Genomic DNA, 105,337 nt, shown 5'->3' on the forward strand with positions numbered 1-105,337 from the left:
CCAACTACTTAAGAGGCTGAGGGAGAGGATCACTTGAGTTGGGAGGCAGAGGTTGCAGTGAGCTGAGATTGTGCCACTGCACTCTAGCTTGGATGACAGAGCAAGACTCTACCTAAAAAAAAAAAAAAAAAGCCAAGGAAGTTAGAGTCCGAAGATGGTCCCTATGGAAACTAATGATGCATCTTAACATATGTCCCTGAGTTGTTTTTTAGAAACCCAGACCCTCACCAAATGTATCCACTGGCATGTAGACCTCAGATAAGGAGGAACTGAGGATTGAACTCTGACCACTGTTCTTTGTTCTAAATGTCTTCCAGAGGGGCCTAAAAGTCATGCCTGCAAATCAGAACTAACATTCTCTTTTTTCTTTCGTTTATTTTTTCTTTTTGGAGATAGTGTCTCATTCTGTTGCCCAGGCTGGAGTGCAGTTCCACAATCATGGCTCACTGCAACCTCCACCTTCCAGGCCCAAGCAATCCTCCCACCTCAGTCTCCCAAGTAGCTGGAACCACAGGTCTGTGCCACCATGGTCAGCTAATTTTAAAATTATTTTTGTAGAGATGGGGTCTCCCTATACTGCCTGGGCTGAGAACTAATGTTCTTTTCTGCTGACCCCAAATTTTTAGACAAAGTTTTATTTAAAGTTCCTTAAAGAAAATCTCTGATTCACCTATGACCTGTGGGTCCCCCCTGCCACCTTTGAGATGTCCTGCCTTTTTAGGTCAAACCAATGTGTAGCTCCATGTATTGATTTATGACTTTACCTGTAACCTCTGCCGCACACACCTTTATTTTACTTTTTATTTTTGAGACAGGGTCTCACTCTTTTGTTCAGGCTGGAGTGCAGTGGTACAATTACAGTTCACTGCAACCTCGACATCCTAGGCTCAAGTAATCCCCTCATCTCAGCCTATCCCGACTAGCTGGGACACACAGCTAATTTTAACTTTCTGTAGAGACAGGGTATGTGTTATCCAGACTGGTCTTGAACTCCTGAACTCAAGCAATCTTCCTGCCCCCGCCTCCCAAAGTGTTGAGATTACAGGTGTGAGCCAGTGCACCTGTCCCCCAACTGCCTTTAAAAACCCTTACTTGCCAGCCATCAAGGAGGAGCTACCTGATTCTCCTTGCTTGGTGCCCTACAGATAAACACCCTTCTTTCTCCCTCTGCAAACCTTGGTGTGGGTATTTGGCCTTACTGTACCAGATGAAGGGATCCTAGTTCAGTTAGACAATATAAATATTTGCAGTGTATGTATACTACCCAAGTACATGACTTTATTATTCAATTTGACAAATGCATTCTGTTACACAAATACAGAAAGGATTAATAAAGCTTGACTAGCCCATCTTTCCCATTATCTCTGCATGTATCTTTGCATTATTGCAAATAATTGAGAACAAACCATTGGTGACGGGATAGAAAGACTGCTCTGGCTCACCAGCTCCTTTTAAGTATTTTCTTAAACAAATATCATAAGTAACACAAATAACTATTTCATTCAGTGTAGAGAACAAAGCAAAAATAACAATTCTCTGAGCATCAAACTAATAGGCTTAGTATTATTATTATTTTTTTTTGAAATGGAGTTTCGCTCTTATCGCCCAGGCTGGAGTGCAGTGGCAAGATCTCGGCTCACTGCAACCTCCACCTCACAGGTTCAAGCGATTCTCCTGTCTCAGCTTCCCGAGTAGCTAGGATTACAGGCATCCGCCACCATGCCTGGCTAATTTTTTGTATTTTCAGTAGAGACGGGGTTTCGCCAAGTTGGGCAGACTGGTCTCGAACTCCTGACCTCAGGTGATCTGCCTACCTCGGCCTCCTAAAGTGCTGGGGTTATAGGCGTGAGCCATGGCGCCCAGCCTAGGCTTAGTTTTTTTGTAGGTTCTAGAGTATTTGTTTATTTAGCCAAAATCCACTGATATTTTAGTCTTCTGGTTCTCAATCTTGGCTTCATTTTGCAATTACCTCTTGAACTTTAAAAAATTCTACTCCAGCCCAGGCAACAGAGGGAGACTGTCTCAAAAAATACATAAGTCAATAAATAAATAAACATGCTGATGCCTGGATCCCACCCTGGGACATTCTGATGTAACTGGCCTGCAATGGTGCCTGGGCATGGGGATTTTTAAAAGCCCCAGTGACTCTAATATGCAGCAGACTTTGAGAACCACTGGTTTAAAGGACTTTGTCTTACTCTGACAGTGTCTAGCACAGTGCCTGGCAGAGACTGATGCTCAGAATGAACAAACTAAGGTTCTATTTGTCAAGGAGGAGGGGAGCATTGTGTTAATCACAAATGCAAACAAATCACAAGCAAGGGATAAGTCAGGCCCTGGGCAAAGAAAATGGTAAGGCAATTCCTGCCAGGTAAGTGTGTGAGGGTGACACCCACTGAATGCAAGCCGTTGTTACCTTTTTTCCTTTATTTTTATGTGTTTGTTTTTTGTTGAGACAGGGTCTCACTGTCCTTCAGTCTGGAGTGCAGTGGCCCTATCCTGGCTCACTGAAGCCTCGACCTCCTGGGCACATTTAATTCTCCCACCTCAGCCTCCTTAGTAGCTAGGACTACAGGTGCATGCCACCATGCTTGGCTAATTTTTTAAATTTTTGTACAGACGGGTGGGGCTCCTAATTATGTTGCCCAGGCTGGTCTCGAACTCCTGGGCTCAAGTGATCCTCCTGACTCAGCCTCCAAAAGTGCTGGGATTACAGGCCTAAGCCACCGCACCAGGTCATGTTTCTATCTTGACTCTAACTAGAAAAGGTGTCATCCTTGAAATACAGGTACTGTCCAGGCAAATTCCAAAGCCCTCTGAAGATCCAAGTTCACTAAGAAGCTCAGAGGTGCCAGGCTGTGTCTTGTTTGTGCAAATGAGGCAGAGGATGACAAGGCAGGGTGGGCACTTCGAGCTCTGTCCCAAGTCTGGTCGGCTTGAGAGTCAACCTAGGAGCCTCTCTCGGCTCCAAATGGGAATGTGGCAGCCCTTCCCGCGTAGGGAAAAAGGAGCGTGTAGGTGGCACCACGGCGAGATGGTCGGGTCTGCTCCACCCATGAGGATGGAGTGCAGCCTCCACCGGGAACCAGGGGCGGGAGTCTCTGCTCAGTGGCCCAGGCCTGCACGTGGCGCGGCGGGAGCTGCTGTCTAGGGCCGCGCAGCGACAGCGGATGAGGACTACATGTCCCGACGTGCCTCGGAAAGGGTGGGGCGGTGCCGGAGCCGGGCTGGGAGGCAGGCCAGGGCCAGGCGTGCGCAGTGGTTCTTGGGAGTGGCGAAGCGGGTCCTGCCCGGCTGTCAGCTGTGGCCCCCGGAGCCGGGCGGGGGTGGCCGCGACCATTGGCGGAGAGGCGAACGGGGCGGGGCCGCCGCCAGCCGCTGCGGGCAAGGCTGAGCAGGCGGAGGTGGGCAGCCGGCCAGGGAAGCACGGTCCGGGCGGCTACACTCGGCCTGGCCATGGCAGCGGCGCCCCTGAAAGTGTGCATCGTGGGCTCGGGGAACTGGTGAGCTGCGGCGGGTTGGAGGCCGGGGCTCCGCTTCCAGGAAGCGCCTCTCCCGGGCGGTGAGGGCTGCGCGCCCCATGCTGCGGCGTGGGCATCGGGCACTGCGCGCAGGGAGGCGCGGTGGGCGACCTCGTTGCTGGGCTGGGCACGGTGCGCCCGAGGAGGCCGCACCGGGGCACTCGCTCGGGAGGCGCTGGGCCCGCGTGCGTGCGGGGGAACAGCGCGGAGAGAGGGCACCCCGCGCACGCGGGCACCTGTCTGCGCCCTCGTTACTGAGCGCACAGAAGCCACCTGCTTGCCACGCCTGGGTGTTTTGCACAACATCCTAAGGGCTTACTCTGTTCTCCACGGCGGATCTCCTGGGTCAAGGACTTGGAGGAGGCTCGAGCATTCTTACTGCAGTTTCGTTGTTGAGGAAACCGAGGCGGAGAGGGCTAAAGGTCTCTTGCTGCCCAGGTCACGGGCGGGGCAGGCTCTACCCTTTAAGGTGCCCGTCTCGCCCCCGCTTCTGATAGGTCCACTATCTTAGGCGCGTCGTATCAGGAAGAAAATCCAAGTTTCAACAGGCCGCTCCCCTGAGGCGCTGAGAATTCTCCTTTGCCGAGATGTTTGCCAAGCTTTGAGTCTCTTTGGGGCCTTATTTGACTTCAACATTTTATGCACTTTAGAAATATCAGTTCTTCTAGTACACTTAATCAAACGTACACTGTAGGATTCTCTGGTGTGTCTGGGTGAATGTAGAGGTGGGGGTGTGAAGGGGGAAGGAAGCAAAGTGTAGCATCTGGTGTTTCTAAGCCTTTTTTCATTGCTGTACACTCCTTTCGCCACATTGGAGGGACTGGTGTACAATAGTTAAGAGTGATGATGTCCTTTCAGTGCTCCTGTTTACCGGTTTTTCTGTGGCGTGACAGGCATCAGAAGTGCTGCAGCAGTTGGTCCTAGGTAGTTGGTCTTAGTTTTACTCTTTCAAGACTTGGCCCAGAAAGTACTTATTGATGGAAACCTTACCTGGTTCTTCACTTTTCCATCCCAGCAAGGCCAGTGGCCTCTCTCTGTGTCCCTATTACTGGCCTGTATCATTGTTTTATAAGGAGTTATTTGATTATCTGTCTCCAACTTTTGAGAAGGGCATCTACCCTAGTGCCTGGCATATGCTAAGTCAATACTAAGACTCTGTTGCCCAGGCTGGACTGCAGTGGTACGATCTTGGCTCACTGCAACCTCCACCTCCCGGATTCAAGCGATTCTTGTGCCTCATCCACTTGAGTAGCTGGGATTACAGGTGTGAGCGACCGCTCCCTGCCTCAAAACTAATTTTTAAAACCATAATGATATTTGATTGAATAATACATTCACATTGTTTAACAACCAGGGCCAGGCGCCGTGGCTTATGCCTGTAATCCCAGCACTTTGGGAGGCTGAGGTGGGCCCAGGAGTTTCAGACTAGCCTGGACAACATGCTGAAACCCCGCCTCTACAAAAAATAAAATATTAGTTGGGCATGGTGGCACATGCCTGTGGTCCCAGGTACTTGGGATGCTAAGGCAGGAGAATCGCCTGAGCCTGGGAGGCAGAGGTTGCAGTGAGCCGAAATTAGATCGCACCATCGTACTCTAGTCTCAAAAAAGGGAGTGAAACCCTGTCTCAAAAGAACAGAACAAAACAAAAAATAAAAAACAAAAACCAAAGCGTACCAAAAACGGTGAAACATCACCCATCCACATTTATCCCCCCTGAATACCTCCTGAGGGAAAACCAGTGTTAGGAATTACTTCTGTCCTTTCTGGAGGAATTCCATGCAAGTGAATGCTTACATATATTCCTTTCCCCTTCCACCCTACAAATACTAGGGTATTGTGTACTTTTCTGTGAGCTGCATTTTTCAACCAACAACAGAATGTTCTACACAACATTTAATAGAGTTGGTACCTTTCTGCTGCAGAGCTTAATTTGGACTTTCAGCTTGGCTTTGCCAGTTTTAATCTCAAGGTCACTTGAGTGCAGTGTCAGCTCCCCTGTTGGCCCATGCCGTTTGAAAGGCACCCATTTAGCACATGTTTTTTTAACATTAGTTTTCTATTCTGTAAAATTCCACAGATGACAGCCCCTTTTCCTAATTTGCAAGGTGCAGGACAAGTAACACAGCTCTGCCATGCTGGAACTGGGCCTGGAGCAAGAGTAGTGAAGTGAGCCTCCTGCCCCGTCTGCTGGGATTTGGCTGCCTGCCCATGGCTTCTTCATTCTGGTGTACTTGACTGTTTCCTTGGCCCACTCCAGCCCAGGGAAATGGAGTCGAACTTGGCCAGTGATACTGAAGCAGAGCAATTGAGAAATGTGCTGATAGTTTGGGCTGGCTGCCTGGCTTCATTAATTATGGGATTAGACGGGAACAATTCTTGGCTTCTGTGCCACTGCCTTTGGGTACAGAGATACTCAAGTCCTAGAGAGAGGATCACGACCTCCCCAGAAGGATTCAGGAACTCAGGAACTGAAAACAACATGGAGAAGCCCCAGAGGGGTGTTCAGCTCTGGTCAGCAGACGTTTGAGTGTTGCCCAGTGTAGATACTGTAGTCTGACCAGGGATGCAGACACAGCTGAACACAGTCCCTGTCCTTAAACAACTTACCTTCAGGTCTGAGATCAGTGAGGGCATGGAAGATAAGACCGAAGGAAATGCCAAGTGGAATGGAATAACTGCTTACATTTTAAATCGTGTTTCTTAAAGTGTGGTCCCAAAACCACTTGTGTCAGAATTACCACTGAAACTAGACTTGCTTAATCATATCCCCTGAGAATGAGATTTTTTTTTCTTAAGGAACTTTAGCCTTTTGCCAAATTTAATACAGATCAAGAAGAGATAGACGTAGCCTTCCGGATCTGGTTCTTACCTCAGGAATGTCAGGTTGCTTGAGCAATATTTATACTTGGAACTTTAAGGCAGCTTAGCCTGCTTGTGTAAATAAAAGTGTTTGTCACATATGAGAACTCTCACATGGAGTGCCTCTCCCAAGTCAATTGTCATCAGTTGCAATACAGTTACCAGAATATTGAATTTAGCTGGCTTGCCAGGGAGCTTCAGCCAGGAAGGTCCTGGGCAGGAAAGTAAACGTGTTGTATAACATGCCCTTGTCCCGTTCTTTGGTGAAGCTCATTTTCTCTACACAGATTAGAGAGAGGAGGCCAGAGGAGGGGCCCTCATGCATCCAGCGGAGCCCTGCCGTGCTGCCCACTGCCGCAGGTGCAGGGAGGAACTTCCTAACCTGCATGACTTTTCCTGGCTCTGGGACTTTGATTTGGAAAAGCAACAAAAGCTTCTCAGGTTCTTTCAAAGATGAAACAGTTTCTTTTTTCTTTTTTTGTTTTTGTTGTTGTTCAGACAGAGTCAGCTGTGTTACCCAGGCTGGAGTGCAATGGCACAATCTTGGCTCACTGCAACCTCCATCTGCTGGGTTCGAGTGATTCTCATGCCTCAGCCTCCTGAGTAGCTGGAATTACAGGCAGGCACCACCACACCCAGCTAAGTTTTGTATTTTTAGTAGAGACAGGGTTTTGCCGTGTTGGCCAGGCTGGTCTTGAACTCCTGGCCTCAAGTAATCTGCCCGCCTTGGCCTCGCAAAGTGCTGGGATTACAGGCATGAGCCACAGTGCCTGGCCCAAAATTTCTTTTTTTAAACCAGCACCTTGGGATACAGTGCAAAATAAAGTTCTAGAGTTAAAACCTCAGGGCCGTATTTACAGCCAAACCCTTGTGATAGGAAGCATATGTCCAGAAACACATCCTCAGTCTCCTTTGGAGGCAGGGTAGTGCAGTGGTATAAGAAAGAGCTTGGGAGTCTGACTGCCTGGGTCCCCCACTTGGCAGGTCTGAGGCCTTGGGAAAAGTGCTTCTCTCTAAGAATCATATGTTGGTACCTGCTCTCTGGGATTATGGTTAGGATTAAATGAAATGATCTGGGGAGAGTGCATGGTGATTAGCACTCATAAATGACAGTTGCTATTGGTAGTATTAGTTTCATCATCCTTGATCAGAGTTGTCATTAAGTCACAAAATGGACTGGTTTGGGGTTTGGCCAAGGGGTAGAGAGGCAGAGGATGGGAGAGAAGACAGGAGACGAGGAGAGTGGCTGATAGACAGCTGGAGGAGTGTCCTTGGGAGTTGCCTGTCTCTTGTCCTTGTTTTCACATCACCCCACAGCCTGACATTTTCTCTGATACTGAAGGTCAAGGAGCGCTTTGGCTCACTTTGCACTGATGACTGAAACTGGACCTGTGACTTTTTTTGGTCTGCTGGGATCGGCTGGGTGCAGCATCCTGGCTGTTCGTCCGCCCTGGACACTCTTTTGTCTGCGCTACTCAGTTTCTGTTGTGATTCTCACCACACAGAGAGCTCAGAAACAATTTGAGTGACTATAAGTTAGCTCCTTTACAGGCAGAAATAATCCTTCCCTGAGGACAGGCGCACGGACACACTTCTACCTTGGAAGTTGGAGTGAGAGTTGATAGGATGGACTGGAGATGAACTGGGAAGAGATTTAGAGTTCCCTCGTGGGCTAAGGTGAGAAAGTTTGTACAGCTTTTTAAAAAGTAATATTTAATCACCTGTTTCCTTCATCTTCCACACCTGTTCAGTGTACAAATCATGAGTGTGGCTGGGTGCAGTGGCTCATGTCTATAACCTCAACACTTTGGGAGGCTGAGGTGGAAGAATCATTTGAGCCCCACAATTTGAGTCCAGCCTGAGAAACATAGCAAGACCCTGTCTCTAAATTTAAAAAATAAATAAATAAAATATAAATAAAAATCATGGTGCAGTGGCTCATACCTGTAACCCCAACACTTTGGAAGGCTGAGGCAGGTGAATTGGTTGAGCCTAGGAGTTCAAGACCAGCCTAGACAACTTAGTGAGACCCTGTCTCTACAAAAAAAATAGAAAAATTAGCTGGGCATGATGGCATGTGCCTGTAGTCCCACCCACTCCACTTGGGAGGCTAAGGCAGGAGAATCACTTGAGCCCAGGAGGTGAAGATTGCAGTGAGTCAAGATGGTGCCATTGCACTCCAGCCTGGGTGACAGGAGGGAAACCCTATCAAAAAATATATATATAATATAATAATGACTACTATTCTAGGAATGAGTCGAGAGCTCTCCGTTTCTTACCTTAACCTTTCATTTCTTAACCTTCACCTCTTGCTTCATTCTTCCATTCCATCTCCTTCTGTTTCTTAAGAGGCATAAATATAATAATTGATCATTTTCTGTGTGTCATGTACGTGGGTGTTATTTCATTTAAACATTATAACAGGCCTGTGGGGTACTGTTATTATCCCTATGTTAGATGACATAACTAAGATGTAGAGAAAACTTGCTTAGGTCAACACTTAATCATGTGAACTTGAAACCCAGATCCTTTTAACCCCAAAGACCATGTTTCTGTAAATTCTTACCATTTTCAGTGTGAAGCATACTTTTCCATGAGGACAAATATCATTTTCATAAAAATGCTGAGTATCCTCCCAACAAAAATCCAATTTTATATTCCCCTTCTAAGAAATAAAATGGAAGCAAGGCCTTAAAAATCATCTCATTCAGTTTCCCACCAATGTAGTCATGCCTTCTCCTGTAGCTATGACAGATGATTATAGTTTACTATTTTCAAGGCAATTAATCTTAAAATTAATTAGAAGATTAATTGTTAGAAAACTCTTAATTTTTTTTTGTTCTTTGTATTTGAAGAAAAATCTTAGAAAAATCTAAGCTAAAAATCTATCGCCTCTAACTTTTACCTGTTAATCCCAGAGCAACACCTGGGTGAGCCTCCTCTTCTCTAAGTCATGTCCCTTTGGACAGAAAAGTCACCTATCCCCTAAATCTTGTCTCTGGCAGGCCAAGTAGCATCCCCAAGTCTCTCAGTAGTTGCAGGTGGATGGTGGTTTCTGGGGTCCTCACCATCTGTGTCACCATTCTGCTTTCCCTTTCCTCCTCCCCACCTTAGTGATGTCAGGAACTAAGCTCATTGTGCCAAAGGTGTCCTGGGCTCCCATAAGTTTATACTGGTGACACTTTGTGGTTATTCTGCTTTGAGGCTCAGTCTCTTCCGCAATTGGAAGAGGAGAGCTGAATCAGTCATCTCTCACTGCCTAACAGTCTACCCCAAACTTAGTGGCTTCAGACAGCAATCATTTATTAGCTCAAGATTCTGGGGTTTAACAATTTGGGCTAACCTGGGCCAGATTTTCTGCTGATTTAGCCCAGGCTCACTCATATGGCTGTGGTTGGCTGGTGAGTTGGTTGGACACTCTCACCCACCTTTTTTTTGTTGTTGTTTTTTGAGAGTCCCACTCTGTCACCTAGGCTGGAGTACAGTGGCATGATCACAATGCATTGCAGCCTCAACCTCCAAGGTCCAAGCAATCCTCCCACCTTAACCTCCCGAGTAGCTGGGACTAGAGGCACACACCACCATGCCTGGCTAATTTTCAGATTTCATCATAGAGGTGGGGTCTCCCTATGTTGCCCAGGCTGATTTCGAACACCTGGGCTTTCAAGTAATCCTCCCGCCTTGGCCTCCCAAAGTACTGGAATTACAGGCATGGGCCACCACACCCAGCATGGCTGGGACTCTTGGTCTTAGATGACATCCTTCACATCTAGCAGTGGGCAGGCTTCAGCCAGCGTGACCGGAGTGACCAGCCCACATGTCTCTCATCCTTCAGCAGGCTAGCTCAGGCTTCTCCATGTGATGGTTGGGTTCTAACAAGAGTAAGAGAAGGCAAACCTTCATGAGCTTAATAGGCACTTTTCAAGCTGTAGCGCGAATTAGGCCAGATGCTTTTCTAGTCCATGTGTTCAGGAGATTCATAGTTTCCTAAATATGTGGCTTTAAATTTTTTGACTTGCAACTAACTGACATACAATTTTACATTATGATAGAGGACACTTCCTATCCAACCAGAAACAGATGTTTCACAGTAGCAAATGTTGCTGTGGGTGATTAACTGTGATCTTTTCTCCTCCTATTTATTTTGGACCTGTATAACCTTCAGTTTGAGAAACACTGTCCTAGGTAGTGAAACAGTTTCTCATTCTTACTGTGTCTGGAATTGGTTCCTTCTGGTGGGTTTTTGGTCTCGCTGACTTCAGGAATGAAGCCGCAGACCCTCGCAGTGAGTGTTACAGTTCTTAAAGATGGTGTGTCCGGAGTTTGTTCCTTCACATGTTCAGATGTGTCCGGAGTTTATTCCTTCCGGTGGGTTCGTGGTATCACTGACTTCAGGAGTGAAGCCGCAGACCTTTGCAGTGAGTGCTACAGCTCTTAAAGGTGGCGCATCTGGAGTTGTTTGTTCCTCCTGATGGGTTTGTGGTCTCGCTGACTTAAGGAGTGAAGCCACAGACCTCTGCAGTGAGTGTTACAGCTCATAAAGATAGTGCAGACCCAAAGAGTGAGCAGCAGCAAGATTTATTTTGAAGAGCAAAACAACAAAGCTTCCACAGCGTGGAAGGGGACCCCAGTGGGTTGCCACTGTTGGCTGGGGTGGCCAGCTTTTATTCCCTTATTTGGCCCCACCCACATCCTGCTGGTTGGTCCATTTTACAGAGCACTGATTGGTCCATTTTACAGATTGCTGACTGGTTCATTTTATAGAGTGCTGATTGCTGTGTTTACAATCCTTTAGCTAGATACAGAGTGCTGATTGGTGCATTTACAATCCGTTAGCTAGACACAGAGTGCTGATTGGTGCATTTACAATCCGTTAGCTAGACACAGAGTGCTGATTGGTGCGTTTTTACAGAGTGCTGATTGGTGCATTTACAATCCTTTAGCTAGGCAGAAAAGTTCTCCAAGTACCACGCGACCCAGGAAGTCCAGCTGGCTTCACCTCTTGTTATCATTACAGCCAGAGTGGCTCTGCGGATGCACATGTATGTTCTAAGAAAACTATAGCCTTATCATTTGGATTTTCTCTACCTGGTTTTTCCAGTGCTGAAGAGAGGAAGTGGTTTGCGTGTGTTATAGGCAAAAAAGAACCAAAGGATTTGTGTTTTTCTAGTCCTGAAGGAGGAGGAAAACTCTAACCTAATAGCCCTAACACTGGCTATCTGGTCAGAAATATCCCCAAGATGAAATTAGTAATTCAGGTAGCTACCTCAGCTCGATGGAAATGTCTTCAAGCATCTAAACCCCTTTTTTGTAGATTGAACTTTTTTTTTTTTGAGACGGAGTCTCACTGTGTCACCCAGGCTGGAGTGCAGTGGCGTGATCTTGGCTCACTGCAACCTCCACCTTCCGGGTTCAAGCAATTTTCCTGCCTCAGCCTCACCGGTAGCTGGGACTACAGGCATGTGCCACTATGCCCGGCTAATTTTTTTGTATTTTCAGTAGAGACGGGGTTTCACCGTGTTAGCCAGAATAGTCTCAATCTCCTGACCTCGTGATGCGCCTGCCTCGGCCTCCCAAAGCGCTGGGATTATAGGCGTGAGCCACCGCGCCCGGCCAGGTTGAACTTTTATAAGTTGGGTTTCTTGAGTAGATCCACCCAGTGACAGGAAGTGCCTTTTGTAGACTGTACTCCAAGGTTCTCCACTGTGTGGGTTGTCTGTTGAAATTCTGCGTGTGTAAACACTTTGACAACTGTAACATGTTATATAAATGTTAGAAATGATTATGGATAAATTTGCATTATCACATATCATTAAGTGACCATGCATTCACATTTGTCTTGGACAATGGTTTATACTTGTCCCAGCCTAATTTCAGAGCATTCTCAGAAGGATCTTGTTTTAAACAATAAATCTTACGGTAACGTGCTTAAAATGAACTCTTGTGAGTTTGAGTAACATGATTCTGAGCCTCACAACCAGGACCAGCAATGATGGCAGATAGATTTCATCTCAAGCACTGACTATAGCTGATTGATGGTGACTGCAGAGTTTTGTGTTGAGAAGGATTCTGGAGAAGAGAGTATCTTTGCCAGAAAAGGGTGCTGTGACTTACAGTAGCAAGCTGGGGTAGGGATTGGGGTGGTGACTGACAGCATCTAGCTTGGACTGATTCACACTACTAATTTTACTACTATTCATATTTAAATTTACTACTACTTGGAATAGTTACTTCTACCCAAGTAGAACCCATCTGTGAGGCCTTGCCTGACACAGTCAGCTCGTGCTCAGCTTTGGCCCACAGCTGCACAAAAGTTAGATTCAGTAGTAAGGACTATCCCGGGTAACCCCTTGAGCACTTAATGTGTTATCTCAGTTAATCCTCACAGTATGAGGTACTGTCTTGTCATCATCCTTATTTTATAATAAATCTGAGCTTACAGAAGTTATGTAATGTGTTCTAAGTTACACAGATACTAGGCAGTAGAGTGGTTGAAGTTCTCTGCCTTCCTGCCCACTTGAAATGTGGCTATTGGGACTAAATTTAAATGTTAACTAATTAAAATGTAAATACTATGCATAGCTACATATGCAGTGGAGCTCTACATACTTATTTTCTCCTTGCTTTTTCATGTAACTGTGTCTTGAAGCCTTTTCCATATCTATACATAAAGAACATTTCATTCTTTTTATACTTGTGTAATATTCCTGGGCATAGATACACTTTTGTTTAATCAGTTTGCTCTTGATGGATAGTCTAAGAGTTCTGCAGTGAATAGCCTTATACTGAACCATCTGCCTATATGTGGGTAGAAGCCAGAACTGTTAGCAACGCATGAGAAATCATTTAGTCATGATTTCTTATTTCATTTTTCACTTCATAATAAGCAGGTATGAGGAAGGTGGAGAGTGACATTCCAACTGTAGAGGACCTAGAAACATGAGCAGAAAAGAGGTTTGTTTGTTCTGGATTACCTAGCATGTCTGGTGTAGAGTTCAGGTTTGAAAGCTGAGCTTTTGCATCATTGAGACTCTGGTGGATGTTTGCAAATGGTTTTCAGTGATTCTCATTATCCAGGAATGAGGGCAGGGGTGGATAGTCTTTCAGTTACTATGTCAACAGAGACCAGGTGCCAGGTGGCTGTTAGAATTTGCACTATATGGTTCTTTCCATTATCAATAGATGGGCCTGCAGAATGTATTTATCTAAAAAGTCTGTGCTAGGATATAGACTATGCTTGTTTGAAGCGTCATGGACAGTTTGGTTCTCTGCCATCCTTGCTTAAGACGGGTGGTCCTTAAAGGCAATTTGAGACTGTGACTTAGACATTCTCCAGCATCCTGTGTGTTCTTCTTCTGAGTGGGCAGGTAGATTCTCCTGCTACCTATGTCTTTGATTCTGATCTGAATTAATCGCTGACCATTCCTCCATTCACTCAGATGAACATTATTCCCATGGTATGTGGGGTTGATAGCGTGGCTGACCAGGTCATGGATAGCCATTTTTGAACAGGCTGATAGGTGTGTGGTCCATCCCAAGCTGCTCCCACTTGGCTGCTCTGAAAAAATATGGAAATAAGTATCGACTAAAATGAGACTTAGGGAGCATCTGTGGATTTCAGTTACCTCCATAGTTTCTGTTTTCTGGTTGGCTAATAGGCCTTGGGACTTGCTGAAACTTGTCTGCTTTGGATTTGGGGTCTGTTAAAATATCTAAATGGGAATGATTTAAAATCAGAATAAAAAATAAACGAATACATGTCTGTTTGGGAAAATTTGGAAAAGATAGGCAAGTATGAAGAACACAATAACATTTGCTTGTAACCTTACCAACAAGAAAGGATGTATTTGTGCAACAAATGTTTGTTGTGCATCTACTATATCAACACTTCAGTGTGCGTGTGAATCTCTTGGGGATTGTGTTACAGAGCAGATTCTGACTCAGCAGGTCTGGGGTGGGGCCTGAGGTTCAGCATTTCTAACATGCTGTCAGGGATATTTTCACTGCTGGTCCATGGACTACACTTTTTTTTTTTTTTTTTTTTTTTTGAAATGGAGTCTTACTCTGTCGCCCAGGCTGGAGTGCAGTGGCCGGATCTCGGCTCACTGCAAGCTCCACCTCCCGGGTTTGCGCCATTCTCCTGCCTCAGCCTCCCGAGTAGCTGGGACTACAGGCGCCCGCCACCTCGCCCGGCTAGTGTTTTGTATTTTTTAGTAGAGACGGGGTTTCACCGTGTTAGCCAGGATGGTCTCGATCTCCTGACCTCGTGATCCGCCCGTCTCGGCCTCCCAAAGTGCTGGGATTACAGGCTTGAGCCACCGCACCCGGCCTGGACTACACTTTTAATAGGATCTGACCATAGGCTGGATCTTATGCTAGTGCTTGTGTGTTTTCTTGCAATCCTTTTTAAATGTGTGTGTTTTTTTAATTGTGACAAAATGCACATAACATAAAAGTTACCGTCTTAACCATTGTTAAGCATACGGTTTAGTAGGGTTAAGAATATTCACATGGTTAGTATTGAAAACAACGAAAATATTGAAAACAATTAGATCTCCAGAATTCTTTTCATCTTGCAGATCTGAAACTCTGTATTCATTAAGTAACAGTTCCTCAATCCACTCTTTCCCCAGTCCCTGGAAACCACACTTCTACTTTCTGTCTCTATGAATTTGACTACTCTAAGTATCTCATATAAGTAGAATTATACATTATTTATCCTTCTGTATCTGGCTTATTTCAATTAGCATAATGTCTTCAAGGTTCATCCATGTTGTAACATGTGTCAGAACTTCCTTTTTAAGACTGGATAATATCCCATTGCGTGTATAGACCACATTTTGCTTATCCATACATCAGTTGATGGACACTTGGGTTGCTCCCACCTTTTGGCAATTGTGCGTAGTGTTGCTATGAACACGGATGTATGTATAGACCACATTTTGCTTATCTATACATCAGTTGATGGACACTTGGGTTGCTTCTACCTTTTGGCAATTGTGCATAGTGTTGCTATGAACATGGGTGTACAAATATCTCTTTGAGACCCTGCTTTCAATTTTTTGGGGGTATATACCCAGAAACAGAATTGCTTGATCCTTTGTTAGTTCTATTTTTAATTCTTCGAGGAACTGCCATTTGGTTTTCCACGGTGGCTGCAGTATTTTACAATTCTACCAACAGTATACAAGGGTCCTGATTTCTCTGCATCCTTATCAACACTTATTATTTTCTGTGTTTTTGATAGTAGCTATCTAAGTGGATCTGAGGTGGTATTATTTATTAATTGCACACTTGCAATCATATGGTATGTACAATTTTGCATCCTTTTTGTTAAATGTAACATTCTATCATAAGCATTTTCCTCCGCAGTTTGAATTTTGATAGAATGCCTTTTCAGTCTCTTTACTCTTTTAAGTGAAATTGTTCATATTGATCTTTTTTCCTCTGTGGTTTCTTTCTTTGATTTCAAGCTTAGAAAGCTTCCCTATGTAGAGATCAAATAAACATGCACCAAGTTGAATCTATTTTTAAAATACTTCATTTTTAACATTTGCATTGAATACTCTGGCATTTGGTTGTTCTTTAAAAGCCCTTTGACTGCAAAGAATTACACAGAATGTTAATAGTGGTTCTCCCTGGGTGATGAGATTATTCATAATTATTTTTTCATGTATTGCTTTTATGAGTGAAAAACTACATGTTATTTAAACCACAAAGGACCACCCTCTTGCCCATGGAACGAGCCCGGGTCAGCTCTGGAAGAGATGGGGACATGGAATGTGGAGAATCTAGTTGACAGCGAATTCTTCCTGGACCTCCACTTCCTCCACAGTAAAAAGAAGGATGGACTGTAGGGCCCTTTCTGGCCTCAAATTCGTCAGGTTTAGGCCCAACTTGATAGTGTCAACCTAAAATAATCAAAAAGGTCAGAATCTAGTTTAAAGAGAGTTTAATTAAGTGCAAAGGTTAAAAGTGAGCCTGCCGGCCAGGCACGGTTGCTCACACCTGTAATCCCAGTACTTTGGGAGGCTGAGGCAGGCAGATCACGAGGTCAAGAGATCGAGACCATGCCAGCCAACATGGTGAAACTCTGTCTCTACTAAAAATAGAAAAATTAGTTGGGCGTGGTGGCGCGTGCCTGTAGTCCTAGCTGCTGGGGAGCCTGAGGCAGGAGAATCACTTGAACCCAGGAGGCGGAGGTTGCAGTGAGTCAAGATCGCACCACTGCAGTCCAGCCTGGCGACAGAGTGAGACTCTGTCTAAAAAAAAACCATGTGAGCCTGCCCAGAAAGAACAGATTCCAAGAAATTAGGATTTTAGCATGTTTCTGTGTAAGGCTTAATGCATAGTTACAATGATCTGATTAGTCAAGGTGGTCTTTTTGAGTGATGGGGGAGGTATATTTAACATTCCACATTGCAGATTAACCATCATTGGGTCTTGGACTGACACTATCTGGTGTGAGTTAGGTACAGGACAATGAAGGAGGCAGTTAATGTACAACAAAGATCAGCAATTAGAAGTGGGAAGATCTGGTCTTTCCTAGTCATTTACAATGAGGAAGTCAAGAACAGTGGGGCAGAGAGTGACACAGAATAGCAAGCATGCAAGTTATACATAACCCAGTCTCCAAGGCCTAACTTCCCCCTTGGCATAATAAATTCAGAGGGTCCTGAAATTTTTATTTTTATTTAAAAACAGGCGGCCATTCCTTGGCTGAAGTAGTACATCCCCCGCCTAATTAAATAGTACACCTTTTTAGAGAGAAAGGGGTGAGAAGGCTGTGGACAGAATGAATGGCAAAGGGTTAACTGGGGGTGGAGGCAGGGAGGGCATTGCCAAGCCGGGGGTTAGGACCTCCTGCAGGTGGGTGTCCATCCAGCTGGGACTCAGGGCCGTAGAGCAGAAGGGTTAAAAGGGATAATGTGGGTAAGGTATTTGAAACAGTGCCTGACACCTGGTAGGCACCAAATTAGTGCTGTTTTTGCCCACCCTGTCCCTTCCTTGCCTCTTGCCCCTGCCACGCCGTTTTCTCCACCTTCCCTGCCTCCTCTTTCTCTCCTCCCTTAGTCTCCCTGATCCTCTCCATTTCTCTTGCACCATCTCCTCTTCTCTCCTTCCCTTAAACTCTCTCCTCTTCCTTCTTTTCCCTCCTCCCTGGACATGTTAGTTCTAGATAAAATCTGTGCCTATTGTTGGCCATGCCACCGGCTATGACTGAGCTTTGCCCCAGGGGCCTTCCTGCTGCCTGGAAGGTACCCAGTCTCCTCCCCAGGTAAGGCCCACAAAGCCTCGGGGCTCCGCCCTGGCTACACTTTCTCCCAGCTTTCCCTGACGTTATCGCCAGGTGTCGCTGTGTTGCCTGTTTGACCACATAGGTCGCTGTGGTACAGATATATATATATATATATAAATTTTTTTTTCTTTGAGATGGAGTTTTGCTCTGTTGCCCAGGCTGGAATGCAGTGGCGCGATCTCGACTCACTGCAACCACCGCCTCCCGGGTTCACGTGATTCTCCTGCCTCAGCCTCCTGAGTAGCTGGGATTACAGAAGCCCACCACCACGCCCGGCTAATTTTTGTATTTTTAGTAGAGACGGTGTTTCACCATGTTGGTCAGGCTGGTCTTGAACTCCTGACCTCGTGATCCGCCTGCCTCGGCCTCCCAAAGTGCTGGGATTGCAGGCTTGAGCCGCTGTGCCCGGCAGTACAGTTACATTTTTTTCTGTGCTTGTTGAAACAACATCAATCTCTGTTTACCAGTCTCCAAGCTCCATGAGGATGGGGACTTGTCTGCTTTTATTCCCTTGCATCCCCTGCATCCAGCATGGTGTCTGAAATTAGTGGATGCTCAATAAATATTTTCAATAAAAGATTCTACCCTACAATCGGGCAAATATAAATTAGCAACAAGTCCAGGCTTTGGAGACACTCAGATCTGGGTTTGAATTGCTGACTGTAGATGGACAGCATGACTTAGGTAATTGATTTATGCTCTTTGGGCCTCAATTTCCTCATCTGTAAAATGGGGATAATGTGGCACCTCTCTTGTGGGTTGTAATAAAGATTAAATGAAATCTTATACGAAGTACACATCTACTCAAGTTCCTTTTAAATTTCATTTGCATAGCGTTACAGGATTTGTGAATTGTTGTGTATTTTAAGGCCTAAGACTTAAGACAATTCATGATTTCATGGGTAATAGAATTTTATACATCTATGTAAAGACCCAGGACTGGCCATCAGCAAACCCGAGTCCTCCAAGATCTGCCTTAGCTAGTTAGTGACCTTTGCTCCAGGGGCCTTCCTTCTGCCTGAAAGGCTCCCCAACCTCCTCCCCAGGTAAGACCCACCTGGAGGCCATACCGGATTGTAGGATGCAAGGTGAACATGACTCAGTCTCATGCATCTTAATCTGCAAGATGAAGAGTTTGGGTAGGATTAAACGCATCATGCAGGCAGCACCCTTATGGCTTTGGCTCTATCTGCTTCATAGCTGTAGTATTATTTGATTGCTATTCTTTCTTTGAAAGTTTATTTTTATTTATTTATTTTTTTGGAGACAGTGTGTGCCATTATCCAGGCTGGAGTGTGGTGGCATGATCATGGCTAACTACAGCCTTGACCTCCTGGGCTCAACTGATCCTCTTGCTTCAGCCTCCTGAGTAGCTAGGACTACAGGTACAGCCACCATGCCCAGCTAATTTTTTATTTTTTGTAGAAACAGGATCGCACTATGTTGCCCAAGCTGGTCTCAAACTCCTGGGCTCAAGAAATGCTCCCTCCTCAGCCTCCCAGTGTACTGAGATTCCAGGTGGAAGCCACTGTGTCCAGCCTAAATGTTTACTTTAAAAGACAACTTCGGCTGGGCGCGGTGGCTCAAGCCTGTAATCCCAGCACTTTGGGAGGCCGAGACGGGCGGATCACGAGGTCAGGAGATCGAGACCATCCTGGCTAACACGGTGAAACCCCGTCTCTACTAAAAATACAAAAAAATCTAGCCGGGCGAGGTGGCAGGCGCCTGTAGTCCCAGCTACTCGGGAGGCTGAGGCAGGAGAATGGTGTGAACCCGGGAGGCGGAGCTTGCAGTGAGCTGAGATCCGGCCACTGCACTCCAGTCCCGGTGACAGAGCGAGACTCCGCCTCAAAAAAAAAAAAAAAAAAAAAAAGACAACTTCATACCGCTATAGTAAATGTCACAAGTAGAAGGTAACAACAACAAAAGCCAGTAGAATGAAAACAAGATGGTGTTATAAAATTCTTGCCAGATATTGCTACCTGCCAAGGCTCAGAGTCTGAGGCCTCTTCAGACTTTGTGAAGAAGGGAAATTAGCACATGCTGGAGAGATGGTAACCACTTAATGGCACTGCAGCGAGACATTCTGCACTCGCTTAGGACCATGAGAGCTGAGAAGGGCACGAGTGATTCAGTGTCATTTGGTTTTGTGTGTATCCCTAGTACCCATTTCTCACTTTGGGAAGCACTGGATTAGATCATAGACCTGGAAGGAACCTTAAAAATTACCTGCCCCACCTATCATTTTGTAGACGGATGAGCTGAGCCTGATGTTGAGGTGGCTGCTCATGCTCTTGACCCAGCCTTGTGAAGACCTGTGCCCTTGATTCTCAAAATGCAGGAGTTGAAAGACAGACAGACAGATAGATAGATATGCAGGAGCTGAAAAATAGGCAGGCAGGTAGACAGAAAGATAGATATGCGGGAGTTGAAACATAGATAGATAGATAGATAGATAGATAGATAGATAGATAAGACCTGTGCCTGACTATGCTTGTGTAGTGTTACAGAAACCAGCTGAGACATGGAGAGTGCCAGCAGTGTGGCCACGGAACCCCCAACTGTGACCTGTTCACATGCAAACCACCTTTGTGGGCTGTAGTCAGTACTTTTATTTTAAGCTCAGCTCTAAAATATCTATGCACATTTTTGGACTGGCCTTCTGCTGGTCAGTCACATTTCTTTCTCTCTTTTTTTTTTTTTGTTTTTTTGAGACAGAGTCTTCCTTTATAGCCTAGGCTGGAGTGCAGTGGTGTGATCTCAGCTCACTGCAACCTCCACCTCCTGGGTTCAAGCGATTCTCCTGCCTCAGCCTCTTGAGTAGCTGGGACTGTAGGCGCACACCACCACGCCTAGCTAATTTTTTTGTATTTCTAGTAGAGACGGGGTTTCACCGTGTTGGCCAGGATGGTCTCAATCTTCTGAGCTTGTGATCCACCCGCCTTGGCCTCCCAAAGTGCTGGGATTACAGGCGTCAGCCACCGCACCCAGCCCATTTCTTTAGAACAGGGTATGTCACTTATAAGTAGACTCTGGTCCCTTCAAAACCCTCCGGCTCCTCCAAAACATTTTTCTTGCTCTATTTGATCCACAAGAAAAATGAAGCTGCTCTTTTATATTGGTCACAAGAGGTAACACTTGGGACAAATGCATCTGGTACCATTCCAGAGGCACAAAGGAGTTTGGGGTATGGGGTATGCTTTTTGATTTTTTATAAACCACACAGATAAAAGTGGACAACAGAGAAAATACTGAGTTCAACATGGAGATTGGGCTGGGTGCAGTGGCTCACGCCTGTAATCCTAGCACTTTGGGAGGCTGAGGTGGGAGGATTGTTTGAGCCCAGGAGTTGAAGACTAGCCTGGGCAAAATAGATTCCGTCTCTACAAAATTTTTTTTAAAAAATTAGCTGGGCGTGGTGGCACACATGTAGTCCAGTTACTCAGGAGGCCAGGGAGGGACGATTCCCTTGAGCCTGGGAGGTCAAGGCTGCAGTGAGCCGTGATTGCACCACTGCACTCCAGCCTGGGGGACAGAGCAAGACACTGTCTCAAACAAACAAACAGAGAGAGTATACCAAAGGGGGTTAAAACAAAATGAAATACAGTGTTTTAAGTCCTGGTCCTCCTCCTCCATGCCCTGCCTCCCCGCCACCCTTGCCAAAAAAATTATTGTATAAATTATATAGAGAGAACAAAACTAGGCCTTAAGGTGCTAGGATCGTTTTGTTCCTCTCCATCCGTGAATTTAATTCCACAGTCCTTCCTTCAACACAACACTACCCCAACCCCCAATCCCTCCCACTGCATTGCCAATCCCTGGGTGGCAAATCCAACAGCTTGGCCAAAAATTACTTGGAGAGGCCTCTAGTTGTGTCAAAGATGCTATCTTTGTACATCTATCGGCTTTTGCTGCAACACAGCCCACTCTCCCCTAACTCAGCTGCTTAAAATAACAAGCATTCTCAAGCCTGTAATCCCAGCACTTTGGGAGGCCGAGACGGGCGGAACACGAGGTCAGGAGATCGAGACCATCCTGGCTAACACGGTGTAACCCCGTCTCTACTAAAAACTACAAAAAACTAGCCGGGTGATGTGGCGGCGCCTGTAGTCCCAGCTACCCGGGAGGCTGAGGCAGGAGAATGGCGTGAACCCGGGAGATGGAGCTTGCAGTGAGCTGAGATCCGGCCACAGCACTCCAGCCTGGGTGACAGAGCGAGACTCCGTCTCAAAAAAAAAAAAAAAAAAGGGGGCGGAGCAAGATGGCCGAATAGGAACAGCTCCAGTCTCCAACTCCCAGCGCGAGTAACACAGAAGACCGGTGATTTCTGCATTTTCAACTGAGGTACTGGGGTCATCTCTCTAGGGAGTGCCGGACAATCGGTGCTGGTCAGCTGCTGCAGCCTGACCAGCGTGAGCTGAAGCAGGGCGAGGCATCGCCTCACCTGGAAGCGCAAGGGGGAAGGAAATCCGTTTTCCTAGCCAGGGGAACTGAGACACACAACACCTGGAAAATCGCGTAACTCCCACCCCAATACTGCGCTTTAAGGAAACAGGCACACCAGGAGAATATATCCCACACCTGGCTGGGAGGGTCCCATGCCCACGGAGCCTCCCTCACTGCTAACACAGCCGTCTGCGGCGATCTATCCGCAAGGCAGCAGCGAGGCTGGGGGAGGGGCGCCCGCCATTGCTGAGGCTTAAGTAGGTAAACAAAGCCACTGGGAAGCTCGAACTGGGTGGAGCTCACAGCAGCTCAAGGAAACCTGCCTGTCTCTGTAGACTCCACCTCTGGGGACAGCCCACAGCTGAGGTCCAATAGGGAAAGCAGCGGGGGCGGTGCAGAGGCGAACGACTCTGTCTGACAGCTTTGGGGAGAGCCGTGGATCTCCCAACGCGGAGGTTGAGATCCGAGAACGGACAGACTGCCTGCTCAGGTGGGTCCCTGACCCCTGAGTAGCCTAGCTGGGAGACATCCCCCACTAGGGGCAGTCTGACACCCCACACCTCACAGGGTGGAGTCATCCCTGAGAGGAAACTTCCAAAGGAAGAATCAGACAGGTACACTCGCTGCTCAGCAATATTCTATCTTTGGCAACCTCTGCTGCTGATACCCAGGCAAACAGGGTCTGGAGTGGACCTCAAGCAATCTCCAACAGACCAACAGACAGTCCTTCTGACTGTCAGACGGAAAACTATCAAACAGGAAGGACACCTATACCAAAACCCCATCAGTACGTCACCATCATCAAAGACCAGAGACAGATAAAACCACAAAGATGGGGAAGAAGCAGGGCAGAAAAGCTGGAAATTCAAAAAATAAGAGCGCATCTCCCCCTGCAAAGGAGCGCAGCCCATCGCCAGCAACGGATCAAAGCTGGTCAGAGAATGACTTTGACGAGATGAGAGAAGAAGGCTTCAGTCCATCAAACTTCTCAGAGCTAAAGGAGGAATTACGTACCCAGCGCAAAGAAACTAAAAATCTTGAAAAAAAAGTGGAAGAATTGACAGCTAGACTAATTAATGCAGAGAAGATCATAAACGAAATGACAGAGATGAAAACCATGACACGAGAAATACGTGACAAATGCACAAGCTTCAGTAACCGACTCGATCAACTGGAAGAAAGAGTATCAGCGATTGAGGATCAAATGAATGAAATGAAGCGAGAAGAGAAACCAAAAGAAAAAAGAAGAAAAAGAAATGAACAAAGCCTGCAAGAAGTATGGGATTATGTAAAAAGACCAAATCTACGTCTGATTGGGGTGCCTGAAAGTGAGGGGGAAAATGGAACCAAGTTGGAAAACACTCTTCAGGATATCATCCAGGAGAACTTCCCCAACCTAGTAGGGCAGGCCAACATTCAAATTCAGGAAATACAGAGAACGCCACAAAGATACTCCTCCAGAAGAGCAACTCCAAGACACATAATTGCCAGATTCACCAAAGTTGAAATGAAGGAAAAAATCTTAAGGGCAGCCAGAGAGAAAGGTCGGGTTACCCACAAAGGGAAGCCCATCAGACTAACAGCAGATCTCTCGGCAGAAACTCTACAAGCCAGAAGAGAGTGGGGGCCAATATTCAACGTTCTTAAAGAAAAGAATTTTCAACCCAGAATTTCATATCCAGCCAAACTAAGTTTCATCAGTGAAGGAGAAATAAAATCCTTTACAGATAAGCAAATGCTTAGAGATTTTGTCACCACCAGGCCTGCCTTACAAGAGACCCTGAAGGAAGCCCTAAACATGGAAAGGAACAACCGGTACCAGCCATTGCAAAAACATGCCAAAATGTAAAGACCATCGAGGCTAGGAAGAAACTGCATCAACTAATGAGCAAAATAACCAGTTAATATCATAATGACAGGATCAAGTTCACACATAACAATATTAACCTTAAATGTAAATGGACTAAATGCTCCAATTAAAAGACACAGACTGGCAAACTGGATAAAGAGTCAGACCCATCAGTCTGCTGTATTCAGGAGACCCATCTCACATGCAGAGATATACATAGGCTCAAAATAAAGGGATGGAGAAAGATCTACCAAGCAAATGGAGAACAAAAAAAAGCAGGGGTTGCAATCCTAGTCTCTGATAAAACAGACTTTAAACCATCAAAGATCAAAAGAGACAAAGAAGGCCATTACATAATGGTAAAGGGATCAATTCAACAGGAAGAGCTAACTCTCCTAAATATATATGCACCCAATACAGGAGCACCCAGATTCATAAAGCAAGTCCTTAGAGACCTACAAAGAGACTTAGACTCCCATACAATAATAATGGGAGATTTCAACACTCCACTGTCAACATTAGACAGATCAACGAGACAGAAAGTTAACAAGGATATCCAGGAATTGAACTCATCTCTGCACCAAGCGGACCTAATAGACATCTATAGAACTCTCCACCCCAAATCAACAGAATATACATTCTTCTCAGCACCACATCGCACTTATTCCAAAATTGACCACATCATTGGAAGTAAAGCACTCCTCAGCAAATGTACAAGAACTGAAATTATAACAAACTGTCTCTCAGACCACAGTGCAATCAAACTAGAACTCAGGACTAAGAAACTCAATCAAAACCGCTCAACTACATGGAAACTGAATAACCTGCTCCTAAATGACTACTGGGTACATAACGAAATGAAAGCAGAAATAAAGATGTTCTTTGAAACCAATGAGAACAAAGATACAACATACCAGAATCTCTGGGACACATTTAAAGCAGTGTGTAGAGGGAAATTTATAGCACTAAATGCCCACAAGAGAAAGCAGGAAAGATCTAAAATTGACACTTTAACATCACAATTAAAAGAACTAGAGAGGCAAGAGCAAACACATTCAAAAGCTAGCAGAAGGCAAGAAATAACTAAGATCAGAGCAGAACTGAAGGAGATAGAGTCACAAAAAACCCTCCAAAAAATCAATGAATCCAGGAGTTGGTTTTTTGAAAAGATCAACAAAATTGACAGACCGCTAGCAAGACTAATAAAGAAGAAAAGAGAGAGGAATCAAATAGACGCAATAAAAAATGATAAAGGGGATATCACCACCGACCCCACAGAAATACAAACAACCATCAGAGAATACTATAAATGCCTCTACGCAAATCGACTAGAAAATCTAGAAGAAATGGATAATTTCCTGGACACTTACACTCTCCCAAGACTGAACCAGGAAGAAGTTGAATCCCTGAATAGACCAATAACAGGCTCTGAAATTGAGGCAACAATTAATAGCCTACCCACGAAAAAAAGTCCAGGACCAGATGGATTCACAGCTGAATTCTACCAGAGGTACAAGGAGGAGCTGGTACCATTCCTTCTGAAACTATTCCAATCAATAGAAAAAGAGGGAATCCTCCCTAACTCATTTTATGAGGCCAACATCATCCTGATACCAAAGCCTGGCAGAGACACAACAAAAAAAGAGAATTTTAGACCAATATCCCTGATGAACATCGATGCAAAAATTCTCAATAAAATACTGGCAAACCGGATTCAGCAGCACATCAAAAAGCTTATCCACCATGATCAAGTGGGCTTCATCCCTGGGATGCAAGGCTGGTTCAACATTCGCAAATCAATAAACGTAATCCAGCATATAAACAGAACCAAAGACAAGAACCACATGATTATCTCAATAGATGCAGAAAAGGCTTTTGACAAAATTCAACAGCCCTTTATGCTAAAAACGCTCAATAAATTCGGTATTGATGGAACGTACCTCAAAATAATAAGAGCTATTTACGACAAACCCACAGCTAATATCATACTGAATGGGCAAAAACTGGAAAAATTCCCTTTGAAAACTGGCACAAGACAGGGATGCCCTCTCTCACCACTCCTATTCAACATAGTGTTGGAAGTTCTGGCTAGGGCAATCAGGCAAGAGAAAGAAATCAAGGGTATCCAGTTAGGAAAAGAAGAAGTCAAATTGTCCCTGTTTGCAGATGACATGATTGTATATTTAGAAAAACCCATCGTCTCAGCCCAAAATCTCCTTAAGCTGATAAGCAACTTCAGCAAAGTCTCAGGATACAAAATTAATGTGCAAAAATCACAAGCATTCTTATACACCAGTAACAGACAAGCAGAGAGCCAAATCAGGAATGAACTTCCATTCACAATTGCTTCAAAGAGAATAAAATACCTAGGAATCCAGCTTACAAGGGATGTAAAGGACCTCTTCAAGGAGAACTACAAACCACTGCTCAGTGAAATCAAAGAGGACACAAACAAATGGAAGAACATACCATGCTCATGGATAGGAAGAATCAATATCGTGAAAATGGCCATACTGCCCAAGGTTATTTATAGATTCAATGCCATCCCCATCAAGCTACCAATGAGTTTCTTCACAGAATTGGAAAAAACTGCTTTAAAGTTCATATGGAACCAAAAAAGAGCCCGCATTGTCAAGACAATCCTAGGTCAAAAGGACAAAGCTGGAGGCGTCACGCTACCTGACTTCAAACTATACTACAAGGCTACAGTAACCAAAACAGCATGGTACTGGTACCACAACAGAGAAATAGACCATGGAACAGAACAGAGTCCTCAGAAATAATACCACACATCTACAGCCATCTGATCTTTGACAAACCTGACAAAAACAAGAAATGGGGAAAGGATTCCCTATTTAATAAATGGTGCTGGGAAAATTGGCTAGCCACAAGTAGAAAGCTGAAACTGGATCCTTTCCTTACCCCTTATACGAAAATTAATTCAAGATGGATTAGAGACTTAAATGTTAGACCTAATACCATAAAAACCCTAGAAGAAAATCTAGGTAGTACCATTCAGGACATAGGCATGGGCAAGGACTTCATGTCTAAAACACCAAAAGCAACGGCAGCAAAAGCCAAAATTGACAAATGGGATCTCATTAAACTAAAGAGCTTTTGCACAGCAAAAGAAACTACCATCAGAGTGAACAGGCAACCTACAGAATGGGAGAAAATTTTTGCAACCTACTCATCTGACAAAGGGCTAATATCCAGAATCTACAAAGAACTCAAACAAATATACAAGAAAAAAACAAACAACCCCATCAAAAAGTGGGGAAAGGATATGAACAGACATTTCTCAAAAGAAGACATCCATACAGCCAACAGACACATGAAAAAATGCTCGTCATCACTCGCCATCAGAGAAATGCAAATCAAAACCACAATGAGATACCATCTCACACCAGTTAGAATGGCAATCATTAAGAAGTCAGGAAACAATAGATGTTGGAGAGGATGTGGAGAAATAGGAACACTTTTACACTGTTGGTGGGATTGTAAACTAGTTCAACCATTATGGAAAACAGTATGGCGATTCCTCAAGGATCTAGAACTAGATGTACCATATGACCCAGCCATCCCACTACTGGGTATATACCCAAAGGATTATAAATTACTCTACTACAAAGACACATGCACACGTATGTTTATTGCGGCACTATTCACAATAGCAAAGACTTGGAATCAACCCAAATGTCCATCTGTGACAGACTGGATTAAGAAAATGTGGCACATATACACCATGGAATACTATGCAGCCATCAAAAAGGATGAGTTTGCGTCCTTTGTAGGGACATGGATGCAGCTGGAAACCATCATTCTTAGCAAACTATCACAAGAAGAGAAACCAAACACCGCATGTTCTCACTCATAGGTGGGAACTGAACAATGAGATCACTTGGACTCGGGAAGGGGAACATCACACACTGGGGCCTATCATGGGGAGGGGGGAGGAGGGAGGGATTGCATTGGGGAGTTATACATGATATAAACGTTATGCACATGTACCCTAGAACTTAAAGTATAAAAAAAAATAAAAAAAGAAAAAAAAAAACAAGCATTTATGATTGCTTATGAGTTATGGATCAGCTGGTCGGGCTCACTCATGTGTCTACAGTTAGCTGAGTATTGGGTGGAAAGCACTGCTGTGTCTGCTTTTCCCAGCCCTGATTTGCGAAGCCTTTTTTGCTTCTCAGCAGGGGTTTGGTCTTCCTGAGCACCATCCTTGTGTCTTCTCCCTGCACCCTGGGTCAGGCTGCCCGTTATGGTTCTCTCAATAGAAGGTTGAGCCTGGGAGACTTGTCATGGATCAACGTGTATTGCAGTTGGGTCCTTTGTATTGAAGTCCACTGCAGTTTACCCTTTAAACCACATCTGCTTCCACTTTCCTCTACCTCTTATCACACACAGCATCATGCATGCCTTTTAGCTATTCATCTCTCTGAGCTGGTGGTAAGCTTTTGAGAGCAAAGAACATGTTGCCTTTCCCCTGCTGTATTACCACCAATGCGTTACACACAGTAGGTGCTCAGTAAATATTTGATGACTGAGATAAATGAGTGAATGAATGAAATTATTGATGAAACCAGGAATGAGGTAGAATGAGGTCTTGATGGCTCCCCAAGAGTAAAATCACTGGAATTCCCCGTATTAATTTTTACCGTCACTTGAAGCCCCATTGAATCCTAAAGGACATACAGACATGGTCTGAAGGGCCTAGTTCTTAACAGTGCCAATGTTTGTTTAAATGTTCCTGACTCTACCCAGGTGTGGTGGCACGTGCCTGTCGTCCCAGCTACTCAGGAGGCTGAGGTGGAAGGATCACCTGAGCCCAGGAGGTCGAGGCTGCAGTGAGTTGTGATCGCGCCACTGCACTCCAGCCTGGGTGACAGAGTGAGATCCTGTCTCAAGCAATCCAACTCACTGCAGTAAATACGACAGGTTTGCCTCTGGTTGCAAATGTTTGGCTTCCTCAAGAGGCAGCTGTAAAGGGGAAAGCAAGTGTATTCCAGTGAGATCGTGGGGAGGGATTCCTGGTTCTGATTTACTTTTCCACTTGGCTTACTAGACTTAGATTCCTGGTGTCTCATAGCCCCCCATCGGTTGACGCTCAGTCCCCCAGAACCACGCTTGTTCTCTCTGACCTTGTAAAATTTACCTGATGCCAGGGAACACTGTGAACCACAGCCTTTATCTCCCTGTGAGTACGTGAGCAGCTGTTTCCAAGATTAGAATAAAGGTGGTAGTGATGGTGGGAGGTTCCTGGCCTGCTTTCTACAAAGTGTCAGTAGGAGAATTGGATTAATGGGTATTTATCTAATAACCTGTTCTGCTGGCATAGAATAAGAATTTCACAGGTACAGCTGCATAGCCTTGATATCTACAGCTATTCTTTTGTGAGGGAGGAGGGCATCATAATTCTAATCATTGTGCAGAGCAGTGGCTCTCAGCCTTGGCTGCACATCAAGTCATCAGGGAGCTTTAAAAAGTACAGATGCCTGATCCCACCGCAGAAGTGCCAGTTCCATTGGCCTGGGATGTGGTCTGGGACTCAGGATTTTTAAATCTCCCAGGTAACTCTGTGTACAGCTAAAGTTGAGAACCGCTTGTTTAGTTTATCCATTCTATGTCAGGAAAGGGACAATAATTATAATCTGTTAGAATTATTTGAAGTTTCGTGGTTGTTAAAGCATATAGCTTTATATGCTGGGATGAATTATAGTTGGGTTAGAATAACAGATTCTTCAGGGGATAATAATAAATAAATAAATAAATGTCTCCAACGTGTTCTGCAGCCGCTTGGCTGCCCCCACCTTTTGTTATCATCCCCTCCTCCATCTCATCAAATTGTCTTGAGAATAATTGTGAGAAAAAGTAGCAACTGCCCTAACACATAAACTTGCAAGATGCTCTTTACTGCATTCTCTCATTTGCTCCTCACACCAGGAAAGTCAGCTAAGAAACAAACCGTTTCTCAGTGGAAAGTCCAGAGGGGAGAGCTGACAGGCTCAGCTAGGATTGAGTGCCCACTGTGGCCCCATCAGTGGCTTCTGTGTGATGGACACAGGTGCCTGGTCCCACCTCCTCTGCTGCAGCGACTATGTGCAGACACGCACTGCTGTCGGGAGGACTGATGTTAACAAATCAGGGTCATTCTTGTCCCCTGTAGGAAAGCCTATGGGAGACTGAGCCATCACTAGAACATGTTTGCTAAATAGAGATGCAGAGAAAAGGGAGCTTAGGGGCCAGAGGCCAGCTTGGTTGCGGAGAGGAGGGAGTGCAAAGTACTCAGCGACTGGGCCCTATGCTCTCCCTTTGCTCCTCTTCGGGAGTCCACTCAGGTTCTTGTCTTTCCTTTGTGCTTCTGCCTTGCACCTGCTGCAGTTCATCAAGACACAGCTTATTTTACCATAGGTACATCTCGATATCCTTTGAAGACCTTCTAGGGCCATTTTCGTGCTTTGGGGTGGATTTCTCTTCTGCCTGTGACGTTGTCTTCCAAGATAGGTTGATTCTTACTAGTTTCAAGGGGTGGTGCATTTTGACCTTAAACCAAATTCTGGTGCTTTCCCGGTCACAGGCGGTGGTGAAAACAACTCAGTTTCAAATGGCTTGGGGCTGATACACATCACATCTTGAGTAAGCTCGGTGTTTGGATCAGAATCAAAACACAAGTCTTCTGAATTTTAATCAAATGCTTTTTCTCTCCTGCCCAAGTGAGTTTATTTTTGTTCTTTTCCACGGTTTCTTTTGTAGGGGTTCAGCTGTTGCAAAAATAATTGGTAATAATGTCAAGAAACTTCAGAAGTTTGCCTCCACAGTCAAGATGTGGGTCTTTGAAGAAACAGTTAATGGCAGAAAACTGACAGACATCATAAATAATGACCATGAAAATGTAAAATATCTTCCTGGACACAAGCTGCCAGAAAATGTGGTAAGACTTTGGGGTGAAACGTACATTGGTTCATTCTGCAAGTTATGCTTGGCGGAGCAGCGTTGGGACTCAGAACTGGGAAAGCTGCTTTTCTTTTCCCCAGTTCCTTTCCACTACCAATTGGTTGGTTGATTTTGGTTTTTCTGACTCTGAAAATGGGTTTCCTATTAGTGTGCTAAGGATACCTTAACAAAGTGCCAGACTGGTACCTTAAACAACAGAAATGTATCTTTTACAGTTCTGGAGGTTTTGAGTGTGAGATCAAGGTGTTGATAGGTTTGATTTCTTCTGAGGTCTCTCTCCTTGGCTTGTAGATAGCATCTTCTGTATTTTCACATGGTCTTCCCTCTGATCCTGTCTCTGTCATAATCTCCTCTTATAAAGATAGCAGTCATATTGGATAAAGACCCACCCCAATGACTTAAGTTAATTACCTCTTTAAAGACACTGTTTCCAGATACAGTCACATTCTGAGTACAGCCCATAACAGGCTTCCTCCTTGGCATTCAAAGTGCCAGCCACGTCTGGAACTAACGAACTTGCCTTAGGCTGTTCATGCTCCCCAAGTAGCTCCTGATATACCCTAAGTGCAGGAGATCAGCTTGCTAGGACAGCTAATGCACTGGTCTGTAATTAAAGTCAGGGTCAAGGCCTAAATTACAGAAGGAGATAGAGGAAAATGGGAAAATGTAAGACTGACAGTTTAAATTTAAGCTTATTAAGTCTGGGAGAGAAAAATACAGGTTATTGCCTGACCTCCTTCTATTGACTTGCAGAGGAAGAAAGAAACGAGCTTGGGGAGTGAAAAGGGTGTACCCTGCTGCTTGTCTGAATGGAATTGATGAACTTCTTCTGCTGTCAGATTCACCCCTTTGTGGTTTTCTATCATAATCTCTTTGAAAACCAGACAGTTGTGGCTGTCTGATTCCTATGGTTAACCCAAGAAGCTCGTCTCCTGTGTTAGTGAAATGCCCTTTACTGCACATATTCACTCACCTAAACCTTATGAGCATGCACTGTGCATGCAAAGCACAATGTTGGGTGCTGGGGACAGAAGGAGGAATAAGACAGTGTTGCTTTCCTCAAGGAACTGAGCAGGGGAGACCGATGTCTAAATCAGTAAATGTGGGGAAGTTTTAGTTACAGTATTTGTTAGTGTCAAGTACTGTGCTAAGCAATACGTATAGTCTAATTTAATCCTCTCAATAACGCTCTTAGGTTGATACTACTGGTTTTCCTATTAGGATGATGATTTTGATTATATAGTGGAGGAAACCAGGACTCAGAGAGGCTAATGAACTTGTCCAGGGTCACACAGCTAAGGGCTACAGTTCAGATTGATTCCTGGTGGACTCATCCCTGGGCATGCTCCTGAGCATGCTGAATCTGTTGCCTTCCAGACAATGATGACTTTCTGCTCTGGACTCGGGTGAGCCAGCATTTCCCTACAGTGATTCCTGGTGCAGTTGGTCGGGGAGGAAGAACCTTTAGGGTTGTGAGCTTAGAAGTTAAGTTGTCCAAGTATCTGCTGGAGAGAATGAAAGAGGCGGCTGTTCCCACTCCAATGGAAGGCCTCTGGGGTCATCTCTAATCCATTCTTGGGTCAGATCATTCTTTTGAGCTTCACTTTTCTCGTTTTTATCAGAATTGGTTGCCCCCTCCCTTCGGTAAGCTACATGTTTCATTGTTATATTCCTCCCAGGCTGCCTGGCACCAGTCCCTTGTGCACCTGTCTGTCTACCTCCACGTGCCCTCAGTGTGTGACCTTGCTTTCTGGTTCTTCATTCACCCACAGTCCCTAGTGCAGTGCTTTTCCTCCAGTGGATATTCAAGGAATGTTGGGGGAAGTGAATCTGCTGAGTGGTTCTGTGAAGCTAGAGCCTCTGCTGTGAACAGGGAGAGTGGGAGGGAAGGAACTGACACAGAGGAGTTGAGAGAGCCTGCCCCCCACATGACTGACTCCACCACCCACCCCTGGTCACTGGGTATGGACAGAGGCAGGAGAATTCACTCCCAGAACCCTGCTGATGTCTAATAGATCTCTCGAACCTGTTCTTCCTATTTAAGTGAAATTTTTGACCAACATGTCCCCAGTCCCTTATCCTCCAGCCTCAGGTAGCCACCTAAAAGACTAGTTTTTAATCATTGTTTTTCTTTCCAGTTCAAACAGGAGAGGGTTGTTGCATTTCTGTCAACACAAGCTCACTGTTTATGCTGTCATTTGATGTGCTGACTTCAGACTGAGACTTTCCTGTGTGAGACCCCCAAACTGCTGTCCACCTGACCCTTCCCCAGGTCCACACTCATCATGTGGCCCCTCCCACATGGGAGCCTTCTGTTACAGTGACTTCACCATGCCATTGCCTGCTCACTAAAAACTGAGCCCTTCTGGGTTTGCGATTTCCCTTTAGATCTGAATGAAAATAATGCTCATTATTTTCTGAAGGCCGGGTGCAGTGGCTCACACCTGTAATCCCAGCACTTTGGGACCAAGTGCAGTGACTCACTCCTGTAATCCCAGCACTTTGGGAGGCTGAGGGGGGCGGATCAGTTGAGGTCAGGAGTTTAAGACCAACCTGGCCAACATGGCAAAACCTCATTTCTACTAAAAATACAAAAATTAACCGGGTGTGGTGGTGCACACCTATACTCCTAGCTATACTCAGGAGACTGAAGCAGGAGAATTGCCTGAACCCAGGAGGCGGAGGTTGCAGTGAGCCGAGATTGTGCCGCTGCACTCCAGCCTGGGCAACAGAGCAAGACTACATCTAAAAAAAAAAAAAAGAAAAGAATGCTCATTATTTTCTGTAATTGCAAAATGGTTGATCCTGTTTTCTAGCTCTGTTTCCAGAGCCTGTGTTTGGAGCTCATCAAGGTAGAGGACTCTTTTGCATCCCTGTTCCAGCTTCAGCCAGTGACACCAGGATTTAGATTCCAGCACCCCCATGCAATATAGTTGCCATTGCCTCTCATCTTCTGCCTGCTTTTTAAAAAACTGCTTCACCAAGCCTGTAATCCAGCACTTTGGGACCAAGTGCAGTGACTCACTCCTGTAATCCCAGCACTTTGGGAGGCTGAGGGGGGCGGATCAGTTGAGGTCAGGAGTTTAAGACCAACCTGGCCAACATGGCAAAACCTCATTTCTACTAAAAATACAAAAATTAACCGGGTGTGGTGGTGCACACCTATACTCCTAGCTATACTCAGGAGACTGAAGCAGGAGAATTGCCTGAACCCAGGAGGCGGAGGTTGCAGTGAGCCGAGATTGTGCCGCTGCACTCCAGCCTGGGCAACAGAGCAAGACTACATCTAAAAAAAAAAAAAAAGAAAAGAATGCTCATTATTTTCTGTAATTGCAAAATGGTTGATCCTGTTTTCTAGCTCTGTTTCCAGAGCCTGTGTTTGGAGCTCATCAAGGTAGAGGACTCTTTTGCATCCCTGTTCCAGCTTCAGCCAGTGACACCAGGATTTAGATTCCAGCACCCCCATGCAATATAGTTGCCATTGCCTCTCATCTTCTGCCTGCTTTTTAAAAAACTGCTTCACCAAGCCTGTAATCCCAGCACTTTGGGAGGCCGAGACGGGCGGATCACGAGGTCAGGAGATCGAGACCATCCTGGCTAACCCGGTGAAACCCCATCTCTACTGAAAAATACAAAAAACTAGCCGGGCGAGGTGGCGGGCGCCTGTAGTCCCAGCTACCCGGGAGGCTGAGGCAGGAGAATAGCGTAAACCCGGGAGGCGGAGCTTGCAGTGAGCTGAGATCCGGCCACTGCACTCCAGCCTGGGCGACAGAGCGAGACTCCGTCTCAAAAAAAAAAACTGCTTCACTTAGATATAATCCACAGACCATAAAATTCAGTGACTTTTTTCATATATTTACATAGCTATGCAGCCATCACTACAGCCAATTTTAACACATTTTCGTCATCTTGAAAAGAAATCTTGTACCCTTGCCTAGTTACCTCCTGTTGTACCCAATTGTCCCACAGCCCTAGGCGACCACTAATCTACGTTCTCTCTGTATAGATTTACCTATTCTCTGTTTCATATAGATTGCATCTTACAATATGTGGTCTTCTGTGACTGGCTTCTTTCACTTTGCATAATGTTGTCAAGCTCCATCCATGTTGTAGCATGTATCAGTGCTTCGTTCCTTTTTATGACTGAATACAATCCTGTTGTATGGATGTCCCACATTTTGTTTACCCATTCATCAGTTGATGGTCATTTGAGCTGTTTCCTCTCTTTGGGTATTATGAATAATAACTTTATGTACAATGTGAACCTTTATATACAATGTTTTGTATGAACATATGTTTTCAGTTCTTTTGTATGTATACCTAGGAGTAGAGTTAACTTTTTGAGGAACTGCCAGACTGTTTTACAAAGTGGCTGTACCATTTTACATTCCTATCAACAGTGTATGAATGTTCCAATTTCTTCACATTCTCACCAGCATTTGCTGTTATCTGACTTTTTAATCCTAGCAGGTGTCTCATTCACGGTTTTGATTTTCATTTGCCTGATGGCTAACCATGTTGAACATCTTGTGCTTATTGTTACTTGTATGTCTTTGGAGAAAAGTGTATTCAAATTCTTCGTCCATTTATGGATTGTCTTTTTATTAGGGAGTTATACAGATTATTTATATATTCTAGATACAGATCCCCTTTCTTCACAAGTATTTTCTCCTGTTCTGTGGGTTTTCTTTTTACTTGCTTGATGGTATCCTTTGAAGCGCAAAAGTTTTTAATTATGAAGTCCAATGTTTACCTTTTTACTTTGCTGTGAACTCTTTGAGTATAGTTTCTTCCATAGGTCTGTATTCACTAATGTCTCCTCAGCACCTGAAATAGTGCCTGGCATTATTTGTGGTCTGAATAAATGCCAAGGATAGTGGAAGTGGTGAGGAAGAACCAACTAGGATGAAGAGTTTTGTTTCAGTGCTTTAGGTGGTATCACATGGAAAATAAGGTTAGGGCAAGACTTAAAAAAAAATTAATCATTTACATTTGGGAACTAGGGTTGGGGTAATACCTATTAATTTTTGCTGAAAGCCTTCTGAAAATTAAAATATCACTTCAGTGGGAAGCCTCAGTGTTAACTCCTTTGCTCCCTGGGTTTAACTCTTTCATTTCATTGGAGGAGTAGTTTTCCCTGGTGAGCATCAAATTTTAGTGTTCATCAGATCGCTGGGAGAGCTTCCCAGGGATACGTGGGCCCACTCCTATAGTTTCTGATTCAGTAGGTTTCAGGTGGGGTCCCTGAATGTGCATTTCTCACAAGTTCCCAGGTAATGGGGATGCTGTTGGTTCAGGAGCCATGCTTTGGGAACCATGGAGTACATGATAAATTGATATTATCGGTGTTGTACTGGGGAATCCAGGCGGTGGATAGCTGTTTTTACAGAAATAGCCTTACTTACCAACAGTGGCATGTTTACATAAGAATCATCAGATGAGGTCCTCTGTCTGAGGGTCGTATGTATGCATGTAGAGCCAAGTATGTGAATTTCACCTAAGATCTTGGCTGCAAACGAGATGAGTTGAACAGAAGGCAATTACAGTATTTTTGAGCCTCTACCATGTCCCACGTACGACAATTGCTGTGTGTTTTGCTCCTGGTATTGTCTTGAATCTGAGTACGCACATCCCCCACAGAGTGTAGGTGAGTTGCCATGGCGTCCGGTTAGCTGACTGGCAGTAGAGTGTAGGTGAGCTGCCATGGCGTCCGGTTAGCTGACTGGCAGTAGAGTGTAGGTGAGCTGCCATGGCGTCCGGTTAGCTGACTGGCAGTAGAGTGTAGGTGAGCTGCCATGGCGTCCGGTTAGCTGACTGGCAGTAGAGTGTAGGTGAGCTGCCATGGCGTCCAGTTAGCTGACTGGCAGTAGAGGCTGGCCATGATGCTCTGCCCACGGCAGCTGGACCATTGTTAAACCACACCATTCTCATTAGGAACCAGAATTGTTTCAGCATGTAGATTCATACAGACTTGAGGTAGAAATAACTGTGGTGGCCCTAAGAGATTAGATAAAAATGAGAACAGCCTTGGTATCTTTTATTTGGCTTATCATTGTTTTATCTCTTTACTATGATGTTGGTACAAAAAGGTTTGTGGTAAGATTCATGGATTTTAGGGGGAAAAGTCTTCATTTGAATGACAGGAATATTCTTATAATACTATATCTAAAAGATATAAGAGTATTACTTTAATTCTGTAAATACAATTTTAGATATTTCCATAGGCTCAAAAGCCTTGGAAGGAATGTACCAAAATATTGATAGCGATTATTTCTGGTGCAGAGAGGAGCAGTTCTTATTTTCCTACTTAGATGTTTTTTCTTCACATTTGATCCAGTGAGCCTATTTATAGTCATGAATGAATGGAGAAAGCATTTTCATCCTAATTGCTTTTAAAAACCATAAAATAGCATCTTTGGAGGGTGAGGAGGTCAGTCTGTGATGATAGAAATGAGGTCTTTTTCTTGCCCACTCTGATGACCGCAGATAAGATGTTGCTAACAGGTAAAAGCTCATTGAACACACACTATGGACAGTGATGGTGGATCCAGGAGGTACAAAAGAACCTTCAGGCTTCTCCACACAGACTTTGCCAGCTTTGTTTCCAATGATTTTTATTTGTTGTTAGGCTTTTATTAACTTGAAGCAAGAGCACTGGGCTCCTGAAAGCCTGGGCGTTAAGCAAACCAGCCCTGATGCCTTCGTTCTGGGTTGTTCGTCCTACTTGCCGCTGAAAGGCAAGACCTGCTGTTCTGAGTTGTGCTTCCTGGCATAGTTCAGGATCTGGAATGACGGACACTCTCAGAAAGATTTTTGGCAGGAGGCTCACAAAATCAGTCACCATTTCCAGAGCAGCTCCTGATTATTTTCAGAGCAGAAAATCGGGTAGGCGCTTAGCAAAAGGTTTTATTCTGAAAGATGAGATTCACATGATCTCATTAGCAGATGAGAACTTGTTCTGATACTGCGTAAGAGGAATAATGTTCTGTGAATGGACCATGCACACCATGAAAATACAGCTCGCATTGTGCATGTTGCTTCTGTGAGTTAAACCCCAAGTATTCCACCAAGGAGAATAAGCCCCAACCACGTTGTCCTGAAGACCATCACATTCCCTACCACCTGCAGGTTCCTCTTTGATTTATTAAGAAGGAAATGTAAGAGACAGAAGAAATCCTGACCAGCTGGCAGCTTCCTTGAGAATGGTTTGTTTGTTTGTTTATTTATTTGTGATAGGACCTCACTCTGTCCCTGAGGCTGGAGTACCGTGGTGCAATCACAACTTTTTGCAGCCTCGACCTCCTGGGCTCAAGTGATCCTCCCACCTCAGCTTCCCAAGTAGCTGGGACCACAGGCACCCATCACCACACCCGGTTATTATTATTTTTTTTTTTTTAATTTTTTGTAAAGACGAGGTCGTACTGTGTTGCTTAGGCTGATCTCGAGCTTCTGGGCTCAAGCAGTCCTCCTGCCTCAGCCTCCTGAAAGTGTTGGGATTATGGCATGAGCCACTGAGCCTGGATGGGGATGTATTTTAGCAAAAGACATGGGAATAGGCCTGTTCCTTAAAAGTTAAGGATTTGCAGGATACAGGTAGATTTTTCTGATGAATACGCTTTCATTTGTTAAGGTCTTTGTAGTTGCAAAACACTGTCACTCATATTACTTAATTGGAAAATGCTCTGTGAGGTAGCCAGGTCGGAAAGGTAATTTTTATCTTCATTTTACATATGGGGTGACTGAGGTCGATGAAGCTGAGTCGCTCGCCAGAGGCCACACAACTGGTCAGTTGCAGATGTGCCACCCAGACCTTCAAACCTACATTTTTTCTCTTTGGTTCTGGTGTTTTTTTCCACTTCACCATGTTGAAAGTGCCCCAAAGTGGGAAAGGGAGGAGAGTGTGTGTGTTAGAGGTGGATGGGGAAGAGGAGAAACAGTAGGTCCGGAGGCATAGGTTTTAATTAAATGTCAGGTGGCCAGGCTTCCTATGACCCAGGGAGTAGGGTACAAAATGTCCGTCTGAGCAAGGCCAGTGTGAAGGGGAAGGGGCGATCGGAGTTCTTGGGAAGGCCGTGGGCGGATGGGTGGGGCACAGGGAAACACATGAGAGCGAAACGATGAGCTTTGCCAATCAAGGACACACAGGCCAATTATGGGTTGGCATCAAGAGCGTTGTTTTTTTGTTTTGTTTTGTTTTTTTGAGACAGAGTCTTGCTCTGTCGCCCAGGCTGGAGTGCAGTGGCGCAGTCTCAGCTCACTGCAACCTCCCCATCCCAGGTTCAAGTGATGCTTACACCTCAGCCTCCTAAGTAGCTAGGATTACAGGTGTGCACCACCACACTTGGCTAATTTATATTTTTAGTAGAGATGGGGTTTCGCTGTGTTGGCCAAGCTGGTCTCAAACTCTTGGCCTCAAGCGATCCACCCACCTCAGCCTTCCAACGTGCTGGAATTATTACAGGCATGAACATGGCACCTGGCCTGCATTGGGAGATTAATGGAATCGAATCAGAAAATGCTTTGTTGGAGGGGGTGGAGTCTCCAGGTGTGAGAGGAATCATGTAGCAGGTGGATTTTTTGTAATAAATCTTCACCACTTGTGGACGACCCAGCCTAGATTACCAATCTGGAGAAGCCTTTCCAAAGAGGAAAAGAGGCAAATAGGCCTTCCCTGCCTTTGGGTCTGCCACTAACGAGGGAGATGTACTGAGCTTTGGGTTTTGATCTGCTGTATGGGGGGTGACTCTAAGTTGTCATTCAAATCAGCTTAAAGCTAAATGTTTGGGCTCTTGTAACTAAAGATCCAGGTAGCGTTGACTTCAGGTGTAGCCTGAACCAGCAGCTTACATGATATTAACAGGGCCCTGTTTTTCCCTCTGTTCCTCTGCTTCGCCATCCACAAAGTTGGCTTCATCCACATGGGAGCCCCATGGCGTAGGTTCTCCCCTCACATTAGTAAACATGGATGCAGTAGTTCTAGACTTCACAGCAGCATCCCACCTTGTTCAAGGAAAGACCCGTGGCTACTCCTGAAGAACAAGCAAGCGTCTGTTTCCCAGAAGACATCTGCTGGTTTCTTGTTAGCGCTGATTGTTTAATGTGCCCATTAGCTTGAACAAGTTAAGAACCACCCCTGGAATGGGGTAGGGGCCAATTCCACCCAAATGGCATGATTAAAATGGGGAAGTGGTAGCTTTGGAAAGGAAGTTTAAGGAAACTTCTGCTAGAAAGAAGGGGAATGGAGGCTAGGCAATAAATTATAGAAGTCCTTCACAGCTCCTGAAGGGATAAGGGAATGAAACTTCAGGATACATTTTCTTTGGGGAATCTTTGTGTGAGGGAGTAACTCTTAGCACAGGCATTAGTCAAGGTAATAGGCTAAGATACTGCAAAAGACATAATAATGTGACAAAGAACAAGAGACTTGTCTTCCTCTCACATGGAAATACTCCAGTGCTTCACTTTACACTATTATTCTTGTTTTTTTGGTTTTTTTTTTCTCCTGTACCATCTCCTAGGCCTTGTAACCATCACTGTGATCAAGGCTAAGTTACGAAGGTTTTCAGCTCACGGTAAGGGGGAAGAGAAAGTGTGGAGGAGGCAACTCACTGTCTTGAGGGCTCTGGGCTGTCAGTGGAACCCACTTCTCCCTCTCACATCCAACAGTGAGCACTTGGTCCATGGCCGTGTGTAGCTATAAGGACTGCTGGGAAACGTAGTCCTTGGCTAGATGACTAGCGACCAGCTTACAGGTCTGTGATTATAGAGAAAGCGGAGAAGGAATTTTGGCTGGGAGTTGGTAGTCTCCATCACAACCCCCAAACTAGGTTTCCTCAGAGGCTGGCCCATTCTGAACGATGTTCCTGTGACAGACACGGTTTCCTCAGAGAAGAATCTTCATCTAAGGCCTTTCATTTTGGGAACCAGGAATGCTTAATGGGGACTAAGTCAGTTATAGTTAGGTTTAAATACATATGACAGAAAACCTAAAATAACAGTGGTCTAAGCAAGGTAAATGCTTGTGCATTTTTCTCTCATGTAAAGACGTTTGTGGCTGGTGCAGCATCATGGTGGCAGAGACTCGTTTGATTCCACTGTTCTGCCATCTCGGCATGTGCTGTCCTCCTTCTGCTCTAAGGTGACTGTCTGAATTCCAGCTATGCCTTCACATTCCCACTGGCAAAAGGAAGGAGAAGGACCTTCCAGGACATTTTCTAGAAGTCACAGACAGCACTTGCACTGATGCTGCCTTGATCAGAACTCAGTCACATGGTATACCTAGCTGCAAGGAGCACAGGGAAACATAGCCTTCTTTGCCGGCATTCAGGAGCCCAGCTTGAAACTAGGGATTCTAATGCTGAGGAATAAGGAAGAACAGATACTAGGCGCAGCAAGCAACCTTTGCCAGAGACCGTGTGCCCTGGAGTCTGCACTGCATGCCCTCACTTCTGCCGTGTTAAACTAATCTTCACCCTTAAGGAAAGAAATCGTCATAACAGCTGACATGTATTGAGTGTATATCAAGTCTCAGGCACTTTTCTGTATCATTTAGTCCTCACAGCGGTGCTCTCAAAGGAGAGTTTAGTGTGGGATCATTTACAGAGGGGCCATGGGGTGGAGGGAATCAACGGGTTGGTGAAAGGCTCAGAGATTAGCAACAGCAGGAAGCCATTACCACCCCTGAAAGGGTCAGGGAAAAAACACGTCACCAGCCTGAAGAGGGCTTAGAGACATGGCCTTAGAAAGGGGCTGCCTGGGAGCAGGTGCAGCTGTAGAATGAAGCCAAGACAGAAGCACTGTGAGCCTGGGCAGAAGTGGCCTGAGGAGACCTGTCTCTCCTCCCATCCTTTGATCTCCTGACAGTGCCTCCCATTGGCTGAAGCCCACTGGAAGCCAGAGAACAAGGGAGCCTGGGGAAACAGTTGAGAGAAAGCAGCCTCCTGGGAAAAGAACGGGGCAGAGAAGAGCAGAAAATGGATGGAGGGCTGGTGAGGTGGGAGAGCAACAGAGAGCAACCTACATCGTGTCATTAGTGGGGCCTTTTGCAGATAAGGCAGTTGAGGGGTGGAGAGGATAAGTCACCTGCCCAGCTGGTGACAGAGGCAAACCCTCTGCTTCAGACCCCCATAAGGAATAAGGAAGGCAAAACAAACACATTTGCCTTCCTTGTCTATCTGTGCAGTGTTCTGCACATAGTAGGCATCTGATACATGGTCAGTGAGTGAAACCATGTGGACAGGCATAGTTTGATATAGGAGGAGAAACTGTCTTCTCTGCCTTTTGGTTGCAGGTTGCCATCTCAAATCTCAGCGAGGCTGTGCAGGACGCAGACCTGCTGGTGTTTGTCATTCCCCACCAGTTCATTCACAGGATCTGTGATGAGATCACTGGGAGAGTGCCCAAGAAAGCGCTGGGGATCACCCTCATCAAGGTAACTCGAGTGTGCGCTGCCCAGGGCTGGACATTGCTTATCAGGACATTTCATTTCCTCATACTCTCATCTGCTTGAGATTTGGAGCTGAAGGGGAAGTTGTGGCAGTTTTTCGTTTGTGTTTTTAAAGATGCCCAAAAGGTCATAAAACATATAAGACTAGTTTAGCTCAGGTTGAGAGTGGGCTGCTTTCTGTTGCAGCAGACTAGCAGCGGCCGTGATGTGAGGAGCTGTGCCGCCCCTGCCAGTCCACTCTGGGGGCTCAGCCTGCCATCTGGAAACCACCAGCAGTTTGAATTAGCTGGAAGATTAATAACCGTTAGAGCCCATTCCTGGATATATACCTTAAAGCGTGTTTTTTTTTTTTGAGACGGAGTCTCACTCTATTGCCCAGGCTGGAGTGCAGTGGCCGGATCTCAGCTCACTGCAAGCTCTGCCTCCCAGGTTTACGCCATTCTCCTGCCTCAGCATCCCGAGTAGCTGGGACTACAGGCGCCCGCCACCACGCCCGGCTAGTTTTTTGTATTTTTTAGTAGAGACAGGGTTTCACAATGTTAGCCAGGATGGTCTCGATCTCCTGACCTCGTGATCCACCCGTCTCGGCCTCCCAAAGTGCTGGGATTACAGGCTTGAGCCACCGCGCCCGGCCTAAAGCGTGTGTTTTTAACCAGAACTCCACAAACAACCTCTGAAGGTCCACAGGGTGAATGCGGGAAGTTCATGCACTTAATTGTAGAGGAAAAAAAAAATCCCTGCATTCTAATTCATTTTAACCTGTAAGTGAAATGAACATTCTCTTCATTTGTGAATGCAGCTCACAGCCAACGTTTCAGGAACAGTAGTATTAGCAGGATCTGAGACCTTGTTGTCAATAGGAGTCACAGGGCTTTCATTTCACTTTATACTTTTTTCCGATATCTCAAGGTATCGTTTATACTCGTCACTACTTGGAAATTGTGATAATTATTAGACCTGCCATGACATCTTTTTCTAATTGCATTAATAAAACAGTGCATATATTACTTTATCGTAAATTTGTTTTTTAAACAAACTTCAACATAATTGGATTCCTGGGTTATTTTAGGTATTTGGTTTTATGCCTGTGAAATTCTGAGAATGAGTCCATAAACTTCACCAGACTACCAGGGGTAAGGCCCATGTCGTTGGAAAGATTAAGAACTCCCAAGAGCGGATCATGAGGTCAGGAGAGCGAGACCATCCTGGCTAACACAGTGAAACCCCGTCTCTACTAAAATACAAAAAATTAGCCAGGTGTGGTGGCGGGGGCCTGTAGTCCCTGCTACTTAGGAGGCTGAGGCAGGAGAATGGCGTGAACCCGGGAGGCAGAGCTTGCAGTGAGCCAAGATCACGCCACTGCACTCCAATCTGGGCGACAGAGCGAGACTCCGAGACTCCGTCTCAAAAAAAAAAAAAACAAGAAGAACTCCCGAGAGAGGCTGTGCCAGAGCATTTACAGATGAATGTTCATGTCATGAAGGCAAACCAGAGCAACCCAAATGTCATCAGCAAGAGAACAGGCAAATGAAATGTGAACTATTCATTTTGGAATACTGTTCTTACAGTAAGTGAACAGAAACGAACCAGAAGTTTCATGCAGCCACATGAGTGAATCTGTAAAACGATATTGTAATTCAAGACAGCACAGGTGAATGGCACAATTCTCTGTATAGACTTGAAACACCGGGGATAATGACATACAACATTGTTTAGGGACCATCCGATGTGGTAAAATAATCAAGAAAAGCAAGGGAGCAATGCATACAGCATTCAGGACAGTGGTTCACGCTGGGGAGCAGGGGTAGAAGGAGGATGAACTTGAGAGGAGACGCACAGGGGACTTCAGTGGTGACAGTCACATTCTATTTCTTAACACGAGTGATGAGTACATGTTTATTTTCTTCATTTCATTCTTCTTTAAGCTGTACATAGGCAGTATGGATGCTTACTCTTGTAAGTAGGAGACATTTTTCAAGTTGTGTAGCCATAGGACATCTGCTATCCCATGTCTCTTTAATTTGGCGGTTTGTTTTCTCCTAACTTCTTGGCATCCTTGTAGGGCATAGACGAGGGCCCCGAGGGGCTGAAACTCATTTCTGACATCATCCGCGAGAAGATGGGCATTGACATCAGTGTGCTGATGGGAGCCAACATTGCCAATGAGGTGGCTGCAGAGAAGTTCTGTGAGACCACCATTGGTAAGCACTGCCTGGGAGGGGCCCCAGGAGTCTGGACATTTGATGTTTGAACTTGTACATATTCCATTTCTGATATTTTCTGTAATAGACTCTTCACTGTCCCTCTTAACGTTCCTAAGTGGGCATTCAGTGGGGCGGGGGTTTACATAAGGAGGCTATTTTGTAGGACTGAAGTGTTTCAACAACCTCCAGAATGAATATAAATGAATACTGCCAAGAAGACCATTCTGACTTGCTGTGATCCAACAGTGAATTATTGAGGTTAAACACAAAGGTGCAAGGTTGCTTGTACCAAGAAACAGGTGGCTACATCCATGGTAGGGGTCCCCTGGCCTTGGAAACGCAAATTTTCTTTTCTTACAGATACTAGTATCTGGATCCTCATTGATTCCAATGAGATCTAAACATGGGTTGAATGACCCCCATTTTCAGGTGAATAATAAGACTGAGAGAATAAATTACCTGCCCCAAGATTCCACACTACTGTAGAAGCCAGGAACACATTTGAGTCTTTTCTTTCCTGAAATAGTAAGCCTTTTCTACTCTTACATAATAGGGTAGATACATTGTTCTCACATTGACGTTATGAAAATGTTCATTTCTTTTAAAAGGGGCTTTGAGAATTCATTCTCAAGTGTCCATGTACCATATTAAAGGATGCTTTGTTGGAAGAGTAATATTATTGTATTTTCAGATGCTTTGCAAAAGTTTATCTACCACTACAGAATTTACTTTCCCCCTTGTCAAACCTGCAAGCAATATGAATCATTTCTCCTTGGCAGCTTTGTAAAAGGAAGCTCTGAGAGATGTCAGTCAGGCTCGCTTGCGTGAGATGAATGGGCAGGAAAATGTAGCTCCAGATTCTTACACCTGCCTCTACATAGGACTTTTTAGGGTTTTTTGGAATTTTCTACCTTAATTTTTATTTTTAATTATGGAGGTATTTTACATGATTATTGTGGAAGATAGAGATAATCGGCCGGGCGCGGTGGCTCAAACCTGTAATCCCAGCACTTTGGGAGGCCGAGATGGGCAGATCACGAGGTCAGGAGATCGAGACCATCCTGGCTAACACGGTGAAACCCCATCTCTACTAAAAAAATACAAAAAAACTAGCCGGGCAAGGTGGAGAGCGCCTACAGTCTCAGCTACTCAGGAGGCTGAGGCAGGAGAATGGCGTAAACCCGGGAGGCGGAGCTTGCAGTGAGCTGAGATCCAGCCACTGCACTCCAGCCTGGGCGACAGAGTGAGACTCCGTCTCAAAAAAAAAAAAAAAAAAGAGAGATAATCAAAAGAAAGCTATTTTAAAACTTTGATAGTTTTGTTATATATCCTTTTTCTCTATTTGTACAAACTATTATGTTTGTAGTAAATCATATACTGTTTAATAATTGCTTTATTCACTGAACATGTAACAAAAACCTTTCAGAGTCTGTTAACATACTGTACATCCTCATAACTGCATAGCATTCCATCAACAATTCCATATATTTGGACACAAAACTTTTTTTTGGAAAACAGTATTTTTTGGAGAGGAGAAGTATCACAAATAATGTAAAGAAGAAATGAATAGCCTGTGATATGACCTGCCCAGGTTGTCATTTACAAAAGTGATACACAGGTTTAAAAAAAATTTCAAGCACCATGAGAAGGTGGAAAAGTAGAACTAAGATTGTAATTTCCCATCCATTTCTCTCTTCCCAGTCACTGTTAGCAGTTTCTTTTTTGTTTTTTATAATTTCAACTTTTATTTTAGATTCCAGGGGTACATGTGCAGGCTTGTTACATGGGTGTATTGCGTGATGCTAAGGTCTGGGTTATGACTAATCCTGTCATCCAGGTAGTGAGCATAGTACCCAATAGGTAGTTTTTCAATCCTTCCCTCCTTTCTCTCCTCTCTAGTAGTCCCCAGTACCTGTTATTGCCATCTTTATGTTCGTGAGTACCCATTGTTTCGCTCTCACTTATAAGTGAGAACATGTAGTATTTGGTTTCCTGTTCCTGTGTTAACTCGCTTAGGATAATGGCTTCCAGCTGCATCCATGCTGCAAAGGACATAATTTCATTCTTTTTTTTTTTTTTTTTTTTTTTGAAACGGAGTCTCACCCTGTCGCTAGGCTTGAGTGCAGTGGTGTAATCTTGACTCACCGCAACCTCCAGCTCCCTGGTTCAGGCGATTCTCCTGCCTCAGCCTCCAAGTAACTAGAATTACAGGCATGTGCCACCACGCCAAGCTAATTTTTGTATTTTTAGTAAAGACGGGGTTTCACCATATTGGCCTCATGATCCACCTGCCTCGGCCTCCCAAAATGCTGGGATTACAGGTGTGCGCCACCGCATCCAGCTGATTTCATTCTTTTTTAATGGCTTTTACTATTAGCAGTTTCTAAATATTCTTCTGGAAAAAATTTGTTTATGTATGTATCCTAGTACATACGTAAATGAATAGGTCTTATTCTTTTACAGTTAATTCTTTTATTCATCTGCAGTTTTAATGTAGCCTATGAAACTGTTATATAATTACTTATATTTTCACAAAGAGATTATTAACTAGTTCATTCTAACTCAATCGTATCTGCCAGTAATCCTTTCCCAGTTCATTCTGGAAGACTAAATCTTAATCTCCAGTCTCAGTTCCTGATCGAATCCTGGCTGTAACTCTAGCCCTGTTTGTTGTAGGAAAGTTTCTAGTTGGGTGCATTAGGCTTTTTTAGTTTGAAAAGACAGATAAAAGCACACAAGTTACATTTCTTTCCCTCTGGCATTTCTTTACCTGGTGCTTCTATGCCTTGTCTGTGGGGTGGACTGTGGTAGGCACTGATGACCTGAATTAAATTAAGTAAAGCATTTCTGGGTGGAGTAGCTCATGCCTGTTATACCAGCTACTCGCAAGGCTAAAGCTGAGGATCCTGTGAGGCCAAGAGTTTGAAATCAGCCTGGGAAATGTAGCCGGGAGTTTCCAAAAAAGGAAAAAAAAATGTTTTTTAATTAGCCTGGTGTGGTAGTACATACCTAGAGTCCCAGCTACTCAGGAGACTGCTGTGAGAGGATCATCTTGAGGCTAGGAGTTTGAGCAAGGCTGTAGTCACTGCAATGGCTACGATCATGCCACTGCACTCCAGCCTGGGTGACAGCAAGACCCTATCTCTTTAAAAAAGAAAAATTAAGTAAAACATTGAAAGTGATGGAATATGAAAGTGGTGTTTTAAAAAGTGTTTTATGTAACCTGAATTAATTAATTTTGAATTCCTGGCCTCATGGGATCCTCCTGCCTCAGCCTGCTGAAGGACCAGGATTACAGGTGCAAGCCACTGTGCCTGGTCTATAACCTGCATTTAATCATGAGACTATCAGACAAGCCCAAAGTAAGGAATATGTTACAAAACAACAGGCCTATGACATCTTTGACTCTTCAAAAAAGTCAGTGTCATGAAAGACAATGAAAGGCTAAAGGAGTGTCCCAGATTAAAGAGGACTAAAGATACATTACTAAGCCAGGCGTGGTGACTCACACCTATTATCTTAGCACTTTGGGAGGCCAAGGTGGGATGATCACTTGAGCCCAGGAGTTTGAGACCAGCCTGGGCAACATAATGAGATCCCATCTCTACAAAAAATACAAAAATTAGCCAGGTATGGTGGCACATACATGTGATCCCAGCACTTTTGGAGGCCAAGGCAGGCAGATCACCTGAAGTCAGGAGTTTGAGACCAGCCTGGCCAACATGACAAATGAAACCTCATCTTTACTAAAAATACAAAAATTAGCTGGGTGTGGTGGTGCATGCTTATAGTCCCAGCTACTCCAGAGGCTGAGGTGATTGCTTCAGCGTGGGAGGTGGAGGCTGCAGTGAGCAGAGATCGCACCACGGCACTCCAACCTGGGTGACAGAGCAAGACCTTTTCTCTAAAAATAAAAAAGGAGACATGAGCACTAAGTGCAGTGTGGGATCCTGGATTGGGCAGGGAGGGTTGCTGTGGAAGACAATGCAGAGGTGATGGGTGAGATTTGAATGTGGATTGTATGTTAGATAATATTACGTAAACATTACATTTTCTGTATTTGATAATTGCAGTGTGGTTATCCAGACATCCTTTGTTGATGCATAGGGACTATTTTAAATTATGGTAGGTTCAGGAATCGTGACCCCCTTGAGTCTTCAGATAGGGCAGCTTCAGTCTTCAAAATCCTGTCATGGTGAACTACAGTGCCCTCTTGTGGTGAGGTCTCCCTTCGTTCTTGGGGTATACCACAGACTCTGAGACTTTTTATCCAGTCATTCCACAAATATCTTTCAAACCCTCTTATGTATCAGGCATGGTGCCAAATGTCTAGAATACATAAGCTCCTTATGGAACTTCTAAGCACACAAACACATATGGAATCACAAACTAAAATAAGGGTTTTGAAGGAGTTTTATTAAATAGGTTAATTGCCTCTAAAACTTGGTGTGACAGAGAAAGGGGATTTTCCTGTCTTTGGTTTACATCGAGTTTTGGGCAGCCTTCCCACATGGGTGTCCGGCATGATCTGTTCTGTACAGGTGCCCTGAGTCCCTGCTTGCCATGTCACTGTTTATGACTGGGGTTTGTTGTTGTTGTTGTTTTTGAGATAGAGTCTCACGCTGTTGCCCAGGCTGGAGTGCAGTGTAGAGATGGGAATTTTGTAGAGATGGGATTTTGTAGAGATTTTTTATAGAGATGGGATTTTGCCATGCTGACCAGGCTAGTCTTGAAATCCTGACCTCAAGCAATCCACCTGCCTCAGCCTCTCAAAGTGCTGGGATTACATGCGTAAGCCAACATACTGGCTTATGACTGGTATTATATTAATAATAAAATTAGTGGGCTGGGCGTGGTGGCTCATGCCTGTAATCCCAGCACTTGGGAAGACCAAGGCAGGTGGATTGCTTGAGGTCAGGAGTTCGAGACCAGCCTGGCCAACACGGCGAAACCCCATCTCTACTAAAAATACAAAAATTAGCCGAGCATGGTGGCACATGCCTGTAGTTCCAGCTACTCAGGAGGCTGAGGTGGGAGAATCGCTTGAGCCTGGGAGGTGGAGATTGCAGCGAGCCGAGATAGTGCCACTGCACTCCAGCCTGGGCAACACAACAAGACTCTGTCTCATAAATAAATAAATAAAGTTAGTACCTCTTATCCATGATTTAAGGTAATAAATTTTAAAAGGTACCTTTGAGAAAATATGAGATTGTTGTAAAACAAGCCCACCTTTTGGATGGACACTGTGTGTTATTTGCAGCCACAGAGGAACCCATAGACCCTACCTTGTATCTATGGCAAGCCAAGAGTGTGCGTTCCCCTGCCCATTCCTCAGTTTGTTCACCAGCAACCCAAGCATCTAGCTGCAGACAGCTGGATTAAAGTGACTTGAGGGAGGGGCCAGTCTGCAATGTTCAGGAGCATCCTTTGCGTTGGAGGCACTGAGCAGTGGGAGGAGAGACACGGTGAGGCTGTAATATGATGTGGGGGCCAAGAGCTGGTTTACCCAAGCTGGTTTACCCAACCCAGATGATGCAAGAATGTTGCAGAGTCACCTAGACAGCCTGGTGGACTGTTTAAAAAGGAAGAGAACAGTTTGCACAAACTGACATAGTTCTAACATTTGGAAAAGGAGAACTCAGCTAAATGAAAGAACAGTAATGCTACAGAGTAGCCTGTGTTTCTAAGTATTGGGTGTAGATATTGTGTTTTATTATGAAACTTTTCAGAAAACAAAAGTAGAGCAGTATCCTGAACCTCACGTGCCCATCACCCATCTTTAGAAATGATTAACTGAGCCAGTCTCATTTCATCCACTCCCCACCCTCTCTCAACCCTCACATGGCCTGGATTATTTTGACATTGTGTCACTTCTTGGTGTAATTTTAGTTGTTGACAATCTTGCTGTTTCTTTGGGGTTTTTTTTTTTTTTTTTGAGATGGAGTCTTGCTCTGTCACCCAGGCTGGAGTGCAGTGGCGCGATCTCGGCTCACTGCAACCTCCGCGTCCTGGGTTCAAGCGATGCTCCTGCCTCAGCCTCCTAAGTAGCTGGGATGACAGGTGCGTGCCACCATGCCCAGCTAATTTTTTGTATTTTTAGTAGAGACAGGGTTTCACTGTGTTAACCAGGATGGCTTCAATCTCTTGACCTTGTGATCTGCCCACCTCAGCCTCCCAAAGTGCTGGGATTATAGGTGTGAGCCACCGTGCTGGCTGATAATCATGCTTTTTTGTGCTTTGGAAATGTATAGCTCTAATTCTGATGTATGTTTGTTTGATTTTTGCTTGTTTTATCCTCTCTCTTCCCATCCCCAAGAGGTGGCATAGGATAGAGACTCAGCCATGGGCCCTGGCAGCTAGAGCAGTATATGGGTTAGAATTTGGGCACTCCTTCTACCAGCTGTTTGACCACGGGCAAGTTGGCAAACCTCTCTGGGCCTCTGTTTCCCTGTCTGTACATGGAGAAAATCATAATAATAAGCATGCATGGCCAGGCACAGTGGCTCACGCCTGTAATCCTAGCACCCTGGGAGGCTGAGATGGGTGGATCACGAGGTCAGAAGTTCAAGACTAGCCTGGCCAACATGGTGAAACCCCATCTCTACTAAAAATACAAAAATTAGCCGGGTGTGGTGGTGGGTGCCTATAATCCTAGCTACTCAGGAGGCTGAGGCAGGAGAATTGCTTGAACCCGGGAGGCGGTGGTTGCAGTGAGCCCAGATTACGCCACTATACTCCAGCCTGGGTGACAGAGGGAGACTCCGTCTCAAAAAAATAAGTAAATAAAAAAATAAGCATGCAAATGTCAGCTGATTCCATGATTATTACTTGGGATCTCTGAGTGCTTCTTACCACTGAAAGACTGTTTTCATATAGGATTCTCATTTAGCTGTACCGTAGTATTGTTAACGATGAAGCAGAAGCTGAAGGAGGTTATATCAGAGGTTTTCATACTTGTCTGCCCATTGGAATCACCTGGGGAGTTTCAAAAATGATTGGTGCCCGCTCCACTCCAGAGATTGTAATTTAATTGGTCTGAGATGAGGCGTGGGCTTTGGTATTTGTAAAGATCCCCAGATGATTGTTCTGTGCAGACAGGCTTGGGAACGGCTGGTCTCCCACCTCGAGGCAGACAGAGCCCGAGTGCTGTAGTATTCAGTGTGCCTTCTGCTATCTCTGTGTGGTGACACTGATTTGGGAGCCAGGACTTGGCTGGTAAACCTTATGATCCTGATTTTCAGTCTCTCTAGAGCTGGGTAGGGTGGATTTGGTTAACCTCACCCTGAACCCCACCAACCACAGCAGATTTCACATCAGGCTTTGTGTGTAAGACTTTATTTTTGTTTGTTTTTATATTTTAATCAAAGATTTCCAAAACAAAAAAATATATATAACTATAATAAATATGTGAAAACTAGTGAACGTCATCACATCCCAGGCACTGTCCCAAAGGAGGGGAATATAGTGGTAGCAAAAACAAGTACTCTGACAGCATTTCCATCTTCTCAAAGTCAGAGAAAGCAGATGATGAAACCACGTATATGTTATGTTCCCAATTTTGAGAAAAACTTTTTGTTTTTAGACAGAGTCTCACTGTGTCAACCAGGCTGGAGTGCAATGGTGCGATCTTGGCTCACTGCAACCTCCACCTCCAGGTCCAAGAGATTCTCCTGCCTCAGCCTCCCAAGTAGCTGGGATTATAGGCATGCGCCACCACGCCCAGCTAATTTTTGTATTTTTAGTAGAGACGGGGTTTCGTCATGTTGGCCAGGCTGGTCTCTAACTTCTGACCTCAAGTGATTCACCTGCCTCAGCTTCCCAAAGTGCTGGAATTACAGGTGTGAGCCATCATGTCTGGCCAAGAAAAGCTTTAGATTCACGTTCAGTCAGTTAAAAATGTATGTCAAATTGTAAATGATCACCTCTATTGGAAACGGGATATTTTTACTTTATCTCTGCTCCTATGTATTTTCTAAATATCCTATCATGAACATATGTTACTTTTCTAGTAAGTAGAAAGTTATTTTAAAGGGTATTAGGTGTGAAAATTAAGATTAGAGACCACTATTAATATCCTTTTTGTCTAACCTTTTGACAGGCAGCAAAGTAATGGAGAACGGCCTTCTCTTCAAAGAACTTCTACAGACTCCAAATTTTCGAATTACTGTTGTTGATGATGCAGACACTGTTGAACTCTGTGGTGCGCTTAAGGTAAAGTCAGCCTCAGGGGAGGAGTTCATCAAGCAAGGCAAATGTTAGCATCATTGAGTCTAATCCTCAAGAATGGGCTCTGTGTTCTGTGCACCCACATCAGCGAAGAATAGTGAATTGAGAGCCTTGTTTATAACTTCCTGTTTTGCTGCAGCCTTTCCTGGGTGGTTCAGTTCCTCTCTTACTCGTGGCTTGCTTTAACTTGTAAATATGGGGGGATTGTGATGTTTTGGTCTTTGGGAAGTTGGCAGCGTTGATATTTGGAAAGTATGGGAGTTCCTTGATGGTAGAGTTTCACCCAGGAGCAAATGATTCTATTCATTCCCATTTTTCTCCCGCACTTCATCCTGAGCAGGAAAAGGATCTTGTTCCCTCTGAATTATGCTACTCTACTAGTTTGGCTGGTTGTTCTTGTGAAGGGGAAAAATAATCTGCTGCTAGTAGAGATTTTTCTAAGAATGGTTTTGGCTTTGCCCTCTAGAGGGAGAAGATGTGATTAAAGAAGCTCTCTCCATTGACCAGGGGCTTGCTGGATTTTTATAAGTGGAGCTGTACAGTATACACTCTTTTGTGTCTGATTTCTTTGGTTGGAGGTGTATTTTTGTTTGTTTTAATGTAAATTTTAAGAGGTACTTCATACAGAAAAGTACAAAAATCGTAAGTATATATAGTTTATGTTACCTTTTTTTCCCCTCTTTTGAGGTAAAGGGCGGTCTCCACACCTGGGTTCCTGACTTGTTGACTGCTGGCTTTTAAAGCCGTAGGCACTGTCTGTCCCTCACTCTGCGGGGACTTGGGGAACAGCCAGCAGGAAGCCGTGTGGCAGCAGCTACCTGCTCCTTCCCCCTCACAATCCAAGTTGCCTTCATTTCACTACCATCTACAAAAAAGAGTGGGGGGATTCGGGGAAATAAAAAGTTCTCAATGTGAATGCCCCTTTTGAGCCACTTCTGAGTCATCCCTTTTGCAGCAAAAAGCCACCCTTCAGAAATGTGAGCACCTGGGGAGGAGCTTAGGCAATCCACCAGTCATCTGTGTGTGTTGGATGGAAGTTGCAAAGGTGGAAAGAATGCCTGTCTATGCTTTCTCATCAATTGAATACGGTTTTTTTTAGTCAGAAGTTAAAACTACTCTCTAGAATTAACATCGTGTGTATATGTGTGGTCATGATATGCAATGAGCATTTTTAAAAATTGAAGCCAATTAAACGCTTGGGCTCCTAGGGAGCACACATGTGTATTTCTAAACGCCTGTGTGGGGCATCCTTTGCATTAGCATTACATTACATGCAGGCCCAATTACACATGTAAGACACTGACTTTGGCTGCTTTGTTTATTTTTGTTGGTTGAGATTTTTATGTGTTTTTAATAGTCCTTCATTAAACTAATTACCACTCAACAGCAGGGGGCATCATGAATGCCTAATTGCTCAGTGCTGGCCTGAGCTGCTCCAAAGCTGTTTTTAAGTGACTGGATGTTTTTGGTGGTCATGGAGAAGCTTTGAAATCCTGCCCAGAACAAAGGGTCTAGCTTGAGGTGAGGGCTTTGGAAAAGCTTCTGCTAACGGGAACCCATGCTGGTCTTGTGTCTGAACTCAGAATGGCTTTCATTTTTGCTGGCAGGAAGAATGTAAGTGGATGTGCCTGCTACCTTGATGGAAAGTGATTCATGAGGGATGCAGGGAAGTGGGGGTTGAAGGCCCTTAACCAACCGCCCTGCAACTTCGCACCCAATCTTTTAAAACGAGATCGGTTACCATCATTCCTGTGGGTTTGCATCAGAGCTGAGATTTTTGAAAACTGAGAAACAGGCACTTGTAGCAATTATTAAATCCAACCATTGTCTTGTACAGATAAGGAAATCGAGATCCAAAGAGCGAATGACTTTAGGGTAGCAGACACCAGCACAGTCAGAGCATGAACACGGGTTGTAAGAGTCTTAGCCTGGTTTCTTTGGTTACTATGTACAACTTGACTTTTCTGGTTAGTAACCAGGCAGCATGAATAAAACGAAGCCCTCTCTCATCAGAGCCTGCCAGAGCAAGGACACATGGCCGTATGTTGCTTTCATTACATAAACCACAGTGATGGGATGTTCCCCCCGACTATAACATCATCATATTCCTTGTTTTCACACAACAGAAAGGTGTAAAGAAGGAAGTAAAAATCAAATCACTGACAATCCTACATCCTGAAATAACCTCAGTTAATGTTTGTTGTATATACCCTTCCAGTGTTTTTAGTGTGTACATATGTGTATGGCTCCTTTTTAAAACAAAAACTAGATCTTGCTGTTCAGATAGTTTGATTGTGTGTGTGTGTTTTGTTTGTTTGTTTTTGAGACAGGGTCTCGCTCTGTTGCCCAGACTGAGTGCAGTGGCACAATCATGGCTCGTTGCAACCACAACCTCCCAAGCTCAAGCTATCCTCCCACCTCTGCCTCCTGAGTGGCTGGGACTATAGGCACATGCCACCATGCCCGACTAATTTTGTTTATTTTTTATAGAGATGGGGTCTTGCTGTGTTGTTCAGACTGGTCTTGAACTCGTGGACTCAAGCGGTCTTCCCACCTCGGCCTCCCAAAGTGCTGGGATTACAGGCGTGACCCACCACGTCTAGCCATTGATGTGCTTTACTTTTTTTACATACAGTCTTTATTAAGATTCTCCATACTAGCCAATTTACAAAATATACATTATCTTTTTGTACTAAAAAATGTGGAGCATTTGACTTACTAGGAAAAATATGAAAACAGCTCTCTACAAGGATAAAATAGAAAATTCAAAGGATTTATGCATAATCATTTTGTACCAGTGCCTCTTACTACCTTCCGAATGTCCTTCATGAACTCTTAGCTGCATTCATCTCTTAGTAAGGATATATTCTTTTTTTTTTTGAGGCAGAGTCATACCCAGGCTGGAGTGGAGTGGTGTGATCTCAGCTTACTGCAACCTCTGCCTCCCAGGTTCAAGGAATTCTCATGCCTCAGTCTCCCAAGTAGCTGGGATTACAGGTGTATGTCACCATGCCCAGTTAATTTTTGTATTTTTAGTAGAGAAAGGGTTTTGCCATGTTGGCCAGGCTGTAGCTGGCCAATAGATGTATTATATCTGTAATGTACATTTTGTAATTGGCTAGTATGGAGAATATTACTAAAGATTGTTAAAGTTAAAAAAGTAAAACACATCAGCTGGGCACGGTGGCTCATGCCTGTAATCCCAGCACTTTGGGAGGCCAAGGTGGGTGGATCACGAGGTCAGGAGATCGAGACCATCCTGGCTAACACAGTGAAACCCCGTCTCTACTAAAAGTACAAAAAATTAGCCAGGCGTGGTGGTGGGCGCCTGTAGTCGCAGCTACTCAGGAGGCTGAGGCAGGAGAATGGCATGAATCCAGGAGGCAGAGCTTGCAGTGAGCCGAGATCACGCCACTGCATTCCAGCCTGGGCAACAGTGCAAGACTCCGTCTTAAAAAAAAAAAAAAGAGGTAAAACACATCAATGGCTGGACGTGGTGGGTCATCCCTGTAATCCCAGCACTTTGGGAGGCCGAGACTGGAAGACTGCTTAAGTCCACGAGTTCAAGACCAGCCTGGACAACACGGCGAGACCCCCATCTCTACAAAAAATAAAATTAGTCGGGCATGGTGGCACGTGCCTGTAGTCTCAGCTACTCGAACTCCTGACCTCAAGTGATTCACCCGCCTGAGCTTCCCAAAGTACTGGGGTTGCACGCTTGAGCCACCACACCCAGCCTTTTTTTCGCACCTATTATGCATGAAATCAGGGAATCAGTCCCAGCAGCTCAGGCTCCTTCCCATTGGTTCCAACAAAGTGTGCTTCCCTGGGTGGAGCAGGCTGGTACTTCAGTCTCATCTAGATACCTTTCTCTTTGGCTTCCTTCTTTTTCTGATCATTTTCCTTCATGTGTTTCAGGAAACTATCTCAGCTCTTAGCATAATATGCTCCATACACCCATTAATTCTCTTGACAAGAACCTTGCCCTTAACTTGTTTACAACAGTGCCAGCAGCATGCTGGGGAACATTGTAGACTCTTCCAGTTTAGCCATGGTGACACTTGTGGGACATTCCTTTTTGAACGGTGCCCATACCCTTGATGTCTACGATACCATCTTTTTAAAACAAGTTTTTTTAGCTTATGTATTTATTTTTTATTTTTTTGAGACAGGGTCTCAATCTGTTGCCCAGGCTGGAGTGCAGTGGCGTAATCTCAGCTCGCTGCAACCTCTGCCTCCTGGGCTCAAGTGATCCTCCTGCCTCAGCCTCCTGAGTAGCTGGGACTGTATGTAGGTGCTCACCACCATGCCTGGCTAATTTTTGTATTTTTTGTGGAGACAGAGTTTCACCATGTTGCCCAGTCTGATCTCAAACTCCTGGACTCAAGCGATCCATCAGCCTTAGCCTCCCAAAGTGCTAGGATTATAGACCTGAGCCACCACGCCCTGCCAATATCATCTTTCTGATAGATTCACGTATATGTGGCCAAAAGAGCAACTTCTTGTTTTCTAAAAGGCCTAGAGAGCATATGTCAGGTACTTCTCCTCTTTCCCTTTCGTATTCCTCATTTTGGTAAATTACTGGAAGATGGTGATTCTGGCCAAAAGGCTATCATTTTTTTTTTTTCTTTTCTTTTTTTTTTTTTTTTGAGACAGAGTCTTGCTCTGTCGCCCGAACTGGAGTGCAGTGGCCGGATCTCAGCTCACTGCAAGCTCCGCCCCCCGGGTTCACACCATTCTCCTGCCTCAGCCTCCCGAGTAGCTGGGACTACAGGCGCCCGCCACCTCGCCCGGCTAGTTTTTTTGTATTTTTTTAGTAGAGACGGGGTTTCACCGTGTTAGCCAGGATGGTCTCGATCTCCTGACCTCGTGATCCGCCCGTCTTGGCCTCCCAAAGTGCTGGGATCACAGTATCATTTTTAATAGATGCTTTATCAGGATTAAGTTTCATTAACAGAGACCAAAAATAATACAGGTTGAGTATCTCTTATCCAAAACACTTGTGACCAGAGGTGTTTTGGATTTTGGAATATTTCCATTATACTTACCAGTTCATCATCCCTGTTTGGAAATCCAAAATGCTCCAATGACTATTTCCTTTGGGCCTCATGTTGGGGCTCCAGAAGTTTCAGATTTTGGAGCATTTTGGATTTTGGATTTTCAGATTAGAATGCTCAAACTGTACTCGCTGAACAAGGTAGAAGCTTCTTTCTTTCTCATGTAAAATCCAGAGTAGATATGACAATTCTATTCTACAGAATTCACAGGGACCCAGGCTTCTTCTAGCTCACTTGGGTGCCTTAGCCCATTTTGTGCTGCTCTAACAGAACACCTGAGACTGGGTGATTTATAATGAACAGAAACGTGTTGGCTCATAACGGTTCTGGAGGCTGGGAAATCCAGTATCGGGCACCAGCAGTTCTGGTGTCTCATGAGGGCACGGTCTGTTCCCAGTAGCACCTTGAATGCTTCTGGAGGGGAGGAGTGCTGACCCTTACGCAGCAGAGGAGTGAAAGAGGCAAACAGGGAGCCACTCCCAGAGTCTTTTTTCTAAGGAAAAACCTCAGTCCATTCACAAAGGCAGAACACGCATGACCAAAACACTTCCCGTTAGACCCCACCTCCCAACACTGCCACAGTGGCCACCAAATTTCAACATGGGTTTTGGAGAGGACAAACACTGAATGGCATAGGGTAGCATAGGGTGTGGCCTTTGTCTTCGTGGTCTGTGAAGGTGACCAGAGCATCAGCGTCACATCTGCCTTCCAGACAGCAAGGTTAAAAAAAAGAAGAAAGAAAAAATAAAAGAAAGGACAAAAGGCACGTGGCAGCTATCTTTCAAGGAAAGTTCTGGAAAATCAACCTTGTCACTTGGCTTCATCTCAGTGGGTACACTAGGTGTGATCATAACTAGCTGCAAGGGAGGCTGGAAAATCATTTTGGGGATCTTTTTTCTGGATAGCCATACACTGGCATTTAAATAAGAGACTATTATTGTAGAAGGAAAGAATAGACTGGGGATAAAGCAGCAGCCCATGGTACAGGCTGGTACAGGCTGGCACAGGCTGGTGGTGTTCCTTTGTGGGGTTGTTCTGCAGTTCTAATTGCTGGGCGTGTAGGTTTGCTCCAGGGCTTGGCTGTGATAAACCATGCCAGGATGCCCAGCTTTGGGTCTCATCTGTAGTCAGGGTCATTGCTCGCCCAAGAGCACCTTTATGTGAGTGAGAGCAAGGCCTACATAGTCCGACATGCTAGCCACTAAGCATATGTACTATTTACATTTACATTCAAGTTAATTAAAATTCTTAAAAACTAAAAATTCCATTTCAGAGTCACAGTAGCTACATTTTAAAGACTCAGTGGCCATGTGTGGCTAATGGCTACTGTATTCGATAGAGCAAATACAAAACATTTCTATCACTGCAGAAACTTCTGTTGGACAACGCTGCTCCAGCTCAGGCAGCTTCATATTGGTATGACCAGCTTGGTGGGCCAGGTGTGGACCTGCCTCAGCCTTCCTTGACATCTCAGCCAGGCTGCCTTAGTAAGGGGCCAGCAGCAAGCAACACGTGGCAGCTTGCCTTTGGTAATCCCAAACCCTGCAGACAGTCTCCTCTTAGCAGCTAGCCTCAGGAGTCAGATGGATTGTTGGACTGAGAGAAAACAGTGAGTACTGACTTGGGTTTCAGGGAGGCAGTTCTTACTGGGTGGTGAGAATGTTTATGTAACCTGCAGGTAGCACGGGCTGGTTCTCCTGTTGTATATTCTTTTTATGGGAAGGTGGAAGTGGGAGAGGAATTGAGCCCCATCCGACCCACCCCTATTCAGAACTGGAAGGAGTGCACTAGGGAGTAGATGATTGCCTCTGAGTATTGCCATCACCCAGGAGATGGGGAAGGGCTACACATGTCTGTCTTCTGAAAATTATGGTATTTTTAGCTCCAAAAGAGTTTAAAACAGATTTAAATGCACAGTGGATAATGATAACTTTCACATCTGAGTGATCTCGGAGGACATCTGCTCGGATGCTATTCCAACACGCTCTGACTGGCTCAGTATGTTTATTTTTCTTTTGACAGTGATAAGTGGTGGAGGGAGAGAACGAGGATTTCAAGATCTGTCATAAGGCGACTAAACTGGGTTGCAGCCCAGGGTCCTCTTAGAAGAGAGGCGTTTATTTACCCTGCACTGGGTCTCCTGATCTCCCCTGGTGAGGAGGTTAGATGCCTAGTAAAAGCTTCTAGTAGAAGCTTTGGGGTGGTCTAGACTCCCACGCCCTGCAGTGAAGGGGCCGCAGAGGAGCTGTGAGGGAGCTCCCAGGCACCCTCATCTGGCTTTTCTGAGTACAGCAACACAGAAGCACTGCTTTGGAGCTCGGGGCCTGTCCCTACAGTCCTGCTTGGATGGTTCCGGTTGCAGAGAGCGCCTGCTAAATCTTTCCTGTGGGGTGGGGTCAGCTCTTCCTGTCAAAAAGTTCTCATCTGGACTCTGCAGTGGCCTCTCTGTGCCTTTCACTCACTGGTCCTAGAGCAGCACAGTGTGGCGTGATCTCCTCGGCAAGCTCCTTACTCTGTGTGCCTCAGTGTCCTGTCATGTTACCATAATAGGACCTGCCCTGTCACAGTGTTGTGAGGTTCAAATGAGGTAATAATATATGAAGCTCTTAGAACAGTTCAATAAGATTAGCTGTTGCTATTTTTTATTACCTTTTCTTCTCCTAAGCTTTTTTTTTTTTTTTTGAGACAGGCTCACTGTCACCCAGGCTGGAGGGCAGTGGCACGATCTCAGCTCACTGCAACCTCCGCCTCCCTGGCTCAAGTGATCCTTCCACCTCAGCCTCCCAAGTAGCTGGGACAAAAGGTGCATGCCACCACACCTGGCTAACTTTTTGTATTTTTGGTAGAAACAGGGTTTCACTATGTTGCCCAGGCTGGTCTCAAACTCCTGAGCTCAAGCAATCCACCTGCCCCAGCCTCCCAAAGTGCTAGGATTACGCCCAACCTAAGCTACCCTTTTTACCTCCCAAGCCTTGGTGTAGGCCAGGAGGCACTCTCCTTTGACACCGAATTGCAAAGGATCAGGCAGGTCTTTTTGACCAAGGGTGGGGGAAGGGCAGATTTCCCACACTGGAGCAGCAAGGCACAGGGGACAGAGCGGGCTGCAGAGCCAGACACCAGGAGCACATCCAGACTCCATCTCTTACCAGTGAGGTGTTCTTGGCAAGCCACTAAACCTCTCTGAGCCTCAGTGTGCCAGTTGGGAAATAGGAGGATAGGTGCACGCTTCAGAGTTGTGGGAATGATGATGAGGCAGTGTGTAACTAGCCTGGGCTCACTGAAGGCACATAATAAATAAGTGCCTCCCCTCATCTGTTGACAGGAGCCCCTTGTTGAACAGAAGTCCATGTTCTCTCCCACTCAGCCCATAGACGTTTCCTGGGGTTGGTTTTTCATATAACAGTTTCAGAATGGTTCATGTTGTGATGGAGGGGGACGTAGGGACAGTCCGGGGGCATCAGAGAGCAGTTTCAGGAATCTGACGAGTTGGCCAACAGCCTAAGCCTCGCCACATTGCATGGCAACTTCAATAAAACCACTTCGCCAGATCACCCAAGGGCTGGCCTCTGGGCTTTGGCAGTCAGCCCACCTGCATGTCCCCAGGTGTCAACCTGTTGCCCCAGTACTGGTTGCAGCCCCAGTGCAGGCTACAATTGCACCAACTTCCCTGAAAGAATGTCGGTACCAGAAGGGCCTTGAAAAATCTTGTCCAAGCCCTGAATTTTACATCTGCGGTGAACATGGCCTGAGAGGTGGAGTAGTTGGCCCTAGGTCACACTGTGGCCGTGTAGAGGCTCTCTGGATGTCAGTGCTGTGTACCGCTTCTGTCTCCTTGTAGCCTCCTTAGCTGGCTGCTATGCTGGGAAGGGCGTCCAGACCTAGGTGGGCCCAGCCCCAGGTGTTCTTATGGTTCCTGGTCTTAGCCTCTGCATAGTACTCATCCTAAAAGGTTGGGGTGTCCCATCCTGACTTGGCAGCTCACCCCTTCTAGAAGCGGAGCTACAGAACCGGATCCCACCTGACCCCCAGCGTCTCTCCAGGCTCCTTTCACACAGCCTCTGCCTTGCCTCTTCCCTGATGCTGCCTGTTGCTGAGAGTGTGTAAGCCAGGAATCGCCCCCTTCCATCGTCCCTACATGTGGAAGTTTGAGATGATTGCTGTCTGAGAACTGATGAAACCTACAGTTCGCATAGCCTGTGTGGTAGGAAGAGGCTGAGAAGCTTTGCAGGTTCAGGCAAGTTGGTACCTTACGAAGACATATGCACTTGGTCAGGCTGTCAGTTCCTGGGACCAATTCCTCATCAGCTGTGCCTGCATCATTTTTAGAGAATTTTTCTACTTTTTTCTTTCTGTGTTGACTGCAGTGAGAGGCGTAAGCGGCAACCCCAGTGAGCTCTCACATTATTGCTAAGGAAGAGAAGACACTGGGGGGTCTTCCTATCCCCATCCGTTATTCTCTAGGCCTCTTCATTCCCCGTCACCCCGTGGGAGAGGGCAAGAGAGGGCTCTGTTCGGTGGGTCTGTGGGGAGTAGACGGAAACTTCAGGAGGCCCAATTGGATGTTTTTGTCACGTGAAGTAGCTTTGTGCCTCAGTCTCCTGGTGAGCAGTAGCTGTATCTAAATGACCAAGTCTGTTTGTCATGGTGAGCCCGGCCACATCAATGCTGTGTTTGATGTGTTTTATCAAAAACTGCCTGTGTACTAGAGAAGATGTTTTTATTCCCCAGCTCATTCTGTTTTTTCACCTCATCCCTCACATTTTATAGGCCTGATGTTTTAAGAAAAGTTATTCTTTCACTATAAAACTTGGTTTTGTTAAAAATACACTTATTTTAACTCATTTCCCAAACTAGCTTCAAGTTTTTAAATCTCCTAGAGCTCTCTGTATAGTCACCAGGCATTACTGGAATTGCTAGTGTGGTTAGATAGTTGGATTTTTTTTTTTTTTTTTTTTTTTTTTTTTTTGGTGCTGAGTGTTCTTGGCGAAGAAGCTGGAAAAGTGGAAGGGGCCAGGAACCCAGGGGCTCAACTGAAGTTCTCACTGAGTTGCCACCTGTGCAGCTATGCAGGTGTTACTTGTCATAGGTGCTAATCTGACTTTTCCTTATTATTTGAAGCCCAGCTCCGATGCCACCTCCTCCATTTGGCCTTCCCTGCTTTGAACAGAAACCTGTGGCTCCTGCCACTTGTCAGCACGCTCTCTCCCCTCTGCCTTTTGATGTGCTTTGTTGTGTCTCTTTTCTCAGTCTGATTGTCAGCTCCTTGAGGACAAGCTCTGAGTCTAACTCTGTCTGATCTTTGCAGCTCTCCCCTGGGGGCATCTGCAGCCCCTGCATTCCCCCTGGCACCCGCCCCCCCCAGCCCCTGCAATCACTGTGTGCCTCCAGGGCTGAGCGAGGTGCTCCCCACAGAGTGCATGCTCGGTGCATACCTGTTGAAACGGAATTTCAGATTCTCATACCTTTTATGGAATATCACTTTCTGCTGAGCCTTACAGTTATTTGCACACGTTTTATTTTTCCTGTAAGATCAGGGTTGGGAAACATTTTCCGTCAGGGCCAGATAGAAGAGGCTTTGTGGACCGTACAGTCTCTGTTGAAACTACTCAAATCTGGAACCATAGATGATGTGTAAATGAATGGGTATGGCTGGGTTCCCATAAAACATTATTTACAAAACAGGCAGTTGGCCTAGATTGCCATCCCCGTACCAGATTATCAGCTTCGGAAAAGGCAGACTCTGTGTCTCGTTTGCCTTGTGTCTGCAGAGGCCATGCAAAGAGTGAGCGATCCATAAATACTCATTTGGGGATTATTAAATGAAACAAAAGGCTGGAATTTGAGCTGCACACATACAGGCCTCATGACCCAGTGTTTCAACTCCTAGGTCATACCCGACAGGATTGCCTGCACGTAGTCACTGGAGGGCATGTGCCAGGGTGTCTGTGGCAGCACTGTTTGTCATGGCCCCAAACTGGAAACTACCCCAGTGCCAGTTGACAGCAGACAATTAAATAAATTGCAGCATATTCACAAAATGGAGTACTATGCAGCAATTAAAATAAATGTGCTCTATGTAAAAATGTGGATGCATCTCACAAACACGATGTTGAATTAAGACAAAGAAGCTACAGATAAAAGATGACATATTGTATGACTCCATTCACAAAACGTTGAAAGGCAGGTAAAACACAGCTATGCTGTGAGAAGTTAGGAGGTGGTTACCCTTGCTGGTGGAGGGGCTGTGCTTTTTTCCGTTATCAGTGTGCTGGCTATGGGGGTGTGTTCAGTTTGTGGAAATCCTTCAGTCTGTGCACTTAGCATTTGTGTAGTTTTCTGTATGAATGTTGTGGTTGCATAAAGCACTCCATTTAAAACAAAACAAAAAGTAAAGTAGTTTGTCCAAATATTATTTAACCAAAGACTACTATCAGCCGTTCTGATTTTCTGGCCAATGCTCTTCAACTGCTGACCCCTGCTGACCCCAAATATGGGCTCTTTGCCCTAGAAAGGGGAATAGGGAAGCCTTGTCTCTCCTTTCGTCATCTCTTTCACCCAGGTGTACAAGAGCAGAACCCGGCATTGAGCATTTTGAGGAGGATGGAGCCAATGTCCCTGAGAGCCAATCCCATGTGGTCTGTCCCTGCCTCAGCATCCCCCACCACCTCTGGCATCCGTGCCCACAGTGGGTGCTGTAACGGCATCTGGGCTTTGTCATCTCCTTTGCAGAACATTGTAGCTGTGGGAGCTGGGTTCTGTGATGGCCTCCGCTGCGGAGACAACACCAAAGCTGCCGTCATCCGCCTGGGACTCATGGAAATGATTGCTTTTGCCAGGATCTTCTGCAAGGGCCAGGTGTCCACAGCCACCTTCCTAGAGAGCTGCGGGGTGGCCGACCTGATCACCACCTGCTACGGAGGGCGGAATCGCAGGGTGGCCGAGGCCTTCGCCAGAACTGGGAAGGTAGCCCCTCACCTGCCCTCCTGCACCCCCTCCTTCCTCACTTGAGACTCCTGGCTTGGGGTGAGCTGCAGCCCAGTGGAGATTTCATGCCAGCATCTATTTGCTGGGATTGTTCTCTTTGCCTGGCTGCTTTTTCACTTGACTCTTCTGTTCTTTATTTTTGTGTCTTTATCTTTCCTTGGCCTCCAGCAGGGGATTGAAACTCTTCTCTCCACTCTGCTCTTGAAATAAATGATGCTAGGCCAGGCATGGTGGCTCATGCCTATAATCCCACCACTTTGGGAGGCCAAGGTGGAGGATTGCTTTAGGCCACAAGTTCGAGGCCAGCCTGCACAACATAGCAAGACCCCATCTCTACAAAACAAAACAAAACTTAAAAATTAAACAAATAGGCCGGGCGCGGTGGCTCAAGCCTGTAATCCCAGCACTTTGGGAGGCCGAGACGGGCGGATCACGAGGTCAGGAGATCGAGACCATCCTGGCTAACACACTGAAACCCCGTCTCTACTAAAAATACAAAAACTAGCCGGGCGAGGTGGCGGGCGCCTGTAGTCCCAGCTACTCGGGAGGCTGAGGCAGGAGAATGGCGTAAACCCGGGGGGCGGAGCTTGCAGTGAGCTGAGATCCGGCCACTGCACTCCAGTTCGGGCGACAGAGCGAGACTCCGCCTCAAAAAAAAAAAAAAAAAAATTAAACAAATAAATGATTCTTCAGTCTTTACCATAGTTTTTTTTTTTTTTTTTTTTTAAATCCTTTACTTTTAAGACCATTGAAGAGTTGGAGAAGGAGATGCTGAATGGGCAAAAGCTCCAAGGACCTCAGACTTCTGCTGAAGTGTACCGCATCCTCAAACAGAAGGGACTAGTGGACAAGTAAGTCTCTCAGTCACCTATGAGACCAGATAAATGTCCATCGTTCCTTTTCTCAGGACTTCCAGCCCCACGGAGATGAGCTAGACTATTTGACAAGTGCCCTTAGAACCCATCTGGATTAGTTCAGTCCTTGTGTAATGTAAACATCGGTGATGAGAAGCATCTGCCTACCCGCAAAACATGTGTTTACACAAAACTAGGCTCACCTTCAATGAAAGGAGCTCAATTCTATAAGTCATGTTATAAAATATGAAGTTTAAGATTCTAGTTTGTCTTGCAGGGTGTTTGGTAAAAGCTATATATTATAAGTTTTAAAATTTGTAAAAATGATTGCTTTTTTGTTTTATAAAAAAGTATGGTCAGGTTATTAAAGTGTCAAGTCAGAAAAGAAGGAAGGACAGGTTAGCCCAACATTATACCATCAGAAGGGAGCTCTGTTAAGGTTTGGTGCACAGCCTTCTAGTCTCTTCATTGGGTGGGTAGATGGGGCATAGGATGGGATGGAATGGGATGGGATGAAGGGATGCATGATGGGTGGATGGACGGGTGGGAGAGGATGGGATGAGATGGATGGATGAATGGATGGATGGATGGATGGATGGATGGATGATGGATGGGTGCGTGGGTAGATGGGTGAGTGGATGGGTGGGATGGGTGAATGGATGGATGATGGGTGGGTGGGATGGGATGAGATGGATGGATGGAGGGATAGATGATGGATGGGTGCGTGGGTAGATGGGTGAGTGGATGGGTGGGATGGGTAAATGGATGGATGATGGTGGGTGGGATGGGATGAGATGGATGGAGGGATGGATGATGGATGGGTGCATGGGTAGATGGGTGAGTGGATGGGTGGGATGGGTGAATGGATGGATAGATGGGTGGGATGGGATGGGATGGGATGGGATGAGATAGATGGATGGATGGAAGGATGGATGATGGATGGGTGCATGGGTAGATGGGTGAGTGGATGGGTGGGATGGGTGAATGGATGGATGATGGTGGGTGGGATGGGATGAGATGGATGGATGGAGGGATGGATGATGGATGGGTGCATGGGTAGATGGGTGAGTGGATGGGTGGGATGGGTGAATGGATGGATGATGGGTGGGTGGGATGGGATGAGATGGATGGATGGATGGAGGGATGGATGATGGATGGGTGCATGGGTAGATGGGTGAGTGGATGGGTGGGATGGGTGAATGGATGGATAGATGGGTGGGATGGGATGGGATGAGATAGATGGATGGATGGAAGGATGGATGATGGATGGGTGCATGGGTAGATGGGTGAGTGGATGGGTGGGATGGGTGAATGGATGGATGATGGGTGGGTGGGATGGGATGAGATGGATGGATGGAGGGATGGATGATGGATGGGTGCATGGGTAGATGGGTGAGTGGATGGGTGGGAAGCGTGAACGGATAGATAGATGGGTGGGTGCATCCATCCTCCATTGCCCTTCCAGGCCAGTTTTGTGTTAAAGGTGGGCTGGAGTCAGTTTATTTGCCACCTGATTGAGAGAGTGAGCCCTGTAGCACCACAAAAGCTTCTCAGCCTCTCCCGAGGCCACTCCCCAGCACTACCTGCTCCACAGCACTTTCTCTTGCCGATTTACTGAGCATGATTGTGGGGGACCATAATCATGATGCCAACTATACCACCACATAAATGCTTATGTAGCATATTGTATGTATCCTTAACTCTCCCGAAACACCCTCTGGGGGAGGGGAAGTCTGGTTGCCTAGGACTGGAGGGAGCTGGGCAGCTGGACTGACATGCTGATTGTGGCTAATTCAGAGCATGAGCTTCTCTCCAAGCTGGGAGGAGGGTTGTGGATGGCATTGCTGTCATCTCTGGTTGCAGCTCCTTCATTCTAGTTCCGTCAGTTCAGGTGTCTGCTGGTCCCAGTCACGCATCTTCACCTCCCCCTGCACCCAGCACCCTTCCTTCTTTTACCCAGAACAAATTAATCAGCCATGGAGTTCCATACTGAAAGTTAAAAATGGCTGGGCGCGGTGGCTCAAGCCTGTAATCCCAGCACTTTGGGAGGCCGAGACGGGCGGATCACGAGGTCAGGAGATCGAGACCATCCTGGCTAATACGGTGAAACCCTGTCTCTACTTAAAAATACAAAAAACTAGCCGGGCGACGAGGCGGGCGCCTGTAGTCCCAGCTACTCGGGAGGCCGAGGCAGGAGAATGGCGTAAACCCGGGAGGCGGAGCTTGCAGTGAGCTGAGATCTGGCCACTGCACTCCAGCCTGGGTGGCAGAGCAAGACTCCGTCTCAAACAAACAAACAAACAAAAAAAAAAAAAAAAAGAAAGTTAAAAATGAGGGTGGATGGAGCGTTTGTCTTCCCCCTTTAATTTGCACTTTATTTTTCTGAAATGGCTTTTAAAACCAGCCATGCAGAGATGGAAGTTCACAAACAGGCTGCCAAAGGAGGAGAGCTATCTTTAAATTGTGACTAAAAGGCAAATGCCTCTGACGTGCATGGTTTTCCTTACCTACTTAGCAGCAGACGGTGGTATGTTTGTATGTGGTTGGACTACTTGAATGACCACTGAGCATTTATCAAGAAATTTTTTAAGTCTCAAAAAAAAAAAAAAAAAACCTGTCTGTTTGGTGAGACTCTCCCAATCAGAATTTTCAAGTGGCATCTGTGTGCTAGCAAGGGCTGCCTTGAGAGGATTCTCTGGATGGACAGGTTGGCTGGGCACTAGTCTGTTAGCTCCAGGGGGACATGGACTAGAACAGCGATTCTGGGGCCAGGAGCTGCCTATTTCCAAAGCAGGTGTAATCAAGCAGGTAAATCTCTGCTCTGAGCAGGCAGCTCTCCTTGGTCATGTCCCATTTTATTTCTTCTGATTAGAAACTGAACAGGCTGCACCTGTGCTTAATGACATTGCTGCTGGATTAAAGGTGGCAGCACCCTTCTCCTGGGCTGGAGTGTAGAATCCCCTGGGACTCCTCCCCGTTTTTTTTGTACCACCTGCCTCCCAAAGGCAGAGGCCTATTGTTCTCCCTTTGCACCACCTGTTACTTTGACTCCTTTTTTCTTTTTCATTCTGACCACCACTTCTCCCCTCCCTTCTCTTCTCCATTGCTATAGAAAATATAGCAGGAGGGCAACATTCAAGGCTGCCCTGTGGCTTATTAGCCATGTGGCCTTGGGCAAGTCACGTATTTAGCTGTCCTGTGCCCCAGTGTTCTTATCCACAAAATTAAGATGGAAGATCAGATGATCGCCATGATCCCTGCTAGCTTGAGCATTCACATTCAGAGGCCTCCTGCGCTTATGGAGTGAAGCACATGGTCCTTAGGCAGAGGTAGCCCCCCTCAATCTAGCACCAACGTAACTTCCTGTGCAGTACATCCTCTTACTCCCTATGGTACCTTCTTTTCTTGAATAGAACTTTTCTTTGCCTCCTTCTCAGACTCTCATTTTACCTTAATTACCTTTTCAAAGGCCCTGTCACATTCTGAGGTACTAGGGGTTAGGACCGAAGCACATGAATTGGGAGAAGGGCATAATTCAGCCCATACACAACGTGTTCTCTGAGGTGCATGTTGTAAACTCCTGGGTCTCACTCTGTCACCCAGGCTGGAGTGCAATGATGCAATCTCAGCACTGCAATCTCCGCCTCCCGTGTTTAAGTGATTCTCTTGCCTCAGCTTCCCCAGTAGCTGGGATTACAGGTGTGTGCCCCCACACCCAGCTAATTTTTGTATTTTTAATAGAGACTGTTTTTTTTACCATATTGCCCAGGCTGGTCTCCTGGCCTCAAGCGATCTGCCCACCTTGGCCTCCCAAAGTGCTGGGATTACAGGCATGAGCTGCCACACCTGGCCTAGCTTTATTTATAATACTGTACCTCCCTGCACTTAGTCTGAAGTCTGAAACATCTTAAGCCCTCGGTATTGATTAGTGGGATAGCTGACTGGTTTGTCCTTTTTTTTTTTTTTTTTTTTTTCGAAACAAGTTCTTGCTGTGTGGCCCGGGCTGGAGTGCAGTGCTGTGGTACCGGCTCACGGCAAGCTCCGCCTCCCGGGTTCCCGCCATTCTCCCGTCTCAGCCTCCGGAGTAGCTGGGACTACAGGCGCCCACCACCACGCCCGACTAGTTTTTTGTATTTTTAGTAGAGACGGGGTTTCACCATGTTAGCCAGGATGGTCTCAATCTCCTGACCTCGTGATCCACCTGCCTCGGCCTCCCAAAGTGCTGGGATTACAGGCGTGAGCCACCGCGCCCGGGCCTCTGGTTTGTCAATTTTTTAAATGAAATGTTGTCTTTTTCTTCCTTTCACCTCTAACTTTATTTAGAGAGTCTTCCAAACTGATCTAATTGACCTTTTAGCATTTTATATAATAGAAAATAATATTTAGATGGGTAGTGTAGCCTAATGGTTGCACATTGGCTTCAGAGTCCAAAACTGTGGTTCAATTTACTCATATACAGAATGGGGACAATATTTTCTACTTCATGGGGTGATTTTAAGGATTAAACAAGTTACTTGTCTATAGAAATTTCCCTTCCACACACTTTATATCTCATTAACATCCCATCCACAGAATGCACTTTGGAAATGCTAGTTAGGAGTGCTTCCAGCTGCAAGCACTGGTTGTAACAGGGAATATGGAGGTGAACATTACTAAAGTGTTGGCCCAGTGGCTCTAGCTCTGGATTAGAATCTCAGTGATCCCGTTGACTTTCCCTTGGACCTCAACATGGCTGCACCAGCTCCAGACATCACATTCACTTTTACACTCAGGAAGGGAACAAGAGTAGTCTAGGGTAATAGATTTTTCCTCTAGTGCCTCTCGCGGAGAGTAATCTTCCCCCAGAAACCTTCAGCAGATATATTATGTCTTGCTGCCTAGGACTGTGTTACTTGGCTAATTCTAGGTGAAAGGCTAGGAAGGTGAGTAGTCTCTTCCAACCTTGGGAAAGGGAAAAGCAGGTTGGAAATGGCTTTGGATGGTCAGTCATCTGCTACCACACTGCTTTGGGGACATATGCATCGTTCTTGTTTCAGGAACAGGGAAACATAGCATGGCAGGACCAAGAAAGGGGCTGAAGTTTCTAGGCTTTAAATCCCATCCACAGGAATTTATTCAACGAATCCTCACTGAGCACCTGCCCCTTGCTGTGCATGGTGCCAGGCACTGAGAATACAGTAGTGAAAAAAACAGACTTGGTCCCAGTCCTCATGGAGCTTTCTCAGTCCAGGACACACTGTCCATCTTGTGGCTGCTATTATAAGCTGTCGTTACTGCACACCCACTATTTGCCAGTTGTGTACTGTACACTTCACACATAAGTGATTTAATACTTGCAGCAAGGCTGTGTATCCAGTCCCATTTTACAGATGGACAAACAGAGTTAGAAGGATTATGAAACTTGCCGAGAGTTAGTAGGCTGTAGAGTCAGATTTGATTAGGTCTACCTGACTCCAAAAAAATAACAAAATGTTCCATACCTTAAAAAAACTACAATGAAAAAACAGCCCTACAACAATGGACTCTCCTAAAGACATGTGATCATTAGTATATTTGTTCTTCTTAAATTAAATTATCATTATAAGATTCTGTCCAGCTAATTTTCAGGATTGCCTTTCAAGACTCTATTGATTCTGCCAACCTCACTTTGAGCTATGTGTGTGTGTGTATTTAAAAGCCTGGGCTGGTGCAGTGGCTAACTCCTGTAATCCCAGCACTTTGGGAGGCCGAGGCGGGTGGATCATGAGGTCAGGAGTTCGAGACCAGCCTGAAAAACATGGTAAAACCCCGTCTCTACTAAAAATACAAAAATTAGCCAGGCATGGTGACACACACCTGTAATTCCAACTACTCTTAGGAGGCTGAGGCAGGAGAATCGCTTGAACCCAGGAGGTGGAGGTTGCAGTGAGACAAGATCACGCCGCTGTACTCCAGCCCGGGTGACAGTGTGAGACTTTGTCGCAAAAAAAAAAAAAAAAAAGAAACAAAGCCTGATGAAATTATTTCTTTAGTGACTTTCCACTTATATCTGTATTCACATCTTGGAAGAAGAGGTAAGCTAAATCAAGCTTCTGACATAAGATGAGTGCTTTGCTCCTCGTGGGTCCTCACTCAGATTCTCGCGGGAACATTCCAGCCTACATTATTTGTGGTGATGTGTAGACTGCCTCATCGTTATCTTGGGATGATTCTTTTTGGAGAAGGGAGAGCAATTTAAAAATTTATTTGTACAGCTTTTAAAATAATGACAGAATATAGACTCATCCAAGATTTGACCAAGAGTCGGAGCCGCAACTCTTTATGTAAATGACAACAGTTTGCCCTGGTAGGATCACCATGTGACTTGTTTGTGGAAAGTGTGCTCCAAGCTTAATTAGGCAGAGGATGGTCTAGGTCGCACCAGGATCTGACAGCCACATTCCAGAGGCTCTCTGCAGAACAAATGATAAAGGAATGTAGAAAGTGCTTACCGTGTTTTCCACAGTCACATACTGACCTGCAATCTGTTAGGACAGAAAACCTAACTTATTCTCTGAGGTAAATCTAGTGGCCTAACCTTGTCTTTTCACATTTCTTCCCAACTAGGTTTCCATTGTTTACTGCTGTGTATCAGATCTGCTACGAAAGCAGACCGGTTCAAGAGATGTTGTTTTGTCTTCAGAGCCATCCAGAGCATACATAAAGTGAATCAGGCAGCGTGTTGGGGGAAGCTCTGCCTTTCTGATCAATTTTTGGGTTCACGTGGAAACCAGGACTTGGTAACATGATGTTTGTTTGACTGTAATCTCACCATGGATATGTATGGATTTTTACGGGATCGTTTTTGAATTGTGAGAGGCAGTTCATTGGCAAAGATGCACTGGGCAGTAACTAAACACACATGCAAACGTGTGAATGGTGGTTTATTCCTCATTCTGTGGATGTTTCCATGAGCCAAAATTAAATGTCTTTTTTCAAAATTGCTTATGAAATTTCCACATAATGGTAGCTTATAAGATTGGAACGATCTCAACTAAATTTTTTAGGTGTAATTCGTACGTATTGGAGGATTTTTTTTTCTCATTCTTCTAATGTTAAATTTTAACCAGCATTAACATGGTAGAGTGGAGGAGTGAGTGTGTTCAAAGTTCAACATATTTAACTTTTAAACATTATCTTGGCCGGGCGCGGTGGGCTCAAGCCTGTAATCCCAGCACTTTGGAGGCCGAGACGGGCGGATCACGAGGTCAGGAGATCGAGACCATCCTGGCTAATACGGTGAAACCCCGTCTCTACTAAAAATACAAAAACTAGCCGGGCGAGGTGGCGGGCGCCTGTAGTCCCAGCTGCTTGGGAGGCTGAGGCAGGAGAATGGCGGAAACCCAGGAGGCGGAGCTTGCAGTGAGCTGAGATCTGGCCACTGCACTCCAGTCCGGGCGACAGAGCGAGACGACTCCTCAAAAAAAAAAAAAAAAAAAAAAAAAAAAAAAACATTATCTTAAAGCCAGCATAATTAACTATTTTGATTGTGGGCTAACCTTTGTTTTTTGAACATCAGGTATTTTTAATTAAATAATCCACTCGTATTTTCCCCTCACCACAGTTGTCTGCATTTTTAGCCTCTTTTCTCTTTGTTAGTTGTCAGAATGTGCCTTCATCAAGGCTCAGCAGTAACAGAAGACAGAAAACTCATCTGGGATTTTCCTGCTGTGGCTGGCACATTCTTCTGATGAACAGACACCTGTATGATGCTTTTGGCTAGTTAGTGCATTTTTTGCAAACATTTTTCTTAAGCATCACAGATCCACTGGGGGATGTGGGGGGCTACTGTTACTCCTCTTGTTAGATGCAGTCACTCCTCCTGGTCACCTAGTGACAGGGACAGAGCCAGGAGTCAAGTGCAACGCCAAGGTGCATGACCCTCTGAGAAGTCACTGGGCTGATTTGACCTCTGACTAATTGCTTCTGGCAAATGCCATGTGCAGCCTTTCCTGAGGCCATAGGAGGGCTTCCTGCCGCTGAGATCTGTGCAGGCCATCCTCTCGACGGTGCCACTCCAAGGGCGGTCCTCAGTGCAGCGGCATCAGCTTCACTTGCGGGGGAGGGGGTGGTCTCAGAAATGCAGGTTCCCAGGTCCCACCCTGGACCTCTGAAGTGGTATGGCATCTGTGCTTCTGATGCTCACTACAGTTTTTGAACCACTACTTTAGAAAATCTACTTTAACGTGGCGTTCCTCTAATCGTGTTCCCTAGGAAATGAGTGTCCCAAGATCCAGTGGTTATTCCAGGTGTTCCCTGGAAAGGTCAAGTGAGTTTGGGAAACACTACATGTGTACGCCTCTTGAAGGTGTAGAATGTATGTTTAGGCATCAGTGGAACCCATTTTTCTAGCCTAGCAAGTCCCAAACACATTACACTGAAGAGAGATTTTGGTGAGGAAACTTGCCAGAGTTTTCAGGGAACACTGTTCTTAGGCTTAGGTGACCTTAGGATAACTCAAGTAGACCCTTCACTCCCTGTGAGAAATCAGGATGAATAACTACCTGTGGTATTGTTGGTTCTGAACTTTTCCAGTTTAGGCCTGCTGTGAATCTTTGATGAAGCTTTAAGGTGACACTGTTCTACAAGATGTCAGCTTTGCTGAAACGCACACTACCTGGAATAAGTGCTTTAACTGTAGAATTAGGATGGGATTTACTGAACTGTTTTAAATGAGATTGGCTTCAGAATAGCATTGCAGTTACCTTACATAGCACTTGATACGTGTTAAAGGAACATATGAATGTCATTTATATAGTCCTGGAATTTCAGTTACTTTGTGAGATTTGGGGCTGTCCCTCAACCCCAGTTTAGGATTTCTTTTTTTCTATACCTTGAAATGACTATAAAATAGATTTTCATGGGAATTTTAAAGACTCTATCCAAAACATTTTTGGAGCGTTTTAAAGCCGCATACACAGAAGTATGCGAAAGCACACAAAACACTCCAGGTTTCTGCAGTGGTCGCGCCGCCGCTAGCCACTTTGCTTGTCTCATGAAAAATCTCTGTTAAAGTATGTCCGTGGGTAACCAAAAGTTACTTTGAAAGATCCGTAAAGGGCTGTAAGCTAATTGTGGTGTCTAGTAAGTAGCATAATGAGATGTGAGGAGTTGGGACTTTGCGTGTTTTGCGTATTTTCGTCTGCATTCAGCTCTTACTCTGGGTTTGTGCTCGAGTGTTATTTCTTTACAAATGCCCTTGTAATTACCACTCTGAAGTCTGCTGACTGTGTCTCTCGAACATACTTAGGATATTCTGCACATTATGGAAAAAGGTAAATTTTATAAGTTTCTGCTCCACTAACTGTAGATATTTATGACTCTGCGAGTTACCTATTTTTATAACCACCTGGGGTCCATTGTTCATTTGAATTCACATTTCTTACAAAGTGTGGTAACAGGGAGGGAGACACCTAGACTAGAAGCTCAATTTGTACAACTTCAGCCAATCTGTGAATGTAAAAACTATACTGTTGCCTTGCTAGGATCCACCCTCCTATAATGTGGAACGAGTATCCGAATGAAATCCACCCCAGGAGATGGAGTCAAACTAAACTTGTGGTTTTTCATTTCACTTTTGACTATAACATGGCCCCATGGCATCCCCACCAAGAGGGGTGTTGTGATGAGGTGCCAGTGTGCAAAGGGAACTTTGGTCTTTCCACGGGTTCTTATCTGCTAGCCTTTTACAGACATGTGTACTCTATTTGTTTACAGACTGTAGGTGGATATATAATTTAAAAGCTTGATTTAATAAACATTTAACCCCCTAAACTTGCGCTGTGGATCCTGTTTTTCTTTTTATCAATTTAGATAATCATTTTTTCTGTCAGCTCTTTCTTTTTTTCCTGAACTGTGTTTCATTACCAATATCAAAAACAGTTTTCAACGGAAGGGCTTCATCTCTAATCCCAGGCCTTAAATGCATCTGTTTTTATTGTTTACTGATATTTTTATATAATTGCAGTTTAGGATGGAGACCTTCTGGTGAATTTGAAATCCCTTTCTCCCCACTCCATATATACCTTTAGAATCTGGGAAAATATAACCAGTGCTGATCTCATAAAAATATAAGGGAAATTCCTAGAATCCTAAAACAAATAGGGGACCGATTGCCAGAGTTGAAAGGATTGGGTAGTGAAGCTTATGCTACACGAGAGCCCACCAAAGGCTATGTTGTCAGGGGGGAAAATGAGCTAAGAAAAGCCAGGTATAGGCACAAACAAGGAGGCTGGGCCCCATGGGGAGAAAAATGTTTTGTTTTGTTTGCCACAGAGTCTCGCTGTGTCACCCCGGCTGGAGTGCAGTGGGGGCACACGCCTGTGGTCCCAGCTACTCAGGGGGCTGGGGTGGGAGGATCACCTGAGCCTAGGAAGGTTGAGGATGCAGTGAGCAGAGATCATGCCACTGCACTCCAGCCTGGGAGACAGAGTGAGACACTGTCTTGAAAAGATAAATAAAATAATTGAAAAATAATTCATTATGAGTGAAAACCAACAGATTTTTAAAAACAGAGAAACTTAGGATTTCAGATAATTTGAGTAATACCGTGATGCTTTATAAAAATCATCTGAAATCCTTTATAGAGATGGGGTCTTACTATGTCACCCAGGCTGGACTGCAGTAGTCTGATTATATCTCACTGCAGCCTCCAACTCCTGGGCCCAAGCAATCTTCCTGCCTCAGCCTCCCAAGTAGCTAAGACTCCAGGGGCATGGTACCACACCCAGCCTTTTTTTTTTTTTTAAGTAAAGATAGGGTCTTGCTATGTTGCCCGGGCTGGTCTCAAACTCCTAGCCCCAAGCAATCCTCCCGTCTTGGCCTCCCAAAGTCCTGGGACTACAAGCATGAGCCTGGCCAGATGCTTTGAAAGGTATTTTTTAAAATAAAGGCATAAAAAGGCCGGGCGCGGTGGCTCAAGCCTGTAATCCCAGCACTTTGGGAGGCGGAGACGGGCGGATCACGAGGTCAGGAGATCGAGACCATCCTGGCTAACCCCGTGAAACCCCGTCTCTACTAAAAATACAAAAACTAGCCGGGCGAGGTGGCGGGCACCTGTAGTCCCAGCTACTCGGGAGCCTGAGGCAGGAGAATGGTGTAAACCCGGGAGGCGGAGCTTGCAGTGAGCTGAGATCCGGCCACTGCGCTCCAGCCCGGGCGACAGAGCGAGACTCTGCCTCAAAAAAAAAAAAAAAAAAGCATAAAAGAAGGATTAAAACATAAATCATATGGGAGGAAAAAAGAATCCCAGCCAGGCAGATTTGAAAAAGAACCTATTCAAACATTTAGGAATGAATATAATCATTTGAATTTTAAAAATAGGCAGATGGGGCCGGGCGCGGTGGCTCAAGCCTGTAATCCCAGCACTTTGGGAGGCCGAGACGGGCGGATCATGAGGTCAGGAGATCAAGACCATCCTGGCTAACACGGTGAAACCCCGTCTCTACTAAAAAATACAAAAATCTAGCCAGGCGAGGTGGCGGGCGCCTGTAGTCCCAGCTACTCGGGAGGCCGAGGCAGGAGAATGGCGGGAACCCGGGAGGCGGAGCTTGTAGTGAGCTGAGATCCGGCCACTGCACTCCAGCCTGGGCGACAGAACGAGACTCTGTCTCAAAAAAAAAAAAAAAAAAAAAAAAGGCAGATGGAAAGATTAAAGACTAGATTTGACAGAGCTGCAGATGGAATTGGCAAACTGGAAATGAGATCTGAGGACATTAAAGTATTAGCAAAGAAAATATTTGAGGATTTAAAAGATAAGTGGAAGATAGAATAGGACTTGAACATGCATCTGATAGGAGTTACAGAAGAGAGAAAAAGGAGGCAATTTTTGAAGTAAAGGCTGAAATTTGTCCCGATTTAATTATGTGCATTCAATTTTATGTTATTCTCCATAATATATTTCCATTAAAATTTAATCACCTGGTCTTTATAACTTTTTATGACTGTATATAAAGTAAGTTGATGGTGAACGTTTTTGAGGAAATACGCTTTATGAAGAATCTATGGATAATCTAATTGACTGAAGCTATGATTGATTCAAGTTACTGAAGCAAGTGATGTTGCCTTTGGTAGGGATGGGAGAGAGCAGGCATGGTCCTGTGGGAAGATTTGTTCTAGCTCCTGTTTAACCATTTAATATCCGTGTTGTTTAGCCAAGTCAGCTAACTTCTCTTTGAAGTTCATTTTTCTCATTGGTAAGTGGGAATAATATCTGTGCAGCCTGCCTCATAGAATTGCTGTAAAGGTCCATAAAGAGCAGGAAATCAGCATATTAAAGGAGAAAAGTTAGATGATCACGGCAATATCTGTTTGTGGCAGAAACAATGCCATGTGTTCACTAAATTAGTTTTTCTTTCTGTTGTTTTTGTAGATACACAGTTAAATTACATTTCCCAACCTCCTCAGCAGTTAGGTGGCACCACATGATTAAGTTGTAGCCAATGACATAGGGAGACAAAAATGCCACTTTCAGGTGTTCTGTTCTGTCTGGTTCTTCATTATTTCTTCTGTGTGTGCTGGTTGGATATCAATTTCCAGTATGTTCTGGAAGCCATACATTGAAGATGATGGACCCCTTTTCAGCCAGGATTCTACAAGACAATGTGGAGAAAGAACCCCCCCAATCACATTGGTCTGTGATTGATAGGTATAAGAATTATTGTATTATGCCACTGAGACATAGGGGTTACTTGTTATAGCAGCTAGCATAACTTCATTCATTGCTAAAAAGATGTTTGAGGAGATCCTTTTGTAGTTGATAAGTGTGATGATTGAGTTTTCATGCTCATGTGTGAGATGTGCCCCCACTCAAACCTGTCACAACATCTGCTTATTATCAGATACGAAAAAAAAAATAGATGTTTCAGGAATTTTAAAATGGAACTTGCAGAAACGTCAAGAGATTAGGGACATTTTCATCCCTTGGTTACTACAGCATCACAGTGTCTGTTTTGCCATCACTTTTTTGGACACAGGAGGCTATATATGAATGTGGGCGTGCCTATGGGTGTGTCTGTCTGATTCTTCCCTACCCAGGGTAACTCTGGCTAAATCCAAATTTGTATATCCGATCGTCCTTCTCTCTCTCTCTCTTTTTTTTTCTTTTCTTTTCTTTTTTTTTTTTTTTTGAGATAGAGTCTCGCTTTGTCACCCAGGCTGGAGTGCAATGGCACAGTCTAGGCTCACTGCAACCTCCGCCTCCAGGGTTCAAGCAGTTCTGCCTCAGCCTCCAAAGTAGCTGGGATTACAGGGGCGTGCCACCACATCTGGCTAATGTTTGTATTTTTAGTAGAGATAAGGTTTCACCATGTTGGGCAGGCTGGTTTCAAACCCCTGACTTCGTGATCCATCCGCCTCAGCCTCCCAAAGTGCTGGGATTACAGGTGTGTGCCACCTTGCTCGGCGTCATCCTTCTTTTTCTAGGATGAATGCCAGCAAGTTCCAGGACTTACAACATGTGCTTAACATCAGAGAAGTCTTCACCGGGTGGCGATGTCCTTAAGATGTCTTCCTCGTTTCAAAAGCTTTAAGTTAGAAATGTCACTAGATCTTAGATAAGGCCATATGCTACTTGTAACTTCCTAAAACCATGTCTGTCTGAAACCCGAAGGAGTGGTTCTTCAGCTCCCCCTCAAAGACTGAGGAATTAAACTTATCTGAATTGTACACATTGTGAGTGAAATAGAGTCATTGGAAAGTACTTTACCATTGAACTCAATGCACCGTGTTATTTGTCAAATTGGTGTTATTTGACTCGTTACAAATGAAAATGCTTTTATGCTATGATAGAAGTGTTATTTGCATTTTTTGTAACTAGTCTTATTTTTAAACAATTTTTCAATAGGTAACACAGTCATTTGGTTAAAAAATAAAGCCTGCTTCCCAAGTAGTTATTAGTTTGTAACAATCTCTTCTAGAATTTCATTTCACACACATAAGCAAAATATATATATTCTTATTCCCTTCCCCATTTCTCTACACAAAATTGAGCTTACTAGACGCATTGTTCCTTATCTTGCTTTTTTTACTTAACATGACATCTTGACAATCTTTTATATCAGTTATTTTTAACAACTGCATGTTTAACTTTTTTACTTTGAAATAATTACCGGTTCATAATAAATTGCAAAGGTACCCTTCACCCAGTTTTCCGCTAATATATCAACACCTAGTTTTTAAAATTGTAAGTTAAAATAACAGTAGCAAAACACTTTCAGCACTACTCGCTTTCTTTTTCCTTCCTTCCTTCCTTCTCTTTTCCCTCCCTCCCTCCCTCCCTCCCTCCCTCCCTCCCTTCCTTCCTTCCTCCCTTCCTTCCTTCCTTCTCTTTTTTCTTTTCTTTCTTGTCAGGGTTTCCCTCTGTTGCCCAGGCTGGAATGCAGTGGCTCTATCCTAGCCCACTGCAGCCTCCAACTCCTGGGCTGAAGCATTCCTCCTGTCTCAGCCTCTTCTAGTAGCTGGGACTTCAGGCATGAGCCACCACACCCAGCTAATTTTTGAATATTTTGTAAAACCAGGGTCTCACCATGTTACCAAGGCTGATCTTGAACTCCTGGCCTCAAGTGATTCTCCTACCTTGGCCCCCCAAAATGCTGGGATTATAGGTATAAGCCACCATGCCTGGCCCACTTTTAGCACTGTTCTAAGTGCTCTGCATATATGAACTTAATAAAAATGTATCACCCCCATATACAGATGGGGAAACAAAGGCACAAAGAGGATAAAGAATGTGTCCAAATAACAGAGATAGTAATTAATGAGGCCAGGTTTTGGACCTGGGGAGTTTAGCTTAAAAGTCTGTATGTTCTTAACTCTTAGATAAGACTACATTAACTCCTTTGAGTAATGGGTGTTCACAGTTAAGCAAAAGCAAACAATGATGTGAAGAGTTGAAAGTGTAATCACTCTTAATTCTTTGGCAAACTTTCATCAGTGTACTGTGTTCATGCATGCGACATATTTTAAGACAATACTGTTTTAAAACTTTTTAAATAGTTTTAATATTGAACTTTCTGTATCAATATAATCTCCTACACCATTCTGCATATCTGCATCATTTTCTGACTCTTCCTTAGTTTATTAAAGATAACTATTTGTTTTCTGTCTTCCTTTTATTATAATAATTGGTGCAGAAAACATTCTTGCGCATGGATTTCTGCTCATTTATCTAAGTGAATCTACGGCATAAAAGCCCGGAAGTGGAATTGCTGGCTCAAAGGTATGTGTGTTCTATGTTTTAATAGAAACCGCCAAATCCCGCTTCACAAAGATGGCTGCAATTTATGCTTCTGACCTCACTTTCTGTTCCTAATTACCTCTACAGCCTCTATTAGGGAATTCTTTATAATAACCAGAGACCTAAATTGAACCAATAAGTCCCAGAAATGTGAGCCTGTGTACTTATCAATAATTTATGTCTCTCCTATCAGTTTCACTGTGAAAAATAAAATTTTTTGTTATCCAGAACTACAATTGTGTTAAAGCAGTCATCTTACTATAGTTGTAACAGTTGGTACTGAAAGTTCTTTTTTTTTTTTTTTTTTTTTTGAGACAGTCTTGTTCTGTCACCCAGGCTGGAGTGCAATGGCATGATCTCGGCTCACTGCAACCTCCACTTCCCAGGTTCAAGCGATTCTCCTGCCTCAGCCACCCAAGTAGCTGGGATTGCAGGCACCCACCATCACACCTGGCTAGTTTTTTGTATTTTTAGTAGAGACAGGGTTTCACCATGTTGGTCAGGCTGGTCTCAAACTCCTGACCTCAGGTGATCCACCCACCTCGGCCTCCCAAAGTGCTAGGATCACAGGCGTAAGCCACCGCACCTGGCCTTGAAAGTTTTATAGTCATAGAAAGGTTCATTTAAATGATGTTTATAACGAATGTTAAAACAAGAAACTTTTTTTTTTTTTAACCACATATTCACTATTTGTGCAAAACCTCGTCAAGCTGTTGTCGAAACAAGCTGAAATGGGGGTAAGATGCTTTTCTGGGGGAGTTCCAGGTTCTAATTAACTATGACCCTTGCCCACTAGAGGTCGTTCTTCGTGAGTAACTTTTCCCTAGGCAGTTGGCATCCTGTGAAAGACAACATCCTTATTCCTATGGCATTTCGGTCACGTTTTTAGAAGGACACATATTTCTTATGAACTAAGCTAAATTTGTACTAGGAAGCTGCCCAGTGTCTAAGTTTCATTTTGACTTTTAAACTCAAAACAGACCACAAATTTTTTGTTGTTCCAATAAAACTTTATTTACAAATATAGACAGTGGGCCAGATTTGGCTTGAAGTCTGTCAATCCCTAGGTTAGCAGACAAATTTTTTAAACAAGAAAAATAGAGTTGATGCAGCCTTTCTCTGCAAGGGGACACAGCCTGGGAAATAGAGGTCTGGTCCCCAGAATACAAAGGATACAAATGAAGAGATGCATAGGGCCAGGTATGGGGCCAGGGGCATGGAGCTTCCACGCCCTCCCTGGGCACGCCAGTCTCCAGGGACCTCCATATGTTCAGCTATCCGGAAGCTCCCAGACCACACATTTTGACATACAGCAGCTTTACTTTCACTGCTGGCCTGTGTCCACCTAGATGTGTGGGGGACTTTTGTTACTTCTTGATCTCTTTCCCTTCCTTGATGTTGGAGATCCACTTATGAACATCTTTATTAAATTTCTGTTTTCTTCTGTCTCTCGTTCTGACACTGACATTCTGACAAAAGCAAAAAACACTTATTTCCTGCTTTTTGATTTTAGGAAAGATTCCAGGAACACATCTGGGAAATACTTTTAAAGGAGGCAGTTTCAGCAAGGAGAGTGGTAGGAAAGATAAAACCTCTTTGCATCCTAATCTTTCTGGTTTGCTTGTGCATTATCTTTGGAGATAGTATAATTTTCACTAGGATGCTGTGTAATCATGAAGCTAATGAAATTTAAGCTTCAAGACTCTCACTTGTGTAAATCCTTTCTAAGGCCCTGTACCAAGCTTTGTTTTCATAGATTTTTATTTTTCTTAAAGTCATGACCCTCTAAAACGAGTCCGTCTCTCGTTTCAGGACTTTGGAGTCAGGTGGGTGTTTAGACCTGTGTGAACTTGGGGAAGTAAGTTCCCCCTAGGCCTTAATTTTCTTGTCTGTAAATAGTATCTTTTATCTTGGGTTTCTTGAGAAGTCAGAAAACATGTCATTTGCTTTTCCCAATTCCCTGAACATATTAGGGGATTTCATGATGGAAAGAACCCAGAGAGAAAAGGACAAATCTATATTTGGATCGAATTTCTTGGGGCCTTTGTAGGGAGATGTCCAGGAAGCAAGAGGACACTCTGGACAACAGATCAAAAGGGGATGAGGAGCAGATATGTTGGGTGAGGCCAGTGCCCAGGCAGTTACTGAAGCCAGAGTTGGGTGAAGGAAGTATCTGTGTGGCAGGAAGGAAGGAGTGGGAGTCTAAGCCCAGCACAGTGTCCAGGGTGAGGCCTGAACTTCAGAAGTTCACATTTCATTTCTTGCGGGTAATTTATAAATCTTGCACCCCATTCCTCAGGACTTATTCATTCAGGACCCTGTTCTCTTTGATCCTACTGTCCTAAGAGTGACAACCATTCGGAGTCCGTTTAAAATTAATTATTGCAATACCCAGAGTAGTCACTTGAGGGCAGCACTGCGCAAGGGTTATTCAACCAATATCGTTCATTTAACAGACACTTATTGAGGACATGTCGTGTGCTAAGCAAAGTTGTAACTAGGGTCAAGGAAAGCTTTCCTGAGGAAGTGATCCTCAACCCATGTAGCAGGATGGGGTGGAATTAAATAGGGAAGAGGTGTTCCAGGCAAAGGTAGCAGCATGTGCTAAAGGCTCTGTGATAGCAAGAAAGCCTGGGAGTGGGGGAAGAAGGGACAGTGCGATGGTAGTTGGAAAAGCGAGTGGGATGTGGAGGCAGATCGGGGTTAGAGCTCAGTTTCTACAGCCTATTAACATTTTCTGAGCGGTTACTATGTGTCAGGCCCTTTCCTATAACTATTTCAAGGACAGTGGTACTAGTCCCATTTTGCAAAGGCACAGAGGTGTGGCTACCACCAGTCTTTCTTCAAGGCACCTCTCCTTCCCAGAGCATCCTTGTCTCCACTGGACACTAAGTCCTACCTTTCCTTCAACACATGGGTCAATTGTGTCTTCAAGTTGAATATCTTACTGATCTTTTTGTGCATACATCCTGTCCTGGTGACTGGGCAGTTCTCCCTAAGCCAGAGGTTCTACTGATACTGTGTGTCCTCAGTATCTAGCCCAGAGATGACCACTAGGGGGTGCTCTGTTCCAGTCGGTTCCGGTCTGGAAGTAGGCCCATGACACGGCGATGTGGCTGATCAAATGACATGGTGATGTAGTAGATCTTGGCTCCACTTCACCCCTCCCTGAATCCATGCATTTGGTCACGAGACTTTACAGACTGTACAGACAGAGTATACTTCCCAGGCCCTCAAATCTGGGTTTGGTCTTGTGACTTGCTTTGCCAATGCAGTGTGGCAGGAGTGATGGTGTGCCAGATGCAAGCAATATATATATTTATTAACTGGACTTTCTCCTATACTTTTGCTCTATTTAGTCTCATTTTTAAGGAGATAAAATATGAATTATATTTTAAATATTTTTATTGCATACAATAGCTCAAATTCATTTATTTTTATCTGCTGTCTTACTTTCCATTATATGAATAAATCCCATTCTAGTTATTCATTTCCCTATTGATGGGATTTAGGTTGTTTGAAGATTTTGTTTTTGTTTTTGTTTTTGTTTTACTGATAAAGAAACAAAATGGAAAATATTTCTGTGCTTGCCTCCTGTGTACCTAAGTGAGACTTTCTCATGGGTATATGCTAGGAAGCCATGAGATACTCACATCTTCAAATTTACTAAAATATTACTAAATTGCTTTTCAAAGACCTTGAACCAATCTCTTCTCCCACCATTAGTAAAGAAGAATTCTCATTTCTCCACATTTGGCATCACCTGGTGTTGCCATACTAACTTGTGTAGGTTTTTGCCAATCTGATAGGTCTGATATCTGGTTGATATTTTAATGTTCATTTCCCTGATTTCCAAAGATGTTGAGCTTCTTTCCTTGTGTTCATTGGCCTTCCAATGAACTCCTGTGAGTTGACTGTGCATATCCTCTATTTTCCTTTTCTTCTTCCTTTTTTTTTCTTTTTTTGCTCCTGAAAGTCTGTCTTTACATGATCTTAATATTTTATATTCTATATCATGTATATCTGTATATTATATAAGGATAATATATTAAAGACTACAATATAGTATACACAATACATTTAAAATACATATTATTTGTATATTTGGTTGCTTATATGCACTGCAAAGATCTTCCAGTATTTTATAAAAATTTTATTGAGATGTAGTTCATATACCATACAATTCAACCATTGAAAGTGTACAATGAGTTTTTGTTACAATTTTAGGACATTTTCACAAGCTTAAAAAAAACACCCTGGCCAGGCGCGGTGGCTCAAGCCTGTAATCCCAGCACTTTGGGAGGCCAAGATGGGCGGATCACTAGATCTGGAGATCGAGACCATCCTGGCTAACATGGTGAAACCCCATCTCTACTAAAAAAAAAAAAAAAAAAAAAAATACAAAAAACTAGCCGGGCGAGGTGGTGGGCGCCTGTAGTCCCAGCTACTCGGGAGGCTGAGGCAGGAGAATGGCGTGAACCCAGGAGGTGGAGCTTGCAGTGAACCGAGATCCGGCCACCGCACTCCAGCCTGGGCGACAGAGCCAGACTCCGTCTCAAAAAAAAAAAAAAAAAAAACCCCTCACCTTTTGGCTGTCACTTCCCTATTCCCCCATCCCCCATCCCCAACCCTAAGCAAACACCAACCTACCTTCTGTCTCTATAAATTTGCCTATTCTGGACATATAAATGGAATCATATGATATGTGGTCTGTGACTGACTTCTTTCATTTCGCCTCATTTTTCAAGGTTTATCCATGTTGCAGTATGTATCAGAACTCCATTCCTTTTTATGACCAAATAATATTTCATCGTAGGGATATGCTACATTTTGTTTTCCCATTCATCAGTTGAAGTAATGTTTACTGAAAAATGTAACTGAAATTCAAAACTGTTTTTAATAGCATCTGATTTCTACTCATCTGATCTGGTTGCTTACCCCTGACCTCTCCTCACACACACACAAAGTTTGTTTTTGTTTTTTTGTTTTCTTTTTTTTTTACTATGATGATCAAAAAGTTTCTGACTGGCTTTGAACTTTACTTCACTGGCGAGAATCCTCCATTCCAATCCCCATAAAGAGGTAGGCCTGGGGACCCTTGTTATCCTGTGTGGCCTGGGATCAAGAGCATCAGCATCACCTGAAGCTCGTTAGAAACGCCGACTCTCCAGTCTCCCAGACCTGTCTGGATTAGACGCTGAACTTGAAGGAGATCCCCAGGTGAGTCCTGTGCCCATTTGCTTTGACAAGCTCTGCCCTGGACCACTCTTTCTTACCCAGGTCCATGTTGAAATCACCTGGAAGCCTTTGAGAACAATGCCAAGGACCTGCCCGCCTTTCTGAGATTCTGATTTCACTGCCCTAGAGTGAGTACCAGACTTAGAGTGGCTCCAGAGCTCCCAAGGGATCCCACTGAACAGCCAGACCTGATGCAGATCTCTTTGAGGAGCAATCCCAACTTTTGTCTGTAAACCACTGTCATTTAGGGATGTTTAGTCTACATGATTTAAGCCACTAAATTTGCAGTTCTGTTAAGCAAAACTCACTGGTTCTCGTGAAGCAGCTGCAGGCCCCTTTTTAAAGGGACTGGAGTATGACGGCCAGTTACACCTTATGAGAGGGTGTTCAAAGTTCTGTTGACGAAGACGGTTTGTGTTTCTAAGAAAACACAGCTGAAGCCCTGTGAAGGGTAGGTTGCCAAAGATGTGATAGTTTTTCTTGGTTCATTTTCGGTTCCCCGTTTACAAATTTGCTCTGCAAATTTGGAATGGCTACTACTTTAAGCAGCGTTTACTCAAAAATGACTTCTTCCTTACTCCTGCCAACAGAGTAAATACAATAAGAACGGACATCTTGGGTAGACATCAGGATGTCTCTTTTTAAACAAACCCCATCCTGATCTTATCTTTGCTAAGGAAGCTGTGGCAGCAACAAGCTGTCAAATCAATTTCCCTCCCTTCTCATCCCTCCGAGGATTTCCTTGAATGCATGTGTTTCTGTTCCCTGTCATGTCACTGGGCTCACACAGCAGTCACCACAGTAACCATCTCACGGGTGGGGTTGGGAGTTCAGTATCCACCCTTCGTATCCACAAAAGGCTTTGCCACCTTACTGGGGGGTTGTCTATGTTTCCTTGGCATTGGCAACCCTGCCCCATTTCTGTTCCAGATAGTGGCACAGTAATGCTCCAGATGGAGGCCACTTTTCTTGGAGTTAAAGGAAACAGGAGAGGGATGTGTGGTGTTTGCGCCATGCATCCTGCCATTATCCAACTCACAGATACGTGTGTGCATCCTCTGGACTTTCTGGCTATGGTCTTTTCAGCCACCTCAGAGATTGTGTCACCTTGGCTTACCGAAGGGAGTGACCACATGAGAATCAAAGGCCCCGGGGTTCCTGAAATCCACACCAGGCAGGGCACATACAGGTGTCAAATCACTTCTTGGGTTCTCTCCAAAAGCAGCTAAATGACTATGCTGTTAACTTGATCTATTTCTCTCATACTGGGCCAGCGAACTCTGCTTTATTTTCCAGATACCTAGTGCTAATTCTCCTGTGTTTGTGACAAGTTACTAATTCCAAATCTGGGCTATTTTTCTACTACTTGAGGCAGATTCCTTAGAGGTTTTTAATCTGATAAAGAGTTCTCAAACCTGGGCAATCCAAGGTGTGAGTCTCAGTTTGAGAGAGGACAGAACTCCTTTGACCCAGCAAGTCAGAGATCTTTCCTGGGTAGTGAGTTCTGTGCCCACAGAAGCAAGCATGGCTTGCTTAGCAGTATAATACCTTGGGCCTGCCATGGACAATTACTTCTGGTTTTGTTCTTCAATAAAGACTTTTGCTTCATTTTCTGGTACACTGCCTTTCTGATCACATTACAGGCCTGCACCTGCGTGTCTGTGCGCATGTGTGTGTCCTTTGTAAATAACGGCCTGTTCTTTTCTTTCAGCCAGTCCTTGCCTGCTCCCTTGCCCTGGCTTTTTTATTTTTTAAACTGGTTTCATTCTTTTAAATCAGAACTCCAATAAGCAATTGAGTAACCTGGCCTGAGGTCCCTGCCTCCTGGAGGTGGGAGTATGCACACAATGCTTATTGGCAATTTCCACAGAAGTGTGTTGAGCCACTTGCAATGCGATTTATTTTTCCTCCAGAACAACTGATCACAACTTCTGAGACATCTCTGATGTCCTCTGCAAACTCCAGCGTGCATGTTCCTGCATGTGCTCTATTGACAAGGATTTGATGCAAACATCGTTTCTTTCAACTTTAGTACGTGTATCTGCAGAAGAATCTGTGCTCTTGTTGGTTCACAGAGCTGACTTCTTCGTTGGTTTCTATGACAGCTTTCTGAAACAACAGGCTGGGGTGTGTGTGTGTGTGTGTGTGTGTGTGTGTAGAGGAGGAGAGAGAGAGAAACAGTGCCCCATGGATTGATTTCATTTGATCATTATGCCTAGGTTTGCAAGTCTGTCTCTCACTCCACTGCATCCCTGTACTATCATGCCTCTCTTCTACTCCTTTTACTTTTTTTTTTTCTTTTTCTTTTTTTTTTTTTTGAGACAGAGTCTCACTCTGTCGCCCAGGCTGGAGTGCAATGGTGTGATCTCGGCTCACTGCAACCTCTGACTATCAGGTTCAAGTTATTCTCGTGCCTCAGCATCCCAAGTAGCTGGGATTACAGGCGTGTGCCACCACGCCCAGCTAACTTTTTGTGTATTTTTAGTAGAGACGGGGTTTCACCATGTTGGCCAGGCTGGTCTGGAACTCCTGACCTCAGGTGATCTGCCCGCTTCAGTCTCCCAAAGTTCTGGGATTACAGGTGTAAGCCACTGTGCCCAACCTTCTCCCTTTTCTTTCTCTGCCCCATCTTGCTTATTTTCTTCATTCCTAATCATCACATCCAGTTTCATCCACTTTAACACAGAACATTATATATGATTCTAAATTAATTGAACTTAAGAAGTTTTACTGTTCTCTGTTATTAAACATCAGCAGAATAAAATGGTTTCTTTTTCTTCTTAAAGAAAGAAAAAGGGTGGTAATTAAAATGCTTTCTTTTTCCTCTTGAGTTTTTTGGATGCCATATATATGGTTTTGATGTCAAAATTTCAATCACCCTATATGATCCCGTTTTTTTCAGTTTGTATTAAACCAAGAGCATTTTCCCGTAGTATTAAATATCCTTAGGAAATATACTTAACCATTTATAAGTTGATGGCATTTTTAGTGTTTTGTTTTAATTTGGGGATACACAACCTAATATATCCATTGGTCTATTGCTAGTGGTAGAATTACAGGATTTGAAGGGTAAATTTTCAAAGCTTTCAATAAATATGACTCCACTGCCTGCCAGCCACGTATGAGTGCCCAGGTTAGCGCCCATGCATCTGGCATGGAGCAATATCTTGGAAAATACAACTTTGCTCATTTAATAGGTGAAAATGGTATCTTCATATTTTCAATTGGCATTTAAGTATCAGTAAGTTGAAGATCTGGAGATAACAGCATTTAGAAAAGGAAAAAGTTTACTTGCAAGAAATATGGGGACCTCAGAAGGAACTGCTCATCAGATAAAAAACACAACAGGTCATTAACACCAAACACTGCAAAATTATCAAGGTTACTGAATTTACCGTTAGTGTGTTCGTGACAGAAAACCAGCAATTTTCTTACGGGGTTATCATTTCTACAAAGGCTGGAGTAGTCTTCAGACAGCAGTTTTGCAAAAGTCTGGGATAAAGTTGTTTGTGTTGAACAGTCAGCAACTTACAGGAAATGCTCTGGAATTCATTGATTTGGGGGGCTAGAACTAGAGAGGGTTCAAAATGTTTGTTTTCTTCTAACCATAGGATGTGACACAGGCAAGAGACCAGTTTTGCTTCCATGAGATTTTTCAGGTGTAGACAGGATTGTGTGTTTCTGCTTTTATAACTATATGTGTCTTTTGCCCTGTTTAATTGTACTGGGACTTACCTTTTGCTTATTGAATTTTGCTATACATTAAAACTCCATTGTCCTAAAATGTAAAAAAAATAGCTTTCAGTGTCATTTGCCTTTTTGTTTATGATATTTTTATCATAACGAACACTTTCATCTTTATGTAGTCAAATTGTTCAATTAGTTTCCTTATAATTTCTGCTTTGGCACCACACTTAGAAAGTCCTTTTCAGTCGGGTGTGGTGGCTCACTCCTGTAATCCCAGCACTTTGGGAGGCCAAGGCGGGCGAATCACTAGAGAGCAGGAGTTCAAGACCACCTGGCCAACACGGTGAAACCCCATCACTACTAAAATGACGAAAATTAGCCAGGCGTGGTGGTGCACATCTGTAATCCCAGCTACTCAGGAGGCTGAGGCAGAAGAATCCCTTGAACCTGGGAGGCAGAGGCTGCAGTGAGCCAAGATTGTGCCACTGCACTCCAGCCTGGGTGACAGAGCGACACTTCATTTAAAAAAAAAAAAAGGGAAGAAAGAAAATATTTTTTGGCTTTTTTAATATTGTTGATAAGCATCCCACAGAATGAGAGAAAATATTTGCAAATCATATAACTGATAAAGGATTGAGTTCCAGAATATACAAATAATCCCTACAACTCAACAACAACAAAAACACTCAATTAAAAAACTGACAAAGGGCTTCAATAGGCATTCCTCCAAAGATACACAATGGCAATAAGCACATGAAAGGATGCCCAACATCACTAATCACTAGAGAAATGCAAACCACAACCACAATGAGGTACCCCTCACACTCATTAGGAAGCTTATTTTTTTCATGATATGTAGTTAATAACAAGAGTCAGTAAGGATGTGGGAAAATTGAACATTGGAACCGCTTTGCATTGCTGGTGGGAACATAACATGGTGCAGCCACTATGGAAAATAGTATAGTGGTTCCTCAAAACCTTAAAAATAGAATTAGCATATGATCTAGTAGTTCCACTTCTGGGTATATACCCACAAGAATTGAAAGCAAGGGCTCAGATATTTGTATGCTGACATTCATAGCAATATTAATCACAATAGCCAAAAAGTAGCAGGAATCCAATTGTCCACTGAGATGAATGGAGAAACAAAATGTGTTCTACACATACAATGGACTATTCTTTTTCTTTTTCTTTTTTTTTTTTTGAGACGGAGTCTCGCTCTGTCACCCAGGCTGGAGTGCAGTGGTGCGATCTCAGTTCACTGCAACCTCGGCTTCCCGGGTTCAAGTGATTCTCCTGCCTCAGCCTCCTGAGTAGCTGGGATTACAGGCATGCGCCACCTCGCCTGGGTAATTATTGTATTTTTAGTAGAGATGGGGTTTTGCCATGTTGGCCAGGCTGGTCTCGAATGCCAGACCTCATGATCCGCCTGCCTCAGCCTCCCAAAGTGCTGGGATTATGGGTGTGAGCCACCGCGCCTTGCCCATACAATAAGCTATTTGTTTAACCTTAAAAAGGAAAGAAATTCCGACACCTGCTACCACATAGATGAACTTTGGAGATATTATGTTAAGTGAACTAAGCCAGATACAAAAGAATAAACACTGTATAACTCCACCTATATGAGGTACACAGAGTAGCCAAATTCATGGAGACATAAAGTATAGTGGTGGTTCCAGGGACGTGGGGGAGGGGAGGGTGGGGAGTTGTTTAATGAGTACAGAGTTTCATTGTAGGAAGATGGAAAAGTTTTGGAGGTGGATGGTGGTGATGACTGTGTAACAGTGTTCATGTGCTTAACGCCACTGAACTATACACTTAAAATGATTAAAATGGCAAGCTTTATGTATATTTTACCACATTTAAAAGGTATTTTGCTTACATTTCCTCTTAATACTTTATAATTGCATTGTGTACTTTTCAGAACTATTCTGGCTGTGAAAGCATCAGCAATTCCTATCTACACTTCAAGTTTACCCAGTGACAGGTGGTGGTTGCGTGCCTGGTGAAAACGAAATCCAGGCTGAGTTAGAAATGAGGACAGACCTTGAGAGATGGAGTCAGGCGTGCTCCTCAGGCTCTTTTGATGACAAGGAGCACGGATTTTCTTAGACTACCTGTCCTACTTACTCTCACTGTATAACAAACTACCCTAAAACTTTTTGATTAAGCAAAACCATTTTATTATATGTCACAACTACATGGACGCCCCATGGTTTTTTTTTGACCTGCCCTTGGAAGACACATCGTGTTACTTGCACTGCATTCTGTTGACTATGGTAATGTCAGCTCATATTCGAGGGGAAAGGAATCGTAGATTCCGTCCTGATGGGGGAGTGGCAAGGTCACATCGAGGAGAGCATGTGGGATGGAGATACTGTTGTAGCCATCTTTGAAAAATAGAATCTCCTCCATTGCTAAGAAAAAGAGGATTTATTATAAAAATACAAAAGACTAGAATTAGGAAAACCCTGGAATGAACCAGTTGCTCCGTCTCTGACCTCTGCATGTCTGCTTTGCCCTCTCTCTACTCAGTTTCCCTTGGTCTTGTTTGGTTTCCCTCAGCCTCTGCTCCTCCCCAGCACACTGGCCTTTGACCTGCTAGGGCCTCTCCAGCCTTTCTCAAGCTTCCCCGAATGTGTTAGTTCAAATTTCAGAGAGAGGCTCTGACTGGCTCATATGTCTCAGCAACACTTGGTCCAATCAAATGGAGGGGCTGCCACAGGCTGGGAGTAAAGGGAAAGAGGAGCTGGGCGGCTCTCAGATCACCCCGCACTGGTTCTCACACCTGGCTGCATATTCGGATCACCCACGCAGCTTTAAAAACAGACCCACGGCCTGGGTCTCACCCTCAGAGATTCTGATTCAATTGATCTGGGGTTAGAGACTAAGCATGTGTGTTGTTTTAGATGCGTGGTACCCATGCTTCTCCCAAAACCAGGGAATTTGCCGCTTGCTGTGATGACCGGAGACTAGCCGGCAGGTGTGGACAGCAAGCTAGCCCAGGGAGTATCATTTATCAGACAGGGAAAGAAAAACAGGCTTTTCTTGCTTTTTAGCATGTGTTGTTGCTTTTGTTGTTTTTTTTTTTCACAAATCTCAAAGAAATTGTGAACTCGAAAAGACCTTAGAGATAATCTAATACAACACATTCATTTCCAGGTATGGAATAGGGCAACCAGTTCATCCTGGTTTAGCTGGGACTGCCCCACCTTTAGCATTGGAAGCACTGCCACATCCCAGGAAATCCCTAAGTCCCAGGCAAAATGAAAAGGCTGTACCTTATATAGAAACTCCAACCCATTAGCAGTCACTCCTTGTCCTCCCGGCCCCCAGCTGCTGGCAACCATTTATCTACTTTCTGTCTGTATGGATTTGCATTTTCTGGGCAGTTCATATAACTGGAATCCCACAATATGTGGCCTTTTGTTTCTGGCTTATTTCACTTAGCATGTTTTTAAGGTTCATTCATGAAGTAGCAGGTGCACATACTTCATGTCTCTTTATGGCTAAATAACACTCCCTTATATGGCTTTACCACATTCCTCTGTTGACGGACATTTAGGTCATTTCTGCTTTTGGGCTATTATGAATAATAGCTCCTGTGAACATGTGTATGCAGGTTTTTGTGTAGACATGTCTTTAGTTTTCTTGGGTATACACCTAAGAGTGGGATTGCCGGGTCATATGATAACTCTATGTTTAACATTTTGAAGAACTGCCAGACTTTATTAAAGTGTCTCTATCATTTTCTGTTTGTACCAGCACAAATATGAAGATTCTAATTCCTCCATAGCCTCACTAGCACCTGTTATTATCTACCTTTTGAGTCTAGTCATCCTAGTAGGTGTGAAGTAGTATGTCATTGTGGTTTTGATTTGTGTTTCCCTGATGATTAATAATGTTTAACATCTTTTCATGTGCTTATTGGCCATTTGTGTATCTTCTTAAAGAAATGTGTATTCAGATCCTTTGCTCATTTTAAAACTGGGTTATTTATCTTTTTATTACTGAATTATAAGAGTTATCTATTCTAGATACAAGCCCCTTGTCAGATACATGATTTACAAATATTTTCTTCCTTCCAGTGGTTTTCTTTTTCATTTTCTGGAAGGTGTCCTTGAAGCATAATAGTTTTTAATTTTGATGAAGTCCCATTTATCTGTTTTTTGTTTTTTTTTTTTTTTTGAGATGGAGTCTCACTCTGTCGCTGGGGCTGGAGTGCAGTGGCCGGATCTCAGCTCACTGCACGCTCCGCCTCCCGGGTTCACGCCATTCTCCTGCCTCAGCCTCCCGAGTAGCTGGGACTACAGGCGCCCGCCACCTCGCCCGGCTAGTGTTTTTGTATTTTTTAGTAGAGACGGGGTTTCACAGTGTTAGCCAGGATGGTCTCGATCTCTTGACCTCGTGATCTGCCCGTCTCGGCCTCCCAAAGTGCTGGGATTACAGGCTTGAGCCACCGCGCCCAGCCTATTTTTTCTTTTGTTGCTTGTGCTGTTGGTGTTATAGCTAAGAAACCATTACCTAATCCAAGATCATGAAGATTTAAGCCTATGCATTCTTTTAAGAGTTTTATAGTTTAGCTCTCACATTTATTTAGGTCTTTGCTCCATTTTGATGAAGTTTTGTACATGGCATGAAGTGGGAGTTCAATTTCGTTCTTTTGCATATGGCTATCCGGTTGTTTCACCACCATTTTTGAAGAAACTTCCTTCTCCACTGAATGGTCTTGGCACCCTTTTAGAAAACAAGTTGACCATAGATGTATAAATTTCTGTCAGGACTCTCACTTCTATTCCATTGACCTATATATCTATCTTACACCAGTACCATACTGTCTGGACTACTACAGATTTGCAGTAAGTTGTGAAATAGAGGAATATAAGTCCTCCAACTTAATTCTTCCTTTTTAAGATGATTGTGGTTATTCTGGATACCTTGAATTTCCATATGATTTTTCTTTTTAGTTTTTCTCATTACTGTTGGGTTTATTTTATTTTTTAATTAATTAATTTTAATTGACAAATAAAAATAGTATATATCACGTGCAACATGTTTTGAAATATGTATACATTATAAAATGGCTACATTGAGCTAATTAACAAATCCATATGATTTTCAAGATCAGTTTGTCGATTTCTACAAAAAAATCCAGGTGAGATTTTGATAAGGACCGCACTGAAACTATAGATCACTCCAGGGCATATTCCCATCTGAACAATGTTAAGTCTTTCAATCCATGGACATAGGATGTCTTTTCATCTGTGTAGGTCTTCATTGATTTCTTTCAGCAGTGTTTTGTAATTTGAGTGTACTAGTCTTATACTTCTTATGTTAAACTTATTCCCAAGTAGGTTACTCTTTTTGATACTATTATAAATGGAAATGGAACTTTTAGATTAATTTCATTTTCCGATTGTTTACTTCCAGCATATAGAAATACAATTGATTTTTGTATATTGATTTTACCTCCTTGCTGAACTTGTTTAATAGTTCTAGTAATTTTTAGTGGATACTTCGTAATTTCATATATACAAGACCTATGTCTGCCAATAGATAACATATAGTTTATTTCTTCCTTTCAAATCTAGATGCCTTTTATTTTATTTTCTTTCCTAATTAATTTGTCAGTTAGTTGAATGTTGAGTAGAAGTGGTGAGCACAGACATTCTTATCTTGTTCCTGATTTTAGGAAAAAAGCATTTATCTTCCACCATTATGTATGATATTACCTATGAGCTTTCTTTCTGTAGATGCCCTTTATCCGGTTTAAGAAGTTCCCTTCTAGTCCTGGTTAGCTGAGTGTTTTTGTCATGAATTATGTTCAATTTTGTCAAATGCTTTTCCTGTGTCTACTGAGATGGCCATGTGGCTTTTGTCCTTTTTTCTATTCATGTGGTATATTACATGATTTATTTTCATATATTGCCAACCTTGTATTCCTGGGATAAATCCCACTTGGCCAGGGGGTGTAATTCTTCTATTTCACTGGTATTTTGTTAAAGGTTTTTGACTACATTTATAAGGGATATTGATCTAGAGTTTTCCTTTATTGAGTTGTCTCAGGTATCAGGGATAATACTGGCATCATGGAATGAGTTGGGAAATGTTCCCTCTTCTACTTTTTGAAAGAGTTTGTGAAAATAATGGTATTCATTCTTTTTCAAATGTTTGATAGAATTCACCGAGTGAAGCCATCAGAGTCTGGGGCTTTCTTTGTGAGTAGTTATTTGATTACTAATTCAATGTCTTTACTTGCTGTAATTCTCTACGTAGCATTCATCTTGAATGCTTACACAATACTGTCAGGTCCAGTGCTAGTTCTTAAATTTCTTTTGGGAGGTTTGGAGACTAAGAAGAGGGAAAGGGGCTAGATTCATTCATTCATGTGGGTGTTCTTTCAAAACATGTATTGAGTACCCCTGGCTGTGTTCTGTGCTCAGCCCTGAAGCTACTAAGACAAAAAAGACAGCCACAGGAACTACCCTTAGGACGAAGGAGTGAACAAGCTGATTTCAGATCAGAGTCTGGGTGGCCACCTGCTGAGTGTGACAGGAGACCCAGCAGTACTCATTGGTGTTGGAGTCGTTCTTAGCTCCAAACAAACGATGATGCCTCAGAGTCCTCTGGCACTTTGTAGGTTATAAAGTGCTTTCACTTATAAAATCTCATCACAGTTGATCCTTAGAGGCAATTCAGCAAAGTTCATTATTCCTCTTTGCAAAAGATGGAAAACCAATGTTCAGAGAAGGTCAGTATGAATTCAAACTTTTAGGCAGTGCTTCTCCTGTACTAGCCCCATGTAAGGCCCTAGAAGATAAAGATATGACAAGGTTCTTGCCTTCAAGGAGCTGTCAGTCTGAGACAGAAAGAAAGAGACAGGAAGTCAGAGAGACGTAACAGTCTGTGATGGTCATCTCACAGGGTGAAATGGAGGCAGAGAGGAGGGAGTTCACAAATGGTTTCGCCATGAATGTGACCCTTAAAATGTGGCTGGGAGCAACCTGGACATTACACCAGGAAATAACAAAAGTCATTCAGAACTGGGATGACTATATGTCCTAGTTTCCCCAGGATAATACGTTTGCTTCTGTTGTCACAGTTTAAGTATCAGTAGCACCCTTTTTTCCTCTCAAAATACATGTTTGATATATGCATGCTTTCAAAGTATTTCCCTAAAAAACTGTTGTAATTATGAAGAAAAAAATAGTAACTTTACTGTAGAGAAATCTGGCAGATGCTTAATCCAGTAACGAAGGTTAATATCTTCACAGATGGTACCGATGGACATCACGTGCCTCCTGTTGAGATGTGCTGAGAGCTTTCCGCGCTACCCACAGAGGGGTCCACAGGGCATTGTTCTGGATTCCAGTCGTAACTTAAAGGGAAACTTTCACAATATCCGGAGCCCTTGATGTCCTACAAATGAAGGAGGAGGATGTCCTTAAGTTCCTTGCAGCAGGAACCCACTTAGGTGGCACCAATCTTGACTTCCAGATGGAACAATACATCTACAAAAGGAAAAGTGATGGCATCTACATCCTAAATCTGAAGAGGACCTGGGAGAAGCTTCTGCTGGCGGCCCGTGCCATTGTTGCCGTTGAAAACCCTGCTGATGTCAGTGTCATATCCTCCAGGAATACTGGTCAGAGGACCGTGCTGACGTTGGCTGCTGCCACTGGAACCACTCCAATTGCTGCCGCTTCACCCCTGGAACCTTCACCAACCAGATCCAGGCAGCTTTCTGGGAGCCACAGCTTCTTGTGGTTACCGACCCCAGGGCTGACCACCAGCCTCTCACGGAGGCATCTTATGTTAACCTACCTACCATTGCTCTGTGTAACACAGATTCTCCTCTGCACTATGTGGACATTCCCATCCCATGTAACAACAAGGGCATTCACTCAGTGGGTCTGATGTGGTGGATGCTGGCTCGGGCAGTTCTGTGCATGCGTGGCACCATTTCCTGCGAACACCCGTGGGAGGTCATGGCTGATCTCTACTTCTACAGAGATCCTGAAGAGATTGAAAAAGAAGAGCAGGCTGCTACTGAAAAGGCTGCGACCAACAAGGAATTTCAGGGTAAATGGACTGCTCCAGCTCCTGAGGTCACTGCTACTCAGCCTGAGGTTGCAGACGGGTCTGAAGGTGTGCAGGTGCCCTCTGTGCCTATTCGGCAGTTCCCTACTGAAGACTGGAGCGTTCAGCCTGCCACGGAAGACTGGTCTGCAGCTCCCACTGCTCAGGCCACTGAATGGGTAGGAGCAACCACTGAATGGTCTTAAGCTGTTCTTGCACAGGCTCTTAAGGAACATGGAAATAAGGTTGATGGAAAATAAACATCAGCTTCTTGAAAAAAAAAAGTGCTGAGAAGGGCCGGGCACGGTGGCTCACGTTCATAATCCCAGCACTTTGGGAGGCTGAGGCAGGCAGATCACATGAGGTCAGGAGTTCGAGCCAGCCTGGCTAACATAGTAAAACCCCGTCTCTACTAAAAATACAAAATTAGCTGGCCGTGGTGGCATGTGCCTGTAATCCCAGCTACTCAGGAGGTTGAAGCAGGAGAATTGCTTGAACCCAGGAGGTGGAGGTTGCAGTGAGCCGGGATCACGTCATTGCACTCCAGCCTGGGCAACAGAGTGAGACTCTGTCTCAAAAAAAAAAAAAAAAGAAAAGAAAAAAATGTGCCAAGAAGGACACAACAGCACTTTTGTGATATTGTTGCCAGAAAAATATAAACCGCATCTAGTCACTAAGAAATATCAGACAAACCCCAACTAAGGGACATTCCATACAACAATTGAGCCACAAAACATATCAAGGTCATGAGAGACAAGAAAGACTAAGGAACCATTCTAGATTAAAGGACACTAAAGAGAAATGACAACTAAATGCAACACATGGTACAAGATTATATCCTGAATGGAAAAAAAGTACATCAGCAGGCCGTGTGAAACCTGAACACTGGAGGTTAGATAACGGCACTGCTATCCATGTAGAATGTCCTGAGGTTTAGGAAGTACACATAGAAGTAATTAGGGTTTTTTCAAAGTGCCACAGTTTGGATGATAAATGGTGATGGTGTGGTCTCCCTTTCCAGAACCCAGTAAGAACCCAGCCCTCTCCACTCCCAGGCTGTGGACCTGTCACCGTCAGCCACCTCAGATGGCCACTCAACTGCTCACCACTGAGAGGGCATTCAGATGAGCCAGCGGCTGGTGTGCCCCGGGACACACAGGACCCCTTGTCAGCACCATGCCAACCTGTCCACCCATGAGGTGTCTCATGGCACCTTAATTCCCTAATAAGGTCTCAGCCAAGTGAAACCACCACTCAGCTTTTCCCGGCAGTCAGAAGTAAGAGTCTCAAACAAAGGAAAAAAAAACAAACAGGAGAAAAGTTGGCCTTTTTGTGATCATTTCCACTTTCTTGTTGGGTGGGCCGAAGCCTCCTCAGACCTGATTCTCTGAATACGTCCTATGTGGTCTGTAGGCTAAATGGTTACTAGAGAAACAGTGTTTTTCTTCCAACTACATCCGTGCACCTGACTTACGGGTCTCTTCAAATCAGGTAATCCTCTAGGGCCAGAATACGAGATGCCGACATCTTGGGCAAGCTAATAATTTGCCATTCCCTTAAACTGATGTTCCTTAAATATTTGTTAATGGGGAGCAGAAAGAACTGATTTTCTGTTCATACACAGGCAGTTTGACTCACTGAATATACCTCTGCTGGCCGGAGCAGAGTCAGTGGACTTCAAATAACAGGCAAAAAATATTTCCTCTGGATCTGAAGTCCTAATTCCTTCTCCAGCTTTTCTCTTCTTTTCTTGTCCTTCTTTTTCTTTCTTTCTCTTTCTTCTTTTTTCTTTCTTTCTTTCTTCCTTCCTACCTTTTTTTTTTTTTTTTCAGAGACAGAGTCTTGCTCTGTTGCCCAGGCTGATCTTGAACTCCTGGCATTAAGCCACCCTCCTACTTCAGCCTCCTGTGTAGCTGGGACTACAAATGCATACTAGTTTTCTGTGGGATTTTCTGAACTGGGCAAATATTTTTAACATCAGTTACGGAATTAAGTTCTTTTATGATTCAGTTTATCACTTACTATCATCTCTGCCTGCGCTGTGCCTCATTTTTATATGTATTTTATTTTATTGGATTTTCCCCCTTCATCTGTATTCTGTGTTTCTTTTTTTCTTTTTCTATTTTTTTTTTTAAGAAAGGGTCTCACTCTGTCGCTCAGGCTGGAGTGCAGTGGTGCAATCTTGGCTTACTGCAACCTCTGCCTCCAGGATTCCCAAGTACCTGAGATTACAGGTGCACACCACCATGCCTGGCTAATTTTTGTACTTTTAATAGAGACGAATTTTTGCCATGTTGGTCATGCTGGTCTTGAACTCCTGGCCTCAGGTGATCCGCCCACCTCAATCTCCCAAAGTGCTGGGATTACAGGTGTGAGCCACCGCACCCGGTCTCTGTCCTGCATTTCTGTTCCACCCTTCTCCCCAACAGCACTCATTATAATGTGTAGTATTTCCTTAGCTATGACCCTACCTTTGAAAAATACAGAGCACAACTTAGTATATGTATGCATTTTAAGTGCATATAAATGTAATCCAACTTTAGCTGCATCGGGATGATCTGGAGAAAACACAGATTCCTGGACCACAGACTCTGATTCAGCAGGTCTGCATGGGGCCTGAGAGTTAACATTTGTAACAGGTTGCCTGGGGATTCTGAGGCTGTGGACAGTGGACCACACATCAAGCTGCACAATTCTAGATCTCCCTCTACTATAAAATAAATAAAAAATAAAAGAAATAAAATGATAATAATACAAAGTATTATCATTCAACATCATGTTTTCAAAGTCTGTCTATATTATTGATGTACCTTTAGTTCATTGCTTCCATCTGGTCCAAGTGTGTGCCTCTCTTCAACAGTGTACTTTCCTACCCCCAGTGAGGGACACCTTAGGGTGCCTGCAACTCCTCTATCCCACAGGATGCTGCAGTGAATGTTGTTTTCCAAGTGTCCTCATGTACCTAGGAATGAGATTTTCTGGGACATATATCCAGGAGAGGAGAATACTGGGCTGTCAGGTACATATTTGCACATCTAATTTCTCTAAGTATTTCCAGACTGCTTGTTCTCCAGGCCGACAAAGCCAAATCCACTCCCACACACCATGGTGCATGAGGAGTCCATACACTTCCTGGGAGACATAAAGAAGTTTTAATTTTGATAATTAAAAAAACTGTCAGTCCCTGTAACAGCAAGATTATAAACAATCTTTGGTTTCAGAATTTTACCTCACCAACACCGCATGCTGCAAAAATCCTGGGCAGCCACGTCTGTGCCCGTGAGGAATGCCCACACACACAGAGGCACACACGCCTCAACCCCACGACACAGCCTGGCTCAGCACAGGCAGGAGCCATGTTTATTTTCCTGTCTTACTTACCCTCATAAATCAGAGGCCTGCTTGATATGGCTCCAACTTCTGCTCCGTGAAGCCTTTGGAACCGGAACTTGCTCCAGGGTTGTGAGAAGACCATTACCTCCCTGCAGGCTGGACCAGAAGCTCTGCGGCCGTGGCCAAACAACCCATTGTCTGGGATTATCTGATTTCACTCTGTAGGGTTGTTTTCCTGTTGTTACCTGATTCTCTCAACAATGAGCATAAAAATAGAATCTCCCTGACTAGCCCAGGGTTTTAACATTACCAACAAAAGGGTGCAGCAGATGTCTTTTTGCACTTCAGATCATTTTTTAAAGGCTCTCCTCTTTGGCACAACCTAAGGTAAATTGAATATTGCATTAACATAACCCAGTTTTCCTTTCTAGAGGGGTAAGGGGAGGATTCGTGGGCGTATGGTAATGTGAACAATCCTCTGAATCACAGGTAACTACAACCAGTCTGGTTATGCTGAATGCCAGGAACCCTTTGGAAAAAAGTGATCAATTGATTTGGAGAATAGTAAATGTGACTTTAGAAAAGCAGATTTTAAAAATTTCAGGGAAAAGTACATATTCATTCTTTCACGTATTTATTTTTTTAATTGGCAAATAATAACTGTACATATTCACGGGATGCACAGAGATGCCTCAGTACATTTAATGTACAGTGACGAGATCGCATACTTACTGTATCCATCAGCTCAAACAGTTACGATTCCTTTGTGTTGGAATCATTTGATATCCTCCTTCTAGTTATCTAGCCATTTGAAACTGTATAAAATATTATTGGGTTGTGGGGGCTTTTTGTTTGTTTTGTTTTGTTTTCTTTCTTTTTTTTTTTTTTTTTTTGAGACAGAGTCTCACTCGGTTGCCCAGGCTGGAGTGCAATGGCATGATCTCGGCTCACTGCAGCCTCCGCCTCCCGGGTTCACGCAATTCTCATGTCTTGGCCTCCTGAGTAAGTTGAGATTACAGTCATGCACCACCACACCTGGCTAATTTTTGTATTTTCAGTAGAGACGGGGTTTCACCATATTGGCCCGGCTGGTCTCGAACTCCTGACCTTAAGTGATTCGCCCTGCCTCGGCCTCCCAAAGTGCTGGGATTTTAGGTGTGCGCCACCTCGCCTGGCCTGCATAATATATTATTGTTAACTACAGTCATCCTACACTGGTATAGAACATTAGAACTTATTCTTGATAGCTAGCTGTTCATTCAAGTATTTTATTGAGACTTTCTGAACTAGCGTGGTACTGTTTATTCCTCTGTCCTTCACATTTTGAAAAAAATCAACAATTAATTTAAAAGCAAAAACCTTAAAATCCATGCTTATCAACTTTGCAAATGATCCCAAACTCAAAGAAATGGCAAATAAAAGAGATGGTATAATCAATATTTAAATGATTTCAACAGATCAGAATCCCGAGGGGTAGCCAACAAGATAAAAGGGAAATGACAGCTGTATTTATGTATAAAATAAACACAACTGCACAGGTATGGGATGACAGGTGCCTGGCATTGTCCCAGTTTGTATGGCACATGGTTTGTTGTGGAAATCAAATAAGATAATACAGTTTTAGGCAGCATGAATAGGACGAAAGAGTGGTGGTCAGGAAAAATCAAAGCAGCACCTGGCACTCTGCATACCCCGCTCCCCAACACCTGGCACTCTGCATACCCCGCTCCCCAACACCTGGCACTCTGCATACCTCGCTCCCCAACACCTGGCACTCTGCATACCCAGCTCCCCAACACCTGACACTCTGCATGTCCAGCTCCTTCGAGATATGACACACCTCGTGAGGCAGGGATTGCATCTGTCCTGTGCTCTTCTAGATCCCTGGATGACAAGCAGTCCCTGACCCCCACTTAGGTGCTCAATGCCTAGTTGATGGAAGAATGAAGAAATACCATATTCAGTACAGCACTCCCCTTTCAGAGGGAACATTCAAAATGAAGATCGACCTTGAGGAGGACGGTCAGAATGGTGCGGGGTTTGGATTCTGGGCACGACTAACTTAGGCCACAGACAGTTTGGGCTGAACATGTGTAATGAACCTGGTAACATCTTGAAATATCCAGAAGGCGGTCATGGGAAGAAGTAGAATTGTGCTTCTTGGTTCAGAGCCCAGAAATGCACTGCTGGATGAGAGAGAGGCAGATCTGGCTTGAATGTAATACCCTTCTCACAGTGAGGACTGTCGGGTGTTGGAAGATGGACAGCCTCTTACAGCAGTGTGTTCTCCCACAGACATGTTCCAGCAGCACCTGATGACTTTGAGGGGATCCTGTTGAGTTAGGAATTTGATGTCCCCCAGAATTATGTTTCTTGGGTTTCCTCAATTATATAAAAAAAGGAAGAAAACAAGCAAACAAAAAAAGTATCTATAATCCATTTCCGAGGAAACCACCCAAGGTGAAAATAAAAGTATTAAGAAACATTTAGGCCGGAGGCGGTGGCTCAGGCCTATAATTCCAGCACTTTGGGCGACTGAGACAGGCAGATCACTTGAGGTCAGGAGTTTGAGACCAGACTGGCCAACATGGTGAAACCCTGTCTCTACTAAAAATACAAAAATTAGCCAGGCGTGGTGGCGCATGTCTGTAATCCCAGCTATTCAGGAGGCTGAGGCAGGAGAATTGCTTGAACACAGGAGGTGGAGCCGAGATCGTGCCACTGCACTCCAGCCCGGGTGACAGAGTGAGACTCTGTCTCAAAAAAAAGAAAAGAAAAAGAAAAGGAATATTTAAGACATTATTTTATTTTTATTTATTTGGTTTTGGGAGATGGGATGTCACTTGTTGCCTCGTCTGGCCTTGAACTCCTAGGCTCAAGGGATTCACCTCACTTCAGTCTTCTGAGTAGCTAGGACTACAGGCATGAGCCACTGTGCCTGGCTTTTAAAACCTTATGTTAAATTCTACTTGTTGAAGCTTAAATTGGTAGTGGAAATAAAGGCTATCATTTTTTAGCTGGATCCAGATTACAAAAGGTCTTGAATATTTGGCCTCCCCAAATCTAAATTTTATTCAGGTGGTCTCAAGCAGTTCTTGTTTTTTAGGGCCAATGCTGGCCTTCAAAATCTGAAGGGCTCCTTTGTTAATTAGCTAGATTAACCATTCCACAATAGATACGCACTTCAAAACATCATGTTGTACATGATAAAAAACATACAATGATATCCATCCATTTAAATAAATAATAATTTCAAATAAAATAAAACAAAAGTATGAAGTGTTCAACCAAAGAAATTGTTCTGAGAAACATGTGAGTTGACTGCCTCCATCAAGGATCATAAAACTTACAACTTTACACCTTCTCAGAGCAGAAACTTCCAAGAAGAAATGGATCCCATTTATTGCTAAACCTGCTGGGTTTGTTTCTTTAATCATAAATCTCCACAACTTCCACCTAAACCTCTAGCTACATTGGCAGAATTGGGTCTATAAAGTAATACAAGTCCTCCCTTGGGACGGCAGGCCGGGAGCCCATTTATCCAAGGAGCCACATTCTCGGTGGCCCGGAGGAGGGGAGGGAAGAGCAGTCTTTATGAGCAATGCCTCCAAGACCGCATGTCGTAAGGTCAGGGTCTCTTGCCTATGGTGGATAGCTATTAATGTGTCTGCTCAGGACAGGACACCCCCCTCCCCTTCTTCTGGCTCTACTCCTCACCCTCAACCTGTTCTTATCCTCTTGTTTAGAGCCATCTGCTTTCAGATCTCACACCCTAAGCCACAGGGATTGGCAGAGGTAGGGCCCCAACTCCAAATAAACCAATAACATTATCCAATCTCGTACCACAGCAATTGGAACAAAGATGCAACCCAAACTGGGCCAAAGGCAAACAGGGCATTCCTCTCGGATGATGGAGCAGAAGCTGGGAACCTGAGAATTATTGATGCCCGTGTCTTCCAGGCCTGGCAGAAGCTAACTCTAGGGAATGAACATGATACCTGGGTGGCAGATTGCGCTTCCAAAAAATGACCACAGTAATA

The 105,337-nt window shown here is 44.4% G+C and overlaps 1 protein-coding gene, 1 non-coding gene and 1 pseudogene across 2 annotated transcripts; all 3 read left to right on the forward strand.

Moving 5' to 3' along the window:
* The first annotated feature begins 3,253 nt into the window (after window positions 1-3,253).
* Window positions 3,254-75,499, forward strand: GPD1L (glycerol-3-phosphate dehydrogenase 1 like). Its single transcript, XM_033212890.1, has 9 exons — window positions 3,254-3,503; window positions 30,736-30,913; window positions 42,227-42,367; window positions 44,445-44,583; window positions 52,685-52,797; window positions 64,599-64,832; window positions 65,598-65,704; window positions 72,293-72,857; window positions 73,179-75,499. The coding sequence occupies exons 1-8, from the start codon at window positions 3,457-3,459 to the stop codon at window positions 72,387-72,389; spliced, it is 1,056 nt and encodes a 351-aa protein (XP_033068781.1). The 5' UTR covers window positions 3,254-3,456; the 3' UTR covers window positions 72,390-72,857; window positions 73,179-75,499.
* A 2,968-nt stretch (window positions 75,500-78,467) lies between these two features.
* Window positions 78,468-78,572, forward strand: LOC117084738. The gene has a single exon (XR_004437640.1). It is a non-coding gene; the product is annotated as a small nucleolar RNA U13 (small nucleolar RNA).
* Window positions 78,573-94,323: 15,751 nt separating this feature from the next.
* Window positions 94,324-104,888, forward strand: LOC117084296 (annotated as a pseudogene).
* Window positions 104,889-105,337: the final 449 nt, after the last annotated feature.

Source organism: Trachypithecus francoisi, unplaced genomic scaffold (genome assembly GCF_009764315.1).
Source record: "Trachypithecus francoisi isolate TF-2019V2 unplaced genomic scaffold, Tfra_2.0 Lachesis_group0, whole genome shotgun sequence".
NCBI classification, from domain to species: domain Eukaryota; kingdom Metazoa; phylum Chordata; class Mammalia; order Primates; family Cercopithecidae; genus Trachypithecus; species Trachypithecus francoisi.

What these genes read in the sequence shown, in the direction of transcription:
- GPD1L (XM_033212890.1), top strand. Translation starts at nt 3,457, where the DNA reads ATGGCAGCGGCGCCCCTGAAAGTGTGCATCGTGGGCTCGGGGAACTG. An exon ending in TGGGGATCACCCTCATCAAG is followed by an intron (nt 42,368 to 44,444) that starts GTAACTCGAGTG and finishes GCATCCTTGTAG; the next exon opens with GGCATAGACGAGGGCCCCGA. An exon ending in AACTCTGTGGTGCGCTTAAG is followed by an intron (nt 52,798 to 64,598) that starts GTAAAGTCAGCC and finishes TCTCCTTTGCAG; the next exon opens with AACATTGTAGCTGTGGGAGC.